The following is a 144,179-nucleotide window of genomic DNA, read 5'->3' on the forward strand; positions in this document are numbered from 1 at the left end:
GCGGAATCTTAAATTGCATGAATTAAAGAACGAGAAGCTAAATTGCTGAAATTAAAAAGGGATCGGGGTGATTGCATGAATTTAATTGCAAAATGTAAAGAGAAAGTGGTAGATCAGAAATGGGGAATTCATTGGGTTTCAGGAGATATTGAGATCTCCGAATCAAAACATTTTTATCCCTTCCTCAACCAATGCATTCATTGAATTTTGCTTGGCAGTCTTATATGATTGGATCCCAATCCCTTGGCTCACCAATTCTCTCTAAAAACAAACAAATTCCCAATCCCTTGGTTTAAATGTTCATAAGAAGAGATGATGCTCGATCACTGATTATACCACACAGTTTCATGAACCACAATTTAGTAGGATTACATGTCACAATATCCATCCAAACCCCAATCCAATTCACTGTGAGAAAGCTTCTCTAGCATGAATCCTCCATTCCTTTCCCAAGGTTCCGAAGGATTCCAATTATGGATAGTTTCTTTCCCAAGACAACTAACCAATGGAATTAGATCGAGAAGCTTTCTAACAAAATTCAAGAGAAAAGATTGAAGAAGAAGATAAAAACTATTGTTCATACCCTGACCGAGCTCCTCCAACTCGGCAAAATCCATGAAAGCTCCGACCTCATCCCAAGGCCCACGCCTAAGGTCGGACCTCGGACAAATAAAGCTAAGAAGGCCCATCAAAAGGAACGAAGCCCAAAACCTAAAGGCCGAAAAAGCCTAGGAAAGGCGGTTCCGCAAAGATAGAGGTAAAACTCCCAAAAGATAAGATAAGATAAGAATATCTTATCCAGGGAAGATCACGACCAACTACTATAAATACACTGGAGCACCCAGGTATGACATACATTCCACATTCTACACATATCTGCTTGGACCCATGCTAACTTAAGCATCGGAGTGTCATTGCAGGTACAACCACCAACCGCCAACACATCAAGCTCGGGTCCCTGACCCCCACCTCGGGCATCTCCAGACGACCGAGCTACACGTTTCAGGTAACCCCGGAACATTGGCGCCGTTGCCGGGGACCTGGAAGTCATCCCTTTACCATGGCGGACGACCCTCTCAACAATGACCACGCTGCATCAGAACAAGAGGAGGAAGTTGACACCGGAGAACGACCGGACAGTCCTCTATCACCACGCACTCCAGGAGGAAACAAACAGAATCGCCCAAAGACATCGCTCCCAAACAAAGATCCACAAAATCCCGAAAAAGAAAAGAGCTCAGAAATTCTAGAAGCAGTCCGGGCACAACAAAACCGACTGAAACAACTCGAAGAGGACATAAAGAAGCAAAAAGAAACTGAACAAGATCTGAGAAGGGAGGCTCGCAAGCGCAGAGAATTAGAAGAAAAACTGCGGAAAATAGAGGCCAACCTGAAAGATCGGACAGAACGCGACACCACCCCCGAAGGCAACCATGATCCCTTCACGCAAGAGATCATGAAGGAGAAGGTACCGCGAAACTTCAAACCACCCGATATGGATCTCTACGACGGCACCACCGATCCAAGTCACCACCTCAGCAACTTCAGAAGCAGAATGTACCTAGTTGATGCCTCCGACGCGATTCGGTGCAAAGCCTTCCCCACCACTCTCACCAAGTCAGCCATGAAGTGGTTCGACAACCTGCCACCAAGATCAATCACCAGCTTCGAAGACCTAACCAAAAAATTCCTAACAAGATTCTCTATTCAAAAGGACAAGACAAAGCATGCCCCCGGTCTACTCGGGATCAAGCAAGGTAACCAAGAAACTCTCCGAGAATACATGGAGCGATTCAACAAAGCCTGCCTGGACATACAACACTTACCCACTGAAGCGGCCATCATGGGACTAGCAAACGGCCTAAAAGAGGGGCCGTTTAGCCAATCCCTATCCAAGCGCTACCCGACCTCCCTATACGAGGTGCAGGAGCGGGCAGAAAAATATATCAACATGGAGGAAACCTCCCAGCTAAGAGACTCTTCTAGGAAGGAATCAACCTACCCACTCCGAGATCGGGATCGGGAACAAAAGAAAAAAGAAGACCCCAACTCGGACAAGCCACGGAAGTACCACAACTACACCCCCCTCCGAGTCTCCCTGGTAGACGTCTACAGAGAAGTATGCCACACCGAAAAGATCCCACCGCCCCGACCTCTAAAACACAAGAGAGCGGGAAGAGATCGGTCCGAATACTGTGAATATCACAAGCTCTACGGTCATTCTACTAACGACTGCTATGACCTAAAAATGTTATAGAAAAACTGGCCAGAGAAGGAAAACTCGACAGATACATAGCAGAAAAAGGAGAAGAGACCAGGAAGAGAAGGCGGGGAGATAACGAAGGTCGGGCCGAACAAACCCCGCGAACCCCTGAAAGACACGTTCACATGATAAATGGAGGTTTTGCAGGCGGGGGAACATCCAGATCCTCGCGAAAAAGACACCTCAAAGAAGTCTATCATGTCCGAGAAGACAGCCCCCTGCCCGAGTTACCTACTATCTCATTTACCCGAGAAGATGCTCAAGGGGTAATTCCCGGGCACGACGATCCAATGGTAGTCACCATTATCCTAGCAAACGCCAACTTACATCGAACCCTGATTGACCAGGGAAGCTCGGCAGATATCCTGTTCAAAACGGCATTCGACAAGCTCGGACTTGAAGAAAAAGAACTAAAGGCCTATCCCACCGACCTATTTGGGCTAGGGGACACCCCGATCCATCCCTTAGGATACATCCCGCTACACACTACCTTTGGAAGAGGCGAGCAATCTAAAACATTAAGCATCGACTACATTGTGGTCGACGTCACTTCGGCATATAATGCCCTCATTGGGCGACCAACCCTAAACAGACTGGCAGCTATAGTCTCGACCCCACACCTCTGCATGAAGTTCCCTACCGCAAAAGGAATCGCTACCCTAAAAGGCGACCAAAAACTAGCGCGACGATGCTACAACGAAAGCCTGAGCCTAAAAGGGAAGGAGGTCAACACGATAGAACTCGGACGAGTGCAGTCCCGAGAAGATCTTCGACCACAACCAGAGGGAGAGACCGAAAAAGTCCAGATTGGGAACACACCTGAAAAAATAACAAACATAGGAGCGAACCTCAAAACGGGCCTAAAAGAGGAACTCATCACCCTCTTAAAAGAGAATTCCGACCTCTTCGCCTGGAAAGCCTCCGACATGCCAGGCATAAGCCCCGACTTGATGTGCCATAAGCTATCAGTTTACCCGGGATCCCGACCTGTCCAACAAAGACGCCGGAAGCTCGGACCCGAGCGCATGCAAGCGATAGAAGAACAAGTACAAGCACTACTAGATGCAGGGTTCATTAGGGAAGTAAAATACCCCCTATGGCTTGCAAACGTGGTCCTGGTAAAAAAGCCCAACGGAAAGTGGAGGATGTGCGTCGATTACACAGACCTCAACAAAGCCTGCCCCAAAGACCCATATCCACTACCAAACATCGACGCCTTAGTAGACGCAGCCTCAGGCTACAGATATCTCTCCTTCATGGACGCATACTCGGGATACAATCAAATCCCGATGTACGGACCCGACCAAGAAAAAACCTCGTTCATAACCCCAAGGGCAAACTACTGCTACGTAGTAATGCCCTTTGGGCTGAAGAACGCAGGGGCAACCTACCAGAGGCTAATGAACAAAGTGTTCTCAGAGCACATCGGACTACAGCTAGAGGTGTACGTCGACGACATGCTGGTAAAGACACAAGAAGACAGAAACTTACTGACCGACCTCGCCAGCGTCTTCGGCACCCTCAGAAAACACAACATGAGACTTAACCCGACAAAGTGCACCTTCGCCGCAGAAGCCGGAAAGTTCTTAGGCTTCATGCTGACTCAAAGGGGCATCGAAGCGAACCCGGATAAATGCCAAGCAATACTCAATATGAAAAGCCCGACGTGTGTCAAAGAAGTACAACAACTGAATGGAAGGCTGGCCGCCCTATCAAGATTCTTGGCAGGATCAGCGATAAAGTCACTACCTCTCTACTCACTCCTAAAGAAAGGGAAACCCTTCTCATGGACCCCGGAGTGCGAAAAAGCCTTTCAAGAATTCAAGGAATTCCTCGGGCAGCCACCAATCCTAACCCGACCTTTAAAAGGGGAAGAGCTCGTACTATACCTCTCGGTCGGACATCGAGCAGTCGCTTCAGCATTAATACGAGAAAATAACCAAGGACAACACCCCATATACTTTGTAAGCAAGGCACTACAAGGGGCCGAATTAAACTATCAGAAAATAGAAAAATTCGCCTACGCCCTAGTGTTCACAGCTCGGAGGCTCCGTCCCTACTTTCAAGCCCACACCATCAAAGTCCGGACAAACCAACCCATGAGACACATCCTACAAAAAACAGACCTGGCGGGACGAATCCTACAATGGGCGGTGGAACTGTCCGAGTTCGACCTCCACTATGAAGCCCGGACTGCCATAAAATCTCAGTATCTAGCCGACTTCGTCGCAGAATACACTGAGACCCCTGGAACCCCACTCTCATGGAACCTGTATGTCGACGGGTCCTCAAACAAAACAGGAAGTGGAGCAGGGGTTATACTCGAAAGCGACCAAGGAACGCGGATAGAACTATCCCTAAAATTCGAGTTCCAGGCTTCGAACAACCAAGCCGAATACGAGGCCCTACTAGCAGGCCTAAAACTAGCCGAAGAGGTCGGAGCCCAGAAAATCACGATCTTCAGCGACTCCCAGGTCGTCACATCACAAGTAAAAGGAAGCTACCAGGCCAAAGACCCAACTATGAAGAAATACCTGGACCAAACACAGGCACAATTACGCCACTTTTCAGAAATACAGATCCAACACATACCGCGGGAACAAAACGCCCGGGCAGACGCCCTCTCAAAGCTCGCCAGCACCAAGCCCGGAGGCAACAGAAGTCTCCTCCAGGAAACCTTACAATCTCCCTCCGTGACAAGAGAAGAAGAAACGCTAAATATATCCAACCAACAGCAAGGATGGATGACCCCCATACTCAACTACCTGAAGTCGGGAACTCTCCCCACCGAAAGAAAGGAAGCTAAAAGACTCACGAAAGACGCCCAGAATTATACACTAATTCACGACGTATTATACAGAAGAGGATTCGCAAACCCCCTCCTTAGGTGCGTCCCGACCTCAGAAACAAAGAGCGTCCTCGAAGAAGTCCACGGAGGCATGTGTGGGAACCACCTCGGAGCTCGGGCGTTATCCAAGAAAGTAGTCCGAGCCGGGTTCTACTGGCCAACTTTGCAAAGAGACGCAACGGAGTTTGTGAAAATATGCCCCCCCTGCCAAAAACACGCCAACTTCCACAAAGCACCACCCGAAGACCTCATCAGCATCACCGCACCATGGCCCTTCGCAAAATGGGGACTTGACCTACTCGGCCCATTCCCCCCAGGACCGGGGCAAGTCAAATACCTCATAGTAGGGGTCGACTACTTCACAAAGTGGATCGAAGCTGAACCCTTAGCCACCATTACGGCTCAGAAAAGTCGCAAATTCCTATACAAAAATATTGTCACAAGGTTCGGAGTCCCCTACTCCATCACAACAGACAATGGAACACAGTTCACGGACACAAGTTTTCAGAACTTGGTGGCCGAACTAAAAATCAAACAGCAATTCACCTCAGTCGAGCACCCACAAGCCAATGGACAAGCAGAGGCTGCAAATAAAGTCATCTTGGCCGGGTTAAAACGGAGACTCCAAGAGGCCAAAGGGGCATGGGCTGAAGAGCTCCCCCAGGTGCTATGGGCATATCGGACAACTCCACACTCTACAACAGGAGAATCGCCATTCCGACTAGCTTATGGGATGGAGGCAATGATTCCTATCGAAATAGATGAAGGGTCACCCAGAGTCATCTTCTACAACGAAGAAGGTAACCCGCAGGCACAAAAGGAAGAACTCGACCTCCTCCCCGAGGTCCGAGAAAGGGCCCGGATCCGAGAAGAAGCCTTAAAACGGCGAACGGCCCTCAGATACAATCAGAAGGTAATAAAACGAAGCTTCTCCACTCACGACCTAATTTTAATCCGAAATGACATCGGAACACAAAAGTCGGGAGAAGGAAAGCTAGCCGCAAACTGGAAAGGACCCTACAAAGTAACAGAAGTCTTAGGAACAGGCTATTACAAGATATCCGACCTAGAAGGCAATGAGCTACCCAAGGCCTGGCACGCCTGCAATCTAAGACGGTACTACAGCTAGAAAAATTTGACCCGAGGTGTACTCTTTTTCCCCTACAGGGGTTTTTTAATGAGACACCCGGTCAAGTAAGGCACCCGACCTAGTCAAGGGTAAACACTCTGTAAATATTCTTTCTTTTTTAAATACTAATCAAATCTTTCTATTTTCTTTTGTTCTTCCTCGTGATGAAACAAATCCTGAAAAAGTACCCCGCCAAGGCGCATTAATTTATGCTCGGCAAAACGCAAAAAATCATTTGCCAAAAAGACCGCACAAGGTCGGCAAAGATAAAGCGACGAGGTTCAAATTAATGTGAGAAGTTATAAAGTAACTCTGAAAAGGTTCAAAAAAGCCAAATAAAAAGAGATTACAAAAATAACTTAAAAGGCCGACCAACGACAAGGTCGGACCCAACAAAGGGAAGTACTCAAACACCCGAGGTCCGAGGAAAAACCCGGATCCAAGAAAGAAGCCTTAAAGCAGCAAAAGCCAAGATTTCGAAAACGCTTACTAAAAAGTTGCTATACAAAAACAACTAAAAAGTACAAGCGAAAAAACGAAATCAAAGGAAGAGGCAAAACCAAGATTTCGAAAACGCTTACTAAAAAGTTGCTATACAAAAACACCTAAAAAGTACAAGCGAAAAAACGAAATCAAAGGAAGAGGCAAAACCAAGATTTCGAAAACGCTTACTAAAAAGTTGCTATACAAAAACAACTAAAAAGTACAAAGCGAAGAAACGAAATCGAAGGAAAAGATAAAACGAAGTTTCGAAAACGCTTACTAAAAAAGTTGTTATCCAAAAACAACTAAAAAAGTACAAGCGAAGAAACGAAATCGAAGGAAAGGACAAAACGGAAGTTTCAAAGCGCTAGCTAAAAAGTTGTTATCCAAAAAACAACTAAAAAGCATAAAAGCGGAACAAAAAGTCAAAGCAAAACACCGCATAATAAGCTAAAAAGTTACTACAAGTAGCTAATAGCAAAAAAGCGTCCAAAGCGTTCACAGCAACCATCCAAAACAAAAGAGCCCACAGGCCGGGCAAAGAACCAAAAATAAAAGATTACAGAGGATCAAGGTCCTTTCCGGATTCCACATCGGTAGAAGGCTGCGGAGGAAGAACCATAGAAATCGGGACAGCCTTGACAGCACCATCATCTCGGCTTGAAACCTCCACACCAGATCCATCCCCGGCCAAAGGTGAAGTCGGGTCCGCAACCGGAACCTTGAGGTCGGACACCGGAACCTTGGGATCGGACACCGGCACCTCATCCTCATTGGGAGCAGGAACAATCTTTCCCTCCACAACAACGTTATCCGTACTAAATAAGCTCAGATCCAGGTCAGGAGCAAGAACCCGGACCTGAGCCTTCAAATTCTCGAACATAGCATCCATACCCTTAGCCACATGGCCTTCCAGCTCGTAAAAATCATCCTGAGCAGATTGCAACTTCTCCCTTGTCTCCACAAGCTCGGCATATACCCGAGTATAATTCTCCGTCGCCGCCTTCGCCATCTCCTCGGACGCTTTCGCTGCCGCCACAGCCGCGGTAGCTTTAGCTTTCTCCTTCTCCAAAGAGGCCTCCAGCTCCGTAATCCTAGCAGCCTTCAGCTCACTAAACTTCTCAAACTCGGACTGAGCCTTCTCAAGTCGGGAGCTGGTCGCGCCAATGGGAGATTTCTTGAACTCCCGGGCAATAGCAGCATGAAGACTGGCCATCCGAACACAACTCCGCGCCATATACTGAAAATGATGCTCCATAGACACGTCATCAGTAGAGATAAAAGTCTGAGGGAGAATATGCTGTTCAATCCAACCAAGAGCATCGAAATCCTTATCGTTAAAACCCGCAAGCTCTTGAGAGGTCTTCTGCTTCTTGGGAGGAGGACCCGAGAACGGGGGAGGAGAAGAGGTAGCAGGCCCGGAGGTCGGAGGGTCTTGATTTATAGCTCGGAACTGGGGAGTCGGAATAGTCTTCGACCGAGTCTGAACACCCACGGTAGCCTTCTGCGGAGAAGATCGAGCAGAAGCCTCAGCCTCGATATTTCGAGCAGCCACAGACTTCTTCGTCCGACGAAGGAACTTCATGGAATCCGCCTGAGAAGACATCTCTGCAGAAATATAAAGAAAAGGATTACCACAACAGAAATTCAACCAAAAACAAGCAAAACAACAATATTGAAAAAGAAGAATCTCGGAGAGGTCGGGAAACTACCTAACTCGGAACGGAGAAGGCTTGGATCCCCCAACATTTTCTTCGTATCCAAGTGAGGTGCCCGACCCCATAAACTGCTCACCACACCCACAAAAGCCTGCTCAACCTCATCTAGACTCTCAAAAGTATACTTAGCAGACACTACATTCTCCTGCCAACAAAGAGGAAAAGAAGGCTCCCCACTCTCATCCAGAAAGAAAGGTCGGACGTCTCCAGTAGCCCGGACCTTGAAATAAAAGTTCTTGAAATCATGAAAGGACTCATCATAAAGGGTACAAAACTTCCTTCCCTGGTTAGCCCTAAAAGAGACCCAAGACACCTTCCCTCCACCCGACCCCGGCTTCGTCAACACAAACAAATAGGAAAAAAGAGAAATAGAGGGAGCGACGCCCAAAAACTGACACAAAAGTTGAAACAGCTTTAAAAACGCCCAAGAATTTGGATGGAGCTGCGTAGGGGCAAGGTTACAAGACCACAACACCTCGGACTCCAGGTCGGTAAAAGGAAGTCGGACACTCAGCTTAGAGAAAAAACAATCATAAGCATAAAAGAAGAGCTTCTCGGAACTATCTAAAGGCGGGAAGCAAACTCTCTCCTCGGAATCCGGGGCTACTAGCTCATAATCCCTCTCAGACTCTCTATTCTCACATATACTACAGTGCCTACGGAACCTAGCCAAATATTCAGAATCTACCACAGAAGGGACTTTTAGAGGAAGAGGGTCTACCCAACCAAGACCACTTGGAATCTTGGTCGACATCGCCTGAAGAACCTTTCGAGACATAAAACTCTTACCTACAAAGAAGAAATACAAAAGCAAGCAAAAATCACATAAAGCAGACAGCGAAAAACCCGTTCAGCCAAGCAAGAAACAAAAAAGAAAATGCGGCAACCCGGAACAAAGTACCAGAAAAACAAAAAGAGCCCCCCCATATGCAAACAAAGCAATGGCGGCGCCTCTTTTGGGGCAACCCAGGCATAAAGAAAGAAGAAACAGACAAAGAGCCACACAAAAGAACAGAAAGCATATGTGCGCAAAGAAAAGAGACGGGAACAAACCTGGAAGAAAGAAAGAAGACGACGAGCTCCGAAGCAAGAAGAACGAAACAGCGGCACAGAGGAAACCCCGGAAAGACGCACGGAAAGATTCGGGGAAGAAGAACAAAGAGAAAGAAGAAGCGGTGCTCGAAAAAGAGATGGCAAAAACTTAGAAAAAACAGGAAGGAACAGAATAAACGAAGAAAAAGGAAGGGAGCAAATAAATAATGCCTTCACAGAGCCCGAACGGAAATCGAGGAGAAACGGTAAAATGCAATAAATGCAGGAACGGCCATTTTTGAATTTTGAAAAACAACTATGCCCGAGCTCGACCTCCCGAAAAGGACGAACTCGGGCAGGGGCACTGTTCATACCCTGACCGAGCTCCTCCAACTCGGCAAAATCCATGAAAGGTCCGACCTCATCCCAAGGCCCACGCCTAAGGTCGGACCTCGAACAAATAAAGCTAAGAAGGCCCATCAAAAGGAACGAAGCCCAAAACCTAAAGGCCGAAAAAGCCTAGGAAAGGCGGTTCCGCAAAGATAGAGGTAAAACTCCCAAAAGATAAGATAAGATAAGAATATCTTATCCAGGGAAGATCACGACCAACTACTATAAATACACTGGAGCACCCAGGTATGACATACATTCCACATTCTACACATATCTGCTTGGACCCATGCTAACTTAAGCATCGGAGTGTCATTGCAGGTACAACCACCAACCGCCAACACATCAAGCTCGGGTCCCTGACCCCCACCTCGGGCATCTCCAGACGATCGAGCTACACGTTTCAGGTAACCCCCGGAACAACTATTATTGATTCATTGAATTACAATAGAGCTCCCTAACCCAATGAAAGGGGTTTAGTGAGTCATAGCTCTGAATTCAATTACAAAAAGTATGAAAACTAGAAAAAATGATCCAAAAAGTTCCTTGCTAACTTAAATTCTATCCTATTTATACACTTTCTAAATTGAGCTTCTGTTGTGTTTCTTGGGCTTTGAGGCCTTTCCCTGATTTCCTTTTGCTTTGGGTTTATGATCCATAATCCTGATGAGGCTGCTGATCCAATTCTGTAACATTCATTGAGCCAACTTAGTGATAATCAAGTAATGACACATGACTCAACAAATTGAAATTCCAGACTCATCAATTCTTCAGGCCCAATCCCATAAACCATGATATTCAATTGGGTTTCATACCAGAGTACGTTTAAGTTAATGTTTGTGCTCAAATGCTAACTTAAACTGCAATATCTTTGGCCCAGAAACCTTTTCAAATAGTGGCGTTTAAGTTGCAGTTTAAGCTTAAACTGCAACTTAAACGTTGGACACTCCTGGAGGTGGTATAATTCAAGCACGTTTAAGCTTCAGTTTAAGGTTAAACTGAAGCTTAAACGTGGAAATGGAAGAAAGCAACCCTGGAGGGTAAAGTAGTCGAACACGTTTAAGCTTCAGTTTAAGGTTAAACTGAAGCTTAAACGTGGAAATGGAAGAAGGCAACCCTGGAGTGTGGAATTGTCGAACATGTTTAAGCTTTAGTTTAAGGTTAAACTGAAGCTTAAACGTGGAAGTGAAGAAAGCAACCCTGGAGGAGAATTTTGGTCGAACACGTTTAAGCTCCAGTTTAAGGTTAAACTGGAGCTTAAACGTGGAAATGGCTCCCTGGTGCATTTCTCATTTCTGGCGTTTAACTTCCAGTTTAAGGTTAAACTGGAGGTTAAACGCCACTTTCAGCTTTTCCTCAGCTTTCATGATTTTGGCGTTTAAGCTCCAGTTTAAGCTTAAACTGGAGCTTAAACTGGAGCTTAAACTGGAGCTTAAACTCCACATGTGATATTCAAGCTTCCTTTATTGATTTTGTTGCTTCCTTGCCTAGCCTCTTCTTCCCTGAAATCATCCAAACAACTGCATCAAAGTCTTGCAAAATTTCATGAGAAATCTTCCATTCATAGCATTCAAGTAATATAACTAAAAACTCATGGAATTTGCATCAAAATCATACTGTTTGGATGGTTCATTGCTTTGTTATTCATTTAACCATTCTTGGTTACTTTAAGCTCAAGAAAATGCATAAAACAACTAAAACTAACAGAAAAATGCTAGTGAAACTAGCCTAAGATGCCTTGGCATCAAGTAGCGATAAAGATTAGAGCTGAGGATCGAATCATTCTTGATTACCTTACGCACGATAACACTGTTAAAATTGACAGAACTTGGGGAGCTAGATGAAGTGAGTAGTAGAAACAAAATTTGTTCAATTAAGCGATCCTAGTGTGAAACACCGATGATGTCAGAGGAAGAGGAAGATAACAGCAGGAAGACTTTTATGTGAGGGATTGCGTCAATGCTTCTTCGCAACCCGACCTAGCCCTTCTTTTATGACTTACATTGGACCTTCTATTTTGAATTCCTTCTTAAATCTTCAACAATTTATTAGACAGAAGATTTTTGATAATCGACTTATTACACTTCAATATAAAAACTAATTACAATATCACCTTTGTCAAATGGTCCATGTACCATGGTTACAACCCAAGTTAGCATCCCAAACATTTCTATAATCATTGCTCGAGCTTATTTCAATACCATAGTTGGCTATTCGGTATCACTCCCGATCCTAATCCTTAGTTCAAATTTTCATCTACTTATAAAAGCCCTTAAGCATTTAGAGTGGATTATTCTTTTAAATCACCCAACTCCTCTGTGCCTTAACTTCACATTTTAACTTAAAAATACAACTGTGTGCTTGCTCTCAACTCACACACAATCAATTTTCATTACAATCAATCACGAATTCACCCCTTACAATGCCATCAATCAAACTAGAACCAATCTCATCTTGAGCCTACTAGCTATTTCCCATAATTTCCAACTTTATCAGCTCTCGTTATTTGGCCATGCAAAACAATTATAAATAATCCGCGATTACTCGATAAGTTTTGCAACATTCGTAATGAATTGACTATCTTTCCAATTTTACTCCTTACTTGCATGAACCTTGCCTGGTCATACTTGTGTAAATTCTGAACTTGAGAAATTCGCTGTGGGTGGAGTTGCTCACCTTCACAATCTGTATTCTCCAGAAGTCAGTTGAGACTTACTTGACTCGATATTCCTTGTTTTCTTTCTATCATGGTTTCAAGATTAGATTCCTCTCTTACTATGCGCCTCGATTTTTTCTCCTTATGCAATTTGTCATTTATTCTGTGACTTAGTATGACCACCATACCAAACGTCCTTTTCCTCCCTTGTAATCGCCGTTATGCAGTGTGAACGTCTTTCAGTTTGATGTCTTTTGGAAAATCACCTCGAGCTTGGTAAACATCTCGTATAATCCTTAGATACAACCATCAAGACGATAACTTATTAAGAGCAAAACTATTGAATGCGAAAGATGGAGCGAGTAATATACGACAATGAGAAGAGATTTGGAGCTTTAATTTTGATGACCATATTGTCTGTGGTTAAATCGACACTTTAAGACGCACTAGTTATTTAGATGCCCGAATATAACAAGTTTTTGAACCTTGAAAGGAAAGAGTGACCTTTGTGCAAAAATTCATCATACCTGAACCTAATGACACACTACCCAAGGATATAGGACGAGAATGGATTCAACATCATGATGCCATAACGGTGCTCCGGTATAAAAACTTTTTGCAGTGATCAAAGGATTTAACACCGCTAGGTAATTAGAAACCGAATGACGAAAATCCATCTACCTTTCGCCTATCAGAGAAAAACTAATCATCTAAAAAAATGACGAGACTATACATTAGAAAATAATAAGGCGGCGCGGTACATTAGTCACTCTGGTATCGACCTAACCCCGAAAGATTTGATGCCCTAGGTCCCAAATTGATAACTGAAACAATGAAGAAGGGATTAGTGAACTCGAACTAAGATTTTAATAGCATGATTGATGAGCGGATAATTTATACGCTTTTTGGCATTATTTTTAGTATGTTTTTAGTATATTTTAGTTAGTTTTTATTACATTTTTATTAGTTTGTAGTTAAAATTCACTTTTCTGGGCTTTACTATGAGTTTGTGTGTTTTTCTGTGATTTCAGGTATTTTTTGGCTGAAATTGAGGGACCTGAGCAAAAATCTGATTCAGAGGCTGAAAAGGACTGCAGATGCTGTTGGATTCTGACCTCCCTGCACTCGAAGTGGATTTTCTGGAGCTACAGAAGCCCAATTGGCGCGCTCTCAATTGCGTTGGAAAGTAGACATCCTGGGATTTCCAGCAATGTATAATAGTCCATACTTTGCCCGAGATTTGATGGCCCAAACCGGCGTTACAAATCAGCTTCAGAATTCCCGGCGTTTAACGCCGGAACTGGCAAAAAAATTGGAGTTAAACGCCCAAACTGGCATAAAAGCTGGCGTTTAACTCCAGAAATAGTCTCTACACATGAAAGCTTCAATGCTCAGCCCAAGCACATACCAAGTGGACCCCAGAAGTGGATTTTTACGTCATTTACTCATTTCTGTATACCCTAGGTTACTAGTTCACTATTAATAGGGCCTTTTGACATTGTATCTCTACCTCATGACACTTTACACGTTTCTCATTGTATCTTCTACAGCATGAGTCTCTAAACCCCATGGTTGGGGGTGAGGAGCTCTGCTGTGTCTTGATGGATTAATGCAATTACTACTGTTTTTTATTCAATCACGCTTGCTTCTATTCTAAGATATCACTTGTTCCTAAACCTGATGAATGTGATGATCCGTGATACTCATCATCATTCTCACCTATGAACGTGTGCCTGACAACCACCTCCGTTCTACCTTAGATTGAGTAGATATCTCTTGGATTCCTTAATCAGAATCTTCGTGGTATAAGCTAGAATTGATGGCGGCATTCAAGAGAATCCGGAAGGTCTAAACCTTGTCTGTGGTATTCTGAGTAGGATTCAAGGATTGAATGACTATGATGAGCTTCAAACTCCTGAAGGCTAGGCGTTAGTGACAGACGCAAAAGAATCACTGGATTCTATTCCAACCTGATTGAGAACCGACAGATGATTAGCCGTGCTGTGATAGAGCACGTTGAACATTTTCACTGAGAGGATGGGAGGTAGCCATTGACAGCGGTGAAACCCTACATACAGCTTGCCATGGAAGGAGTCTTGCGTGCATGAAGAAGAAGACAGTAGGAAACCAGAGATTCAGAAGATAGAGCATCTCTAAAACCTCAACCTGTTCTCCATTACTGCAAAACAAGTATTTATTTCATGTTCTTTTACTTTTTACAATCAACCCTGACTAAGAGTTACAAGATAACCATAGCTTGCTTCAAGCTGACAATCTCCGTGGGATCGACCCTTACTCACGTAAGGTATTACTTGGATGACCCAGTGCACTTGTGGGTTAGTTGTGCGGAATTGCAAAAGTGTGATTGCAATTTTGTGCACCAAGTTTTTGGCGCCGTTGCCGGGGATTGTTCGAGTTTGGACAACTGACGGTTTATCTTGTTGCTTAGATTAGGACTGTTTTATTTTTGTTGGTTTAGAGTCTTTTATTTGAGTTTAGTTTCATATTTTAAGTTTGGCGTCAATTGCATGCTTTTATTTTCTTTTATTTTTCGAATTTGCATATCCTTAGTCCTTTCTTGATCCTTAAAAAATTCTAAGTTTGGGTGTCTTCTTTGTGTTTTCCTTTAAGTTTTCAAAAATTTGTGTCTGATTTTCTAAAAATTTTAAGTTTGGTGTCATTTTGTTGTTTTTCTCTTTCCTCATTTCAAAAATTGAATCTTTTTCAAAATAATTTTCAATCATATCTTTTCAATTGCTAATTCCAAAATCTTTTTTAATTAACTAATTGATTTAGTTTTCAATTTGTTTTGATCTTATTTTTTTTTAGTTTTCAAAATTTTATTTTATTTTATTTTAAAATTTTTCGGTCACCTTTAAAAAAAAATTTACTTGTGAATCCATATCATATTCCCTTTCTCCATCATGGACCTAAGTGGAATTGAGCAGTCCAGAAGGACTCTGGGGTCATATGCTAACCCCATTACAGCTGCATATGGGAGTAGCATCTGTATACCTCCCATTAAAGTAAGCAGCTTTGAGCTAAATCCTCAACTCATTATCATGGTGCAGCAAAATTGCCAGTATTCCGGTCTTCCACAGGAAGAACCTACTGAGTTTCTGGCACAATTTTTACAAATTGCTGACACAGTACGTGATAAAGAGGTGGATCAGGATGTCTACAGACTATTACTGTTTCCATTTGCTGTAAAAGATCAAGCTAAGAGGTGGTTGAATAACCAACCTATAGCAAGCATAAAGACATGGAAACAGTTATCAGAAAAATTCCTGAATCAATTTTACCCTCCAAAAAGGATGACACAGCTAAGGCTGGACATCCAAGGCTTTAAACAAGAGGATAATGAATCCCTTTATAATGCTTGGGAGAGGTATAGAGGTATCCTAAGAAAATGCCCCTCTGAAATGTTTTCAGAGTGGGTACAGTTAGACATCTTCTACTATGGGCTTACAGAAAAAGCTCAGATGTCTCTAGACCACTCAGCTGGTGGATCTATACATATGAGAAAGATGATTGAAGAGGCTCAAGAGCTTATAGATACTGTTGCTAGAAATCAACATTTGTACTCTAGCAATGAGTCCTCTACAAAAGAAGAAGTCATGGCAGTAGCCACTGATCCTAATCCTCAAGAACAGATGGTTGAGCTTAATCAGCAATTACACCTGATGACAAAACAGTTAGCAGAATTTAAAGAGATGCTCCAAGAAACTAAAATTGCTAACAAGAACATAGAATCACAGTTGAATCAGGCAAGACAGCAACTATCTAAACAGATAACAGAAGAATGCCAAGCTGTTAAATTAAGGAGTGGGAAGACATTGAATGTATCAACTCAAAGCAGCAGAAAGCTAAGAAAGGAACAACTGACAGAGGATGACCAACCAACTACTCAAAATCCCTCTGAGGACAGTAAGAGCCCAGAGAGGAATGATTCTGGCGTTCAAACGCCAGAAAAGGGTAAGAAAGTGGCGTTAAACGCCCAATGGGTAGCCAATTCTGGCGTTCGAACGCCAGAAAAGGGGTGCAATCTAGCATTAAACGCCCAAAAAGCACCCAATCCTGGCGTTCAAACGCCACAAAGGGGTCAGACACTTGCAAGTGCTGATAACAACCCCCTTAAGCAGGCTTCTCCAACCACTTCTGTAGGAAATAAACCTGCAGCAACTAAGGTTGAAAAATATAAAGCCAAGATGCCTTATCCTCAGAAACTCCGCCAAGCGGAACAGGATAAACAATTTGCCCGCTTTGCAGATTATCTCAGGACTCTTGAGATAAAAATCCCATTTGCAGAGGCACTTGAGCAAATACCCTCTTATGCTAAGTTCATGAAAGAGATCTTAAGTCATAAGAAGGATTGGAGAGAAATTAAAAAAGTTTTTCTCACTGAAGAATGCAGTGCAGTCATTCTGAAAAGCTTACCAGAGAAGCTTAAAGATCCAGCAAGCTTTCTGATACCATGCACATTAGAAGGTGCTTGTACCAAGACAGCTCTATGTGACCTTGGGGCAAGTATCAACCTAATCCCTGCATCCACTATCAGAAAGCTCGGCTTGACTGAAGAGGTCAAACCAACCCGGATATGTCTTCAACTTGCTGATGGCTCCATTAAATACCCATCAGGCATAATTGAGGACATGATTGTCAAGGTTGGGCCATTCGCCTTTCCCACTGACTTTGTAGTGCTGGAAATGGAGGAGCACAAGAGTGCAACCCTCATTCTAGGAAGACCCTTCCTAGCAACTGGATGAACTCTCATTAATGTCCAAAAAGGGGATGTAACCCTGAGAGTCAATGAGGATGAGTTCAAGTTAAATGTTGTCAAAGCTATGCAGCATCCAGATACATCAAATGATTGCATGAGCGCTGACATTATTGACTCTTTGGTGGAGGAGATCAATATGACTGAAAGTCTCGAATCAGAGCTAGAGGACATCTTTAAAGATGTTAAGCCTGATCTGGAGGAACTAAAGGAAATAAAAGAAATTCTGAAAATTCCTCAGGAAGAAGATAAGCCTCCTAAACCCGAGCTCAAGCCACTACCACCATTCCTGAAATATGCATTTCTGGGAGAAGGTGACACTTTTCCAGTGATCATAAGCTCTGCTTTAAATCCACAGGAAGAGGAAGCACTAATTCAAGTGCTAAGGACACACAAGACAGCTCTTGGATGGTCCATAAGTGATCTTAAGGGCATTAGCCCAGCAAGATGCATGCATAAGATCCTATTGGAGGATGATGCTAAGCCAGTAGTTCAACCACAAAGGCGGCTAAATCCAGCCATGAAGGAGGTGGTGCAGAAAGAGGTCACTAAGTTACTAGAGGCTGGGATTATTTATCCTATTTCTGATAGCCCCTGGGTGAGCCATGTCCACGTTGTCCCCAAAAAGGGAGGCATGACAGTGGTTCATAATAAAAAGAATGAACTGGTTCCTACAAGAATAGTTACAGGGTGGCGTATGTGTATTGACTACAGAAGGCTCAATACAGCCACCAGGAAGGATCATTTTCCTTTACCATTCATAGACCAGATGCTAGAGAGACTGGCAGGTCATGAATATTACTGCTTTTTGGATGCCTATTCAGGTTACAACCAAATTGCAGTAGATCCTCAAGACCAAGAGAAAACAGCATTTACATGTCCTTCTGGAGTATTTGCCTACAGAAGGATGCCTTTTGGTCTGTGCAATGCACCTGCAACCTTTCAGAGGTGCATGCTCTCTATCTTCTCAGATATGGTAGAGAAATTTCTGGAAGTCTTCATGGATGACTTTTCAGTATTTGGAGACTCATTCAGCTCCTGCCTTAACCATCTAGCACTTGTTCTGAAAAGATGCCAAGAGACCAACCTAGTTTTAAACTGGGAAAAATGTCACTTTATGGTGACTGAAGGGATTGTCCTTGGGCATAAAATTTCAAACAAGGGAATAGAGGTGGATCAAGCTAAAGTTGAAGTAATTGAAAAATTACCACCACCTACCAATGTTAAGGCAATCAGAAGCTTTCTGGGGCATGCAGGATTCTACAGAAGGTTTATAAAGGATTTTTTAAAAATTGCCAAACCTCTGAGTAATCTGCTAGCTGCTGACACGCCATTTATCTTTGATAAGGAGTGTCTGCAGGCGTTTGAGACTCTGAAAGCTAAGCTGGTCACAGCACCAGTCATCTCTGCACCAGACTGGACATTACCATTTGAACTAATGTGTGATGCCAGTGACCATGCCATTGGTGCAGTATTGGGACAAAGGCATGGTAAACTTCTGCACGTCATTTATTATGGCAGCCGTATTCTAAATGATGCACAGAAGAACTACACAACCACAGAAAAGGAGTTACTTGCAGTGGTTTATGCCATTGACAAGTTCAGATCTTATTTAGTAGGATCAAAAGTGATTGTGTACACTAACCATGCTGCTCTTAAATATCTACTCACAAAGCAGGATTCAAAACCCAGGCTCATAAGATGGGTGTTGCTTCTGCAAGAGTTTGATATAGAAATAAGAGACAGCAAAGGGACAGAGAATCAAGTAGCTGATCACCTGTCCCGGATAGAACCAGTAGCAGGAGCATCCCTCCCTCCTACTGAGGTCTCTGAAACCTTTCCGGATGAGCAATTATTTGCTATTCAGGAAGCTCCGTGGCTTGCAGACAGTGCAAACTATAAGACTCAAGGTTCTCCTTCTGTAACCATGGAAAGGAAGCATGAAGAGCTTCTCTCAAAACAGAGTCAAATAGAGCCCCCACAGTCAAACTCTAAGTTTGGTGTTGGGAGGCCACAACCAAACTCTAAGTTTGGTGTTGGGAGGTTCCAACATGGCTCTGAGTATCTGTGAGGCTCCATGAGAGCCTACTGTCAAGCTATTGACATTAAAGAAGCGCTTGTTGGGAGGCAACCCAATGTTATATTTATCTATTCTCCTTTGTTATTTTATGTTTTCTATAGGTTGATGATCATGGAAGTCGCAAAAGCAATTGAAAAAGCAAAAACAGAATGAAAAATAGAAAGAAAAATAGCACACCCTAGAGGAAAAGCTTGCTGGCGTTCAAACGCCAGTAAGGGCAGCAAATGGGCGTTTAACGCCCAGTTTGGCACCATTCTGGGCGTTTAACGCCAGAAAGGGGCACCAGACTGGCGTTTAACGCCAGGAATGGGCACCAAGCTGGCGTTAAACGCCAGAAATGGGCACCAGCCCGGCATTTAATGCCAGGATTGGCAGAAGGAGCATTTTTGCTCGCCACTTGGTGCAGGGATGAATTATCCTTGACACCTCAGGATATGTGGACCCCACAGGATCCCCACCTACCCCACCACTCTCTCTCTTCTTCACCCATTCACCAATCACCTCAATACCTCTTCCCCAAAAAACCCCTCACATATCAAATCCCACCATTCTCTTCACCACTCACATCCACCCCTATATAAACCCATCTTCACCCCCTCATTTTCACACATCATACACACTACTTCTCCATCTCCTCCATTTTCTTCTTCTTCTACTCCTTTCTTTCTTCTTTTGCTCGAGGACGAGCAAACCTTCTAAGTTGGGTGTGGTAAAAGCATTGCTTTTTGTTTTTTCCATAACCATTTATGGCATCTAAGGCCGGAGAAACCTCTAGAAAGAGGAAAGGGAAGGCAAAAGCTTCCACCTCCGAGTCATGGGAGATGGAGAGATTCATCTCAAAAGCTGATCACTAAGAAAAGGATGGAGCAAACAAGAGCTTGAGCAAATTCCTCATCATGAAATCCCTGAGATGCCTCAAGGGATGCACTTTCCTCCACAAAACTATTGGGAGTAAATCAACACCTCCCTAGGAGAATTGAGTTCCAACATGGGACAACTAAGGGTGGAGCACCAAGAACATTCCATCCTCCTCCATGAAATTAAAGAAGATCAAAGAATCATGAGAGAGGAGCAACAAAGGCAAGGAAGAGACATTGAGGAGCAAAAGCACTCCATAGGATCTTCAAGAAGGAGAACAAGCCGGCATCACTAAGGTGGACCCGTTCCTTAATTTCCTTGTTCTTATTATTCTGTTTTTCGATTTCTATGCTTGATGTTCTATCTATGTTTGTGTCTTCACTACATGATCATTAGTATCTTAGTGTCTATGCCTTAAAGCTATGAATGTCCTATGAATCCATCACCTCTCTTAAATGAAAAATGCTTTAATCACAAAAGAACAAGAAGTACAAGATTTCGAATTCATCTTTGAAACTAGTTGAATTAGTTTGATGTGGTGACAATACTTTTTGTTTTCTGAATGAATGCTTGAACAGTACATATGTCTTTTGAATTTGTTGTTCAAAGAATGTTAAATTTGTTGGCTCTTGAAAGAATGATGGAAAAGGAGAAATGTTATTGAGAATCTAAAAAATCATCAAATTGATTCTTGAAGCAAGAAAAAGCAGTGAAAAAAAAAGAGAAGAAGATAAAAAGCAAGCAGAAAAAGCCAATAGCCCTTTAAACCAAAAGGCAAGGGTAGAAATAAAAAGTGATCCAAGGCAAAAAGAGTGTGCTTAAGAACCCTGGACACCTCTAATTGGGAACTCTAGCAAAGCTGAGTCATAATCTAAAAAGGTTCACCAGTTATGTGTCTGTGGCATGCATGTATCCGGTGGTAATACTGGAAGACAGAGTGCTTTGGGCCACAGCCAAGACTCATAAAGTAGCTATGTTCAAGAATCATCATACTTAACTAGGAGAATCAATAACACTATCTGAATTCTGAGTTCCTATAGATGCCAATCATTCTAAACTTCAAAAGATAAAGTGAGATGCCAAAACTGTTCAGAAGCAAAAAGCTACTAGTCCCGCTCATCTAATTTGAGCTAAGTTTCATTGATATTTTGGAGTCTATAGTATGTTCTCTTCTTTTGATCATATTTGATCTTCAGTTGCTTGGGGACAAGCAACAATTTAAGTTTGGTGTTGTGATGAGCGGATAATTTATACGCTTTTTGGCATTAATTTTAGTATGTTTTTAGTATATTTTAGTTAGTTTTTATTACATTTTTATTAGTTTGTAGTTAAAATTCACTTTCCTGGGCTTTACTATGAGTTTGTGTGTTTTTCTATGATTTCAGGTATTTTCTGGCTGAAATTGAGGGACCTGAGCAAAAATCTGATTCAGAGGCTGAAAAGGACTGCAAATGCTGTTGGATTCTGACCTCCCTGCACTCGAAGTGGATTTTCTGGAGCTACAGAAGCCCAATTGGCACGCTCTCAATTGCGTTGGAAAGTAGACATCCTGGGCTTTCCAGAAATGTATAACAGTCCATACTTTACCCGAGATTTAATGACCCAAATCGGCGTTACAAATCAGCTTCAGAATTCCCGGTGTTTAACGCCGAAACTGGCACAAAAATTGGAATTAAACGCCCAAACTGGCATAAAAGCTGGCGTTTAACTCCAGAAACAGTCTCTACACATGAAAGCTTCAATGCTCAGCCCAAGCACACACCAAGTGAACCCTGAAAGTGGATTTTTACGTCATTTACTCATTTCTGTATACCCTAGGTTACTAGTTCACTATTAATAGGACCTTTTGACATTGTATCTCTACCTCATGACACTTTACATGTTTCTCATTGTATCTTCTACAGCATGAGTCTCTAAACCCCATGGTTGGGGTTGAGGAGCTCTGCTGTGTCTTGATGGATTAATGCAATTACTACTGTTTTTCATTCAATCACGCTTGCTTCTATTCTAAGATATCACTTGTTCCTAAACCTGATGAATGTGATGATCCATGACACTCATCATCATTCTCACCTATGAACGTGTGCCTGACAACCACCTCCGTTCTACCTTAGATTGAGTAGATATCTATTGGATTCCTTAATCAGAATCTTCGTGGTATAAGCTAGAATTGATGGCGGCATTCAAGAGAATCCGGAAGGTCTAATCCTTGTCTGTGGTATTCTGAGTAGGATTCAAGGATTGAATGACTGTGACGAGCTTCAAACTCCTGAAGGCTGGGCATTAGTGACAGACGCAAAAGAATCACTGGATTCTATTCCAACCTGATTGAGAACCGACAGATGATTAGCCGTGCTATGACAGAGCACGTTGAACATTTTCACTGAGAGGATGGGAGGTAGCCATTGACAACGGTGAAACCCTACATACAGCTTGCCATGGAAGGAATCTTGCGTGCATGAAGAAGAAGACAGTAGGAAAGCAGAGATTCAAAAGATAGAGCATCTCCAAAACCTCAACCTGTTCTCTATTACTGCAAAACAAGTATTTATTTCATGTTCTTTTACTTTTTACAATCAACCCTGACTAAGAGTTACAAAATAACCATAGCTTGCTTCAAGCCGACAATCTCCGTGGGATCGACCCTTACTCACGTAAGGTATTACTTGGACGACCCAGTGCACTTGCTGGTTAGTTGTGCGGAATTGCAAAAGTGTGATTGCAATTTTGTGCACCAATGATGCAAACCAAAGGATTATGCAAAAGAGAGAAGTGAAGAGCTAGATAGTTGGAAAAAAGGAAAGTTGCGCTTTCTTGGAAGTTATCTTGACAAGATTATGAACGGTTAGCAGTTAAGACCAAGTGTAATACCGAGAAGTATTGAATCCGAAAATGATACCACTACCCACACCTCTTTCCAGGTAACTAAATCTGAATTTTGAGGACAAAATTCTTAATTAGATGGGTATGATGTAAACCCTGTAAAATTAGCAAATAATTAATCAATAAATTTAATTTTAATAAATGAAATTAGAAATGTAAATTTTAATGTAAAATCAGATAGAAATAATTAAAATAAGAATTTTGACACTAATTTTAAAGAATTTGGCCCAAGATTGGGCCAAACAAGCCAAGCCGGTCGAACCGGATCCAAAATGGGCCCAAGGTCCAAACCATCTGCCAATACCCACAAGAAGAGTTCATCTTCTTTCCCTCCATTCAGGCAAAAACGCTAAAGCAAACATAAGGGAAGGGAAGGAAGGTTCCAAACCATTGTCTTCCATTCAATCCTCCATACTTCTCGCTCCAAGCTCCGATCGCCGCACCGTTTGCGGCCACGCATCCGTGGCGTCGATCTTTACAAAGCCTGTTATGTAGATTGGCATGGAACTTCCATTTTCATTTTCAGCCTCTCTTTTCCCCAAATTTTTTAAAATTATATAGAGTAGTATTAAGATTTTGGTTCTTTGATGTTATAGGGTCTGATTAGCTTGACGAAAATATTCACTCTTGCTTATATGGTGCTTGGGTAAGATGATAATTCTAGAACCCTAGATAATTCCTTAATTAAGTATGTTAGGTATTGAATTTTGGGTATGTATGTGTGATAAATGTGTTAGCTGTGTATGTATATGTGATATGAAATAATTGGAAGTGATGGGAGCTTGACTGGAAGCTTGGTTTGGATACTGGTAGTGGAATTTTGGAGTTGAGAGCTTGCAATTTTGCCTAAGTGGGTTCCCTTGGGTTATACATGGAAATCGGCCAAGATATGGTTTAGGTTTCTCGTATTTAATATATAATGTCTTGTAAAAACTTAGGCTAGATGACCATAGGATAGGTTAGAATGCATCATGTGCATTTATATGCTTTGTTTGAGTGTGCATTGTCTTGGCTTGATTAATTGATTACTCATGTTAACTGATAATTGCCTACTTGTTATCTATGCTTTCTATATGTGCTTGACTTGTTTGTTTTGCTTGTTTGTGCACCAAAGTTGGAGGATTGGAGGAAAGGCGGAGGGTTTGAGGGTTATAGTACGGTTGAGTTAAGATTAGAACCTTAGAAGATCATCTTGTTTATGGTTTTCAGTTTTACATCTTTAAGTTTTATAATCTGAGTGTCGGCATGTTAGGATTGCCTCTGGCTTTACCAGAACCTTATATCTTATTTACGCGGCACTTTTACCATGCTGAGAATCCCCTATTCTCATTGTAAACCTCGCAAAATTAGCAAATAATTAGTCAATAAATTAATTGTTTAGTCAAAGAAATTAAGATTGTGAATTTTATGGTTTAATAAAATAGAGCCAATTGAAATAAGAATTTTAACACTAATTTCAAAGAATTTGCCCCAAGATTTATCCGAACGGGCCAAACCGGTCGAACCGGGCCCAACCAATCCATCACACTTAATGAGCTTCAACTCATTCTCTTCCCTATTTCACATGCAACATGCTACTGAGGAGGAACAAAAGGGAAGAGTGGGGGGAAGTTCCAAAACCCTTGGCTCCAATTCAATCCTCCATAGCTTCTCGCTCTGAGCTCTGATTATCGCACCGTTTGTGGTGACGCGTCCGCAGTGACGAGCTATACAAAGCCCAGTAAGTTATAAGGTGAGAGAATCATATTTCCAGTTCCTAATCTCTCTTCTTCAGTTCAAAAATGTCAAGGTTTTGGGGTATTGAGATTTTGGTTAATTTGATATTTTAGGATCAAATTGACTTGAGAGATTAGTAGACTTTTGCTAAATTGAGGTACATCCAAGGTAAGGATAATTAACTTTAGTCAATTCCTTGTTTATATGTGTTGGGTATTAAATTGTGGGTATATATTTGTGATGAATATGTTAGGTGTATGTATATATGTGATATGAGGCAATTAGATATGTTGGAAGCTTAATTGGAAGCTTGAAGTGAGATCTAATTGCTAAATTTTGGTGATTGAGGCTTGCAATTTTTCTTTATGGATTGTCTTGGGTGATACGAGGAAATCGGCCAAGGTATGGTTTAGATTTCTTGTATTTAATATATACTGTCTTGTGAAAACTTAGGCTAGATGACCATAGGATAGGTTGGAAGGACAAAGTTTGTTAAATGCTTAGTACCTTTGATTATGAGTAATGATATGAATTGAGTATGTGTTGGTGATTGAATGATGGTTGATAAGTTGATAGTAGTGATTGTGCATAAATGATGGATTGTGGATATTCTTGTTGAGTAACTTCACGAAATTAGGTGTGAAATTGTGTGATATTGAAGCATACTTGAATGTAGTATGATGTAGGAATTTTGGTACTGTATTGGTGTGCTATGATATGTTGTTAAGCTGAATATATAAACGTAGGAGTTTGGATTTGAGTTTAGTTTTTATTGAAAATTGAGGTTTGAGGTTTTTGTGAAAAACTAATTTTTAGCCAAACTTCGGCGGGCCATAACTTGGTTTTTGGACCCTCGATTTGTTTCAAAACTATTTTATATGAAAATTGGATCTGTGAAGTTTATGTCATTCGAAAAACGGATAAAAAATGGTTTAAAACAAAAACGTTATGCGCGTTGAAAGTTTGGAGAGTAAAAGTGAAATTCTGCAGACTTAGCCATTTCTGGTCAGTCTGCAGTGTATGCGTACGCATACCCTTCATTCGCGAAGGATCGTTTCTGCCTCGAGCACATGCGTACCCAGACAAGGCTATGTGTATGCAAAATGGGCCAAAATGTCTGCCCACGCATACGCGTGGCCCACGCGTACGCGTGACCTGGGCAAAATTACACGTATGCATACGCATACATATGACATGCGTACGCGTAGCCCTGTTTTTTAGCAAATGAATATTTTGTGTTTTAAACCCAATTTTGAACATCTAAACCTTTATTTTCATTCTTTTAACCCTAGGTCTTAATAGTATGCCTAATAATGAGATAGAACTAGGAAAGAGTGGTAACTTAGAGGTGAAGTAAGGTTGAAAAATGATGAATTATGTATGAAAAATACAGAAAATTGAAGTATATATGATGCCATAGCTATAAAGGATGATTATGCATTGGTTATAAATGATTATGAATGAATTGGGAAAATGATGAAAACTAAATTGGATTGTGAAATTGAAGGATTTTGAATGAATTATAATGATAATGAAATTGAAATTGATTGTGTTATGCCTCTGGGTAAGATACAGTGGTGTCATTTGCTTGCTCCGGTTAAAATGCGAGATTGCCGGGTAAGATGCAGTGGTGTATCCACTTCCTCCGATTAAGAGTTCGAAGCTCCAGATAAGATGCAAGGGTGGAATTCTGTCGCTGCTTGCTCTGGGTTGAGAGCTATAACACCACCTGGGTAAGAGGCAGGGTAAAGTTGTCCCCTGCTCCGGGTATTGATGCGCATAAACTTGTTATGCTACGATTTTAGGAAATTGCACGAGTGGCAAAATTCCTTCCGGCAAGTGCACCGGTTATCGTCAAGTAAAAACTCACAATAGAGTGAGGTCGAATCCCACAAGGATTGGTTGAATGAGCAATTCGAATTAGAAGTTTGATTAGTTGAGCGGAATCAACTTTTGGATGTGAATTGCATAAAGTTAATGTGGCGGGAAACGTAAATTGCAAGGAATTGAAATTGCATAAACTTAAATTGCGAGAATTAAGGTGCGAGAAAGTAAATTGCTGAAATTAAAAGGGAATTGGGGGTGATTGCATGAATTGAAATTTGCAGAAGGTAAATAGAAAGTGTAGATCAGAAATGGGGAGTTCATTGCTTTGTTGTTCATTTAACCATTCTTGGTTACTTTAAGCTCAAGAAAATGCATAAAACAACTAAAACTAACAGAAAAATGCTAGTGAAACTAGCCTAAGATGCCTTGGCATCACAACACCAAACTTAATACTTGCTTGTCCCTAAGCAAGTCCTGAGATATTTGAGAAGAAAGTATGAAACAGAAAGCAATTACATTGGCTATATTAGCAAGCATTTGAAGTTCATCAGAAGGGTTTTATGCAGAAAGTTGCAGCATCACTTTTTCATTCTTATCAGGTAGGATTATCACTTTTTCATTGCATCCATCAAACACTGATAGCTATCAATTTCCTTAAATTCTTGTTTTGATTAATTTAGTTCTAGTTTCTTGTTGAAATTCTGCACTTTGTTACTTGCTTTTTCTTTCTTATGCCTTTCAATTCTAGCAACTAACTCATTAACACACTAACTATTTGAATTAATTCCTCAACTGCTCTAACCATACTCTTCCATTAACCAAGAGTATTCCACTTGTTTGTTGCTTGTGGTGTGTTCGTGTATGACAGGTAGAAGAGGAGAGACATCAACTCCTCCATATACCGAACCAGAGAGGACCCTTCATAGACTTAGAAGGGAAGCAAGAGGGAAGAAAGTATTGAGAGAAGAAGAATCTGAAGGAGAATCTGAGGACAACTTTGAGGAAGCTCTAGATCTCAACATGGATAGAGAATTTCACAACCATGAGAGGGCTGATGGAAACAATGCCATTCCTGAGAGGAGGGTTCTTGGTTCATACATAAACCCAACCTCTGGGAATTGTGGTAGCAGCATTCAGAAACCACCCATTCAGGCCAACAATTTATGGGCAGAGATGTGGCCGATTTGAAAGGCTTTAAGGAAGAAATGATATCCAACCTACAAAATCAAGGTGCTGCCATTCAAAAGCTAGAAGCACAAATTGGATATCTATCAAAGCAAATCCCTACCCATAATTCTTCTAGTGATACCATGGCAAACCCAAGGGAGGAATCAGAAGAACAAGAAAGGGAGAAAGTCAATCAAGGGAGATCACACTCCAATGAAACAGAGAGTTGCAAAGAGGAAGGGTTCATTGAACCACAAATTCAGGAAGCTTTTGATGAACAGGATACTCCAACTGTCCAACAACAACCAAGTTCTGAGATCAAGGATGTGAAGGCAGTAGAAACAAGCACCAAAATGAGGATTGTGACCGAGAAACAAAGGACCATATCCATGAAGAAGAGAAGGTCGAAGAACAATCCAACTCCTGAGCCAACAAGCAAGTTCACTCAAGCCAATCACAAGGGAAAGCTTGCTGGAAAGAGGCATTCACAACAAGGGGCACTAACTAGCTCCTTTATCCACTTGAAGTCATTCCTCTTAACAAACTGGAGGAAGAGGAAGAAAGTCAGGAACAACATGTCAAGCTAATGACAGTAAACGAGCGCTTGTTGGGAGGCAACCCAACCAAAGGTAGTTTTTCTTTTCTAGTTATTTCAATAAAAGAGTTAAGTAGATTTATCTGTATTGCAAGGAGCTAAGTTTGGTGTTGCACACCAAAACAATTCAAGGGTGAATGTGAGATTCTAAGTTTGGTGTTCCACCAAAAACTTCATTAAAAGTACATTTCTACCTCAGCATGACTAGTCACTAGCTCCAACCAATCAGGGAAACTACTTAAACAATAGTTTAATTTCTAGTTCATAGTTTCTTTTTCTAGTTCATAGTTATTTTCTTAATAAAAGCACATGAGGTTTTCTGCATATGATCCAAATTGCTGCATATGGCAAGGAACTAAGTTTGGTGTTCTGGTGCGCGAAATTGTGAACTATACTTTTTCACAACTCTCATAATCCCTGGTAATGGCTCCCAAAACTTGGTGCGCTCAATACCATGGCATTACACAACTTCGCACAACTAACCAGCAAGTGCACTGGGTCGTCCAAGTAATAAACCTTACGTGAGTAAGGGTCGATCCCACGGAGATTGTTAGTATTGAAGCAAGCTATGGTCATCTTGTAAATCTTAGTCAGGCAAACTCAGATATATATGGTGATGAACGAAAATAACATAAAAGATAAAGATAGAGATACTTATGTAATTCATTGGTAGGAACTTCAGATAAGCGCATGAAGATGCCTTCCCTTCCATCTCTCTGCTTTCCTACTGTCTTCATCCAACCCTTCTTACTCCTTTCCATGGCAAGCTCGTATAGGGTCTCACTGTTGTCAGCAGCTACCTCCCATCCGCGCAGTGAAAGCTAATGCACACACTCTGTCACAGTGCTGCCAATCACCGGTTTGGTTCCCTCCCCTACCGGAATAGAATAACTCTTTTGCGTCTGTCACTAACGCCCAGTAGGTTACAGGTTTGAAGCACGTCACAGTCATTCAATCATTGAATCCTACTCAGAATACCACAGACAAGGTTAGACCTTCCGGATTCTCTTGAATGCTGCCATCAGTTCTTGCCTATACCACGAAGACTCTGATCTCACGGAATGGCTGGCTCGTTTGTCAGGCGAGCACTCGGTTGTCAGGCGATCAACCATGCATCGTGCAATCAGAAATCCAAGAGATATTCACTAAGCCTCAAATGCGTGTAGAACAAGAATGGTTGTCAGTCACCTTGTTCATGAGTGAGAATGGTGATGGGCGTCAATCATCACCTTCATCATGTTGAAGAACAAGTGATATCTTGGTAAAAGAACAAGTGGAATTGAATGGAAGAACAATAGTAATTGCATTAATACTCGAGGTACAGCAGAGCTCCACACCTTAATCTATGGTGTGTAGAAACTCCACCGTTGAAAATACATAAGCATAAGGTCTAGGCATGGCCGAATGGCCAGCCTCCCAATGATCTAAGAACTAAAATGTCCAAAGATGATCTAGAGATCTAAAAGTGATCAAAATATTTCTATACAATAGTAAAAGGTCCTACTTATAAGAAACTAGTAGCCTAGGGTGTACAGAAATGAGTAAATGACATAAAAATCCTCTTCCGGGCCCACTTGGTGTGTGCTTGGGCTGAGCAATGAAGCAATTTCGTGTAGAGACTCTTCTTGGAGTTAAACGCCAGCTTTGGTGCCAGTTTGGGCGTTTAACTCCCATTTGGGTGCCAGTTCCAGCGTTTAACGCTGGAATTCCTTGAGGTGACTTTGAACGCCGGTTTCGGCCATCAAATCTTGGGCAAAGTATGGACTATTATATATTGCTGGAAAGCCCAGGATGTCTACTTTCCAACGCCGTTGAGAGCGCGCCAATTGGGCTTCTGTAGCTCCAGAAAATCCGCTTCGAATGCAGGGAGGTCAGAATCCAACAGCATCTGCAGTCCTTTTTGGTCTCTGGATCAGATTTTTGCTCAGGTCCCTCAATTTCAGCCAGAAAATACCTGAAATCACAGAAAAACACACAAACTCATAGTAAAGTCCAGAAAAGTGAATTTTAATTAAAAACTAATAAAAATATACTAAAAACTAACTATATCATATCAAAAACATACTAAAAACAATGCCAAAAAGTATACAAATTATCCGCTCATCACAACACCAAACTTAAATTGTTGCTTGTCCTCAAGCAACTGAAAATCAAATAAGATAAAAAGAAGAGAATATGCAATGAATTCCAAAAACATCTGTGAAGATCAGTATTAATCAGATGAGCGGGGCTTTTAACTTTTTGCCTCCGAACAGTTTTGGCATCTCACTCTATCCTTTGAAATCCAGAATGGTTGGCTTCTTTAGGAACTTAGAATCCAGATAGTGTTAATGATTCTCTTAGTAAAGTATGATGATTCTTGAACATAGCTATTTATTGAGTCTTGGCTGTGGCCCAAAGCACTCTGTCTTCCAGTATTACCACCGGATACATACATGCCACAGACACATAATTGGGTGAACCTTTTCAGATTGTGACTCAGCTTTGCTAAAGTCCCCAATTAGAGGTGTCCAGGGTTCTTAAGCACACTCTTATTGCCTTGGATCACAACTCTTATTCCTTTCTCTCTTTTTTTTTCTTTTTTTTTTCGTTTTTTGAAATGCTTTTTCTTGCTTCAAGAATCATTTTATTGATTTTTCAGATCCCCAGTAACATGTCTCCTTTTTCATCATTCTTTCAAGAGCTAACATTCATGAACCACAAATTCAAAAGACATATGCACTGTTTAAGCATACATTCAGAGAACAAAAATATTGCCACCACATCAAAATAATTAAACTGTTATAAAATTCAAAATTCATGCAATTCTTTCTTTTATCAATTAGGCACGTTTTTATTGAAGAAAGGTGATGGATTCATAGGACATTCATAACTTTAAGGCATAGACACTAAGACACTAATGATCATAAGACACAAACATGGATAAACATAAGCATTAAAATTCGAAAAACAGAAGAACAATAACAAGGAAATCAAAGAACGGGTCCACCTTAGTGATGGCGGCTCTTTCTTGCTCTTGAAGATCCTATGGAGTGCTTGAGCTCCTCAATGTCTCTTCCTTGTCTTTGTTGCTCCTCCCTCATGATTCTTTGATCTTCTCTAATTTCATGAAGGATGATGGAGTGTTCTTGATGCTCCACCCTCAGTTGTCCCATGTTGGAACTTAGTTCTCCTAGGGAGGTGTTTAGTTGCTCCCAATAGTTCTGTGGAGGAAAATTCATCCCTTGAGGAATCTCAGGGATCTCATGATGAGTGAGATCTCTTGTGTACTCCATCCTTTTCTTGGTGATGGGCTTGTCCTCATCAATGGTGATGTCTCCCTCTATGTCAACTCCAACTGAATAACAGAGGTGACAAATGAGGTGAGGAAAGGCTAACCTTGCTAAGGTAGAGGACTTATCCGCCACCTTGTAGAGTTCTTGGGCTATAACCTCATGAACTTCTATTTCTTCTCCAATCATGATGCTATGGATCATGATGGCCCGGTCTATGGTAACTTCGGACCGGTTGCTAGTGGGGATGATTGAGCGTTGTATGAACTCTAACCATCCTCTAGCCACGGGCTTGAGGTCATGCCTTCTCAATTGGACCGGCTTTCCTCTTGAATCTTGCTTCCATTGTGCGCCCTCTTCACATATGACTGTGAGGACTTGGTCCAACCTTTGATCAAAGTTGACCCTTCTAGTGTAAGGATGCTCATCTCCTTGCATCATAGGCAAGTTGAACGCCACCCTCACACTCTCCGGACTAAAATCCAAGTATTTCCCCCGAACCATAGTGAGATAGTTCTCTGGATTCGGGTTCACACTTTGGTCATGGTTCTTTGTGATCCATGCATTGGCATAGAACTCTTGAACCATCAAGATTCCGACTTGTTGAATGGGGTTGGTAAGAACTTCCCAACCTCTTCTTCGGATCTCATGGCGGATCTCCGGATATTCACCCTTTTTTTGAGTGAAAAGGGGACCTCGGAGATCACCTTCTTCAAGGCCACAACTTCATAGAAGTGGTCTTGATGCACCCTTGAGAGGAATCTATCCATCTCCCATGACTCGGAGGTGGAGGCTTTGGCCTTCCCTTTCCTCTTTTTAGAGGTTTCTCCGGCCTTGGATGCCATAAATGGTTATGAAAAAGCAACGCTTTTACCACACCAAACTTAAAATGTTTGCTCGTCCTCGAGCAAAAGAAGAAAGAAGAGAGTAGAAGAAGAAGAAATGAGGAAGAGGGAGATGGTAGTGTGTTCGGCCAAGAAGGGTGGGAAAGGGTGTTTAGGTTGTGTGAAAATGAAGAGTTGAAGAAGGGTATTTATAGGAGAGAGGGGGGTAATGGTTCGGCCATGGAGGGTGGGTTTGGGAGGGAAAGTGGTTTGAATTTTGAAGGGTGAGGTTGGTGGGGATTTATGAAGGGTGGATGTGAGTGGTGAAGAGAAAGATGGGATTTGATAGGTGAAGGGTTTTTGGGGAAGAGGTATTGAGGTGATTGGTGAATGGGGGAAGAAGAGAGAGAGTGATGGTGGGGTCCTGTGGGGTCCACAGATCCTGTGGTGTCAAGGAAAAGTCATCCCTGCACCAAATGGCATCAAAATCCACGTTTTGAGCCATTTCTGGCATTAAACGCCGGGCTGGTGCCCATTCCTGGCGTTTAACGCCAGGTTGTTGCCCTTTACTGGCGTTTAACGCCAGTCTGGTGCCCCTTTCTGGCGTTAAACGCCCAGAATGGTGCCAGACTGGGCGTTAAACGCCCAACAGCTAGCAGTACTGGCGTTTGAACGCCAGTTTCTTCTCCTCCAGGGTGTGCTGTTTTTCTTCCTGTTTTTCATTCTGTTTTTGCTTTTTTCATTGTTTTTGTGACTTCTTATGATCATCAACCTACAAAAAAGATAAAATAACAAAAGAAAATAATTAATTATAAAACATTGGGTTGCCTCCCAACAAGCGCTTCTTTAATGTCATTAGCTTGACAGAGGGCTCTCATGGAGCCTCAGAAATGCTCAGAACCGTGTTGAAACCTCCCAACACCAAACTTAGAGTTTGAATGTGGGGTTTCAACACCAAACTTAGAGTTTGGTTGTACCCTCCCAACACCAAACTTAGAGTTTGACTGTGGGGGCTCTGTTTGGCTCTGTTTTGAGAGGAGCTCTTCATGCTTCCTCTCCATGATGACAGAGGGATATCCTTGGGCCTTAAACACCAAGGATTTTTCATTCACTTGAATGATTAACTCTCCTCTGTCAACATCAATCACAGCCTTTGCTGTGGCTAGGAAGGGTCTGCCAAGGATGATGGATTCATCCATGCACTTCCCAGTCTCTAGGACTATAAAATCAGTAGGAATGTACTGGTCTTCAACTTTAACCAGAACACCCTCTACAAGTCCATGGGCTTGTTTTCTTGAGTTGGCTGCCATCTCTAATGAGATTCTTGCAACTTGCACCTCTAAGATCCCTAATTTCTCCATTACAGAGAGGGGCATGAGGTTCACACTTGACCCTAAGTCACACAAGGCCTTCTTGAAGGTCATGGTGCCTATGGTACAAGGTATAGAAAACTTCCCAGGATCCTGCCTCTTTTGAGGCAGTTTCTGCCTAGACAAGTCATCCAGTTCTTTGGTGAGCAAGGGAGGTTCATCCTCCCAAGTCTCATTTCCAAATAACTTGTCATTCAGTTTCATGATTGCTCCAAGGTATTTAGCAACTTGCTCTTCAGTAACATACTCATCCTCTTCAGAGGAAGAATACTCATCAGAGCTCATGAATGGCAGAAGTAAGTCCAATGGAATCTCTATGGTCTCATTTTGAGCCTCAGATTCCCAAGGTTCCTCATTGAGGAACTCAGAGGAGAGTGGTGCACGCCCACTGGGGTCTTTCTCAGTGGCGTCTTCTTCCTCTCTTTCCTCTCCATATTCGGCCATGTTGATGGCCTTGCACTCTCCTTTTGGATTTTCTTCTGTATTACTTGGGAGAGTACTAGGAGGGAGTTCAGTAACTTTCTTGCTCAGCTGACCCACTTGTCCTTCCAAATTTCTGATGGAGGACCTTGTTTCATTCATGAAACTTTGAGTGGTCTTTATTAGATCAGAGACCATTGTTGCTAAGTCAGAAGTATTCTGCTTAGAACTCTCTGTCTGTGCTGAGAAGATGATGGAAAAGGCTTGCCATTGCTAAACCTGTTTCTTCCACCATTATTGTTATTGAAACCTTGTTGAGGTCTCTCTTGATTCTTCCATGAGAGATTTGGGTGATTTCTCCATGAAGAATTGTAGGTATTTCCATAGGGTTCTCCTAGGTAATTCACCTCTTCCATGGAAGGGTTCTCAGGATCGTAAGCTTCTTCCTCAGATGAAGCATCCTTAGTACTGTTTGGTGCATTTTGCATTCCAGACAGACTTTGAGAAATCAAATTGACTTGTTGAGTCAATATCTTGTTCTGAGCCAATATGGCATTCAGAGTGTCAATCTCAAGAACTCCTTTCTTCTGACTAGTCCCATTGTTCACAGGATTCCTTTCAGAAGTGTACATGAATTGGTTATTTGCAACCATTTCAATCAATTCTTGAGCTTCTGCAGGCGTCTTCTTCAGATGAAGAGATCCTCCAGCAGAGCTATCCAAGGACATCTTAGATAGTTCAGAGAGACCATCATAGAAAATACCTATGATGCTCCATTCAGAAAGCATGTCTGAAGGACATCTTCTGATTAATTGTTTGTATCTTCCCCAAGCTTCATAGAGGGATTCTCCATCCTTCTGTCTGAAGGTTTGGACTTCCACTCTAAGCTTACTCCATCTTTGTGGTGGAAAGAACTTTGCCAAGAAGGCATTGACTAGCTTTTCCCAAGAGTCCAGGCTTTCTTTAGGTTGAGAATCCAACCATATTCTAGCTCTGTCTCTTACAGCAAAAGGGAATAGCATCAGTCTATAGACCTCAGGGTTAACCCCATTAGTCTTGACTGTGTCACAGATTTGCAAGAATTCAGCTAAAAACTGATGAGGATCTTCCATTGGAAGTCCATGGAACTTGCAATTCTGTTGCATTAGAGAAACTAATTGAGGCTTAAGCTCAAAGTTGTTTGCTCCAATGGCAGGGATAGAGATGCTTCTCCCATAGAAGTCGGGAGTAGGTGCAGTAAAGTCACCCAGCACCTTCCTTGCATTGTTGGCATTGTTGTTGTTTTCGGCTGCCATGGGTTCTTCTTCTTTGAAGAATTCGGTCAGGTCCTCTAAAGAGAGTTGTGCTTTGGCTTCTTTTAGCTTTCTCTTCAAGGTCCTTTCGGGTTCAGGATCAGCTTCAACAAGAATGCCTTTGTCTCTGCTCCTGCTCATATGAAAGAGAAGAGAAAAAGAAAATGTGGAATCCTCTATGTCACAGTATAGAGATTCCTTGAAATGTCAGAGGAAAAGAGAAATAGAAAGAAGAAGGAGAAGAAGAATTCGAACTTTAATTAGATAAGGTTCGAATCGTGCATTTAGAAGGAGTGGTACTCCATAAATAGAAGGATGTGAGAAGGAGGGAAGAGGATTTTCGAAAATTCAATCAAAAGATTTTGAAAACATTTTGAAAATTTGATTGATAATTTTCGAAAATTGAAAGTGGAAGAGAAATCAAGTGATTTTTGAAAAAGATTTTGAAATTAGAAACTAAAAAGAATTTGATTGAAAACTAATTTGAAAAAGATATGATAAAAAAAATGATTGAAAGGTTATGGTCTTAAAAAGATGTGATTGAGAAGATATGATTTGAAAACCATTTTAAAAGATATGATTTGAAAATAATTTTAAAAGATTTGATTTTTAAAATTAGTGACTTGCCTAACAAGAAAAAATATGATTCAAACATTAAACCTTTCTCAACAGAAAAGGTAACAAATTTGAGATGTTCCATCAAATCATTAATTGTTAGGAAGTATCTTTGAAAAAGGAAGGAGATTGATTTTGAAACCATTTGATTGAAAAGATATGATTTGAAAAAGATTTGATTTTGAAAAACTTTGAAAACTTGAAAAAAAAAATTGATTTGAAAACAAAATCTTCCCTCTAGCACCATCCTGGCGTTAAACGCCCAGAATGGTATACATTATGGCGTTTAACGCCCAAAATGCTACCTTTTTGGGCGTTAAACGCCCAACCAGGTGCCCTGGCTGGCGTTTAAACGCCAGTCTGCCTTCTTCACTGGGCATTTTTGAATGCTCAGCTTTTTCTGTATAATTCCTCTGCAGTGTGTTCTGAATCTTCAATCCCTTGTATCATTGACTTGAAAAGACACAAATTAAAAATATTTTTGGATTTTTAATAATTAAAATGCAACAAGAATCAAATAACAATGCATGCAAGACACCAAACTTAGCAGTTTGTATACTACTGACACTAATGAACTGAAAATGCATATGAGACACACAAAATACTCAAGTCAATAGAATTCAAAGATCAGAGCAAGTGAATCATCAAGAACATCTTGAAGATCACTAAGACATATGAATGCATGCAATTGACACCAAACTTAGGATGAGACACTAGACTTAAGCAGGAAACATCAAATATTTTGGTTTTTTATGAATTTGCAATTTTTTTTTGTGTTTTTCGAAAATTAAGTAGAAAAAGAAGGTATCAAAATTCTTAATGAGAATTCCAGGAATCAGTGCAATGCTAGTCTAAGACTCCGGTCCAGGAATTAGACATGGCTTCACAGCCAGCCAAGCTTCCAAAGAAAGCTTCGGTCCAAAACACTAGACATGACCAAAGGTCAGCCAAGCCTCAGCAAATCACTGCTCCAAAAGCAAGATTGATACGAAATCAACAAGCTCTTGTGGTGATAAGTTGAAACCTCGGTCCAATCAGATTAGACATGGCTTCTCAGCCAGCCAGATTTCAACAAATCATCATGAAACTCTAGAATTCATCTTCAAGAATTTCGAAAAAAAATACCTAATCTAAGCAACAAGATGAACCGTCAGTTGTCCAGCTTGAACAATCCCGGGCAATAACACCAAAAAAAATTTGATGTTGTTGCCGGATCTTGGCACTGATGTTACCAAAGGCTTGCTCAAAACTAGAACAATCCCCGGCAACGGCGCCAAAAACTTGGTGCGCGAAATTGTGAACTATACTTTTTCACAACTCTCATAATCCCTGGTAATGGCTCCCAAAACTTGGTGCGCTCAATACCATGGCATTACACAACTTCGCACAACTAACCAGCAAGTGCACTGGGTCGTCCAAGTAATAAACCTTACGTGAGTAAGGGTCGATCCCACGGAGATTGTTAGTATTGAAGCAAGCTATGGTCATCTTGTAAATCTTAGTCAGGCAAACTCAGATATATATGGTGATGAACGAAAATAACATAAAAGATAAAGATAGAGATACTTATGTAATTCATTGGTAGGAACTTCAGATAAGCGCATGAAGATGCCTTCCCTTCCGTCTCTCTGCTTTCCTACTGTCTTCATCCAACCCTTCTTACTCCTTTCCATGGCAAGCTCGTATAGGGTCTCACTGTTGTCAGCAGCTACCTCCCATCCGCGCAGTGAAAGCTAATGCACACACTCTGTCACAGTGCTGCCAATCACCGGTTTGGTTCCCTCCCCTACCGGAATAGAATAACTCTTTTGCGTCTGTCACTAACGCCCAGTAGGTTACAGGTTTGAAGCACGTCACAGTCATTCAATCATTGAATCCTACTCAGAATACCACAGACAAGGTTAGACCTTCCGGATTCTCTTGAATGCTGCCATCAGTTCTTGCCTATACCACGAAGACTCTGATCTCACGGAATGGCTGGCTCGTTTGTCAGGCAAGCACTCGGTTGTCAGGCGATCAACCATGCATCGTGCAATCAGAAATCCAAGAGATATTCACTAAGCCTCAAATGCGTGTAGAACAAGAATGGTTGTCAGTCACCTTGTTCATGAGTGAGAATGGTGATGGGCGTCAATCATCACCTTCATCATGTTGAAGAACAAGTGATATCTTGGTAAAAGAACAAGTGGAATTGAATGGAAGAACAATAGTAATTGCATTAATACTCGAGGTACAGCAGAGCTCCACACCTTAATCTATGGTGTGTAGAAACTCCACCGTTGAAAATACATAAGCATAAGGTCTAGGCATGGCCGAATGGCCAGCCTCCCAATGATCTAAGAACTAAAATGTCCAAAGATGATCTAGAGATCTAAAAGTGATCAAAAGATTTCTATACAATAGTAAAAGGTCCTACTTATAAGAAACTAGTAGCCTAGGGTGTACAGAAATGAGTAAATGACATAAAAATCCTCTTCCGGGCCCACTTGGTGTGTGCTTGGGCTGAGCAATGAAGCAATTTCGTGTAGAGACTCTTCTTGGAGTTAAACGCCAGCTTTGGTGCCAGTTTGGGCGTTTAACTCCCATTTGGGTGCCAGTTCCAGCGTTTAACGCTGGAATTCCTTGAGGTGACTTTGAACGCCGGTTTGGGCCATCAAATCTTGGGCAAAGTATGGACTATTATATATTGCTGGAAAGCCCAGGATGTCTACTTTCCAACGCCGTTGAGAGCGCGCCAATTGGGCTTCTGTAGCTCCAGAAAATCCGCTTCGAATGCAGGGAGGTCAGAATCTAACAGCATCTGCAGTCCTTTTTGGTCTCTGGATCAGATTTTTGCTCAGGTCCCTCAATTTCAGCCAGAAAATACCTGAAATCACAGAAAAACACACAAACTCATAGTAAAGTCCAGAAAAGTGAATTTTAATTAAAAACTAATAAAAATATACTAAAAACTAACTATATCATATCAAAAACATACTAAAAACAATGCCAAAAAGTATACAAATTATCCGCTCATCATGTTCACACACCAATCTAAGTTCAGAGGCCTACAAACATACATGCATGCTAACCAATTCTCAAAGTGCTTGGGGAACAAGCAACTTCTAATAGCTTTGCAGGAAGACAATCAATCTCATGTAAGGAATATACATCATCATCAAAGAGAACACCAAGGCTAGGAAGGATGATGAACAACAAAGAAGATGCTAAAAGGTTGTATTGTCACTTAATTGCTTGTACTTTGAATTGCTGATATTGGAAGTTTGCATGCACCCCTGCTTTAAGTTTGAGTCATTGCAGTTTTTTTTTGTTGTTTGTCTGTTTGTTTAATTTCCAAATAAGTGATAGTCTAAGTGTCTGGATAAACTTCACTTGCTTAAATGCATGCTTGCCCTGCTTGTTCTGTTTCCAGAAATAAAAGAAATGTTTGAACAAAAGTAACTCAATTCCATTTGGTAAGAAATCAAATAAGATTAAGTGGTGGTATGCATGTTTGATTGAATAGTCAGCTCACTAAGAAATAAAGTTAGAATTGTCACTTTTAGTGGAAATTAGGATGCTGTCTATGGATCTTGATGAATAAATGTCTTTGGCCATGAAAAAGAAAGAAAAAGAAGAAGAAAAAGTCACTGAAAAAGGGCAACCAAAAAAAGCAAAAAAATTGAGAAAATAAGCTAGGCACCAATGGTTTGAACTTCTGAGACAAATGCTTGTGGTGTTTATGTATTAAGGATATGCTTGGATGAATAGGTTCTGAGGAGTGTTTCAACACTTGGTAACTTGGGTTAACTAACCCGGGATTATCAACCAAAAGTCCATTATCAAGAGCAACCTAAATACAAAACATTTAGTCACACAAAGAGGTGCTGGGCACCAATGTCTCAAGAAGAAATGTGAACTAAAATGCCTGTAGTGGATATGTGTAGTGCACTGATAAGAAAAAGAAAATGCCAAAGGCTTGTGCAACACATGACACTGAGCAACAAGGAGCAAATAAGCTCAAAGAAAAAGAAAAACAAAGAAAAGAAACTTGCCAAGGATATGTGAATAACAAGAGGCCATAGCAGTGTTTTAGTGGAAACATAAAAAGTGACATTCTTACCTAAGAAACAATAAAGTGATGCTGCAACAATTTTCTGCATGAACACCCCATTAATCAATGTCAATTACTTACTGATATGGCTAATGAATTTACTTTCTGTTTCATTCTTTCTTCTCAAATAATTCAGAACTTGCTTGGGGACAAGCAAGGATTAAGTTTGGTGTTGTGATGCCAAGGCATCTTAGGCTAGTTTCACTAGCCTTTTTCTTTTATTTTTAGTTGTTTTATGCATTTTCTTGAGCCTTAAGTAATCATTTGGGCCAAATAGTCATGCTTGTCTTAAATCATTCAAACATGAAGATTTTGATGCAAATTCCATGAGTTTTTAGTTATATTCCTTGAATGCTATGAATGGAAGAATTCTCATGAAATTTTGCAAGACCTTGATGCAGTTGTTTGGATGATTTCAGGGAAGAAGAGGCTAGGCAAGGAAGCAACAAAATCAATAAAGGAAGCTTGAATATCACATGTGGAGTTTAAGCTCCAGTTTAAGCTTAAACTGGAACTTAAACTGCCAAGCCATATAATGCTGAAAGTGGCGTTTAACCTCCAGTTTAACCTTAAACTGGAAGTTAAACGCCAGAATAGGAAATGCATCAAAGCTGAAAGTGGCGTTTAACCTTCAGTTTAAGGTTAAACTGAAGGTTAAACGCCAGAATCATGAAAGCTGAGAAAAGAGAAAACTGGCGTTTAACCTCCAGTTTGACCTTAAACTGAAGGTTAAACGCCAGAATGAGAATGGCACCAAGGGAGCATTTCCACGTTTAACCTCCAGTTTGACCTCAAACTGGAGGTTAAACGTGTTCGACACAATTTCTCACCAGGAAGCATTTCCACGTTTAACCTCCAGTTTAAGCTTAAACTGGAGGTTAAACGTGTTATATGGAACAGCTTGACCATGCCTTCTTCAAACATAAATAACTTGAGCTACAAAACTCCAAATGAGGTGATTCAAAATGCATTGGAAAGAAGACATCTAGAGCTTTCCAAGCATATATGGCATGCATGGTGGATACTAAAAATTGAGGGAGAAAACAGCCCCGTAATGTGCATAGAAGAGCATAGTACCAACATGCAATCAGGCCAGCTGACCTCTTCACCTTCCATGGAGTATAACTTGAGCTATAGAGATCCAATTGAGGTGCTTCCAGTTGCGTTAGAAAGCTGACATCCATAGCTTTCCAACGAGGTATAATAGTCTATATTTGGCATCAAATTGGCAAGGTTGACAAGAGAACAAAGTGACGACTCAAGAAAGGGGGGTGCAACGTTTGAGTGTAGTTTAATGGATCATTATCCTTTTTGGATCAATTATGTCACTCTACCCTTCAAGCAAGCAAGGCCCATCAACAACACCAAATCAAGGCCACAAGAATCATCTAGAATAGTTTATTTTCATTTGATTGTAATTTGCTTTTAATTTCATTTTCATTTTGTAATTTAGGGAGCCTATTTAAAGGCCTTAGTTTCGGCATTTGAAAGGGGGGGATTGAAGGGGAATCCAGCCCCTGACTGGGGGACTTTTGATCATTCTGCTAGTTTTCATACTCTTTGTAATTGAATTCAGAGCTATGACTCACTAAACCCCTTTCATTGGGTTAGGGAGCTCTATTGTAATTCAATGAATCAATAATAGTTTTATCTTCTTCTTCAATCTTTTCTCTTGAATTTTGTTAGAAAGCTTCTCGATCTAACTCCATTGGGTAGTTGTCTTGGGAAAGAAACTACCCATAATTGGAATCCTTCGGAACCTTGGGAAAGGAATGATGGATTCATGCTACAGAAGCTTTCTCACATTGAATTGGATTGGGGTTTGGATGGATATTGTGACATGTAATCCTACCAAATTGTGGTTCATGAAACTGTGTGGTATAATCAGTGATCGAACATCATCTCTTCTTATGAACATTTAAACCAAGGGATTGGGAATTTGTTTGTTTTTAGAGAGAATTGGTGAGCCAAGGAATTGGGATCCAATCATATAAGATTGCCAAGCAAGATTCAATGAATGCATTGGTTGAGGAAGAGATGAAAATGTTTTGATTCGGAGATTTCAATATCTCCTGACCCCAATGAACTCCCCATTTCTGATCTACACTTTCTCTTTACATTCTGCAATTAAATTCATGCAATCACCCCCATCCCTTTTAATTTCAGCACTTTAGCTTCTCGCTCTTTAATTCATGCAATTTTATATTCCGTAATTCTCATCAAAATCTTGATTCTGCTCAACTAGAACATACTTCTAATCCGAATTGCTCACTCAACCAATCCTTGTGGGATTCGACCTCACTCTATTGTGAGTTTTTACTTGACGATAACCGGTGCATTTTGCCGGAAGGAAATGGTCAAACACGTTTAACCTCCAGTTTGAGGTCAAACTGGAGGTTAAACGTGGAAATGCTCCCTTGGTGCCATTCTCATTCTGGCGTTTAACCTTCAGTTTAAGGTCAAACTGGAGGTTAAACGCCAGTTTCCTCTTTACTCAGCTTTCATGATTCTGGCGTTTAACCTTCAGATTAACCTTAAACTGAAGGTTAAACGCCACTTTCAGCTTTGATGCATTTCCTATTCTGGCGTTTAACTTCCAGTTTAAGGTTAAACTGGAGGTTAAACGCCACTTTCAGCATTATATGGCTTGGCAGTTTAAGTTCCAGTTTAAGCTTAAACTGGAGCTTAAACTCCACATGTGATATTCAAGCTTCCTTTATTGATTTTGTTGCTTCCTTGCCTAGCCTCTTCTTCCCTGAAATCATCCAAACAACTGCATCAAGGTCTTGCAAAATTTCATGAGAATTCTTCCATTCATAGCATTCAAGGAATATAACTAAAAACTCATGGAATTTGCATCAAAATCTTCATGTTTGAATGATTTAAGACAAGCATGACTATTTGGCCCAAATGATTACTTAAGGCTCAAGAAAATGCATAACACAACTAAAAATAAAAGAAAAAGGCTAGTGAAACTAGCCTAAGATGCCTTGGCATCAGGTATGCGGGTAAGATACAAGGGTTGCGGCGTTGTCCCACTTGCTCCGTGTTTGGTGTTCTATCCATGGTTAGCTACCAAGACATGTCGGGATGGTTAAGTAACCGACAGTTGATATCAACAGGTATAGGACAGGCATGCATCATATGCATATTGTTTGAATTGCTTGTTCAAGCTCAATTGGGAATGCCTATGTGACTTTTCTATGCTTACTTGTAGACGTGCTACTTGCATTACTTGTATCTTAATTGTGTTTGTTATTGTCTGCTTGCTTGTCTGTATGATTCTACTGGTGTTGGAGGTTTTGGAGGAAAGAGGATGATGGAGGGTTAGGTTAAAGTATTTGGTTAAGTTTAGGAATCCTTAGAAAACCACCCTTATTGATGGTTTCAATTTTAATTCTTAAGTTTTATAATCGGAGTGTCGGCATTCTAGGATTGCCTATGGCATTCCAACAACCTTATATCTTATGTACGTGGCACTTTTACCATGCTTAGAACCTCCGGTTCTCATTCCATACGGATATTTGTGGTTTTCATATGCAGGACAAGCGGCACTTCGCTGAGGCATGCTGGAAGCTTTTGATAGCGGAGATCCTTGTTTTTGGGGCTTTATCTTATATATATGTATATATGTAGATACTTTTATCTCTGCTTCCTGTGTATTTCTTGTATTATTCTCCTCTTAAAGGCTATTTTGGAGAATTAGGTTCTATAACTTTGTATTTTGGGCTTATTTTGGGTTCTTCTATATTTATGTATATATACTTATGTGCTCAGGCTAGTTTATCTTCGTGAGCCGAGTCTGAAGCTTTGTTATTTGTACCTTGGAACTCTCTTTGGTTATATCTATGTTAGTTTCTTTTACCTTTTCCATTTATCGTTTACGTGTTGTGAGTGTTGCACTTTTTGTTTTATCGGTTTCGATTTTAAACTTTTCCTTGAATGCTCCTTAAATAAATCTTCTTCAACTATATTGTATATATAAGTTTTTATTTTAGAGATCGTAGTGCCTCGCCACCTGTGTTTTACATCCTTGGTGTAAAGCTCTATGTGATAGGGTGTTACACTCATCCTATACGTTATTGTTGTTTTTCAGATGTAGGTCGAGATGCACCTCGCTAGGCGTCTAGAGTTCTGTAGTGAAGTGGATTTTGGGACTTTATCTTGATGTATAGTTTATATATGGTCATATGTATATAACTCTCCAAACAACTTGTTTTATTTCGTACCTCTTAGAGGTTTATGGAGAACTAGGGTTTTATATATGTATTTTGGGCTTTGGGTTACGTATATATGTATGTAAATATTCTCCGGCTTGCCTTAACTTCGCAAGCTGAGTTAGAAGCTTGATATTTTCTACTTTTGATGCTCTACTCTTGTCTTCTGTATATATATGTTAGTGAACCATAGCTTTCTTCGTACACAATCAATCCATAATCTTGAGTGTTGCGCTTTTGATTTTACAATTTTATTTTACCTATTCTTCAAGGCTCCTAGTATACTGCCTTATTTCGACTATTATACGTATATATGTTTTATTTAGAGGTGGTAATACTATACCACCTCTGTTTTATGACTTAAGCGTAAAGCTTTGTGTGGTAGGGTGTTATAAAAAATGTCAGAAATCGTCAGTGCCTCTTAGAACTCCAATTGACCGAACCCAAGAGAAAGGAAAGTTACGTCTCCATCAACTTCTATCGAAAAAAATTGATACCAACACGTAGAGGAGGAGGATACGAACTCTTTTATCATATTAGATTTTTGATTGTGAGTTACGAATTAGGAGAAATCGGGGAAGGAAGTTTAATGGGTTCACAGTTCTTCAATGGGAGCTTTTGGTCTCTCTCTTTTCTTTCTTGCATGCAATTCGGTTATGAAAGATGAGAGATAGGAGAAGGTGTTTTTGTTTTAGTGGGGTATGATTTGGCAATTAAAAAGGGTTAAGTGTCATTGCCTAGTATTATTTGGTTTCATGATACAAATCTCTCTCTTTTCTTTCTTATATGCTCGGCTGATGATGTTATTAAATGGCTAAGGAAGATTTTGAATTAGGGAAATGTGATTAGCAAGGGTAAAAGGGCAGGTGTCAAGTTTCGGTATAACTGAGTCGGTGGTTCAAGTTATAAATATCTTAAACGAATAGTTACAAAAACTGAATATCTTATTACACAAGTAATAATAATAATAATAATAATAATAATAATAATAATATATAAGGATAATTATATACGAGTTACTAATATAAATAACATTAGTATCTTAGGAATTAAAAGATATTTGATGAAGCATTAGCAATTCTAAGCTCATCAAGAAATACCGATAATTATTTATATCGGCAAAAATCGGACTTGATAGTAATAATAATATTATTATCTAGGCTCCACTATAATCAGAGCAAGTAAAATAAATAAATAACATAATTAATAAAATTATATTATCATTTATTTTACTTCAGGATTCAAAGTTGACTCGTCAAAATAAAACTAATCACTTTAAAATATTATTTTAAGAAAAACTCACACTAGTGCAAAAATTAGAGTTGTTATATTCTACCCCCCTAAAAGAAAATTTTGCCCTCAAAATTTCCTTCACCTGTAAATAGGTTCGGATACTTGGCCCTTAATTTATCTTATAGTTCTTAGGTGTGTTCTGCTTCCTCATCTCGTCCCAACTCACATACAACAGTTAAAGAAATAAAAGAATGCAATGCACCGGAATCATAAAGTGAAGTTAGGAAGCAAGCCTTGACACAATACTGACCTTGGATTAAGGAGTCTGTGTACGAGCATCGTCAGCAATCATTGTAAATACTCTTCCTGTCTGTTGCAATCTAGCTACTCCTTATATCGACTTCTCTGGATAATTGCTCGCTATATGACCCGGTTTACCGCAGTTATAGCAGACTTTCATTCCAAAATAACAAGGACATATCGGGCTGGCAATGTAACGGACAGATGATATCATCAGCCATAGGACAGGTATACATTATGTGCATTTGAATGATTTGCTTGGGTGTGCATTATCTTGGTTTGCCTAATTGCTTAACTATGTTCATATGTTAATTGCTATTTGCTATATTTGTATTTTTATTTGTGTTTCCTTGCTTGAATTGTATGTCTATACAACTGAGAGACCCCTTGAATGGCAGAGGCGTGACGAGAGTAGTTCCACCGGTATTTTGGAGGGTTGGAGGAGGTAAAAGTGAAGTGTTGAGTTATGATTAGATTTGGAACTTGAGAACCTTAGACAATTTACCTAATTTCTGGTTTAGTTTATTTCTTAAGTTTAATTCTGAGTGTCGGAGTTCTAAGATTGCCTTTGGCTTTTCCGGGACCTTATATATTATGTACGTTGGCACCTTTACCATGCCTAGAATCTCCGGTTCTCATTCCATACATATGTTGTCATTTTTCAGATGCAGTTTGAGATGCACCTTGCCGAGCGTCTGGAGTTTCCTCTGCAAGCAAAGTTAGATATTTTGGGATTACTGTACTTTGTTTTATGCTTTGTATATATGTATATAGATTCTGCTATACTTATATTTTATGTTTTGTCCCTCCTAGAGGTAACTTAGAGAAATAGGTTGTTAGTTTTCTGTTTTGGAATATCTTGGTATTGTATATATGTATGTAATTGTACTCCAGCCAACCTTAGTTTCGCATATCGAGTCTAGAGTTTGATATTTTGTATTTTGGTACTCTACTCCTTACATATGGGTTTTCCTTCCTCTTATCCTGTTTCATGTTTATGTGTGTGTTGCATTTTTTTTGCGGTTTTGCTTAAACTTTTTTTCAAGGCTCCTAGTTTTAAATTCTTTCAATTATATCTACGTATATATTTTATTTTTAGAGGTCGTAATACCTCGCCACCTCTGTTTTATGACTTAAGCGTAAAGTTCCACGTAGTGGGTGTTACATTGATAAACTAATTTATGAGCCAACTTAAGCCACCATTTCAGGTCGTATATTAAATTAGTCGAGTTTGAGTTTGGTAAGTTCAATTCATTATCTCGTGAGCTGGTTTCATTATACATGGTAATGCTAGGTGAAAAAAAATGTCATGGTTACAATTATTTATATTAATATATATAATGTATTTTATACTTTTAATTTACAATAAAAATTATAATCTTAAACACATAATTATAAATGTCATGTTTGTTAAATATATGATAGTGCATTGGTTTTTATTTTTCGTCACATGTAAATTCTAATATCTTTTTGTTTATTTTAGTCATAATTAAATGGATTAAATTAGAACGTGATAAAATTTAATTAAATTATTTATGATAAAAGGGAGTATCATATATATATATATATATATATTAATGCTTTTTACATAAAATTTTAAAGTAATCTTTTTATATACAAATTGTTTAGAGTACAAAAACTATAATAGGTAGATAGATAATATATATATATATATATATATATATATATATATATATATATATATATATATGTTATAATTTATTTATATAAAATTAATGATTATGTTTATGTTAATGTTATTTAAGGCAGTTCGTGAGTTTGAGTCAACTCGTAAATTTTTGGTGAGCTAAACTTAAACTTTACAAATAGGCTTGATTATTAATGAGTTAAGTCGTGAGTTGAACTTGAGTTTGACCTGACTCGTCTCACCTCTAAATTTAGATACAAGGCAAGTATATACTCGTAGATTTAAATATGGGACGATAATAAAATGAAAAATAAGACAATACATAGATATTCAAAATGAATATAAATACTTAAATAACTATCATATCCCACCCATTGCCATTCCTATTAGAATACACCGATAAACAAAAAAGTTAAAATAACTAAAAATGTTTATAATGTATTCAATGTGGTGTGCTACATGAGTGGTCATCCTATTTAATGTATTTATACTTCTTCAAACTCGTAGCTAAAGCTTAATTGAAATTGCGTATTAGTATGTCTCTTAAAATGTTTATTTTGGATTCAAATTTTGGTAAGGACAAATGAAAGATGAAATTTCATAAAAATATTGAATATGTGTGTGTAATGTGGATGAAATTTTGATGTAATACTAAGAGAATGTCTAATTCATTTGAAAAAAAATCCTCCTTCAAACTCCTATTGAATCAACTTTGAGAATAATCCTATTTGAACCCATCACTATAGCGAATTAGATGTCTCATTTTACTACCTACAGTTTGTCTTTATTGGTGAAACAATGGTTTTTTTACATTGTGCTTTTGCAAAGATGATGTTTTTGTTGTTGTCAATATCCAATGGTGTGGGATTATTCACTTTTCTTTTGATGGTTAAGTGCTGGCCAAATTTAATAAAAGTGTTGGCCCACTAAACTTTCTCTTTTGTTAACGTACTTATCTTTACATCACAATTGATATGTGATACATTAAAAAAATTTTAAAAATCTTAAATTTTCATCTTAATTTTTAAATAAGAAAGTATTAAATCTTTTTACTAATTTTAAAAATAATATATATTTAAATTTTTTTAAATATTAAGAGAATAACTAATATTTCAAATAATTACTTATTGGGTTCTATAATTCACCATATCAATCAAACTTTTTATTAGTCATTAAAATAAATTATAGTTGGTAATTTTATATATTCATATCATTTATACCCATAAAAAGATGTCATTATGTCGACCTAAAATGTTATTATTTACATGGGTAATTAAATTTATATGAAACTCCGACTGAAAAACAAGAAATTTTAACTTGTAGAATTTGATTATTATTTATTCAATTCCATTCACATAAATTAGTATGCTTATGAGAGTAATTATTCCAAGATGCTACATTAAATCCTAAATCTTACAAATATATTGATCTATTATGTATTCATATTATTTTTGTCAGATTTTAATCTATATGTGTTATTTAGGCTAATTGAATATTATTTTTATACCTTACCATTTTTATTCATGTATGCCTAATATTTTTTTTATTATATAATATTATCCAATAAACACCCAAACATTATAAGGTTACCCAATTAACCTCCAAACCTCATCGCTCCCTTGTTTAAGTCCTTATTACTCATTTCAATTCAAATATTTAATTCACCATTTTTCTTTTTCATTCGACTTGTATTTTATTTCAATGGCTTCTTTTTCTACCTGTCTCTTTTCGAAGCCATTCCTCGGCGGTTTCATCTTTTCCAATTCCAACCTTCGATCCCAATCCTCTGCCTACCTTCAAGTCTCCATCCGCCCTCGTATTCCCAAAAATATCCGTTAGTTCACTCTTTCCTTCCATCTCTTTGCTTTCTCTTCATCGCATCATAATATATAAATTTCTTTTTCAGTTATTATTGTTCGTTGATTTTCAAATCATTGGCTACTGCAATATGCTCCTTGTTTATTCTTTCAAAACCATATTCTCTATTGTGTTTATTTATTTGCTTTCATGAAAGCAATTTTTCTAGCTTAATAATTTTGAATACTGAATCCGTTGTTGAAGATTTCATTGATTCGTCCAAAATTGGTAATGATAATAAGCTTTTGCTGTATAACGAGATTGTTAATTACTCATTGGATTTTGTCGGGCCATTTATCATTTAGTGATTTATATATATTTTAACGTTTTAAGTTCGATATAGCATGTAATTCGTTGTAATGTACTCATTGTAATAGATGATTTCATTGCTTAGTTCATGTAAGAACTCCTCAAAGGGGCATACACATATGTTTCATCTTATATGAAATTGATTCTTAATTTGATTAATTTATTTTTTTCCTGAAACTTTCTACCTATTAGGATTTTAAATTTTAAGCTTCCTAGATAATGTATACTTAGTTCAAATGCTTCTAAGTTGTTTTGACTTTAACTTCCGACAACATTATGTCTCAGTGTTTCTTAAAAGATAATAAAATTAAAGGAAATGATTGGTTTGTAATCAAATGTCAGTTATGTATTTAAGGGTTCATACTTAATGATATTGAGATAGACATTGGTTTGAGTTTCTGAAGTCATTGGTGAATTACAGAGATATGGGCGGCTAGGTGTACCTGTGAAAATCACTTCCATGCGACAACGATGGAGAGTCTCATGGGAGAGGTGTTGGTTGTGTCATTGATGGGTGTCCTCCTCGCAACCCTCTTTCCGAGTCTGACGTGCATGTTAATCTTGACAGACGATATTGCACAGTGTAACAGATGAATATGTTTTAAGATAGCTTTTCATTATTATAGTGTAATACATGAACATATTTTAAGATAGCTTTTCATTGTTGTAACTATGTATGATAGGAAATGGTTTTCTTAGACATTACAAAATGTCTCTAAAGAGTAACACTGTGCAGTTCTTTTGTACAGGAAGCCAGGCCAAAGCAATATTACAACTCCTAAAAAGGAAACTGATACGTGTAATATATTCCGAGGGGTCTTCGTAGGTTAATATTTCTTCTATATATTTTTTGGAAAGCAGTATATTTATTGCAAAAAAAATGTTACTGAAAAAAAAATGAAACACTGAAGTATAATTTGTTAATTGCAGGACTTACTACTGGAACTCCAATCTATGTATTTGTACCTAGTACTGATAAAAAAGGACATGTGAGTATCTAATGCTATAGCTTACATTCATGTACAGAAGAGTCAATAAAAAACAACAAACACTTATTGTTATTCTAGACGTGTTGTTGTAATGTTGAACTAAATGGATATTCTTCTTTCCCCTCCTATTTTCTTTTTCTTTTCTTTGTATGTGTGTGTTGTTTTGTGGGGTGAGGGGGTGTTAATCAAAGATGATAAATTATATATTCGTCAGAATTTGCACTTAAAACTAGCCATATATGTTTGGGGACTTACTTTAAATTGGTCGTGTTACTGACGTTAGATGGGTGTTTTCTTGGATGACACATTTGTGCTGAAGAGGCCTCTTAGCTCTCCTATTCACTTCCTACTAAGTGTTAATCTCCCTAAATCTCTTTTCCACACAACTATTTTATTAACTCTTGACTACTAACTCCTAACTAATTCAACGTCCAATAACCTCGAATCCTGTCATACTCAATCTTTTGGTAAATCTATGATCCTTATTTGGCAATTGGTTGGATGAAGTAATAACTTGTAATTCGGAGTCTTGATAATAATAATTGATTATTATTTATGACAGACTCACAAGTTCATATTTGGTATTCTTTAGATGATTCTATAATGCTTATAGCTTTGTTCATTACATTTTCCGGGTTTCAGGACTATAGTGAGTTGTCATTAGTTTATAGGCCTTCCCATGCAGAAGCAACCTACAAAATAAATATAGTATGTAATTCGTCATAATGTACTCATTGTAATAGGTGATTTCGTTGTTTAGTTCATGTAAGAACTCCTCAGAGGGGACATACACACCAGTTTCATCTTATGTGAAATTGATTCTTAATTTGATTTATTTATTTTTCCCCTGAAACTTTCTACCTATTAGGATTCTAAATTTTAAGCTTCCTAGATAATGTATACTTAATTCAAATGCTTCTAACTTTTTTACTATAACTTCCGACAACATTAGGTCTCAGTGTTTCTTAAAAGATAATGAAATTAAGGAAATGGTTGGTTTGTAATCTAACGTCAATTATGCATCTAAGGGTTCATAGTTAATGATATTGAGATGGACATTGATTTGAGTATCTGAAGTCATTGGTGAATTACAGAGATACGGGTGCCTGGGAATACTTTTGAAAATCGCTTCCCTGTGACAACATATGGAGAGTCTAATGGGAGAGGTGTTGGTTGTGTCATTAATTGGTGTCCTCCTGGCATCCCTCTCTCTGAGTCTGACGTGCAAGTTGATCTTGACAGAAGCTACTGCATAGTGTAACAGATGAATATATTTTAAGATAACTTTTCATTGTTGTAACTATGAATGATAGGAAATGGTTGTTGATTATACATTACAAAATGTCTCTAAAAAGTAACATTGTGCAGTTCTTGTGTATAGGAGGCCAGGCCAAAGCCACATTACAATTCCTAGAAAGGAGAGTGATACGTGTAAAATATTTTCAGGGGTCTTCGAAGGTTAATATTTCTTCTATATACTTGTCAGGAAGATGTATATTTATTTGAAAACAAAAATGAAACACTGAAGTATAATTTGTTAATTAGAGGACTTACTACTGGAACACCAATCCATGTATTTGTACCCAGTACTGATAAAAAAGGACATGTGAGTATCTAATGCTATAGCTTATATTCACGTACAAAAGAGTCAATAGAAAACAACCAACACTTATTGTTATTCTAGACGTGCTGTTGTAATGTTGAACTAAAGGGAGATTCTTCTTTCCCCCTCCTTTTTTCTTTTTCTTTTCTTTGCACGTGTGTTTTTTTGTGGGGTGGGGGTGTTAATTAAAGATGATAAATTATATATTCTTCAGAACTTGCACTTAAAACCAGCCATATATGTTTAGAGACTTATTTTGAATTGCTCATGCTAAGCCTGGCGTTAGATGGGTGTGTTCTTGAAAGACACATTTGTGCTAGAGAGGCCTTTTAGCTTTCCTATTCCCTTCCTACTAAGTGTTAATCTCCCTAAATCTCTTTTTTACACAACTATTTTACTAACTCTTAACTATTAACTCCTAACTGATTCAAAGTCCAATAGCCTCAATTCCTGTCATACTCAATCTTTTGGTAAATCTATCATCCATATTTTGCAATTGGTTAGATGAAGTAATAACTTGTAGTTCAGAGGCTTGATAATAATAATTGATTATAATTTATGATGGACTCACAAGTTTATATTTGGTATTCTTTAGATGATTCTGTAATGCTTGTAGCTTTGTTCAATACATTTTCTGGGTTTCAAGACTATAGTGAGTTGTCATTAGCTTATAGAGCTTCCCATGCGGATGCAACCTACGAAATAAAGTATGGTATCAGATCAGTTTAGGTATCAATTTTTATGATTTAACAAGTTTGGCATTTTCTTTTAATCAGATAGGCATTATACTTATGCATCAGGTCTCTTATTTTTAAGAGGCGTGGTAGATCTTCTGCCAGAGAAATAATTGGAAGGGTTGCTTCTAGTGCTATTTCTAAAAAAATCTTTAAGGATTTTACAGGAACTAAGATGTGTACTTGTCTTGTGGTTTAGACTAAAGTTTTCTACTTGTTTTACACAATGGAGTTTTTGTCCCTTTTTTAGCGGTCCACAGCTTACTCTTTGAAAAAACTGTAAAATTGTATCAACAGATAATAATACAGGATAAAAATATTTCGAATCTAATTCTCCCCCTTTTTTCATTATATGTTATGTTTTTTGTTATTCTTCTATCAGTTCCCACCTTTGAAAATACATACAAAGAGTACATATTTTATTCTTCGTGATAGGCAAAAAGTTTTAAAACGAGAAAACAGGAAAGTACAACAAGGGAGAGGATAAGACATCTTTTGAAACAAGAAAAGGAACATGAAACTTTAGACAGTAAAGACATAAGCGATGTTGTTCAGCATCGATTATTTATATATGTCTATTCATAGTTGGTGTATATTTATGTGCATGTGTCATGTTTTTATATGCCAATTCCTTTAGGATATCCTTTGCTAAAGGTCTCTTACTTTTCATATTTTTTAATATGTGCCTCAAGTTCACAAGGTTGTTCTGCCAGTGAACTTAATTGATAATGAGACTGTGACACTTGATCAGGTATTAAAGTGAATATTCATATTTATATATGTTTATTGGTGCCTTTTGTAAATTAGTCTGAAGTATTAAGCCAAACAAAACTATTTAAAGGAGATTTAATGTATTCTATACATGGAGAATTGAAGATGACTATTTGTTTTAACTTTAATATTTTAAATGGTACTAACTTATCAGGTTAACATGTTCTCAACCCTCATCTAATGGATTGTCTTTGCATATCATGTCTATACTTTTCTTTCCAATTTTGTATTAGGAAAATAAAAATGGCATTCATAGATAAAAAGGCCAATGCCATAATATTTTACTGACTGCAGTAAGTCAAATCGGTGGATATTCTCTCTAATTTGCTTTCATAATTGGTTATTACTCTCTTATATTATTGCAATTCTGAAGCTGAAATCTTGCTTTGGCATATATTCTTTGAAAATTTTCCAAATCGAGAGCAACATTGTTCGATGTCCTGATCCTGAATATGCAGAGAAGATGATAGCTGCTATTAATGCTGTCCGAGTTAGAGTAATTTTGTTGGTGGTGTTGTGACATGCATCGTGAGGAACTGTCCATGCATAAGTTTTCTACCTTTGTCTGTCAGCATAAAATTAGTGACCAAGCTAGCAGTTACAATTTAGGGTACAAGTAAACTTGTAAAATTGATTAAATATATAATAACACAAGAATTTTATGGGTGAGTGTAAGGTACTTGGTAGTTGATACCTATGGATAATAATAGTACTAATAATAATAAACACGGAAGAGAATTTCTATATTAAATATTGAATTGCAACAATACAAGCAGCATGGCATTTCAAGAGTCTAAAATTCTCATTGTTGAATGGTTGCTGATTATAAAATTAATCTAATAGAGGCATGACTTGAATTTTCTATAAAATCTAGAAAACACTGGAAACTAGGCCTTAGTTGAACTCAAACAAGCTGTGCTCAAGTCATCCTTGGGAGTTTTAAGAGCTTGCTTTCACGTGTAGCATGTCTCCATAGTTAAATTTGTAACCCATCAATGTTATAGTGCTCTTCGAATCTTGCTATTAGTACTTTAATAATTAGCACACAAAACAGAAGGAAAACTGCTTTAACTTATTTTAGTGTTGTGTTATTTGATGCTCAATATATCTTTCAGCCTAAGAGTATAATTGAATCTATTATATATCAGGGAATTGGTTCACCAGTATTTGACAAACTTGAAGCTGAATTGGCTAAAGCTGCTATGTCATTGCCTACAACCAAGGGCTTTCAATTTGGTAGTGGGTTTGTAGGTATTTAGATTGCTTATGTTTATTAACTCTGATTGTCTATGTTACGATATGACCTCACTATAGCAGAAATATTTTAAAAATTCTATTTTCTACAATTACTTTATCTGATGATGGCTTGATGCAATCATTACAGGTACCTTTTTAACTGGGAGTGAACTCAATGATGAGTTCTATATAGATGAACATGGAAGGACAAGGACAAGGACAAATCGTTCTATTGGGATACACGTATAAATTTTTATTCTATTATTACTAATTAGCTGTCTCTAGATGTGTAGTATGATGGTCATGTGCATATAAAGATTTTACTTACTATTGTTTGTATTGATAATCAGAGTGGAATTTCTAATGGAGAAATCATAAACATGAGAATAGCTTTCAAGCCGACATCAACTATTGGTGTAAGTTCATTTTCTCCCTCTCTCTCTCTCGACTATTGGTGTAAGTCCATTCTCTCTCTCTGTTATCCTCTCTCTCTCTCTCTCTCTCTCTCTCTCTCTCATTTGTGTGGGAAGGTTAATTAGTAATTGAGATAGTTTACTTAACCACTTTCGTGAGGACATATGTCATATTCATTAGTCAATAAAAGTCTTCTTTTAAGTGGTAGTTGAGCAGCAAAGGGTGCTTGTTTTCCTGGTCACGCATGATTTGTCAATTTTAAATTATTTATGATAAAAGGGTGTATCATATCTATATATTAATGCTTTTTACATAAAATTTTATAGTTATCTTTTTATATACAAATTGTTTAGAGTACATACACTATAATAGATAGATAAACAATATATATTTATATGTTATAATTTATTTATATAAAATTAATGATTATGTTTATGTTAATATTATTTAAGTCAGTTCGTGAGTTTGAGTCAACTCGTAAATTTTTGGTTTGGTAAACTTAAACTTGACAAATAGGCTTGATTATTAATGAGTTAAGTCGTGAGTTGAACTTGAGTTTGACCTGACTCGTCTCACCTCCAAATTTAGATACAAGGCAAGTAATACCCATATATTTAGGTATGGGACGATAATAACATAGAAAATGAGGCAATACACAGATATTCAAAATGAATATAAATACTTAAATAACTATCATATCCCACCCATTGCCATTCCTATTGGAATACATTGATAAACAAAAATGTTAAAAGAACTAAAAATGTTTATAATGCATTCAATGCGGGTACTACATGAGTGGTCATCCTATTTAATATGTTTATACTTCGTCAAACTCGTAACTAAAGCTTAATTGAAATTGTGTATTAGTATGTCTCTTAAAATGCTATTTTAGGATTCAAATTTTGGTAAGGACAAATGGTAGATAAAATTCTTTAAAAATATTGAATATGTGAGTGTGTAATGTGAATGAATTTGTCATGTAATACTAAGAGAATGTCTAATTCATTTGAAAAAGAAATCCTCCTTCAAGCTCCTATTAATCAACTTTGAGAACAATCCTATTTAAACCCATCACTTTAACAAATTAGATGTCTCATTTTACTACCTACATCTTGTCTTTATGGGTGAAACAATGATTTGTTTACATTGTGCTTTTGCAAAGATGATGTTTTCGTTGTTGTCAATATTTAATGGGATGGGATTACTCATTTTTCTTTTAATGGTTAAGTGCTGCACAATTTTAATAAAAGTACCGACCCTCTAAACCTTCTCTTTTGTTAATGTACTTATCTTTACATCACAATTGATATGTGATGCATTCAAAAAATATTTAAAAATCTTAAATCTTCATCTTAATTTTTAAATAAGAAAGCATTAAATCTTTTACTAATTTAAAAAATAATATATATTTAAATTTTTATTTTTTTAAATATTAAGAGAATAATTAATATTCAAATAATTATTCATTGTGTTCTATAATGCACCATATCAATCAAACTTTGTTATTAGTTGTTAAAATAAATCATAGTTGGTGATTTTATATATTTATATCATTTATACCCATAAAAAGATGTCATTATGTCGACCTAAAATGTTATTATTTACATGAGTAATTAAATTTATAAGAAACTCCGACCCAAAAATAAAAAATTTTAACGTGTAGAATTTGATTTTTATTTCTTCAATTTCATTCACATAAATTAGCATGTTTATGATAATAACTATTCCATGATGATATATTAAATCCTGAATTTTATAAATAAATTGATCTATTGTATATTCATTTTTTTTGTCTGATTTTAATCTATATGTGTTATTTAAGCTAAGTGAATATTATTTTTATACCTTACCTTTTTTATTCATGTATACCTAATATTTTTTTTATTATATAAGGTTACCCAATAAACACCCAAATCTTATAAGGTTACCCAATTAACCTCCAAACCTCATCGCTCACTCGTTTAAGTCCTTATTACTCAATTTAATTCAAATATTCAATTCACCATTTTTCTTTCTCATTCGACCTGTATTTTATTTCAATGGTTTCTTCTTCTACCTGTCTCTTTTCGAAGACATTCCTCGACAGTTCCATCTCTCCCAATTCCAACCTCCAATCCCAATCCTTCACCTATTTTTAAGCTTAACCCTGCCTTCGCATTGCCAAAAACATTTGTCAGTTCACTCTCTCCTTCGTTGATTTTCAGAGTATAGGCTACTGCAATCTGCTCTCTGTTTGTTCTTTCAAACCTGTATTCTCTATTGCGTTTATTTATTTGCTTATATGAATGCAATTTTCCCAGCTTAATAATTTTGAATACTGAATCCGTTGTTGAAGATTTCATTAATTCGTCTAAAAATGATAATGATAATGAGCTTTTTCTGTATAACGGGATTGTTAATTACTTGTTGGATTTTGTCGGGCCATTTATCATTTAGTAATTTATATGAATTTTAACATTTTAAGTTCAATATAGCATGTAATTCATTGTAATGTACTCATTGTAATATGTGATTTCGTTGTTTAGTTCATGTAAGAACTCCTCGGAGGGGACATACACACTTGTTTCATCTTATGTGGAATTGATTCTTAATTTGATTTATTTATTTTTCCCTTGAAACTTTCTACCTATTAGGATTCTAAAGTTTAAGCTTCCTAGATAATGTATACTTAATTCAAATGCTTCCAACTTTTTTTACTACAACTTTCGACAACATTAGGTCTTAGTGTATTTTAAAAGATAATAAAATTAAAGAAAATTGTTGGTTTGTAATCTAATGTCAATTATGCATTAAAGGGTTCATAGTTAATGATATTGAGATGGACATTGATTTGAGTATCTGAAGTCATTGGTGAATTACAGAGATACGAGTGCCTGGGAGTACTTGTGAAAATCGCTTCTGTGTGACAACATATGGAGAGTCTAATGGGAGAGGTGTTGGTTGTGTCATTGATTGGTGTCCTCCTGGCATTCCTCTCTCTGAGTCTGACGTGCAAGTTGATCTTGACAGAAGGCACTGCATAGTGTAACAGATGAATATATTTTAAGATAGCTTTTAATTTTTGTAACTATGAATGATAGGAAATGGTTGTTGATTATACATTACAAAATATCTCTAAAGAGTAACATTGTGCAGTTCTTGTGTATAGGAGGCCAGGCCAAAGCCACATTACAACTCCTAGAAAGGAGAGTGATAAGTGTAAAATATTTCTAGGGGTCTTCAAAGTTAATCTTTCTTCTATATATTTGTCGGGAAGCTGTATATTTATTTCAAAACAATAATGAAACACTGAAGTATAATTTGTTAATTGGAGGACTTACTACTGAAACACCAATCCATGTATTTGTACCCAGTACTAATAAAAAAGAACATGTAAGTATCTAATGCTATAGCTTATATTCATGTACAAAAGAGTCAATAGAAAACAACCAACTCTTATTGTTATTCTAGACATGCTGTTGTAATGTTGAACTAAAGGGAGATTCTTCTTTCCCCCTCTTTTTTTTCTTTTTCTTTTCTTTGCATGTGTGTTTTTTTGTGGGGTAGAGGGTGTTAATCAAAGATGATAAATTATATATTCTTCAGAACTTGCACTTAAAACCAGCCATATATGTTTGGGGACTTATTTTGAATTGGCCATGCTAAGACTGACGTTAGATGGGTGTTTTCTTAGATGACACATTTGTGCTAGAGAGGCCATTCAGCTCTCCTATTTCCTTCCTACTAAGTGTTAATCTCCCTATATCTCTTTTTCACACAACTATTTTACTAACTCTTGACTATTAACTCCTAACTGATTCAACATCCAATAGCCTCGATTCTTGTCATACTCAATCTTTTGGTAAATCTATCATCCATATTTGGCAATTGGTTAGATGAAGTAATAACTTGTAGTTCAGAGGCTTGATAATAATAATTGATTATAATTTATGACGGACTCACAAGTTCATATTTGGCATTCTTTAGATGATTCTGTAATGCTTATAGTTTTGTTCATTACATTTTCTGGATTTCAAGACTATAGTGAGTTGTCATTAGCTTATAGGGCTTCCCATGCGGATGCAACCTACGAAATGAAGTATGGTATCAGATCAGTTTAGGTATCAATTTTTATAATTTAACGAGTTTGGCATTTTCTTTTAATTAGATCGGCATTATACTTATGCATCATGTCTCTTATTTTTAAGGGGCGTGGTAGATCTTCTGCAAGAGTAACCATTGGAAGGGTTACTTCTAGTGCTATTGCTAAAAAAATCCTTAAGGATTTTGCAGGAACTGAGGTGTGTACTTGTCTTGTGGTTTAGTCTAGAGTTTTCTACTTGTTTTACACAATGGAGTTTTTGTCCCTTTTATAGCAGTCCACAGCTTATTGTTTGAAGAAACTATAAAATTGTATCAACAGATATTAATACATGATAAAAATATTTCGAATCTAATTCTCCCCCTTTTTTCATTGTATGTTAATTTTTCTATTATTCTTCTATCAGTTCCCACCTTTGAAAATACATGCAAAGAGTACATATTTTCTTCTTCGTGATAGGCAAAAAGTTTTAAAACGAGAAAATAGGAAAATACAACAAGGGAGAGGATAAGACATCTTTTGAAACAAGAAAAGAAACATGGAACTTTAGACAGTAAAGGCATAAGCAATGTTGTTCAGCATCGATTATTTATATATGTCTATTCATAGTTGGTGTATATTTATGTGCATGTGTCATGTTTTTATATGCCAATTTCTTTAGGATATCCTTTGCTAAAGGTCTCTTACTTTTCAGATTTTTGCATATGTGTCTCAAGTTCACAAGGTTGTTCTGCCAGTGGACTTAATTGATAATGAGACTGTGACACTTGATCAGGTATTAAAGTGAATATTCATATTTATATATGTTTATTGATGCCTTTTTTAAATTAGTCTGAAGTATTAAGCCAAAAAAAAATGTTTAAAGGAGATTTAATACATCCTATACATGGAGACTTGAAGATGGCTATTTGTTTTAACTTTAATATTTTTAAATGGTACTAACTTATGAGGTTGACATCTTCTCAACCCTCATCTAATGGAATGTCTTTGCATATCATGTCTATAATTTTCTTTCCAATTTTGTATTAGGAAAATAAAAATGGCATTCATAGATAAAAAGGCCAATGCCATAATGTTTTACTGACTACAGTAAGCTAAATTGGCGGATATTCTCTCTAATTTGCTTTCATAATTGGTTATTACTCTCTTATATTATTGCAATTCTGAAGCCAAAATCTTGCTTTGGCATATATTCTTGGAACCTTTTCAGATCGAGAGCAACATTGTTCGATGTCCTGACCCTGAATATGCAGAGAAGATGATAGCTACTATTGATACTGTCTGAGTTAGAGTTGATTTTGTTGGTGGTGTTGTGACATGCATAGTGAGGAACTGTCCACGCATAAGTTTTCTACTTTTGTATGTTAGCATAAAATTAGTGAGCAACTAGCAGTTACAATTCAAGGTGCAAGTAAACTTGTAAAATTGATTAAATATATAATAACACAAGGGTTTTATGGGTGAGTGTAAGGTACTTGGTAGTTGATACCTATGGATAATAATAGTACTAATAATAATAAACACGGAAGAGAATTTCTATATTAAATATTGAATTGCAACAATATAAGCAGCATGGCATTTCAAGAGTCTAAAATTCTCATTGTTGAATGGTTGCTGATTATAAAATTAATCTAATAGAGGCATGACTTGAATTTTCTATAAAATCTAGAAAACACTGGAAACTAGGCCTTAGTTGAACTCAAACAAGCTGTGCTCAAGTCATCCTTGGGAGTTTTAAGAGCTTGCTTTCACGTGTAGCATGTCTCTATGGTTAAATTTGTAGCCTATCAATGTTATAGTGCTCTTCGAATCTCACTATTGGTACTTTAATAATTAGCAGACAGAACAGAAGGAAAACTGCTTTAACTTATTTTAGTGTTGTGTTATTTGATGCTCAATATATCTTTCAGCCTAAGAGTATAATTGAATCTATTATATATCAGGGAATTGGTTCAGCAGTATTTGACAAACTTGAAGCTGAATTGGCTAAAGCTGCTATGTTATTACCTACAACCAAGGGCATTCAATTTGGTAGTGGATTTGTAGGTATTTGGATTGCTTATGTTTATTAACTATGATTGTCTGTGTTACGATATGACGTCACTATAGCAGAATTATTTTTAAAATTCTATTTTCTGTAATTACTTTGTCTGATGATGGCTTGATTTAATCATTACAAGTATCTTTCTGACTGGGAGTGAACTCAATGATGAGTTCTATATAGATGAACATGGAAGGACCAGGACAAGGACAAATCGTTCTGGTGGGATACATGTATCAATTTTTATTCTATTATTACTAATTAGCTGTCTCTAGATGTGTAGTATGATGGTCATGTGCCTATAAAGATTTTACTTATTATTGTTTGTATTGATAATCAAAGTAAAATTTCCAATGGAAAAATCATAAACATGAGAATAGCTTTCAAGCCAACATCAACTATTGGTGTAAGTCCATTCTCTCCCTCTCTCTCTCAACTATTAGTGTAAGTCCATTCTCTTCTCTCTCTCTCTCTCTCTCTCTCTCTCTCTCTCTCTCTCTCTCTTTCATTTGTGTGGGAAGGTTAATCAGTAATTGAGGTAGTTTACTTAACCACTTTCGTGAGGACATATGCCATATTCATTACTCAACAAAAGTCCTCTTTTAAGTGGTAGTTGAGGAGCAAAGGGTGTTTGTTTTCCTGGTCACGCACGATTTGTCAATTTTAAATTATTTATGATAAAAGGGTGTATCATATCTATATATTAATGCTTTTTACATAAAATTTTATAGTTATCTTTTTATATACAAATTGTTTAGAGTACATAAACTATAATAGATAGATAAACAATATATATATATATATATATATATATATATATATATATGTTATAATTTATTTATATAAAATTAGTGATTATGTTTATGTTAATGTTATCTAAGTCAGTTTGTGAGTTTGAGTCAACTCGTAAATTTTTGGTTAGCTAAACTTAAACTTGACAAATAGGCTTGATTATTAATGAGTTAAGTCGTGAGTTAAACTTGAGTTTGACCTGACTCCTCTCACCTCCAAATCTAGATACAAGGCAAGTATATACCCATATATTTAGGTATAGGACGATAATAATATAGAAAACGAGACAATAAATAGATATTCAAAATCAATATAAATACTTAAATAACTATCATATCACACCCATTGCCATTCCTATTGGAATACATTGATAAACAAAAATGTTAAAAGAACTAAAAATATTTATAATGCATTCAATGTGGGTACTACATGAGTGGTCATCCTATTTAATGTATTTATACTTCTTCAAACTCGTAACTAAAGCTTAATTGAAATTGTGTATTAGTATGTCTCTTAAAATGCTGTTTTAGGATTCAAATTTTTGTAAGGACAAATGGTAGATAAAATTCTTTAAAATATTGAATATGTGAGTGTGTAATGTGAATGAATTTGTCATGTAAATACTAAGGGAATGTCTAATTCATTTGAAAAAGAAATCCTCCTTTAAGCTCCTATTAAATCAACTTTGAGAACAATCCTATTTAAACCTATCACTTTAACAAATTAGATGTCTCATTTTACTACCTACATTTTGTCTTTATGAGTGAAACAATGATTCGTTTACATTTTGCTTTTGCAAAGATGATGTTTTCGTTGTTGTCAATATCTAATGGGATGGAATTACTCATTTTTTTTAATGGTTAAGTGCTGGCCAAATTTTGATAAAAGTACTGGCCCCCTAAACTTTCTCTTTTGTTAATGTACTTATCTTTGCATCACAATTGATATGTGATGCATTCAAAAAAAATTGAAAATCTTAAATCTTCATCTTTATTTTTAAATAAGAAAGTATTAAATCTTTTTACTAATTTTAAAAATAATATATATTTAAATTTTTATTTTTTTAATATTAAGAGAATAATTAATATTTCAAATAATTACTCATTGTGTTCTATAATGCACCATATCAATCAAACTTTGTTATTAGTCATTAAAATAAATCATAGTTGGTAATTTTATATATTTATATCATTTATACTTATAAAAAGATGTCATTATATCGACCTAAAATGTTATTATTTACATGAGTAATTAAATTTATATGAAACTCCGACCCAAAAATAAAAAATTTGATTTTTATTTCTTCAATTTCATTCACATAAATTAGCATGTTTACGATAGTAACTATTCCATGATGCTATATTAAATCCTGAATCTTATAAATAAATTGATCTATTGTATATTCATGTATACCTAATATTTTTTTTATTATATAAGGTTACCTAATAAACACCCAAACCTTATAAGGTTACCCAATTAACCTCCAAACCTCATCACTCACTCGTTTAAGTCCTTATTACTCATTTTAATTCAAATATTCAATTCACCATTTTTTTCTCATTCGACCTGTATTTTATTTCAATGGCTTCTTCTTCTACCTGTCTCTCTTCGAAGCCATTCCTCGACAGTTCTATCTCTCCCAATTCCAACCTCTGATCCCAATCCTCCGCCTACCTTCAAGCCTCCCCCGGCCCTTGCATTCCCAAAAACATCTGTTAGTTCACTCTCTCCTTCCATCTCTTTGTTTTCTCTTCATCGCATCATAATATATATAATTCCTCTTCTAGTTATTATTGTTAGTTGATTTTCAGATTATCGGTTACTGCAATCTGCTCCCTGTTTATTTTTTCAAATCCATATAATCTATTGCGTTTATTTATTTGCTTTCATGAATGCAATTTTTTCAGCATAATAATTTTGATTACTGAATCCGTTGTTGAAGATTTCATTGATTCGTCCAAAATGGTAATGACAATAAGCTTTTTCTGTATAACGAGATTGTTAATTACTCATTGGATTATGTCGGGACAATTACCATTTAGTGATTCATATGAATTTTAATGTTTTAAGTTTGATATAGCATGTAATTCATTGTAATGTAATCATTGTAATAGGTGATTTTGTTGTTTAGCTCATGTAAGAACTCCTCGAAGGGGGCATACACACATGTTTCATCTTATGTGAAATTGATTCTTAGTTTGATTTATTTATTTTTTCCCTGAAACTTTTTGCCTATTAGGATTTTAAATTTTAAGCTTCCTAGATAATTTACACTTAGTTCAAATGCTTCTAACTTTTTTTACTTAAACTTCCGAAAACATTAGGTCTCAGTATTTCTTAAAGGATAATGAAATTAAAAGAAATGGTTGGTTTGTAATCTAATGTCAGTTATGCATTTAAAGGTTCATAGTTAATGATATTGAGATGGACATTGGTTTGAGTTTTTGAAGTCATTGATGAATTACGAAGATACAGGCGGCTGAGAGTACTTGTTAAAATCACTTCCGTGTGACAACATATCGTGAGTCTCCTGACAGAGGTGTTGGTTGTATCATTGATGGGTGTCCTCGCATCCCTCTCTCCGAGTCTGACGTGCAAGTTGATCTTGACAGAAGAAACTGCATAGTATAACAGATGAATATATTTTAAGATAGCTTTTCATTGTTGTAACTATGAATGATAGGAAATGATTGTTGATTATGCATTACAAAATGTCTCTAAAGAGTAACATTGTGCAGTTCTTGTGTATAGGAGGCTAGGCCAAAGCCACATTACAACTCCTAAAAAGGAGACTGGTACGTGTAAAATATTCTCAAGGGTCTTCGAAGGTTAATATTTCTTCTATATATTTGTTGGGAAGCTGTATATTTATTGCAAAAAAAAAAATAAAACACTGAAGTATAATTTGTTAATTGCAGGACTTACTACTGGAATTCTAATCCGTGTATTTGTACCTAGTACTGATAAAAAATGACATGTGAGTATCTAATGCTATAGCTTATATTCATGTACAGAAGAGTCAATAAAAAACAACCAACACTTATTGTTATTCTAGACGTGTTGTAATGTTGAACTGAATGGAGATTCTTCTTTCCCCTCCTTTTTTCTTTTTCATTTCTTTGCACGTATGTGTTTTTTTGTGGGGTGAGGGGGTGTTAATCAAAGATGATAAATTATATATTCTTCAGAACTTGTATTTAAAACCAACCATATATGTTTAGGGACTTACTTTGAATTGGTCATGCTAAGACTGACGTTAGTTGGGTGTTTTCTTAGATGACACATTTGTGTTGGAGAGGCCTCCCAGCTCTCCTATTCCCTTCCTACTAAGTGTTAATCACCCTAAATCTCTTTTCCACACAACTATTTTACTAACTCTTGACTACTAACTCCTAATTGATTCAACGTCCAATAGCCTCAATTCCTATCATACTCAATCTTTTGGTAAATCAATCGTCCTTATTTGGTAATTGGTTAGATGAAGTAAAAACCTGTAGTTCGAAGGCTTGACAATAATAGTTGATTATGATTTATGACAGACTCACAAGTTTATATTTGGTATTCTTTAGTTGATTTTGTAATGTTTATAGCTTTGTTCATTACATTTTCTGGGTTTCAGGACTATAGTGAGTTGTCATTAGCTTATAAGCTTTCCCATGCGGATGCAACCTACGAAATGAAGTATGGTATCAAATCAGTTCAGGTATCAACTTTTATGATTTAATGAGTTTGGCATTTTCTTTTAATTAGACATGCATTATACTTATGCATCTGGTCTCTTATTTTTAAGGGGCATGGTAGATCTTCTGCAAGAGAAACCATTGGAAGGGTTTCTTCTGGTGCTGTTGCTAAAAAAACCTTAAGGATTTTGCAGGAACTGAGGTGTGTAATTGTCTTGTGGTTTAGGCTAGAGTTTTCTGCCTGTTTTACACAATGGTATTTTTGTCCCTTTTTTAGCGGTCCACTGCTTATTCTTTGAAGAAACTATAAAATTGTATCAAAAGATATTAATACAGGATAAAAATATTTTGAATCTAATTCTCTCCCTTTTTCCATTGTATATTATGTTTTCTGTTATTTTTCTATCAGCTTCCACCTTTGAAAATGCATGCAAAGAGTACATATTGTCTTCTTCGTGATAGGCAAAAAGTTTTAAAATGAGAAAAGAGGAAAGTTCAACAAGGGAGAGGATAAGACATCCTCTAAAACAAGAAAAGAAACATGGAACTTTACATAGTAAAGACATAAGTGAAGTTATCCAGCATCGATTATTTATATATGTCTATTCATAGTTGGTGTATATTTATGTGCATGTATCATATTTTTATATGCCAATTCCCTTAGGATATCCTTTGCTAAAGGTCTCTTACTTTTCAGATTCTTGCATATGTGTCTCAAGTTCACAAGGTTGTTCTGCCAGAGGACTTAATTGATAATGAGACTGTGTCACTTGATCATGTATTAAAGTGAATATTCACATTTATATATGTTTATTGGTGCCTTTTGTAAATTAGTCTGAAGTATTAAGCAAAAAAATGTTTAAAGGAGATTTAATGTGTCATATACATGGAGTATAAAACCAGGTTAATTAATGAGTAATTAACCCAAAAATAAAAATTTTTTCTAGAAAATTATAAATATGAATTTTATGGCTTAACATGATAGAGAAAATTAAAACAAGAATTTTGACATCAATTTTAAAGAATTCGGCCCAAGATTGGGCCGAACGGGCCAAACCGGGCCAACCAGGCCCGTATTGGGACCTTGGCCCAACCCAATGGGTGACTAAATGAGAGGCACAACCCTTCTCTCCCCACCACAACATCAAACACACTGAGAAGGGAAGGGGAAGCATGAAACCCTTTTCCTAATTCAATTCAATCTTCATTTGACTTAACTTTTGATCTGGAGCTCCGACCGCCGCACCGTTTGCAGCCACGCGACCGCGGTGTCTAGCTCTACAAAGCCCACAAATTCATGTGAGATAACAAAAATTTAGTGGGTAAAGTGTTCAGATTTTTGAGTTTTGATGTTATCAGATCTAATTAGCTTGAAGGAAAAGCTTCTTCTTGCCTCTTTGCCTCCTTGATCCTTGCTTGATTATGAATGGTTGAGTTTTGGTTGGTTTAAAAGAGTTTTGGAAGTTTTATGTTTTAAAATTTGGAGGTTTTGCAAGTTTGGTGAAAATTGTATTTTTAGTCCAAAATTTGACAGAGTACAAACTGGCCTCCGGACCCCTGATTTATGTCAAACTTATTTAGAAACGAAATTGGGTCCGAGGTGTTTATGCCATTTGAAGAACGGTAGAAAAATATTTTAAAATGAGGGAGATATGCTCGATCAAAGTTTGGTGTGCAAAGCTAAGCATTCACAACTTAGCAGCTTTTCAGGTTTCTGCTATGTCCGCATACGCGAGATGCCTGCGCAATGCTACCAATGGCTACTGCCTTAAGGTTTCGCGTACACATGGTGTGGGTCGCGTACGCAAGAGTGGCATTTTTGAGGTTGCATACGCGACCACCTAGTGCGCGACGCGAATAAATAATTCGGTTTGAGGAGCTCTCGTATGCGAACTAGTGATGCGTACGCGAGAAGTCCAGCTTGGCCAGGGTGCGTACGCAAGAAGGAACACACAACGCGAGCATATGCTACTTCTTATGCTCCTCGCGTACGTGAGCAAGAGGCCACATACGCGAGCCCCTGTTTCTCAGCAACTGTGCTTTCTGATTTTATGCATTCCTCTGGCATTCAAAACTCTGTTTTCTCTTGTTTGAAGCCTAATAGGTGGTTAGAGGGTTATGAAGCTTGTGAAGGTTGTGAGAAAGGTAACTTGTAAAAGAAGTAAAGGGAAATTTATGATGAATCATGATTGATTATAGCATGAGTTGATGAGGATAATGGTGGGAGTGCTGTGTATGATATGAGCCAGATGGCTGCATGTGATGATGGATTATGGCTGGTTATAAATTATGAGTATAAGCCGAATGGCTGAGATAAATATTGATTTATGGCTGAGTATGAATGCATATATTTGGATTGATTGATGTTGTGATGGTTGTACTTCCACCTATCTAAGATACAAGTTTCCCTGGGTGAAAGCAGTTGCTAGCCACCACGTGCTCCAGGTTGAGATTCGATACTCTGCTGACCCTATGTGGTAAGTATGGTCGGACACTGTGAAAGTTCCGGATGAGCTCGCCCCCGTGAATAAACACCAATGTGGGTATTGTGTATATATATGTTGATAATTATGATTGAGTATAGCTCGAGTTGGGGATGCGCGACAGAGGGACAGTCCAATAGTTAGCTACTAGGACTTGTCAGGTTGGCTTCATAACTGACAGATGAGACTCATCAGCTACTAGGATAGGCATACATCATATGTATTATATGTGATTTGTTTGGAATGCCTAATTAACTGCATAATTACTTGCTATTTGTTTAACTGCTGTATCTGCTTCTTATTTGTGAATTTTCTTACTTGATATAATTGTGTTTGCGACATCAAATTACCAGTGGCTGTTGGGAGGTTCGGAGGAGTTGGAAAGGGGAGATTTTGTTAGACTGAATATCCTTAGTTTGTTGCCTATTTTTATTTCTCATGGTTTAGTTATGTTTATATGCTTTAATTATGAATTGGGAGTTCTAGGATTGCCTTCGGTTTTCCCAAGACATTATATGTTAGATATTTGGGCATTGTTACTATGATGAGAATCTCTGGTTCTCACCCATGCAGATTTTTGTGGTTTTCAGATGCAGGATGTGAGGCTCCTCATTGAGGCATGCTGGAGACTTCTGATTTAGCGAAGATCGTTAGCTCTTGAGACTTTATTTTAGTTTTATATAGTTACTTAGATACTTATTATCTCCACTGTTTACATGTAGTTTGTATCAACTCCTCTTAGAGATTATTTTGGAGACTCAGGTTTTGTAACTCTGTATTTTGGGGTTTCTTTTGGGTTTTTCCTATATATATATATATATATATATATATATATATATATATATATATATATATATAACTATGTGCTCGGATCGGTTACCATCGCGAACCGAGACCTGAGCTTTGCTAGTTGTATCTTGGTACTCTATTGTACATATATCTGTGTCAGCTTACTTTATCTGCTTCGTTTACGTTATAGATCGGAGTGTTGCGCGTTTCAGTTTAGCAATTTTCATTTACCCCTTTTTCTTCAAAGGCTCCTAGTTATACATATACTTCACACTACTATATATACTAAATTTTATTTTTAGAGGTCGTAATACCTCACCACCTCTGTCTTATGACTTAAGCATAAGACTCTGTGTGATAGGGTGTTACATTATGGTATCAGAGCAATTCGTTTCAGTAGAGCATGAGGGTTAGACTGACTATGCTTCCGTGCATTCTCTGTGTGTGTGTGTTTATGTGCTATTAGAATATCTGATTGATATAACTGGCATAAACATTCATGAGCATGAATTTGGGACTTTGAAGCACTAGACTTCTGATATTGAGACTGATCAACTTGATATTGATTGTTTGTTGTATATAGGAACCAATTAGTGCCTCGTGGACGCGGTCGAGACCTTGGGAGAGGTCGTACTAGTACTCAGGGACCGGAAACCAATACGAATGGTTCGATAAACTTCATGGCTGTGTTAGAGAATATGGCTGTTGCTATGCAGGCCATTGTTGAGGCGTTAGGACATCAAATGAATAATAATGGTAATGGGGAAAATGGCAGAATGGGTCTTTGACGCTGTCAGCATTCTTGAAGGTTAACCCGCCGGTGTTTAAGGGAACCACCAATCCAACTGAAACTGATACCTGGTTTCAGGCCATGGAACGAGCACTACAAACACAGCAGGTGGCTGAGGAGTAGTGTATCGAGTTCGCTACCTATCAGCTCACCAGGGAAGCGCTACATTGGTGGCAAGCTACACGACATCTTTTGCAGCAGGGTGATGACCCTATTTCCTGGGATGCTCTCCAGGTTAAATTCTATAAGAAGTACTTTTCGAATTCTGTTAGGACGGTGAAGAAACTTGAGTTACTGCAGCTGAAGCAGGGTTTCATGTCCATTTCTGAATACACCAACAAATTCGAGGAACTGTGCAGATTTTCTCGTATTTGTTAGGGAGCTCCTGAAGACTTCGAGGAATGAAAGTGTATCAAGTACGAAGGAGGTCTCCGAAGCGACATCTTCAGTTCAGTAGGGCCAATGGAGATCAAGACTTTCTTCGAGTTGGTAAATAAGAGCAGAGTGGCCGAAGACTGTGTGAAAAGGGCGGTGGCGGATAAAGTAAGTCACAGGGGGACTTTTCAGCAGAACCGAGAAGGAGCTTTGCTCCTAGAGGTCAAACTTTTAAGCGTGGAGGCTTTGCACCACAACAGACTCAGGATCAGGCTAATTTCAGAAGGCCTAACAACAACAATTTCTCTAGGATAAGATTTAGAAAGTAGCCTCTGAATGAGCAAGCTTGTGCTAGATATGGGAGTCATCATCCGGGTTCTCAATGTAAAGCTGGTTGGGGCTTGTGTTACTCATGTGTAAAAGCGGGGCACAAAGCCTAGAACTATCCGGAGAAGCAAAGACAAGGAAATGGGAGGACATAGCAGCCTGGACGGGTGTTCACCACTTCAGCTATAGGTGCAGAGAGATTTGATACACTTATCCGAGGTAAATGTCAAATAGCCGGTAAACTTTTGAATGCTTTATTTGGTTCGGGAGCAACTCATTCATTCATTGCACTTGAAAAGGCTAGCGAGTTAAGATGGAAAATTGCGGTTTTGGGCTATGATCTGAAGGTGTATAATGCCACTCATGAAGCCATGGTGACTAGGTTAGGATGTCTGCAACTTTCATTTAGGGTTAAGCAACGTGATTTTGTCCATGATTTAATTTGCTTATTGATGACCAGTCTTGATCTTATCTTGGGGTTGGACTAGTTTTCTAAAAACCATGTTTTGCTGGACTACTTTGAGATATCATTGTATTTCATGCCAGAAGGATCAGAAGGGCCGGTTGTAGTGAATGGATATTATTTAAACTACGTGGTATTAAATTGTCAGATAGGAGTGTCAAGGCATTATGCTGTTGGCTGTGAGTGTGTCGGGTGAGGAACAAAGTTTAGAGAAAGTTCTGGTTGCTTGTGAGTTTCCTGAAGTTTTTTCGGACGACATTGATGAATTCCCTCCTGCTCAGGAGGTTGAATTTGCAATTGAGTTGGTACCTGGAACAGGGCCAATCTCTATTGCCCCTTATAGAATGTCTCCTTTAGAAATGGGCGAGCTTAAGGCTCTAGTGGGTAAAAGCTTCATCTGTCCTAGTGTTACTCCATGGGGAGTGCAGGTGTTGCTGGTGAAGAAGAAAGACGGGAGTATACGTCTCTATGTGGGTTACAGGCAATTGAATAATGTCACAATAAAGAATAAGTACCCACTACGAAGGATTGACGATCCCATGGATCAGTTACAAGGAACTGGGATTTTCTCCAAGATTGATTTACGATCCTGTTATCACCAGATAAGGGTGAGAGGTGAAGACATCCCTAAAACCGTTTTCAGGACTCGTTATGGTCATTACGAGTACACTGTAATGTCTTTTGGGTTGATGAATGCTCCTGCAGTATTTATGGACTATATGAATAGAATTTTTCTCCCGTTTTTAGATAAGTTCGTTGTCGTCTTTATTGATGATATACTAATTTATTCTAAGACCGAGGAAGAGCATACGAAACACTTAAGAATTGTGTTGTGGATTCTAAAGGAAAGGAAACTTTATGTGAAACTATCTAAGTGCAAATTCTAGAAGAGCAAGGTGAAGTTTCTTGGCCATGTAGTGAGTAAGTAGGGGATAGCAGTAGATCCTTCCAAGGTGGACATAGTGATGGAGTGGGGGCGACCGACCTCAGTAACAAAGATAAGAAGTTTTCTAGGCTTAGCTGGTTACTATCAGAGATTCATCAAAGGCTTTTCTCAGATAGCATTACCATTGACAAAGTTAACCCGCAAGGATGTGCCATTTGTCTGGACTCCTGAGTACGAGGAGGGTTTTCAAACGCTGAAGCAAAGGTTGACCACTGCACTTGTATTGGTGTTGCTTGAACCGAATGAACCATTTGAGGTGTATTGCGATGCCTCACTAGAGGGTTTGGGGTGCGTGCTAATGCAGCACCAGAATGTAGTAGCATATGCCTCACAGTAGTTGAGACCTCACGAAGTTAATTACCCGACGCACGATCTGGAACTTGCTGCGGTTGTGTTTGCATTGAAGGTGTGGAAGCATTACCTCTATTGGGTTAAGTTCTGAGTTTTCTCTGATCACAAGTGCTTGAAATATCTCTTTGATCAGAAAGAGCTTAATATGCGACAAAGGAGGTGGATGGAATTACTGAAAGACTATGATTTTGACCTGAATTACCATCTGGGGAAAGCGAATGTTGTGGCGTATGCATTAAGTCAGAAGTCGTTGTATGCGACTTAGATGATGCTTAGAGAGGAGGAATTGCTAAAGGCGTTCAAGAGTTTAAAAGTGGGAGTCAGAGAGGAGTCTGGAACTTTGTGCCTAAGTCAATTACAAATTTCGAGAAACTTTAAATCTAGGATTGAGGAAGGTTAGCAAGACGAGAAGGAATGACGGAAGGTATGGCCGGCAATTAAACAAGGGAAGCGATGGAGAGTATCATGGGATGATGATGGGTTATGGAGGTTCAAGGGTAGGATTTGTGTGCCAGATGAAGGGACCTTACGGCAATATATCTTGAGGGAAGCACATAATAGCGAGTTTTCTATTCATCCGGGAAGCACAAAGATGTACAATGATCTGAAGCTATGTTTTGGTGGCCTGGTATCAAAAATGATGTAGCGGAATATGTTTCAAAGTGCTTAACTTGTTAGAAGGTGAAAATTGAACATCAGAGACTGATAAACTACTATTTTATGGTTTATCTTGTGCTCAATTGAATTGTTTTTTATCAAGTCTTTGCACACTTATTCATATGATTTGCATGATTTTACAATTCCTTCCCAATTTTATTCTATGATTGAAAACTTGCTTCCTAAGCCTTTAAATTGTGTATTTTAATTCCCTTTTTTACCATTTGATGTCGTGATTTATGCATTAAGTATTTTCAGGCGATATAGGGCAGGAATGGCTTAAAGAATGGAAAGGAAGCTTGCAAAAATGGAAGGAGCACAAGAAATAAAGGAGACAACCAGCGAGAAGCGACGCGCACGCATGGCTCTCACGGCGACGCGTGCGCGTACCCTACGCGTACGCGTGACACGCGAAGTTGACCAGCGACGCGTACGCGTGACATGCGCGACCTGCAGAAATCGTAGAAAACGCTGGGGGTGATTTTGGGCCAAGTTTGGACCCAGTTTTTAGCCCAGAAACACAGACTAGAGCCAGAGGACAAATAGAGACTTAACACACATTCTCATACACATAGTTTTTAGTTTTAGTTTTGAATCTTAGAGAGAAATCCCTACTTCCTCTAGGGTTCTTTTACATTCATATATTTCTAGTTTCACGCTTTTGCTTTTGGATATTGAGAAGAGTCATTGCCTCCATTGAAGTTTCATTATTCTAGTTTGTTTCCCTATTCCTTTACTCTTTTATTGCCCATTAACCCTGTTTGGATAAGTATGTTTATGATTTTGGGATTTATTAATGCAAAGTACTATTTTTATTTTTTATTATTTTTTAGTTATTATTTAATTTATCATGTCTTCTTCTTATTCCCTTTATATACCTGTGAACGTTATATTCATGTCAATGGAGTAGTTTCCTAACTTGATTGGGAGTTGATTAAGAGGAGAACCTTGAGTTGGAATACTCAAGTGTTAATTTTAATTAAAAGTTGTTGGTTGGCTCTCTCGTCTCTGACTCTAATCCTTCCTTGTGAGAGGACTAGGACTTGAGATATAGTTGGTTAGTTAGTTACTTGACTTTCCTTTATTCAGTAAGGGATGACTAAGTAAAACAACAACCTTTTAACATTACACTTGGAAAAATCCAACAAGGATAGAACTTCCAATTAATCTTCTCCCGGTCAAGGCTTTTATTTGATTATATAAATTCTCTCGTTAATTTTCATTGCCTTAAATTACAATCATTTAATTTCCTGTTCTCCAACTCTTAAAAATTCTTGGAAAACTCCTGACTAATAAGATAGCACTCTTTTGTCAACTCGTTGGGAGACGATCTAGGATTTCTACTCCCAGTATTTTTATTCTAAAATTTGTGACAACCCTTTTAAATTGATAAGCGGATTTTTGCTGGTTAAGAACTGTACTCGTAATGTTATTTCTATATTAATTTCTAAATCGGCTAATTTTTGCCACGTCAGAGACCTTCTGGGACTTTGCAACCCTTGGAGATTTCGCAATGGAAATGGGAGAGCATTGTGATGGACTTTGTATCGGGATTGCCGAGAACTAGAGTTAGTTTTGATGTTGTCTGGGTGATTGTGGACCGACTGACGAAGTCGACTCACTTTTTACCCATTCGAATGAATTCTAACCTTGAGGAGCTAGCACGCTTATATAGAAAGGAGATTGTGAGACTTCATGGTGTGCCTACTACCATAATATCTGACAGAGATCTCCATTTCACTTCAAGGTTCTAGGGTGCATTTCAGAAGGCCTTTGGAACCCGATTAAGCTTGAGTACGGCTTACCATCCTCAAACAGATGGCCAATCTGAGAGGACAATCCAAACCTTAGAAGATATGCTAAGAGCTTGTGTTTTAGACCAGCCGACGAGCTGGGATCAGTATATGCCACTAGTGGAGTTTGCGTACAATAATAGCTACCATGCAAACATCGGAATGGCTCCGTATGAGGTTTTGTATGGGAGGAAGTGCCAATCTCCACTATGCTGCTACAAAGCTGAGGAGAAGAGCTTATTGGGGACTGAGATGATAGCTAAAACTACTGAACAAGTTAAGAAAACCAGAGACAAGATGCTCACTGCTCAGAACCGTCTGAAGAGTTACACTGATCAGAGGCGGAAGACCTTAGAGTTTGAGGAGGGAGACCATGTTTTTTTAAGGTTACTCCAACAACAGGAGTAGGTAGAGCGATTAAGATAAAGAAGCTGAATCCTCGATACATCGGTCCGTTTTAGATTCTCGAGAGAGTTGGACCGGTAGCGTATCGAAGAGATCTACCACCTTATCTTTTGAACCTGCACAATGTATTTCACGTGTCGCAGCTTTGGAAGTATAATCCTGATGCTAGCCATGTGCTAGAACCTGAATCTATTCACTTAAAGGAAGATCTGACACTCCCGGTGACTCCGGTCAGAATTGACAACACTAGTATTAAGAAGTTACGCGGGAAAGAGGTTTCATTAGTCAAAGTGACGTGGAGTCAAGCTGGTATTGAGGAACACACTTAGGAACTTTATTCAGAGATGCGAATAGAATACCCGCACCTATTCTCAGGTAACTAAATTTGAATTTTGTGGGCAAAATTTCTATTTAGGTGGGTAGAATGTAAAATCCAATTAATTAATGAGTAATTAACCTACAAATTAAAAATTATTCTAGAAAACTATAAATGTGATTTTTATGGCTTAATATGATAGAAAAAATTAAAACAAGAATTTTGACACCAATTTTAAAGAATTCGGCCTAAAATTGGGCCGAACAGGCCAAACCGGGCCAACCGGACCCGTATTGGGCCCTGGCCCAACCCAACGGGTGACTAAATAAAGGGCACATCCTTTCCTTCCCCACCACACCATCAAACACGCTGAGAAGGGAAGGGGGAGCACGAAACCCTTTTCCTAATTCGATTCAATCTTCATTTGATTCTAACTTTTGATCCGGAGCTCCGATCGTCGCAACGTTTGTGGCCACGCGACCGCAGCATCAAACTTTACAAAGCCCACAACTTCATGTGAGAGGTAAGTGGTGGACGAAATTGTGATCTATATTCTTTAATTTGTACTCATTGTAAAATTATGGAATTTGAAATTGGCACGAGTGAACACAACTCCGTTCAACTAACCAGCAAGTGTACTGGGTCGTCCAAGTAATAAACCTTACGTGAGTAAGGGTCGATCCCACAGAGATTGTTGGTATGAAGCAAGCTATGGTCATCTTGTACATCCCAGTCAGGCGGATTTAAATGATTAAGAGATTATTGGTTTAAATAAAATAAATGGAAAATAAAAAGGGATAGAAATACTTATGTAAATTAATGGTGGGAATTTCAGATAAGTGCATGGAGATGCTGTATGACTCAAGAACGCCTACTCTCCTATTGCTTCAACTCAATCCTTCTTACTCCTTTCCATGGCAAGCTGTATGTAGGGGTTCACTATCATCAATGGCTACTTTCAATCCTCTCGGGAAAATGGTCCTATGCGCTGTCACTGCACGGCTAATCGTCTGGAGGCATCACCCTTGGTTGATAGCTACATCCCATCCTCTCAGTGAAAACGTTCCAAATGCTCTGTCACAGCACGGCTAATCATCTGTCGGTTCTCAATCAGGTTGGAATAGAATCCATTGATTCTTTTGCGTCTGTCACTAACGCCCAGCCTTCAGGAGTTTGAAGCACGTCACAGTCATTCATTACCGGAATCCTACTCGGAATACCACAGACAAGGTTAGACTTTTCGGATTCCCAGGATCCTACTCGGAATACTACAGACAAGGTGAGACTTTCCGGATCCTCATAAATGCCGCCATCTATCTAGCTTATACCACGAAGATTCTGTTGGGGAATCTAAGAGATACGCGCCCGGCCTAGAGTAGAACGGAAGTGGTTGTCAATCACGTGCGTTCATAGGTGAGAATGATGATGAGTGTCACGGATCATCACATTCATCAAGGTTAAGTGTAGCGTATATCATGGAATAAGAATAAGATGGAATTGAATAAAAGAAAATAGAATTGCATTAATACTTGAGGTACAGCAAAGCTCCACACCCTTAATCTATGGTGTGCAGAAACTCCACCGTTGAAAATACATAAGTAAGAGGTTCAGGCATGGCCGAATGGCCAGCCCCCAAAACGTGATCACAGGATTCAAAATACAATCCAGGATGCCATTATGATAGTAAAAAGTTCTATTTATAATAAACTAGCTCCTAGGGTTTACATGAGTAAGTAATTGATGCATAAATCCACTTCCGGGGCCCACTTGGTGTATGTTTGGGCTGAGCTTGATCAATCCATGAGCTGAGGCTTCTCTTGGAGTTGAACTCCGAGTTATGACGTGTTTTGGGCGTTCAACTCCGGATCATGACGTTTTTCTGGCGTTTAACTCCAGACAGCAGCATGTACTTGGCGTTCAACGCCAAGTTACGTCGTCAATTTCCGAATAAAGTATGGACTATTATATTTTTCTGGAAAGCTCTGGATGTCTACTTTCCAACGCCGTTGAGAGCGCGCCATTTGGAGTTCTGTAGCTCTAGAAAATCCATTTTGAGTGCAGGGAGGTCAGATTCCAACAGCATCAGCAGTCCTTTTGTCAACCTTTTTCAGAGTTTTGCTCAGGTCCCTCAATTTCAGCCAGAAATTACCTGAAATCACAGAAAAACACACAAATTCATAGTAAAGTCCAGAAATGTGAATTTAGCATAAAAACTAATGAAAACATCCCTAAAAGTAGCTTGAACTTACTAAAAACTACCTGAAAACAATGCCAAAAAGCGTATAAATTATCCGCTCATCACAACACCAAACTTAAATTGTTGCTTGTCCCCAAGCAACTTAAAATCAATTAGGATAAAACAAGAGAATATACTATAAATTCCAGAATATCAATGAATATTAATTTAATTAGATGAGCGGGACTTGTAGCTTTTTGCTTCTGAACAGTTTTGGCATCTCACTTTTTCCCTTGAAGTTTAGAATGATTGGCTTCTCTAGGAACTTAGAATTTCGGATAGTGTTATTGACTTTCCTAGTTAAGCATGTTGATTCTTGAACACAGCTACTTTTATGAGTCTTGGCCGTGGCCCTAAGCATTTTGTTTTCCAGTATTACCACCGGATACATAAATGCCACAGACACATAACTGGGTGAACCTTTTCAGATTGTGACTTAGCTTTGCTAAAGTCCCCAGTTAGTGGTGTCCAGAGCTCTTAAGCACACTCTTTTTGCTTTGGATCACGACTTTAACCACTCAGTCTCAAGCTTTTCACTTGGACCTTCATGACACAAGCACATGGTTAGGGACAGCTTGATTTAGTCGCTTAGGCCTGGATTTTATTTCCTTGGGCCCTCCTATCCATTGATGCTCAAAGCCTTGGATCCTTTTTACCCTTGCCTTTTGGTTTTAAGGGCTATTGGCTTTTTCTGTTTGCTTTTTCTTTTTCTTTCTATTTTTTTTTCGCTAATTTTTTTTTCGCAAGCTTTTTACTTTTCACTGCTTTTTCTTGCTTCAAGAATCAATTTCATGATTTTTCAGATTATCAATAACATTTCTCTTTGTTCATCATTCTTTCAAGAGCCAACAATTTTAACATTCATAAACAACAAGATAAAAAATATGCACTGTTCAAGCATTCATTCAGAAAACAAAAGTATTGTCACCACATCAATATATTTAAATTAAATTCAAGGATAAATTCGAAATCCATGTACTTCTTGTTCTTTTGAATTAAAACTTTTTTCTTTAAGAGAGGTAAAGGACTAATGGAATTTATTCATAGCTTTAAGGCATGGTTACATACTAATGATCATGAAATAAAGACACAAAACATAGATAAACACAATTAAAAACCGAAAAATAGAAAGAGATAAGAACAAGGAATGAGTCCACCTTAGTGGCGTCTTCTTCTTGAAGGACTAATGATGTTCTTTAGCTCTTCTATGTCCCTTCCTTGCCTTTGTTGCTCCTCCTTCATTGCTCTTTGATCTTCTCTTATTTCATGGAGAATGATGGAGTGCTCATGATGTTCCACCCTTAATTGTTCCACATTGTGGCTTAAATCTTCTAAGGAGGTGTTGAGTTGTTCCCAATAGTTGTTTGGAGGAAAGTGCATCCCTTGAGGCATCTCAGGGATTTCTTGATGATGGGCTTCCTCATGCATCTCTTGAGGACCGTGAGGGGTCTCTCTTGCTTGCTCCATCCTCTTCTTGGTGATGGGCTTATCCTCTTCAATGAAGATGTCTCCTTCTATGATGACTCCAGCTGAGTAACATAGATGGCAAATAAGGTGAGGAAAAGCTAGTCGTGCCATAGGTGAGGGCTTGTCGGCTATTTTGTAGATTTCATTAGAGATGACCTCATGAACTTCTACTTCCTCTCCAATCATTATGCCATGAATCATGATGGCCCGATCCACAGTAACTTCAGATCGGTTGCTAGTAGGAATGATGGAGCGTTGAATGAACTCCAACCATCCTCTAGCTATAGGCTTGAGGTCCAGTCTTCTTAGTTGGACTGGCTTGCCTTTGGAGTCTCTCTTCCATTGAGCTCCTTCCACATAAATGTCCATAAGGACTTGGTCCAACCTTTGATCAAAGTTGACCCTTCTAGTGTAGGGGCGTTCATCACCTTGCATCATGGGCAAGTGAAATGCCAACCTTACATTTTCCGGACTGAAATCCAAGTATTTCCCCCGAACCATTGTGAGATAATTCTTTGGACTCGGGTTCATACCTTGATCATGGTTCCTAGTTATCCATGCATTGGCATAGAACTCTTGAACCATTAAGATTCTGACTTGTTGCATGGGGTTGGTTAAGACTTCCCAACCTCTTCTTTGGACTTCATGTCGGATCTCCGGATACTCATTTTTCTTGAGCTTGAAAGGGACCTCAGGGATCACCTTCTTCTTTGCCACAACATCATAGAAGTGGTCTTGATGGCTCTTGGAGATGAATCTTTCCATCTCCCATGACTCGGAGGTGGAAGCTTTTGTCTTCCCTTTTCCTTTTCTAGAGGATACTCCGGCCTTAGGTGCCATTGGTAATGGAAAAACAAAAAAAAAGCTTATGCTTTTACCACACCAAACTTAAAATATTGCTCGCCCTCGAGCAATAAAAGAAAGAAGAGAAGAAGAAGAAGAAGAAAATATGGAAGAGAGGGAGAGAGGTAGGTTCGGCTTAGGGAAAGAAGAAGGGGATGTGTTGTGTGAAAATGAAGTAGAATGGAAGGGTATTTATAGGGAGAGGGGGTAGTGTGCATTTGGCCATTTAGGGTGGGAATGGGAGGGAAATTGGTTTTGAACTTTTGAAGGTAGGTAGGGTTTATGGGGAAGAGTGGATGGATGGGAGTGGTGAATGGGGTAATGGGGAAGAGGAATTGAGGTGATTGGTTAAAGTTGTTGGGAAGTGTGACATGGGGAAGAGTGAATTTGGATTAGGAGAGTGTGATTAGGATTAAGAGGGAAGGTGGGAATATGTTATATGGAATCCTGTGGGGTCCACAGATTCTTGAGAGGATCCTGTGGGGTCCACAGATCCTGTGGTGTCAAGGAATTCCATCCTTGCACCAAATAGGCATGTAAATTGCCTTTGCGCATCACTCTGGCGTTTAAACGCCTTGTGGTGCACATTCTGGGCGTTCAACGCCCATGTAAAGCATGTTTCTGGCGTTGAACGCCAGTTTCATGCTTGTTACTGGCGTTCAGCGCCAGTTTTTCTTCTCTGGGCACATTCCTGGCGTTCAGCGCCAGAATGTTGCTTGTTTCTGGCGTTCAGCGCCAGAATGGTGCTCTGTTCTGGCGTTGAACGCCAGCCAGATGCTTCTTACTGGCGTTGAACGCCAGCCTGTGCATCCTCTAGGGTATGATTTTTTTCTTCTGCTGTTTTTGATTCTGTTTTTAATTTTTATGATTTTTCCGTGATTCCTCATGATCATGTACCTAATAAAACACAAAATAACAATAAAATAGAATAAAATAAAATTAGATAAATAAAATTGGGTTGCCTCCCAACAAGCGCTTCTTTAATGTCAATAGCTTGACAGTGGCTCTCATGGAGCCACAAGGTGATCAGGTCAATGTTGTATAGTCCCAACACCAAACATAGAGTTTGGATATGGGGTCTTAACACCAAACTTAGAGTTTGGTTGTGGCCTCACAACACCAAACTTAGAGTTTGACTGTGTGGGCTCTTCTTGACTCTGAACTGAGAGAAGCTCTTCATGCTTACTCTCTTTTGTCACAGAGGGATGGCCATGTGCTTTAAACACAAGGTAGTCCCTATTCAATTGAAGGACTAATTCACCTCTTTTGACATCAATCACAGCTTCTGCTGTGGCTAGGAAGGGTCTTCCAAGGATGATGCAATCATCTTCTTCCTTCCTAGCGTCTAATACTATGAAATCAGCAGGGATGTAAAGGCCTTCAACCTTTACTAACACGTCCTCCACTAATCCATAGGGTTGTCTTACTGACTTATCTGCCAATTGTAATGAGAATAAGGCAGGCTGTACCTCAATGATCCCTAGTTTCTCCATTAGAGAGAGTGGCATAAGATTTATTCCTGACCCCAGGTCACACAGGGCCTTGTTAAAGGTCATGGTGCCTATGGTACAAGGTATTAAGAACTTGCCAGGATCTTGTTTCTTTTGAGGTAGATTTTTCTGAATCCATGTATTTTGTTCACTAATGAGCAGGGGAGGTTCACCTTCCCAAGTCTCATTACCAAACAATTTGACATTCAGCTTCATGATAGCTCCTAAATATTGAGCAATTTGCTCTCCAGTTACATCTTCATCTTCTTCAGAGGAAGAATATTCTTCAGAGCTCATGAATGGCAGAAGGAGATTTATTGGAATCTCTATGGTCTCTATATGAGCCTCAGATTCTCTTGGATCCTTAATAGGAAATTCCTTCTTGCTTAAGGGACGTCCCAGGAGGTCTTCCTCACTAGGATTTTCGTCCTCTTCCTCCCTTGTGCTTTCGGCCTTTTTGATCACATCAATGGCTTTGCACTCTCCTTTTGGATTCTCTTCTGTATTGCTTGGGAGAATACTGGGAGGAGTTTCAATGATTTTCTTACTCAGCTGGCACACTTGTGCCTCTAAATTTCTAATTGAGGATCTTGTTTCATTCATGAAACTGAAAGTGGCCTTAGACAGATCTGAGACTATATTGGCTAAATTAGAAGTGTTTTGTTCAGAATTCTCTGTCTATTGCTGAGAATATGATGGATATGGCTTACTATTACTCAGCCTATTGCGTCCACCATTGTTAAAGCCTTGTTGAGGCTTTTGTTGATCCTTCCAGGAGAAATTTGGATGATTTCTCCATGATGAGTTATAGGTGTTTCCATAAGGTTCACCCATGTAATTAACCTCTGCAATGGCAGGGTTCTTAGGATCATAAGCTTCTTCAGAAGCTGCCTCTCTAGTACTGTTGGATGCATGTTGCCATCCATTCAGATTTTGAGAGATCATGTTGACCTGTTGAGTCAACACTTTGTTCTGAGCCAATATGGCATTCAGAGCATCAATTTCAAGAACTCCTTTCTTCTGAGGTATCCCATTATTCACGGAATTCCTCTCAGAAGTGTACATGAACTGGTTATTTGCAACCATGTCAATGAGTTCTTGAGCCTCTTCAAGCGTTTTCTTTAGGTGAATAGATCCACCTGCAGAATGGTCCAATGACATTTTCGAAAATTCAGAGAGGCCATAGTAGAATATATCTAATATGGTCCATTCTGAAAACATGTCAGATGGACATCTTTTAGTCAGCTGCTTGTATCTTTCCTAAGCTTCATAGAGGGATTCACCATCTTTTTGTTTGAAGGTTTGAACATCCACTCTCAACTTACTCAGCTTTTGAGGAGGAAAGAATTTGTCCAAGAAAGCCGTGACCAGCTTATCCCAAGAGTCCAGGCTATCCTTAGGTTGTGAATCCAACCATATTCTAGCTCTGTCTCTTACAGCAAAAGGGAAAAGCATGAGTCTGTAGACTTCAGGATCAACTCCATTCGTCTTTACAGTCTCACAGATCTGCAAGAACTCAGTTAAGAACTGATAGGGATCTTCAGATGGAAGTCCATAAAACTTGCAGTTTTGTTGCATTAAAGCAACTAGCTGAGGTTTCAGCTCAAAGTTGTTGGCTCCAATGGCAGGAATGGAGATGCTTCTTCCATCAAACTTGGATGTTGGCTTTGTGAAGTCACCAAGCATTCTCCTTGCATTATTATTATTTTCGGCTGCCATCTCCTTCTCTTGTTCGAAAATTTCTGAAAGGTTGTTTCTGGATTGTTGTAATTTAGCTTCTCTTAATTTTCTCTTCAGAGTCCTTTCAGGTTCTGGATCAATTTCAACAAGAGTGCCTTTATCCTTGTTCCTGCTCATATGAAAGAGAAGAAAACAAGAAAAGAAAGAGGAATCTTCTATGTCACAGTATAGAGATTCCTTTATGTTAGTAGAAGAAGAAAGGGGTAGAAGATTGAAGAATGAGATTCGGATTTTTGGATGAAGAGAGGTGAAGAGAAGTGTTAGTAAATAAATGATTAAATAGAAGAAGAAAAGAGAAGGGAGATTTCAAAAATAATTTTGAAAAAGAGGTTAGTAATTTTCGAAAATTAAAGATAAGATATGATTAAAATTAAAATTTAAAATAAAAAGAAATTTTTGAAAAAGGGATGAGATATTTTCGAAAATTAGAGAGGGAAAAGTAGTTAGGTGGTTTTGAAAAAGATAAGAAACAAACAAAAAGTTAATTAGTTAGTTGAAAAAGATATTAAAGTCAAATTTGAAAAGATAAGAGGATAAGAAGATAAGATAAGATATTTTAAAATCAAATTTTTGAAAAAGATAAAATTTTGAAAAAAAATATGATAAAAGATAAGATATAAAAAGATAAGATAGAAAAGATAAAAAAGATTTTAATTTTTAAAGTAAAAATTACTTACTTCACTAACAAGAAACTACAAGATAAGATTCTAGAACTTAAAGATTGAACCTTTCTTAACAAGAAAGTAACAAACTTCAAATTTTTGAACCAATCACATTAATTGTTAGCTAATTTTCGAAAATTTGATATAAAGATAAGAAAAAGATTTTGAAAATAATTTGAAAAAGATTTTTTGGAATTTTCGAAAAAGGGGAAAAATTGGAAAAGATATGATTTTTGAAAAAGATTTTGAAAAGATAAGATTTTAAAAATTGAAATTTTGACTTGACTTGTAAGAAACAACTAATTTTGAAAATTTTTGACTAAGTCAACCCAAAATTTCGAAAATTTGGAGGAAAATAAGGAAAAGATATTTTTTTGATTTTTGAATTTTTGATTATGAGAGAGAAAAACAACAAAAATACTCAATGCATGAAATTTTTAGATCAAAACAATGAATGCATGCAAGAATGCTATGAATATCAAGATGAACACCAAGAACACTTTGAAGATCATGATGAACATCAAGAACATATTTTTGAAAAATTTTTAATGCAAAGAAAACATGCAAGACACCAAACTTAGAAATCTTTAATGCATGAAAAATATGAATGCAAAGATGCACATGAAAAACAAGAAAAGACACAAAGCAAGAAATCATCAAGATCAAACAAGAAGACTTGTCAAGAACAACTTGAAGATCATGAAGAACACTATGAATGCATGGATTTTTCGAAAAAATACAAGAAAAATTTTTAAAGCATGCAATTGACACCAAACTTAAAAATTGACTCAAGACTCAAACAAGAAACACAAAACATTTTTGGTTTTTATGATTTTCTAATTTTTTTGTATTTTTATTAATTTTTTTTCGAAAATAAAGTTTAGAAAAACGAAAAATAAAAGAAAAATTTTGAAAACGATTTTTGAAAAGAAAATTACCTAATCTGAGCAACAAGATGAACCGTCAGTTGTCCATACTCGAACAATCCCCGGCAACGGCGCCAAAAACTTGGTGGACGAAATTGTGATCCATATTCTTTAAGTTGTACTCATTGTAAAATTATGGAATTTAAAATTGGCACGAGTGAACACAACTCCGTTCAACTAACCAGCAAGTGTACTGGGTCGTCTAAGTAATAAACCTTACGTGAGTAAGGGTCGATCCCACAGAGATTGTTGGTATGAAGCAAGCTATGGTCATCTTGTACATCCCAGTCAGGTGGATTTAAATGATTAAGAGATTATTGGTTTAAATAAACTAAATGGAAAATAAAAAGGGATAGAAATACTTATGTAAATTAATGGTGGGAATTTCAGATAAGTGCATGGAGATGCTGTATGACTCAAGAACGCCTACTCTCCTATTGCTTCAACTCAATCCTTCTTACTCCTTTCCATGGCAAGCTGTATGTAGGGGTTCACTATCATCAATGGCTACTTTCAATCCTCTCGGGAAAATGGTCCTATGCGCTGTCACTGCACGGCTAATCGTCTGGAGGCATCACCCTTGGTTGATAGCTACATCCCATCCTCTCAGTGAAAACGTTCCAAATGCTCTGTCACAGCACGGCTAATCATCTGTCGGTTCTCAATCAGGTTGGAATAGAATCCATTGATTCTTTTGCGTCTGTCACTAACGCCCAGCCTTCAGGAGTTTGAAGCACGTCACAGTCATTCATTACCGGAATCCTACTCGGAATACCACAGACAAGGTTAGACTTTTCGGATTCCCAGGATCCTACTCGGAATACCACAGACAAGGTGAGACTTTCCGAATCCTCATAAATGCCGCCATCTATCTAGCTTATACCACGAAGATTCTGTTGGGGAATCTAAGAGATACGCACCCGGCCTAGAGTAGAACGGAAGTGGTTGTCAATCACGCGCGTTCATAGGTGAGAATGATGATGAGTGTCACGAATCATCACATTCATCAAGGTTAAGTGTAGCGTATATCTTGGAATAAGAATAAGATGGAATTGAATAAAAGAAAATAGAATTGCATTAATACTTGAGGTACAGCAGAGCTCCACACCCTTAATCTATGGTGTGCAGAAACTCCACCGTTGAAAATACATAAGTAAGAGGTTCAGGCATGGCCGAATGGCCAGCCCCCAAAACGTGATCACAGGATTCAAAATACAATCCAGGATGCCATTATGATAGTAAAAAGTTCTATTTATAATAAACTAGCTCCTAGGGTTTACATGAGTAAGTAATTGATGCATAAATCCACTTCCGGGGCCCACTTGGTGTATGTTTGGGCTGAGCTTGATCAATCCACGAGCTGAGGCTTCTCTTGGAGTTGAACTCCGAGTTATGGCGTGTTTTGGGCGTTCAACTCCGGATCATGACGTTTTTCTGGCGTTTAACTCCAGACAGCAGCATGTACTTGGCGTTCAACGCCAAGTTACGTCGTCAATTTCCGAATAAAGTATGGACTATTATATTTTTCTGGAAAGCTCTGGATGTCTACTTTCCAACGCCGTTGAGAGCTCGCCATTTGGAGTTCTGTAGCTCCAGAAAATCCATTTTGAGTGCAGGGAGGTCAGATTCCAACAGCATCAGCAGTCCTTTTGTCAGCCTTTTTCAGAGTTTTGCTCAGGTCCCTCAATTTCAGCCAGAAATTACCTGAAATCACAGAAAAACACACAAATTCATAGTAAAGTCCAGAAATGTGAATCTAGCATAAAAACTAATGAAAACATCCCTAAAAGTAGCTTGAACTTACTAAAAACTACCTGAAAACAATGCCAAAAAGCGTATAAATTATCCGCTCATCAGTAAGCCACGACTCCCTCTCTGAATTTCCAGCCCTTAATCTCAAAAATTTAGTGGGTAAAGTATTGAGATTTTTAAGTTTTGATGTTATAAGATCCAATTAGCTTGAAGAAAAAGCTTTTTCTTGCCTCTTTGATCATTGGGCTTGGTAAGATTCTCAACCCTAAGTGAAATGCTTGAAGTGTTGTGTTTAGTTATTGAGTTGTTATGTCTTGGATGTGATATTGTGGAATAGGTAGTGTATATATATATATATATATATATATATATATATATATATATATATTGGAGCTTGATTGATGGTACTGGAAAGCTTTGGAGTGGAGCTATAAGCTTGAGAATCTGTTGGTGAGGTTTCGGAATCTTGAAAGTTGAATTTGGAAGTGTTCTAGGTTGAGCGAGAAATCGGACAAGGTATGGTTTCGGTTTCCTATATCTAAAATGTAATGTAATGTGAAAACTTAGGCTAGTGACCCTAGGATAGGATTTTGAAATGTTGATGTAGTTGTTGGATGATATGGATTGAGTTGAATATACGAATAATGGTTGAATGCTTGTGAGTGGTGCTAATTGCTGATAAAGCATGTAAAGTTGTAAGTGATATGGATCGATGTGCCTAATTATTAGTAAGGTTGAGGCTCTTGTTGATGAGTATGATTTGGTATGCGATATTGATATGTGTATATAGTGATTGATGAAATTGAGCATTGATTTGGAAAAATTGATGTGTGGAATGTTGATTGAAAAATTGAATTATTGAATTGAGATTGGTTAAAAGTGGAAAATCGGTGGGTTGAGGATTGAATGGAAAGTAGGGAAATTGCTTGATGTTGAATGGTTGAATTTTGGTTAGTTTAAAAGAGTTTTGGAAGTTTAATGTTTTGAAATTTGGAGGTTTTGCAAGTTTTATGAAAATTGTGTTTTTAGTCCAAATTTGATGGAGCACAACTTGGCCTTCGAACCCCTGATTTGTGTCAAACTTCTTTAGAAACAAAATTGGGTCCGAGGTGTTTATGTCGTTCAAAGAACGGTAGAAAAATGTTTTAAAATGAGGGAGATATGCTCAATCAAAGTTTGGTGTGCGAAACTAAGCATTCAGGACTTAGCAACTTTTCAGGTTTCTGCTAAGTCGACGAATAGCTACTGCCTTAAGGTTTCGCGTCTGCTTGGTGTGGGTCGCATAGGTGAGAGTGGTATTTTTGAGGTTGCATACGTGACCACCTGATGTGTGACGCGAGCAAACAATTCGATTTAAAGAGCTCGCGTACGCGAACCAGTGATGCGTACGTGAGAAGTCCAGCTTGGCAAGGGTGCGTACACGAGAAGGAACATACTACGCGAGCATATGCTACTGCCTATGCTCCTCGCGTACACGAGCAAGAGGCTGCGTACGCGAGCCCCTGTTTCTCAACAACTATGCTTTCTGATTTTATGCATTCCTCCAGTGTTCAAAACCCTGTTTTCTCTTGTTTAAAGGCTAATAAGTGGTTAAAGGGTTATGAAGCTTAGTGATGGCTGTGAGAAAGGTAACTTGTGAAAGAAGTAAAGGGAAATTTATGATGAATCATGATTGATTATAGCATGAGTTGCTGAGGAGGATGGTGGGAGTGCTGTGTATGATATGAGCCGGATGGCTGCATGTGATGATGGATTATGGCTGGTTATGAATTATGATTATAAGCCGAATGGCTGAGATAAATATTGATTTATGGCTGAGTATGAATGCATATATGCGGATTGATTGATATTGTGATTGCAGCACTTCCACCTATCTGAGATACAAGTTTCCCTGGGTATAAGCAGTTGCTAGCCACAACATGCTCCAGGTTGAGATTCGATACTCTACTGACCCTATGTCATAAGTGTGGCCGGACACTGTGAAAGTTCAGGATGAGCTCGCCCCCGTGAATAAACACCAGTGTGGGTATTTTGTCTATATATGTTGATAATTATGATTGAGTATAACTCGAGTTAGGGATGTGCGACAGAGGGACAGTCAAATGGTTAGCTACCAGGACTTGTCGGGTTAGATTCATAACGACAGATGAGACTCATCAGCCACCAGGACAGGCATACATCATATGCATTATATGTGATTTTATTGGAATGCCTAATTGACTACATAATTACTTGCTATTTGTTTAACAGCTGTATCTGCTTCCTATTTGTGAATTTACTTGCTTGATATAATTGTGTTTGCGACATCAAATTACCGGTGGCAGTTGGGAGGTTCGGAAGAGTTGGAAAGAGGAGATTTTGTTAGACTGAATATCCTTAGTTTGTTGCCTATTTTTATTTCTCATGTTTTAGTTATGTTTATATGCTTTAATTATGAATTGGGAGTTCTAGGATTGCCTTCAGCTTTCCCAAGACATTATATGTTAGATATTTGAGCATTGTTACCATGCCGAGAATCTCTGGTTCTCACCCATGCGTATTTTTGTGGTTTTCAAATGCAGGACGTGAGGCTCCTCGCTGAGGCATGCTGGAGACTTCTGATTTAGCGAAGATTCTTAGCTCTCGAGACTTTATTTTGGTTTTATGTACTTACTTAGATACTTATTATCTCCACTGTTTACATGTAGTTTGTATCAACTCCTCTTAGAGGTTATTTTGGAGACTCAGGTTTTGTTACTTTGTATTTTGGGGTTTCTTTTGGGTTTTTCCTATATATCTATATATGTAACTATGTGCTTGGACCAATTACCTCCGCGAACTGAGACCTAAGCTTTGCTAGTTGTATCTTGGTACTCTATTGTACATATATTTGTGTCAGCCTACTTTATCTGCTTCGTTTATGTTATCAATCGGAGTGTTGCTCTTTTCAATTTAGCGATTTTGATTTACCCTTTTTTCTTCAAAGGCTCATAGTTATACATATTCTTCACACTACTATATATACTAAATTTTAGTTTTAGAGATTGTAAAACCTCGCCACCTCTGTCTTATAACTTAAGCATAAGACTCTGTGTGGTAGGCTGTTTCATGCAGAATTGAAGAGACTATTTGTTTTAACTTTAATATTTTTAAATGGTACTAACTTATCAGGTTGACATCTTTTCAACCCTCATCTAATGGATTGTCTTTGCATATCATGTCTATACTTTTCTTTCCAATTTTGTGTTAGGAAAATAAAAATGGCATTCCTAGATAAAAAGGCCAAACTCATAATGTTTTACTGACTGTAGTAAGCCAATTGGGGGATATTCTCTCTAACTTGCTTTCATACTTGGTTATTACTCCCTTATGTTATTGCAATTCTGAAGCTAAAATCTTGCTTTGGCATATATTCTTTGGAAACTTTTCAGATCGAGAGCAACATTGTTCGATGTCCTGATCCTGAATATGCAGAGAAGATGATTGCTGCTATTGATGTTGTCCGAGTTAGAGGTGATTTTGTTGGTGGTGTTGTGACATGCATAGTGAGGAACTATCCACGCATAAGTTTTATACCTTTGTCTGTCAGCATAAAATTAGTGAGCAAGTTAGCAGTTACAATTTAGGGTACAAGTAAACTTGTAAAATTGATTAAATATATAATAACACAAGGGTTTTATGGGTGTGTGTAAGGTACTTGGTAGTTGATACCCATGGATAATAATAGTACTAGTAATAACAAACACGGAAGAGAATTTCTGGATTTAACATTGAATTGCAAGAATACAAGTGGGATGGCGTTTCAAGAGTCCAAAACTCTCATTGTTGAATGGTTGTTGATTATAAAATTAATCTGATAGAGGCATGACTTGAATATTCTATAAAATCTAGAAAACACAGAAAACTAGGTCTTACTTGAACTCATACAAGCTGTGCTCAAGTCATCCTTGGGAGTTTTAAGAGCTTGCTTTCACGTTTAGCATGTTTCCATGGTTAAATTTGTAGCCATCAATGTTAGGGTGCTCTTCGAATCCTGCTATTGGTACTTTAATAATTAGCATGCAGAACAAAAGAAAAAATGCTTTAACATATTTTAGTGTTGTATTATTTGATGTTCAATATATCTTTCCACCTAAGAGTATAATTGAATCTATTATATATCAGGAAATTGGTTCACCAGTATTTGACAAACTTAAAGCTGAATTGGCTAAAGCTGCTATGTCATTGCTTGCAACCAAAGGCTTTCCATTTGGTAGTGGGTTTGCAGGTATTTGGATTACTTATGTTTATTAACTCTGATTATCTGTGTTACGATATAACCTCACTATAGCAGAATTATTTTAAAAATGCTATTTTTTTCAATTACTTGGTCTAATGATGGCTTGATGAAATCATTACAGGTACTTTTTGACTGGAAGTAAAGTCAATGATGAGTTCTATATAGATGTACATGGAAGGACAAGGATAAGAACAAATCGTTCTCGTGGGATACATGTATCAATTTCCATTCTATTATTACTAATTAGCTATCTCTAGATGTGTAGTATGATGGTCATATGTTTGTAAAGATTTTATTTACTATTGTCTATATTGATAATCAGGGTGGAATTTTCATTGGAGAAATCATAAACATGAGAATAGCTTTCAAGCCGACATCAACTATTGGTGTAAGTCCATTCTCTCCCCTTCTCTCTCTCTCTACTATTGGTGTAAGTCCACTCTCTCTCTCTCTCTCTCTCTCTCTCTCTCTCTCTCTCTCTCACATTTGTGTAGGAAGGTTAATCAGTAATTGAGGTAGTGGTAGTTGAGGAGCAAAGGGTGTTTGTTTTCCTGGTCACGCATGATTTGTCAATTTTCAATTATTTATGATAAAATGAAGTATCATATCCATATATTAATGGTTTTTACATAAAATTTTATAGTTATCTTTTCATATACAAATTGTTTAGAGTACATAACATATAATAGATAGATAGACAATATATATGTTATAATTTATTTATATAAAATTAATGATTATGTTTATGTTAATGTTATTTAAGTCATTTAATGAGTTTGAGTCAACTCGTAAATTTTTGGTGAGCTAAACTTAAACTTTACAAATAGACTTGATTATTAATGAGTTAAGTCGTGAGTTGAACTTGAGTTTGACCTGACTTATCTCACCTCCAAATCTAGATACAAGGCAAGTATATACCCGTAGATTTAGGTATGGGATGATAATAACATAGAAAAAGAGACAATATATAGATATTTAAAATAAATATAAATACTTAAATAACTATCATATCCCACCCATTGTCATTCCTATTGGAATACATTGATAAACAAAAATGTTAAAAAATTAAAAATATTTATACTATATTTAATGTGGTGTGCTACATGAGTGGTCATCTTATTTAATGTATTTATACTTCTTCAAGCTCGTAGCTAAAGCTTAATTGAAATTGTGTATTAGTATGTCCCTTTAAATGCTGTTTTAGGATTCAAATTTTGGTAAGAACAAATGTTAGATAAAATTCCTTAAAAATATTGAATATGTGAGTGTGTAATGTGGATGAATTTGTGATGTAATACTAAGAGAATGCCTAATTTATTTGAAAAAAAAATCCTCCTTCAAGCTCCTAATGAATTAACTTTAAGAACAATCCTATTTAAACTCACCACTTTAGCGAATTAGATGTCTCATTTTACTACCTACAGTTTGTCTTTATGGGTGAAACAATGATTCATTTACATTGTGCTTTTGTAAAGATGAAGTTTTTGTTGTTGTCAATATCCAATGGTACGAGATTATTCAATTTTCTTTTAATGAATAAGTGCTGGCCAAATTTTAATAAAAGTGCCGGCCCCTAAACCTTCTCTTTTGTTAACGTACTTATCTTTACATCACAATTGATATGTAATGCATTCAAAAAAAATTTGAAATTTTTCATCTTAATTTTTAAATAAGAAAGTATTAAATCTTTTTACTAGTTTTAAAAATAATATATATTTAATTTTTTTTAAATATTAAGAGAATAATTAATATTTCAAATAATTACTCATTGTGTTCTATAATGCACCATATCAATCAAACTTTATTATTAGTCGTTAAAATAGATCGTAGTTGGTAATTTTATATATTTATATCATTTATACCTATAAAAAGATGTCATTATGTCGACCTAAAATGCTATTATTTACATGGGTAATTAAATTTATATGAAACTCCGACCTAAAAATAAAAAAATTTAATGTGTAGAATTCAATTTTTATTTCTTCAAATCCATTCACATAAATTAGCATGTTTATGATAGTAACTATTCCATGATGCTATATTAAATTCTTAATCTTATAAATAAATTGATCTATTGTATATTCATATTTTTTGTCAGATTTTAATCTATAAGTGTTATTTAAGCTAAGTGAATATTATTTTTATACCTTATCTTTTTTATTCATGTATACCTAATATTTTTTTATTAAATAAGGTTACCCAATAAACGCCCAAACCTTATAAGGTTACCCAATTAACCTACAAACCTCATCGCTCTCTCGTTTAAGTCCTTATTACTAATTTTAATTTAAATATTCAATTCACCATTTTTCTTTCTCATTTGACCTGTATTTTATTTCAATGGCTTCTTCTTCTACCTGTCTCTCTTCGAAGCCATTCTTCGACGGTTCCATCTCTCCCAATTCCAACTTTCGATCCCAATCCTCCATCTACCTTCAAGCCTCCCTCCGCCCTCGCATTCACAAAAACATCCGTGAGTTCATTCTCTCCTTCTATCTCTTTGTTTTCTCTTCATCGCATCATAATATATAAATTTATTTTCTAGTTATTATTGTTCGTTGATTTTCAGATTATCGGGTACTACAATCTGCTCCCTGTTTATTCTTTTAAATCCGTATTCTCTATTGCGTTTATTTATTTGCTTTCATGAATGCAATTTTCCCAGCTTAATAATTTTGAATACTGAATCCGTTGTTGAAGATTTCATTTATTTGTCCAAAAATAGTAATGACAATAAACTTTTTCTTTAAAACAGGATTGTTAATTACTCATTGGATTTTGTCGGGCCATTTACCATTTAGTGATTTATATGAATTTGAACGTTTTAAGTTCGATATAGCATGTAATTCGTTGTAATGTACTCATTGTAATAGCTGATTTCGTTGTTTAGCTCATGTAAGAGCTCCTCATAGGGGGCATACACACATGTTTCATCTTATGTGAAATTGATTCTTAATTTGATTTATTTATTTTTTCCCTGAAACTTTCTACCTATTAGAATTTTAAATTTTGAGCTTCCTAGATAATGTATACTTAGTTCAAATGCTTCAAACTTTTTTGACTTTAACTTCTGAAAACATTAGGTCTCAGTGTCTCTTAAAAGATAATGAAATTAAAAGAAATGGTTGGTTTGTAATCTAATGTCAGTTATGCATTTAGGGGTTCATAGTTAATGATATTAAGATGGACATTGGTTTGAGTTTCTAAAGTCATTGGTGAATTACAGAGATACGGGCGGCTGGGAGTACTTGTTCAAATCACTTCCGTATGACAACATATGGAGACTTTCAAGGGAGAGGTGTTAGTTGTGTCATTGATGGGTGTCCTCCTCGCATCCCTCTCTCCGAGTTTGACGTGCAAGTTGATTTTGACAGAAGAAACTGCATAGTGTAACAGATGAATATACTTTAAGATAGCTTTTCATTGTTATAATGTAACAAATGAATATATTTTAGGATAACTTTTCATTTTTGTAACTATGAATGATAGGAAATGGTTGTTGATTATGCATTACAAAATGTCTCTAAAGAGTAACATTGTGCAGTTCTTGTGTATAGGAGGCTAGGCCAAAGCCACATTATAACTCCTAGAAAGGAGACTGATACGTGTAAAATATTTTCAGGGGTCTTCGAAGGTTAATATTTCTTCTATATATTTGTTGGAACTTTACACAGTAAAGACATAAGCAAAGTTGTCTAGCCTCAATTATTTATATATGTCTATTCATAGTTGGTGTATATTTATATGCATGTATCATGTTTTTATATGCCAATTCCTTTAGGATATGCTTTGCTAAAGTTCTCAAGTTCACAAGGTTGTTCTGCCAGAGGACTTAATTGATAATATGGGACTGTGACACTTGATCAGGTATTAAAGTGAATATTCACATTTATATATGTTTATTAGTGCCTTTTGTAAATTTGTTTGAAATATTAAGCCAAACAAAAATGTTTAAAGGAGATTTAATGTATCCTATACATGGAGAATTGAAGATGACTATTTATTTTAACTTTAATATTTTTAAATGGTACTAATTTATTAGGTTGACATCTTCTCAACCCTCATCTAATGGATTGTCTTTGCATATCATGTCTATACTTTTCTTTCCAATTTTGTGTTAGAAAAAAAATGGCATTCGTAGATAAAAAGGCTAATGCCATAATGTTTTACTGACTGTAGTAAGCCAAATTGGTGGATATTCTCTCTAACTTGCTTTTATAATTGGTTATTACTCTCTTATATTATTGCAATTTTGAAGCTAAAATCTTGCTTTAGCATATATTCTTTGGAAACTTTCCAGATCGAGAGCAACATTGTTCGATGTCCTGACCCTGAATATGCAGAGAAGATGATAGCTGCTATTGATCATGTCCGAGTTAGAGGTGATTCTGTTTGTGGTGTTATGACATGCATATTGAAGAACTGTCCACGTGTAAGTTTTCTACCTTTGTCTGTCAGCATGAAATTACCGAGCAAGTTAGCATTTACAATTTAGGGTACAAGTAAACGTGTAAAATTGATTAAATATATAATAACACAAGGGTTTTATAGGTGAGTGTAAGGTACTTGGTAGTTGATACACATAGATAATAATAGTACTAGTAATAACAAACCCGGAAGAGAATTTCTGGATTTAACATTGAATTGCAAAAATACAAGCAGGATGGCATTTCAAGAGTCCAAAACTCTCATTATTGAATGGTTGTTGATTATAAAATTAATCTGATGGAGGCATGACTTGAATATTCTATAAAATCTAGAAAACACTGAAAACTAGACCTTAGTTGAACTCAAACAAGCTGTGCTCAAGTCATTCTTGGGAGTTTTAAGAGCTTGTTTTCACGTGTAGCATGTCTCTATGGTTAAATTTGTAGCCTATCAATGTTAGAGTGCTCTTCTAATCCTGCTATTGGTACTTTAATAATTAGCACGCAGAACATAAGGAAATTTGCTTTAACTTATTTTAGTGCTGTATTATTTGATGTTTAATATATCTTTTCGCCTAAGAGTATAATTGAATCTGTTATATATCAGGGGATTGGTTCACCAGTATTTGACAAACTTGAAGCTGAATTGGTTAAAGCTGTTATGTAATTGCCTGCAACCAAGGGCTTTCAATTTGGTTGTGGGTTTGTAGGTATTTTGATTGCTTATGTTTATTAACTCTGATTGCCTATGTTACGATATGACCTGACTATAGCAGAATTGTTTTAAAATGCTATATTCTTCAATTACTTTGTCTGATGATGGCTTGATGCAATCATTACAGGTACCTTTTTTACTGGGAGTGAACACAATGATGAGTTCTATATAGATGAACATAGAAGGACAAGGACAAGAACAAATCGTTCTGGTGGGATACATGTATCTATTTCTATTTTATTATTACTGATTAGCTATCTCTAGATGTGTAGTATGATGGTCATGTGTCTATAAAGATTTTATTTACTATTGTCTGTATTGATAATCAAGGTGGAATTTCCAACGGAGAAATCATAAACATGAGAATAGCTTTTAAGCTGACATCAACTATTGGTGTAAGTCCATTCTCTCCCTCTCTCTCTCTCTCTACTATTGGTGTAAGTCTGATGAGCGGATAATTTGTATGCTTTTTGGCATTGTTTTTAGTATGTTTTTAGTATTTTTGAGTTAGTTTTTAGTATATTTTTATTAGTTTTTAATTAAAATTCACTTTTCTGGACTTTACTATGAGTTTGTGTGTTTTTCTGTGATTTCAGGTATTTTCTGACTGAAAATGAGGGTTCTGAGCAAAAATCTGATCCTGAGACTGAAAAGGACTGCAGATGCTGTTGGATTCTGACCTCCCTGCACTCGAAGTGGATTTTCTGGAGCTACAGAAGCCCAATTGGCGCGCTCTCAACGGCATTGGAAAGTAGACATCCTGGGCTTTCCAGCAATATATAATAGTTCATACTTTGCCCAAGATTTGATGGCCCAAACCGGCGCTCAAAGTCACCTACAGAAATTCCAGCGTTAAACGCCGGAACTGGCATAAAATTTGGAGTTAAACGCCCAAACTGGCATGAAAGCTGGCGTTTAACTCCAGAAAAGGTCTCTACACGAAATTCCTTCATTGCTCAGCCCAAGCACGCACCAAGTGGGCCCGGAAGTGGTTTTTTCTGTCATTTACTCATTTCTGTAAACCTTAGGACACTAGTTTACTACTTAGAGGATCTTTTGACATTGTATCCGTACCTTATGACCTCATTACATTTTTACACGTTTCTTTCCACAGTATGAGTCTCTAAACCCCATGGTTGGGGGTGAGGAGCTCTGCTGTGTCTTGATGGATTAATGCAATTACTACTGTTTCTTATTCAATCATGCTTGCTTCGATTCTAAGATAACACTTGTTCTTAATCCGGATGAATGTGATGCTCCGTGACAATCATCATCATTCTCAACTATGAACATGTGCCTGACAACCACCTCTGTTCTATCTTAGATTGAGTAGTTATCTCTTGGGTTCTTTAATCGGAATCTTCGTGGTATAAGCTAGAACTGATGGCGGCATTCAAGAGAATCCGGAAGGTCTAAACCTTGTCTGTGGTATTCTGAGTAGGATTCAATGACTGAATGACTGTGACGTGCTTCAAACTCTAACCTGCTGGGCGTTAGTGACAGACGCAAAAGAGGGATTCTATTCCAGCAGGGGTGGGAACCAAACCGGTGATTGGCCGTACTGTGACAGAGTGCATGAGCATTAGCTTTCACTGCGAGGATGGGAGGTAGCTGTTGACAACAGTGAAACCCTACACAGCTTGCCATGGAAGGAGTCTTGCGTGTTTGATGAAGAAGATAGTAGGAAAGCAGAGATTCAGAAGATGGAGCATCTCCAAGCCTCAACCCACTCTCCATTACTGCAATACAAGTAACCATTTCATGTTCTTTTGCTTTTTACAATCAATCCTGATAATTTCTGATATCCTGACTAAGATCTACAATATAACCATAGCTTGCTTCAAGCCGACAATCTCCGTGGGATCGACCCTTGCTCACGCAAGGTATTACTTGGACGACCCAGTGCACTTGCTGGTTAGTTGTGCGGAGTTGCAAAAGTGTGATTGCAATTTCGTGCACCAAGTTTTTGGCGCCGTTGCCGGGGATTGTTCGAGTTTGGACAACTGACGGCTTATCTTGTTGCTTAGATTAGGACTGTTTTCTTTTTTTGTTGGTTTAGAGTCTTTTAGGTGAGTCTAGTTTCATATTCTAAGTTTGGTGTCCATTACACGTTTTTGTTTTTCTTTTAAATTTTCGTTTTTGCATGTTCTTAGTCCCTTTTTGATTCATAAAAATTCTAAGTTTGGTGTCCTCTTTGTGTTTTTCCTTTAAAAATTTTCGAAAAAATTAGTGTTTGATTTCTAAAAATTTTAAGTTTGGTGTCTCTTTGTGTTTTTCTCTTTCCTCTTTTCAAAAATCAAATCTTTTTCATAAAAATTTTTCAATCATATCTTTTTAATTGTTCTTTTCAAAATCTTTTTAATTACTTAATTGATTCAGTTCTCAATTTGCTTTGATCTCATTTTCCTTTTGATTTTCGAATTTTTTTTTATTTTATTTTCCTTTTGTTTTATTTTATTTTATTTTATTTTATTTTTTTTCGGTTATTTCAAAAAAAAAACAAATAAAAATAAACAAAATTTATCTCTTTGCAATCATCATCATTTCCCTTTTGTCCATTATGGACTTAAGTGGAATTAATCAGTCCAAGAGGACTCTGGGGTCATATGCTAACCCCATTACAGCTGCATATGGGAGTAGCATCTGTACACCTCCCATCAAAGCAAGCAGCTTTGAGCTAAATCCTCAACTCATTATCATAGTACAGCAAAATTGCCAGTATTCCGGTCTTCCACAGGAAGAACCTACTGAGTTTCTGGCACAGTTCTTACAAATTGCTGACACAGTACATGATAAAGAGGTGGATCAGGATGTCTACAGGCTATTACTGTTTCCATTTGCTGTAAAAGATCAAGCTAAAAGGTGGTTAAATAACCAACCTACAGCAAGCATAAAGACATGGAAACAGTTGTCAGACAAATTCCTGAATCATTTTTACCCTCCAAAGAGGATGACACAGCTAAGGCTGGACATCCAAGGCTTTAAACAAGGGGATAATGAATCCCTTTATAATGCCTGGGAGAGGTATAGAGGTATGCTAAGGAAATGTCCCTCTGAAATGTTTTCAGAGTGGGTCCAGTTAGACATTTTCTACTATGGGCTTACAGAAAAGGCTCAGATGTCTTTAGACCACTCAGCTGGTGGATCTATACACATGAGGAAGACAATTGAAGAAGCTCAAGAGCTTATAGACACTGTTGCTAGAAACCAATACTTGTATTCTAGCAATGAGTTCGTTCCAAAGGAGGAAGCCATGGCATTAGTCACTGATCCTAATCCTCAAGAACAGATGAATGAGCTTAATCAACAACTGCTCCTGATGACAGAACAGTTAGCAGAATTTAAAGAGATGCTCCATGAAACTAAAGTTGCTAATAAGAGCATAGAACTACAGTTGAATCAAGCAAAACAGCAAATATCTAAACAGATAACAGAGGAGTGTCAAGCAGTTCAATTGAGGAGTGGGAAGACCTTGAATAACACTGCTCAAAAGAGTAAAAAGCCAAACAAGGAACAAGTGACAGAGGACAACCAAACCACTGTTCAAAATCCCTCTGAGGACAGTAAGAGCCCAGAGAGGAATATTGGCGTTCAAACGCCAGAAAGGGAAGGAAAGTTGGCGTTAAACGCCCATTCCTTGCCCAGTTCTGGCGTTCAAACGCCAGAAAAGGGGGAAAAATTGGCGTTTAACGCCCATTTTCCACCCATTCCGGGCGTCCAAACGCCCAAGGAGGATCAGACACCTGAGAGTGCTAATAATTATCCCTCTAACAAGGCTTCTTCAACCACTTCTGTAAGGAATAAACCTGCAGCACCTAAGGTTGAAGAATATCAAGCCAAGATGCCTTATCCTCAAAAACTCCGCAAAGCGGAACAGGATAAGCAATTTGCCCGCTTTGCAGACTATTTAAGGACTCTTGAAATAAAGATTCCGTTTGCAGAGGCACTTGAGCAAATACCTTCTTATGCTAAGTTCATGAAGGAAATCTTAAGTCATAAGAAGGATTGGAGAGAAACTGAAAAAGTGTTTCTCACTGAAGAATGCAGTGCAGTCATTCTAAAAAGCTTACCAGAAAAGCTTCAAGATCCTGGAAGCTTTCTGATACCATGCACATTAGAAGGCACTTGCACCAAGACAGCTTTATGTGATCTTGGAGCAAGCATCAATCTAATACCTGCATCCACTATCAGAAAGCTTGGGTTGATTGGAGAAGTCAAACCAACCAGGATATGCCTCCAACTTGCTGATGGCTCCATTAAACACCCATCAGGCATAATAGAGGACATGATTGTCAAGGTTGGGCCATTTGCCTTCCCAACTGACTTTGTGGTGCTGGAAATGGAGGAGCACAAGAGTGCAACTCTCATTCTAGGAAGACCCTATCTAGCAACTGGACGAACTCTCATTGATGTACAAAAGGGGGAAGTAACCTTGAGAGTCAATGAGGATGAGTTCAAGTTGAATGCTGTAAAAGCTATGCAGCATCCAGACACACCAAATGACTGCATGGGCGCTGACATTATTGACTCTCTGGTAGAAGAGATCAATATGGCTGAAAGCCTAGAATCAGAGCTTGAGGACATCTTCAAAGATGCTCAAACTGATCAGGAAGAGCCAGAGGAGGCAAAGGAATTTTCGAAAATTCCTCAGGAGGAGGATAAACCTCCTAAGCCTGAACTCAAACCACTACCACCATCCCTAAAATACGCATTTCTAGGAGAGGGTGACACCTTTCCAGTGATTATAAGCTCTGCTTTAAATTCACAGGAAGAGGAAGCACTGATTCAAGTGCTAAGGACACACAAGACAGCTCTTGGGTGGTCTATAAGTGATCTCAAGGGCATAAGTCCAGCTAGATGCATGCACAAGATCCTGTTGGAGGATAATGCCAAACCAGTGGTCCAACCACAGAGGAGGCTAAACCCTGCCATGAAGGAGGTGGTGCAGAAAGAGGTCACTAAATTACTAGAGGCTGGGATTATTTATCCTATTTCTGATAGCCCCTGGGTGAGCCCTGTCCAAGTTGTTCCCAAAAAGGGAGGCATGACAGTGGTTCATAATGAAAAAAATGAACTGGTTCCTACAAGGACAGTCACAGGGTGGCGCATGTGTATTGATTACAGAAGACTCAATACAGCCACCAGAAAGGATCATTTTCCTTTACCATTCATAGACCAAATGCTAGAAAGACTAGCTGGTCATGATTACTACTGCTTTTTGGATGGCTATTCAGGCTACAACCAAATTGCAGTAGATCCTCAAGACCAAGAGAAAACAGCATTTACTTGCCCTTCTGGCGTGTTTGCCTACAGAAGGATGCCTTTTGGTCTATGCAATGCACCTGCAACCTTTCAGAGGTGCATGCTCTCTATCTTCTCAGATATGGTAGAGAAATTTCTGGAAGTCTTCATGGATGACTTCTCAGTATATGGAGACTCATTCAGCTCCTGTCTTAACCACCTATCACTTGTCCTGAAAAGGTGCCAAGAGACTAACCTGGTTTTAAACTGGGAGAAATGTCACTTTATGGTGACTGAAGGAATTGTCCTTGGGCACAAAATTTCAAGCAGGGGAATAGAGGTGGATAAGGCAAAGGTAGAGGTAATTGAAAAATTACCACCACCTGCCAATGTTAAGGCAATTAGAAGCTTTTTGGGGCATGCAGGATTCTACAGAAGGTTTATTAAGGATTTTTCGAAAATTGCTAAACCTTTGAGTAACCTGTTAGCTGCTGACACACCATTTGTGTTTGACACACAGTGTTTGCAGGCATTTGAGACCCTGAAAGCTAAGCTGGTCACAGCACCAGTCATCTCTGCACCAGATTGGGCATTACCATTTGAATTAATGTGTGATGCCAGTGATCATGCCATTGGTGCAGTGTTGGGACAGAGGCATAACAAACTTCTGCATGTCATTTATTATGCTAGCCGTGTTCTAAATGATGCACAGAAGAATTACACAACCACAGAAAAAGAATTACTTGCAGTGGTCTATGCCATTGACAAGTTTAGATCCTACCTAGTGGGATCAAAGGTGATTGTGTACACTGACCATGCTGCTCTTAAATACTTACTCACAAAGCAGGATTCAAAACCCAGGCTTATAAGATGGGTGTTGCTTCTGCAAGAGTTTGATATAGAAATAAGAGACAGAAAAGGGACAGAGAACCAAGTAGCTGATCATCTGTCCCGAATAGAACCAGTAGCTGGGGCGTCCCTCCCTTCTACTGAGATCTCTGAGACTTTCCCAGATGAGCAACTCTTTGCCATTCAGGAAGCTCCATGGTTTGCAGATATTGCAAACTATAAAGCTGTGAGGTTCATACCCAAGGAGTACAGCAGAGTGCAAAGAAAGAAATTAATTTCAGATGCCAAGTACTACCTCTGGGATGAACCATATCTCTTTAAGAGATGTGCTGACGGAGTGATCCGCAGATGTGTACCCAGAGAAGAAGCACGAAGGATCCTATGGCACTGCCATGGATCACAGTATGGAGGACATTTTGGAAGTGAGCGAACAGCCACTAAAGTTCTCCAGTGCGGCTTCTACTGGCCTACTCTCTATAAAGATTCCCGAGAGTATGTGCGTAACTGTGACAGTTGCCAAAGAGCTGGTAACCTGCCTCACGGATATGCCATGCCTCAACAGGGGATATTAGAGATAGAATTGTTTGATGTATGGGGAATTGATTTCATGGGACCATTCCCACCATCATACTCAAACACTTATATTCTGGTGGCAGTGGACTACGTATCTAAGTGGGTAGAAGCAATTGCTACACCCACTAATGATACCAAGACTGTATTAAAATTCCTCCAGAAGAACATTTTCAGCAGATTTGGTGTTCCCAGAGTACTAATCAGTGATGGGGGCTCTCATTTCTGCAACAAACAGCTATACTCTGCTATGGTTAGATATGGAATTAGCCATAAAGTGGCTACTGCATATCATCCACAGACAAATGGGCAAGCTGAAGTCTCTAACAGAGAACTGAAAAGAATCCTGGAACGGACTGTGATAGCCCGAAGAAAGGATTGGGCAAAGAGCTTGGATGATGCTCTGTGGGCATACAGAACAGCATTCAAGACTCCTATAGGAACCTCTCCATACCAACTGGTATATGGGAAGGCCTGTCATTTGCCTGTGGAACTGGAACATAAAGCCTACTGGGCAACCAGATTCCTAAACATGGATGCACAGTTAGCTGGTGAGAAAAGATTGCTCCAGCTAAATGAGCTAGAGGAGTTCAGACTCAATGCCTTTGAAAATGCAAAAATTTATAAGGAAAAGGCAAAGAAATGGCATGACAAGAGATTGTCAACCAGAGTCTTTGAGCCAGGACAAAAAGTTCTGCTCTTCAACTCTAGGCTCAAATTGTTTCCAGGAAAACTCAAATCCCGGTGGAGGGGTCCGTATGTGATTACAGGAGTCTCACCATATGGGTATGTTGAGCTTCAGGATACTGATTCTGACAAAAAGTTCATTGTAAATGGACAGAGAATCAAGCACTACCTTGAAGGAAATTTTGAGCAGGAATGCTCAAAACTGAGGCTTGAGTGATTCTCAGTAAAAGTCCAGCTAAAGACAGTAAAGAAGCGCTTGCTGGGAGGCAACCCAGTCATTAGGAAGGTATATGATTAGTTCTTACAGAGGCAAGTATCAAAAATGAAGGAATTCACAGAGTTACAGAAGGATTCAGCTCAAAAAGCAGAGAAAATGAGCTTACTGGCGAAAAAACGCCAGTAAGGGGCATTTTGGGCGTTAAACGCCAGAATGGGCACCATTCTGGGCGTTTAACGCCAGTAATGGTACCATTTTGGGCGTTAAACGCCAGAATGGGTGCCATTCTGGGCGTCTAACGCCAGGTGTGCAGCATCCTGGGCGTTTTGGAAAAACGCCCAGTGAGGAAGGAATTCTGGCGTTTAACGCCAGCCAGGGTACCTGGCTGGGCGTTAAACGCCCAAATGGGGCAACAAATGGGCGTTAAACGCCAGAATGGGTGCCATTCTGGGCGTTTAACGCCAGCAAGGTGGGGGGGACCACAATTTTGTTTTCAAATCAAATTTTTTCAAACTTTCCTTTTCTCACCCATACTTTTCTACAAAATTGCACTTCAACCTTTCACCATTCACTTTGAAATCTTCACAAATCAAAACCATTCTTCAAATCCATTTCAAATTAATCACAAATCTTCTTCAAAAACTCACCCTTTTCTCAATTTCTTTTCAAATCTTCTCAAATCTCCTTTCAAATTTTTATTTTTTTTCGAAAATCTCTCCTTTCCCCCCTTATAAATTCACGTTTGGAACCCCCCTTTTGCCCACACCATTCGAATTTCCTCTTTCTCCCCCTCTCTTCTCTCTTTTATTTTGCTTGAGGACAAGCAAACCTCTAAGTTTGGTGTGCTTTTCCGTGATCACTAAGCCAAGATTCATCAATATCATGGCTCCTAAGGGAAAACAAACCAATTTAAGAGGCAAGAAAGAGAATAATCCAAAGAATCTTTGGAATGAAGAGAAGTTCTTAACCAAAGAACATGAAGACCATTATCATAAAATAATGGGTCTGAGGTCAGTGATCCCGGAAGTTAAATTTGATCTGAAAGAAGATGAATATCCGGAGATCCAAGAGCAAATTCGAAACAGAGGATGGGAAGTTCTAACCAATCCTGAGACAAAGGTTGGAAGGAACATGGTTCAGGAATTCTACTCAAATCTGTGGCTAACAGATAAGCAGAGAATGACTGGAACCGCTTGCCATACCTACAGAACCATGGTCAGAGGGAAAGTTATATACTTTCATCTGGACAAAATAAGAGAAATCTTCAAGTTGCCTCAACTGCAAGATGATCCTGATTCCTTTAATAGGAGGATGGTGAGAGTAGATAAGGGGTTGGATCAAGTTCTAGAGGACATATGCCTCCCTGGAACTAAGTGGATAACCAATTCTAAGGGTGTCCCAAACCAACTCAAGAGGGGAGACCTCAAGCCAATTGCAAGAGGTTGGCTAGACTTTATTGGGCGTTCCATATTGCCCACTAGCAACCGTTCTGAGGTCACCATCAAGAGAGCAGTGATGATTCATTGCATTATGCTTGGAAAAGAAGTGGAGGTTCATCATGTGATTGCTTGTGAGATCTACACCATTGCAAATAAGAACTCCACTGAAGCCAAATTGGCTTATCCAAGCTTGATTTCCTTGCTCTGTAAAGAGGCTGGGGTGAAGATGGGAGTAGATGAGTTCATACCCATTGAACACCCAATCACCAAGAAGTCAATGGAAGGACAAGTGCAAGACAACTCCATCAAGAGGAGGGCGCAGGAATTCCTCCCTGAATTCCCAAGAATTGACTACTGGTCCAGCCTAGAAGCATCTATCACCAAGTTGCAAGAGACTATGGAGCAACTGAAGGAAGAACAGCAGAATCAGAACAGCATGCTTTGCAAATTGCTGAAGGAACAAGAGAAGCAGGGGCGTGAAATTCAAGAGATGAAACGCCAAAAGTTCTCCTCTCAAGCTGAGGGAGCATCCACTTCTCAAAATCAAGGTTGTTGAGTTCTAACTCTGTGAAAACCTCTATCATTAGGAGCCTATTTTTTTCGTTTTTCTTGTCTTATTTTCTATTTTTATTTTTTAGTCTCATCTTATATCTATATTTAAGTCATGTTCTTAGTTCATAATTAATAAAATTTAAGTTTATGCCTTAAAGCTATGAATGTCCTATGAATCCATCACCTCTCTTAAAAGAAAAATGCTTTAATCACAAAAGAACAAGGAGTACAGGATTTCGAAATTTATCTCTGAAACTAGTTGAATTAGTTTAATATGGTGACAATACTTTTTGTTTTCTGAATGAATGCTTGAACAGTGCATATGTCTCTTGAATTTGTTGTTTTAAGAATGTTAAATTTGTTGGCTCTTGAAAGAATGAGGAGAAAGAGAACTGTTATTGAGGATCTGAAAAATCATCAAATTGATTCTTGAAGCAAGAAAAAGCAGTGAATTCAAAAAAAAATTTCGGAAAAAAAAAAAGAGAAGAAAAGAAAAAGAAAGAAATAAAGTTGTGATCCAAGGCAAAAGAGTGTGCTTAAGAACCCTGGACACCTCTAATTGGGGACTTTAGCAAAGCTGAGTCACAATCTAAAAAGGTTCACCCAATTATGTGTCTGTGGCATGTATGTATCCGGTGGTAATACTGGAAGACAGAGTGCTTTGGGCCACAGCCAAGACTCATACACTGGCTATGTTCAAGAATCAATATACTTAACTAGGAGAATCAATAACACTATCTGAGTTCTGAGTTCTTATAGATGCCAATCATTCTGAACTTCAAAGGATAGAGTGAGATGCCAAAACTGTTCGGAGGCAAAAAGCTACTAGTCCCGCTCATCTAATTGGAGCTATGTTTCTTTGATATTTTGGGAGTCTATAGTATATTCTCTTCTTTTTATCCTATTTTGATTTTCAGTTGCTTGGGGACAAGCAACAATTTAAGTTTGGTGTTGTGATGAGCGGATAATTTGTATGCTTTTTGGCATTGTTTTTAGTATGTTTTTAGTATTTTTGAGTTAGTTTTTAGTATATTTTTATTAGTTTTTAATTAAAATTCACTTTTCTGGACTTTACTATGAGTTTGTGTGTTTTTCTGTGATTTCAGGTATTTTCTGACTGAAATTGAGGGTTCTGAGCAAAAATCTGATCCTGAGACTGAAAAGGACTGCAGATGCTGTTGGATTCTGACCTCCCTGCACTCGAAGTGGATTTTCTGGAGCTACAGAAGCCCAATTGGCGCGCTCTCAACGGCATTGGAAAGTAGACATCCTGGGCTTTCCAGCAATATATAATAGTCCATACTTTGCCCAAGATTTGATGGCCCAAACCGGCGCTCAAAGTCACCTACAGAAATTCCAGCGTTAAACGCCGGAACTGGCATAAAATTTGGAGTTAAACGCCCAAACTGGCATGAAAGCTGGCGTTTAACTCCAAAAAAGGTCTCTACACGAAATTCCTTCATTGCTCAGCCCAAGCACGCACCAAGTGGGCCCGGAAGTGGTTTTTTCTGTCATTTACTCATTTCTGTAAACCTTAGGACACTAGTTTACTACTTAGAGGATCTTTTGACATTGTATCCGTACCTTATGACCTCATTACATTTTTACACGTTTCTTTCCACAGTATGAGTCTCTAAACCCCATGGTTGGGGGTGAGGAACTCTGCTGTGTCTTGATGGATTAATGCAATTACTACTGTTTCTTATTCAATCATGCTTGCTTCGATTCTAAGATAACACTTGTTCTTAATCCGGATGAATGTGATGCTCCGTGACAATCATCATCATTCTCAACTATGAACATGTGCCTGAAAACCACCTCTGTTCTATCTTAGATTGAGTAGTTATCTCTTGGGTTCTTTAATCGGAATCTTCGTGGTATAAGCTAGAACTGATGGCGGCATTCAAGAGAATCCGGAAAGTCTAAACCTTGTCTGTGGTATTCTGAGTAGGATTCAATGACTGAATGACTGTGACGTGCTTCAAACTCTAACCTGCTGGGCGTTAGTGACAGACGCAAAAGAGGGATTCTATTCCAGCAGGGGTGGGAACCAAACCGGTGATTGGCCGTACTGTGACAGAGTGCATGAGCATTAGCTTTCACTGCGAGGATGGGAGGTAGCTGCTGACAACAGTGAAACCCTACACAGCTTGCCATGGAAGGAGTCTTGCGTGTTTGATGAAGAAGACAGTAGGAAAGCAGAGATTCAGAAGATGGAGCATCTCCAAGCCTCAACCCACTCTCCATTACTGCAATACAAGTAACCATTTCATGTTCTTTTGCCTTTTACAATCAATCCTGATAATTTCTGATATCCTGACTAAGATCTACAAGATAACCATAGCTTGCTTCAAGCCGACAATCTCCGTGGGATCGACCCTTGCTCACGCAAGGTATTACTTGGACGACCCAGTGCACTTGCTGGTTAGTTGTGCGGAGTTGCAAAAGTGTGATTGCAATTTCGTGCACCAAAGTCCATTCTCTCTCTCTCTCTCTCTCTCTCTCTCTCATTTGTGTGGGAAGGTTAATCAGTAATTGAGATAGTTTACTTAACTACTTTCGTGAGGACATATGCCATATTCTCTTAGACTGTGTTTATTTAAGTATTTTATCTGAAGTGAACATGGTGTTATGCTTATGTAGAAGAAGCAAAATACGGTGACTCGAGATAAAAAAGAAACAACACTGACAGTCGGTGGTCGTCATGATCCTTGTGTTGTCGCAAGAGGTTAGAAACTGGTCCTTTTTCCTTCCTCATTTCTTCTTCTTGGAAAGAGATTATGCTTTATATATTAATTCATTTAAGTTGCTAGGAGAGTACATTAGAATTAACTGAAACTAAGATCAAATAGTTCGTTATGTGATGAAACATTTTCATGTGTCTGTGTCATCTTCAAATACAAAAGATAAACATATTTTGTTTGCTTGCACATCCATGAGTGGAAAAATGTGTGAAGTCATTGCTTGGACTGTTATTGCAGCTGTACCCATGGTAGAGGCCAGGGTAGGTTTGGTGCTTGTGGACTAGTTGATGGTACAATATGCGCAGTGTAATTTGTTTCCCGTAAACTCAAATTTGCAAGAGCTTTTGTTGCCCGTATTACGGCCAGAAGATGTACCCTTTTGAATGAAAAAATGTCTCGTACAATAAAAAGAATGATATAATGTATTTTTTAGTGCAATGTATCCTCTTGCATTGTCATTTTGTGATAAGATTTTAATTTTTAATAATGCCTTGTAGGAGATGTTGTTTGGATCACCAATTTTACTATGAAAATAGTCAATAATCTATTTTGATTGGCTAAATTAAGAATGCATCTCTTCGAATCTTACTCTCAAAAGAGCCTAAAAATTATTAACGTATAATTTATTTAAATATAATTTAATCAAGAGAAATACTTTCATAAGTTAGATGATGTAAAACTAATACATAATATAATATAATATAATATAACATAATATAATAATATATTTTAAAATAAATTTATTTAATTAACAACATAAATAAAAAAATATATGGTCTTGCATCAATGCCTATCTTTGTTGAAAATTGTGTGGTCATTATTTCAGAATTATATTAATACAAAATACATTATTACTCTCAACAAACACGTGACTTCTGTGTCATGCTATTCAAATAATAACTAAACTCTTTTGTACCAAATATGATGAAACAAGTTTGTAACGCCTTCTGTCATTTAACCATACACACAAGACATAACAAAAGTTTCTCAATTATAAGACAAGTTTGCACAACAAAACAGCGAAGTCGTAGTATTAACTTTTTAATTTTTTTTTCCAAAAGATAATTTTTTTCATTTCAATGAGAAAAGAATACAGGTGTTCATATCAAGACAATAAAGAGAAAGGTGGAGAACTCTGAACACTCATAACTGAGCTAAAGAGAAGAAACAGTTAAAGAAGAAAGGGAAACAGCAATCCCTATATCTGATTCAAAGAAGAAGTAACGAGAGTTGCAGGCATATCTTCCTGTAATTTTTTGGGCAAGTGCAGCACTTCCTCCGGTGACATTAATAGTAAGAATTATGCCAATTCGGAAAACTAGATAAAGTAATTCCGTTGTGAGTATAGTCCAAACCGGCAATGGATCCTCTCAATCAAAATTCAATCCAAAATATCGTCACAATTCAAATCAAATTAATCGAGAGTATTTAGACTCCCGGGTCGTCTTCCCTAGGAACCAATGCTAATGAGTGCATACAATTTTGGTTGCAAGAAAGCAAGGGATTTTCTCAACAAAGAAACAAACAATCAAGAAATAAAAGAACAAGACAAAATTGCAATTAATGAAGTAATGAAAAAATAAAAGAACTATGTATGTAATGTAAACAAGTAAGACTCAAAATTGGCAGAAAAGTGGTTTAACGCATAAATGGAACCTTGACGTGGGATGAGTTATGGAATTTCTTCCTTGCCATAACCACAACTATGATAATTATGATGGATTAATCTCACCAAGTCAACCCTTAACATCGAAGGATAGGTCAAGTGAGCATAATTGTCATTAATCCACAAATCTCTAACTTACCAAATTAAATGGTAAAAAACTAGCGTTAGTGGAAACAATAACAACTAACAACCCAAGAATTATCACTAAATGTTGGACATTATGACTCTAGTAATCCATAAACTCATTTCCCCAAGCCAAGGGGTGAAAATCTATCCCATAATCAACATTGACATTTCATCAAATACATAGAGGGCATAATCATAAAATATGGCAAAACTGGGAAAATGATAAAAACTATGAACAACCAAATGATCAAAATCAACAAAAGCAACTCAATAAACATATAAAAACCATCAAACATCAAATTCATTAACTAGAAATCAAAATTGCAAAACTATGTAAATTGATAAAGAAAATGAAAATATAAGCAAGTGTAGAACAAGTAGTGCAATAAAAGAGGAATTAAAGAAATACTTACAATGAAATTGCTATAATACCGAATCAAAACTTGAAGTATAAAATACTACAAACCCTAACTAAGAACCCTAAGAGAGAATTTCTAATCTACACTACACCTACTCCTACTATGTGTTTTCCTAATCTAAAAATGAGTCTCTTTGTTATGTGTTGTTGCTCCTTCATATAGCCTTTGATTTCAGCATCCAAGCCTTCAAAAATGGGCCACAAGAGCCCCAAAATGCGAGTCCACGTGAATTTTTAATTGAGGCATGCGCTGGTACCTGTGCATATGCACAGATGTGTGCCAACGCTTTTTAAAGATGGTTCACGTGCATAGGCTGTGCCAACGCTCCCAACAGAGGGAGTGTATGGACATGTGCGTGCGCACACGTCTGTGCAGACGCACAGAGAGCGTGAATAAGGGGATTTATGCGTACGCACAGGGCACAAAACACAGGGGAGCGCCCACGCACACGCTGTGCTGGCGCTGGAAACAGGGGCATAAAGGCTTGTGTGCGTACGCATAGGTGGGTGCGTACATACAGAAGGTGAAATTTCGTTGTTGTGTGTATGCGCACAAGGGTGTGCGCACGCACATGCCCTGTTTTTTCTAAAAAAAAAAATCTTTAAAATTCTAAGGTATTAAACCTTAGCTCAACAAAATTCAGCCCCAAAATATTCAAAACATCACAAAATCATGATCCACATGCAAATCAACCCACTAAACTCGAAACTAAACTAATCCTAAGCTAGTTAAGACAAGCAAACATGCAACAAACTAGGACTATAAATAAAGAGGAAGGGTAAGAAAGATGTTACCATGGTGGGGTGTCTCCCACCTAGCACTTTGGTTTATAGTCCGTAAGTTGGACATATTGAGGAGACTCTAGCTAGGGTGGCTTGTGTTTCCACTCCTCATTGAATCTCTATCCAAACTTGCACTTCATAAGTCCTCCGGGATCCCTTATTCTAGGCATCTGCTTACCTTCTTGTTGATCTCTATGCTCCAAGCCGGATGGACAAACTCTCAAATGACCCTTGTAGCACCCCAACACTCTCCGGAAATCACCCAATTGTGCTTGACATCCCACTTGAATTCCAAGTCTTGAATGCATTCTCATGAAGAACCTTGGGGTCCTTTGGCTACCAATATCCTTTCCTCCACCATGTACCAACCCAAGAAAGATCTTGAGTTGGTAGTCCGTTTCCAAGATAACATACTGGTGGGGACCAATGAAGCTCATAGATGAAATTGCCACCCACTGGTGCACGAAATTGTGATCACTACAACTTCACACAACTAACCAGCAAGTGCACTGGGTCGTCCAAGTAATACCTTACGTGAGTAAGGGTCGATCCCACGGAGATTGTTGGTATGAAGCAAGCTATGGTCACCTTGTACATCTCAGTCAGGCAGACTCAAATGGGTATAGATGATGAATAAAACGTAAAGATAAAGATAGAGATACTTATGTATATCATTGGTGTGAGAGCTTCAGACAAGCGTATGAAGATGCCTTCCCTTCCGTCTCTCTGCTTTCCTACTGCCTTCATCCAATCCTTCTTACTCCTTTCCATGGCAAGCTCGTGTAGGGTTTCACCGTTGTCAATGGCTACCTCCCATCCTCGCAGTGAAAGCTAATGCACGCACTCTGTCACAGTACTGCCAATCACCGGTTTGGTTCCCTCCCCTACCGGAATAGAATCCCTCTTTTGCGTCTGTCACTAACGCCCAGTAGGTTACAGGTTTGAAGCACGTCACAGTCATTCAGTCATTGAATTCTACTCAGAATACCACAGACAAGGTTTAGACCTTCCGAATTCTCTTGAATGCCGCCATCAGGTCCTGCCTATACCACGAAGATTCCGATTAAAGAATCCAAGAGATATTCACTAAGCCTCAGATGCTTGTAGAACAAGAGTGGTTGTCAGTCACTTTGTTCATGGGTGAGAATGGTGATGGGCGTCAATCATCACCTTCATCAAGTTGAAGAACAAGTGATATCTTGGACAAAGAACAAGCGGAATTGAATAGAAGAACAATAGTAATTGCATTAATACTCGAGGTACAGCAGAGCTCCACACCTTAATCTATGGTGTGTAGAAACTCCACCGTTGAAAATACATAAGAACAAGAGTGATCATTGGTTTCGGCCCCAGAGAGGGAACCAGAAGAACCCAGATCTGATCTAAGAACTAGATGTCCAAAAGATTAAAAATACAATAGTAAAAGGTCCTATATATAGAGAACTAGTAGCCTAGGGTGTACAGAGATGAGTAAATGACATAAAAATCCACTTCCGGGCCCACTTGGTGTGTGCTTGGGCTGAGCAATAAAGTAATTTCGTGTAGAGACTCTTCTTGGAGTTAAACGCCAGCTTTTATGCCAGTTTGGGCGTTTAACTCCCATTTAGGTGCCAGTTCCGGCGTTTAACGCTGGAATTTCTTGAGGTGACTTTGAACGCCGGTTTGGGCCATCAAATCTTGGGCAAAGTATAAACTATCATATATTGCTGGAAAGCCCAGGATGTCTACTTTCCAACGCCGTTGAGAGCGCGCCAATTGGGCTTCTGTAGCTCCAGAAAATCCACTTCGAGTGCAGGGAGGTCAGAATCCAACAGCATCTGCAGTCCTTTTTAGTCTCTGAATCAGATTTTTGCTCAGGTCCCTCAATTTCAGCCAGAAAATACCTGAAATCACAGAAAAACACACAAACTCATAGTAAAGTCCAGAAAAGTGAATTTTAACTAAAAACTAATAAAAATATACTAAAAACTAACTAGATCATATCAAAAACATACTAAAAACAATGCCAAAAAGCGTACAAATTATCCGCTCATCACAACACCAAACTTAAATTGTTGCTTGTCCTCAAGCAACTGAAAATCAAATAAGATAAAAAGAAGAGAATATACTATAGACTCCAAATTATCAATGAAACTAAGCTCCAAATTAGATGAGCGGGACTAGTAGCTTTTTGCCTCCGAACAGTTTTGGCATCTCACTTTATCCTTTGAAATTCAGAATGATTGGCTTCTTTAGGAACTCAGAATCCAGATAGTGTTATTGATTCTCCTAGTTAAGTATGATGATTCTTGAACACAGCTACTTATTGAGTCTTGGCCGTGGACCAAAGCACTCTGTCTTCCAGTATTACCACCGGATACATACATGCCACAGACACATAATTGGGTGAACCTTTTCAGATTGTGACTCAGCTTTGCTAAAGTCCCCAATTAGAGGTGTCCAGGGTTCTTAAGCACACTCTTATTGCCTTGGATCACAACTTTATTTCTTTCTTTTTCTTTCTTTTCTCTTTCTCCCTTTTTTTTTCGTTTTTCTCCTTCTTTTTCTCTCTTTTTTTTTCTTTTTTTGTATTCACTGCTTTTTCTTGCTTCAAGAATCATTTTTATGATTTTTCAAATCCTCAGTAACATGTCTCCTTTTTCATCATTCTTTCAAGAGCCAACAATTTTAACATTCATGAACCACAAATTCAAAAGACATATGCACTGTTTAAGCATACATTCAGAAAACAACAAGTATTGTCACCTCATCAAACTAATTAAGCTAGTTTTAAAGATAAATTTGAAATCCTGTACTTCTTGTTCTTTTGTGATAAAAACAGTTTTTCATTTAAGAAAGGTGATGGATTCATATTCATAGCTTTAAGGCATAGACACTAAGACACTAATGATCATAAGACACAAACATGGATAAACATAAAGCACTAAAATTCGAAAAACAGAAGAATAAAGAACAAGGAGATTAAAGAACGGGTCCACCTTAGTGATGGCAGCTCTTTCTTCTTCTTGAAGATCCTATGGAGTGCTTGAGCTCCTCAATGTCTCTTCCTTGTCTTTGTTGCTCCTCTCTCATGATTCTTTGATCTTCTCTAATTTCATGGAGGATGATGGAGTGTTCTTGGTGCTCCACCCTTAGTTGTCCCATGTTGGAACTTAATTTTCCTAGGGAGGTGTTAATTTGCTCCCAGTAGTCTTGTGGAGGAAAGTGCATCCCTTGAGGTATCTCAGGGATTTCTTGATGAGAGGGGTCTCTTGTTTGCTCCATCTTCTTCTTAGTGATGGGCTTGAGGTCATGCCTTCTCAGTTGAACCGGCTTTGGATGCCATAAATGGTTATGGAAAAACAAAAAGCAATGCTTTTACCACACCAAACTTAAAAGGTTTGCTCGTCCTCGAGCAAAAGAAGAAAGAAGAGAGTAGAAGAAGAAGAAATGAGGAAGAGGGGAGTGAGTGGTGAAGAGGTATTGAGGTGATTGGTGAATGGGTGAAGAAGAGGAGAGGGTGGTGGGGTTGGTAGGGATCCTGTGGGGTCCACAGATCCTTAGGTGTCAAGGAAAAGTCATCCTTGCACCAAATAGCATCAAAATCCACGTTTTGAGCCAATTCTGGCGTTAAACGCCGGGCTGGTGCCCATTTCTGGCGTTTAACGCCAGATTCTTGCCCTTTCCTGGCGTTTAACGCCAGTCTGGTGCCCCTTTCTGGCGTTAAACGCCCAGAATGGTGCCAGACTGGGCGTTAAACGCCCAACTGCTAGGCTTACTGGCGTTTAAACGCCAGCAGCATCTTCCTCCAGGGTGTGCTGTTTTTCTTCCTGTTTTTCATTCTGTTTTTGCTTTTTTCATTGTTTTTGTGACTTCTTATGATCATCAACCTACAAAAAAGATAAAATAACAAAAGAAAATAGTTAACTATAAAACATTGGGTTGCCTCCCAACAAGCGCTTCTTTAATGTCATTAGCTTGACAGAGGACTCCCATGGAGCCTCAGAAATACTCAGAACCGTGTTGGAACCTCCCAACACCAAACTTAGAGTTTGGTTGTGGCCTCCCAACACCAAACTTAGAGTTTGACTGTGGGGGCTCTGCTTGGCTCTGTTTTGAGAGAAGCTCTTCATGCTTCCTCTCATGATGATAGAGGGATGTCCTTGGGCCTTAAACACCAAGGATTCTTCATTCACTTGAATGATCAATTCTCCTCTATCAACATCAATCACAGCCTTTGCTGTGGCTAGGAAGGGTCTGCCAAGGATGATGGATTCATCCATGCACTTCCCAGTCTCAAGGACTATGAAATCAGTAGGGATGTAATGGTCCTCAATCTTAACCAAAACATTCTCTACAAGTCCATAAGCTTGTTTTCTTGAGTTGTCTGCCATCTCTAGTGAGATTTTTGCAGCTTGTACCTCAAAGACCCCTAGCTTCTCTATTACAGTGAGAGGCATGAGGTTTACACTTGACCCTAAGTCACACAGAGCCTTCTTGAAGGTCATGGTGCCTATGGTACAAGGTATGGAAAACTTTCCAGGATCCTGCCTTTTTTTTGAGGCAGTTTCTGCCTAGACAAGTCATCCAGTTCTTTGGTGAGCAAAGGGGATTCATCCTCCCAAGTCTCATTTCCAAATAACTTGTCATTTAGCTTCATGATTGCTCCAAGGTATTTAGCAACTTGCTCTTCAGTGATATACTCATCCTCTTCAGAGGAAGAATACTCATCAGAGCTCATGTATGGCAGAAGTAAGTCCAATGGAATCTCTATGGTCTCATTTTGAGCCTCAGATTCCCATGGTTCCTCATTGGGGAACTCAGAGGAGGTTGGTGCACGCCCATTGAGGTCTTCCTCCGTGGCGTCCACCTCCTCTCTTTCCTCTCCATATTCGGCCATATTGATGGCCTTGCACTCTCCTTTTGGATTTTCTTCTGTGTTGCTTGGGAGAGTACTAGGAGGGAGTTCAGTAATTTTCTTGCTCAGCTGACCCACTTGTCCTTCCAAATTTCTGATGGAGGACCTTGTTTCGTTCATGAAACTTTGAGTGGTCTTTATTAGATCAGAGACCATTGTTGCTAAGTCAGAAGTATTCTGCTTAGAACTCTCTGTCTGTTGCTGAGAAGATGATGGAAAAGGCTTGTTATTGCCAGGCCTGTTTCTTCCACCATTATTATTATTGAAACCTTGTTGAGGTCTCTCTTGATTCTTCCATGAGAAATTTGGGTGATTTCTCCATGAAGAATTATAGGTGTTTCCATAGGGTTCTCCTAGGTAATTCACCTCTTCCATTGAAGGGTTCTCAGGATCATAAGCTTCTTCCTCAGATGAAGCTTCCTTAGTACTGCCAGGTGCATTTTGCATTCCAGACAGACTTTGAGAAATCAAATTGACTTGTTGGGTCAATATCTTGTTCTGAGCCAGAATGGCATTCAGAGCATCAATCTCAAGAACTCCTTTCTTCTGACTTGTCCCATTGTTCACAGGATTCCTTTCAGAAGTGTACATGAATTGGTTATTTGCAACCATTTCAATTAGTTCTTGAGCCTCTGTAGGCGTCTTCTTCAGATGAAGAGATCCTCCAGCAGAGCTATCCAAAGACATCTTGGATAGTTCAGAGAGACCATCATAGAAAATACCTATGATGCTCCATTCAGAAAGCATGTCTGAGGGACATTTTCTGATTAATTGTTTGTATCTTTCCCAAGCTTCATAGAGGGATTCTCCATCCTTCTGTCTGAAGGTTTGGACTTCCACTCTAAGCTTACTCAATTTTTGAGGTGGAAAGAACTTTGCCAAGAAGGCATTGACTAGCTTTTTCCAAGAGTCCAGGCTATCTTTAGGTTGTGAGTCCAACCATATTCTAGCTCTGTCTCTTACAGCAAAAGGGAATAGCATCAGTCTGTAGACCTCAGGGTCAACCCCATTAGTCTTGACTGTGTCACAGATTTGCAAGAACTCAGCTAAAAACTGATGAGGATCTTCCATTGGAAGTCCATGGAACTTGCAATTCTGTTGCATTAGAGAAACTAACTGAGGCTTAAGCTCAAAGTTGTTTGCTCTAATGGCAGGGATAGAGATGCTTCTCCCATTGGGAGTAGGTGCAGTAAAGTCACCCAGCACCTTCCTTGCATTGTTGGCATTGTTGTTGTTTTCGGCTGCCATGGGTTCTTCTTCTTTGAAGAATTCGGTCAGGTCCTCTAAAGAGAGTTGTGCCTTGGCTTCTCTTAGTTTTCGCTTCAAGGTTCTCTCAGGTTCAGGGTCAGCTTCAACAAGAATGCCTTTGTCTTTGTTCCTGCTCATAAGAAAGAGAACAGAAAAAGAAAAATGTGGAATCCTCTATGTCACAGTATAGAGATTCCTTGAAGTGTCAGAGGGAAAGAAGAGTAGAAGACAGAAGTAGAAAATTCGAACTTATCAGAAAAAGATGGAGTTCGAATTTTACATTAAGGGATAGTGTTAGTCCATAAATAGAAGGATGTGAGAAGAAGGGAAGTAATTTTTCGAAAATTGAGTAAAAGATTTTGAAAACATTTTGAAAAACACTTAATTGATTTTCGAAAATAAGAGTGGAAAAGAAATCAAGTGATTTTTGAAAAAGATTTTTAAATTAGAAATAAAAAAGATTTGATTGAAAACTATTTTGAAAAAGATGTGGTTAAGAAGATATGATTGGTTTTAAAAAGATGTGATTGAGAAGATATGATTTGAAAACAATTTTAAAAAGATATGATTTGAAAACAATTTTGAAAAGATATGATTTTAAAAATTAATGACTTGCCTAACAAGAAAAGATATGATTCAAACATAAAACCTTCCTCAACAGAAAAGGCAAAAAATGTTCAATCAAATCATTAATTGTTAGTAAGTATCTTTGAAAAAGGAAAGAAATTGATTTTGAAAACATTTGATTGAAAAGATATGATTTGAAAAAGATTTGGTTTTGAAAAACTTTGAAAACTTGAAAAAAATTGATTTTGAAAACAAAATCTTCCCCCTTTGCCATCCTGGCGTTAAACGCCCAGAATGGTGCACATTCTGGCGTTTAACGCCCAAACTTATACCTTTTTGGGCGTTAAACGCCCAGCCAGGCACCCTGGCTGGCGTTTAAACGCCAGTCTGTCTTCTTCACTGGGCATTTTTGAATGCCCAGCTTTTTCTGTGTGATTCCTCTGCAGTATGTTCTGAATCTTCAATTCTCTGTATTATTGACTTGGAAAGACACAAATTAAAAATATTTTTGGATTTTTAATAATAAGGAATAATCAAAATGCAAATAAAATCAAATAACAATGCATGCAAGACACCAAACTTAGCAGTTTGTATACTACTGATATTAACAAAATGAGAATGCATATGAGAAACAACAAAACACTCAAGTCAATAGAATTCAAAGATCAAAACAAGGAAATCATCAAGAACAACTTGAAGATTAGTGAAGACACATGCATAAATTCGAAAAATGCAAGAAAAACAGAAACATGCAATTGACACCAAACTTAAGATGAGACTCTAGACTCAAACAGAAAATATTTTTGGATTTTATGATTTTGTAATTTTTTTTGTGCTTTTTTCGAAAATTATATGGAAGAGAAAATAAAGGTATCAAAATTCTTAATGAGAATTCCAGGAATCATGCAATGTTAGTCTAAAGCTTTAGTCTAAAGGAATTAGACATAGCTAGCTAAGCTTCAGCAAGACATTGCATTCAAGAGCTAAATTGATGATGATCAATCAGCTTTGGTGATGATAAGAACATCACCTTGAAACACTAGAATTCATTCTTAAGAACTCTGAAAAAAAAGAAAAAAAAATACCTAATCTAAGCAACAAGATGAACCGTCAGTTGTCCATACTCGAACAATCCCCGGCAACGGCGCCAAAAACTTGGTGCGCGAAATTGTGATCACTACAACTTCACACAACTAACCAGCAAGTGCACTGGGTCGTCCAAGTAATACCTTACGTGAGTAAGGGTCGATCCCACGGAGATTGTTGGTATGAAGCAAGCTATGGTCACCTTGTACATCTCAGTCAGGCAGACTCAAATGGGTATAGATGATGAATAAAACGTAAAGATAAAGATAGAGATACTTATGTATATCATTGGTGTGAGAGCTTCAGACAAGCGTATGAAGATGCCTTCCCTTCCGTCTCTCTGCTTTCCTACTGCCTTCATCCAATCCTTCTTACTCCTTTCCATGGCAAGCTCGTGTAGTGTTTCACCGTTGTCAATGGCTACCTCCCATCCTCGCAGTGAAAGCTAATGCACGCACTCTGTCACAGTACTGCCAATCACCAGTTTGGTTCCCTCCCCTACCGGAATAGAATCCCTCTTTTGCGTCTGTCACTAACGCCCAGTAGGTTACAGGTTTGAAGCACGTCACAGTCATTCAGTCATTGAATCCTACTCAGAATACCACAGACAAGGTTTAGACCTTCCGGATTCTCTTGAATGCCGCCATCAGGTCCTGCCTATACCACGAAGATTCCGATTAAAGAATCCAAGAGATATTCACTAAGCCTCAGATGCTTGTAGAACAAGAGTGGTTGTCAGTCACTTTGTTCATGGGTGAGAATGGTGATGGGCGTCAATCATCACCTTCATCAAGTTGAAGAACAAGTGATATCTTGGACAAAGAACAAGCGGAATTGAATAGAAGAACAATAGTAATTGCATTAATACTCGAGGTACAGCAGAGCTCCACACCTTAATCTATGGTGTGTAGAAACTCCACCGTTGAAAATACATAAGAACAAGAGTGATCATTGGTTTCGGCCCCAGAGAGGGAACCAGAAGAACCCAGATCTGATCTAAGAACTAGATGTCCAAAAGATTAAAAATACAATAGTAAAAGGTCCTATATATAGAGAACTAGTAGCCTAGGGTGTACAGAGATGAGTAAATGACATAAAAATCCACTTCCGGGCCCACTTGGTGTGTGCTTGGGCTGAGCAATGAAGTAATTTCGTGTAGAGACTCTTCTTGGAGTTAAACGCCAGCTTTTATGCCAGTTTGGGCGTTTAACTCCCATTTAGGTGCCAGTTCCGGCGTTTAACGCTGGAATTTCTTGAGGTGACTTTGAACGCCGGTTTGGGCCATCAAATCTTGGGCAAAGTATGGACTATCATATATTGCTGGAAAGCCCAGGATGTCTACTTTCCAACGCCGTTGAGAGCGCGCCAATTGGGCTTCTGTAGCTCCAGAAAATCCACTTCGAGTGCAGGGAGGTCAGAATCCAACAGCATCTGCAGTCTTTTTTAGTCTCTGAATCAGATTTTTGCTCAGGTCCCACAATTTCAGCCAGAAAATACCTGAAATCACAGAAAAACACACAAACTCATAGTAAAGTCCAGAAAAGTGAATTTTAACTAAAAACTAATAAAAATATACTAAAAACTAACTAGATCATATCAAAAACATACTAAAAACAATGCCAAAAAGCGTACAAATTATCCGCTCATCACCCACTCAATGTGCTCTTGGTTGTTAACTCCAGCTCTGTAACCGTTTTACTCTTCAAATTCAACTGTTCCTCCAGCTTCATATCTTGCTTCTACCCGGTAACTTGCCGATGTTTCTTCTCTTGACTGCACCCAAACTCGCAATCCGAAGCCCAATAACCTTCAACAAAAATAGAGCAACTGATCATACACATATCCATACAAAAATAAAAATACTAAATCACATACATACCCGCATATACTGATCGATGGAAACATCACCTACCTCACTGGCCAAAGACACATCCACTGACCCTTGACGAACCTCATCTGTGACGACCATATATGGAAAATCCTTCCCCCACAACGACGACCCGTCACTCTGCTCGGCCACATCATGCAACCTCTTCTGATTCTCAAAAAACAATTTAAGCTCCTTCGCTGGAACCTCGTCCCGAACATCTTCGGAATCATTGGACAAATCCACCAAATCATGTTTCCTCTTCTTCAGCACAACCTTTCTCCTACTCGGCTGGTTAACCTCGCCAACCCCAGTAGCCTTGTCAACCTTAGACGACAAACCCTCTTTGTCCAAATTTTTGCTTTTTACTCTCGATCTCAGAGTCGCAGTAGACACTCTAGGATATTTTCCTCCTAGAAAACAAGCCAAAACAAATAGTTACAACATATATCGACCTTACTAAAAACATAAATATTCAAACCCTCACCTAAATATTCTACAATGGCTTCCCTGTTATCCTCCCACTGAAGCAAGTCAAACACCGAAATTAGCTCTTTCCGATCAACAGCCTCAATTAGGTATTCTATGATGCACTCATTCCTTGCATTTATAATCTCCGGGCCCAGAATACTCTGAGGCTCTGAACACCACCAGACCGGAAACTTCTCCCTAAAATGCTCATCCATATAAAAAGGAAACTCTCCCTCAAATTTTCTAACCTTTACATACATTTCCTTGAAATTTTTAAAGAGGATTTGTACAGTTTGAAAACAGCAAATCGGGGCGAACTCTTCAAGTTTACCCAACCCCGCTTCCAAACCCCTTTGGCTTGAAATAATGAAAAGAACAACTTCACTATTGGTTTCTCTTCCAAAAAATCCATAAGAACCTCAAACGCGCGAAGGAACGCCCACCCATTGGGATGCAGTTGGGAAGGTGCACAGTTCAACTGCTTCAACACCTGACACTGGTGCGGAATTTATAACCCACACTTACTAACCGGCAAGTGCACCGGGTTATAAAATCCGCACCAAGTTTTTGGCGCCGTTGCCGGGGATTGATAGTAATTAACAACTATTAGTTGTTTGATTGCTTAGATTAGGTGTTTTAGTTTTAATTTTATTTAAAAATTTTGCTTTGAATTTTCAAAAAAAAAATCTTTCACGGTATTTTTCTTTTTTTCCTTTAACGTTATTTTTTTTCTTCTTTTTCCTTTACATTATTTTTTTTCCTTTTCATTTACCCCTTTTCATTTACCCCCTCCCCTGATTCGTTCCCCTTTCCTTTTCCTTTATTATTTAGTTTTTTTAAATAAAAAATAAATAAATAAATAAATAAATAAATAAATAAAAATTTATTTAATAACATTAATATTTTTGGTAATTTTTGAAATTAAGTTTGGTGTCCCCGTAGTAATTTTTCTCTAAATATATATATATATATATATATATATATATATATATATATATATATATATATTTCTGTCTTTGTTGCTTTCCTGTTTACCACATGGTGCGTTTAATCCTTTTTGGTGTTTTGTGGTAAGGAAAAATAATAGAAAGAGATCACATGGGTTACTACTTGGGTGGAGGGAGGAACTATCAAAATTTTGGTTGGCAAAGCAAAAACCAAAGAAACTTCAGTGCTCCATGTTCCAACTACCAAGAACCATCATCTTTCTACCCATGTCAAGAGGCACCATCAGATATTGAGACTTCTCAGAAGAAGAGTTTTATGGAAGTAGAAACTCTTAATGCTATTCTTGCCCAAAACAAGCTTATGACTCAGCAATTAAGTCTACTTACTCAACAGATGAGTGGCATACAAGTCCCAACTATCAACACCCAACACCCAAATTTTGGGTGGGGAGAGCAACCTCAGAGGCCACAAAATTTTAATCATAGTTCTCAGGATATTTTTCAACAGAATAATTCTAATAACCACCAGTTTCAGTCTTCTCAGCCCCAACAGAACAATGATTTGGAAGCAATCTTGGCAAGTTTTATGCAGGAAACCAAAGCCTCCATTAGAAACTTGAAAGTGCAAATGAGCCAAATAAGCAAGCAATTAGAAGAAGAGAAATATGCACAACCTCCAATGCCCTTGGTAAGTAATGAAGAAGAGATTGCATTAGAAGAAAGCTACCAAGAGGAAGAGGTTGAAATTGAGGAAGCTTGCAAAGAGGTGGAAGAATTCAAAGAAGAACACAAGGGAGTGGAGCTTGCAAAACCTCTTCCAAAGTCATCACCATCCAATACAACATTCAAGTGGGTAAAATTCCTATCCTTAATCCTTACCTTCCCACTTGAATATGGGCTACTAGAGACGGATGGTCAACATAGAGCTCTTTGTGGCATTGAGAGTAAGAGGAAGATGGTTAGTGGCAAGAGTTGTCAAGCAAGGTCCAATATGGTTGCATGCTCCAAATCAAAGTGCAAGGATTGGTGTAGAGCTCACTTAAATGGGTCTAGAAGGTTGTTTGGATGTCTCTGTGAGAATTCAGATTGCTTGCCACTAGGTGGAAATAATGGTGATCCACAAGAAGACGGACGTAAAAGCAAGATTTGGGACCCTGGAATTCATCCCCAGAATCAACTTTCTTGGGGCCATGTCACTTGCTTCAATTTGCTCAAAGGCGTTATACGCCTGGTTTGGGATCCCGGTAGCCATTGGAATTACAAACATTGGTGGAGATTCCTGGACTAGTACAAGCATAAGCCACCATGACAAGGAGCTCACCACATGTCCAACTTAAGGACTTTAACAAAAAGTGCTTGGTGGGTGGGAGACAACCCACTGTGGTATGATCATTTCTTTTTAGTTATTTTTCGTAGTAGTAGTTTTCGCATTTATTTTATTTTTATTGAGTTCTTACTAATTTTCTGATCATGCAGCTATTTTATCTCAGGAACCGAACACCTCAAGCTATATATATTTCAAAAAAAAATGCCACGCGACGCGACCGCATCAGCGACGCGTCCATGTCACAAGGAGAGGGGAGAAAATAAAAACGAACAGAGAGTCACGCTGGAGCGTGGCTGGAGGCGTGCCAGTGGCACTGATGGAGCACAGAAAGTGGTGAATTAAAAATTATTAAATTAATTACGTTGCCAGTATAGTTCTTAACTCACCGAAAATCTGCCTATCAATTTAGAAATATGTCACAAAGAATTTAAATTAAAAATTACTGGGAGTTTGAGTCCCAGGTCATCTCCCAACGAGTTGCAGGAAAGTGTGCTATTTTATTAATTAGATGTTTCCAAAAAGTTGAGTTAAGTAGATGGAAAACTAAATTGAGGAAATTTGAAGAATATAAATAAAAGCCTTGACTGGGAGTTGATTAGTTGGAATCTCTATTATTGATGGAGTGATTTTAGGATTAATTTATAATTAATGGTTGTTCTGTTTAGTTATCCTTTACTAGGTAAAGGAAAGTCAAACAAGTTGGAATGATAGATCTGTTCACGAGTTGCAACCCACTTAGTTCAAAGGGATTGGTGTTCGTGACAAGATAGCAATCCAACAGTTAACCCAATTACAAATTCTCTTTCAATCCTTCCAACTCAAGAGTTCTTTTCAATCAACTCCCCATCAAGTGAGGGGAACTACTCGCTCATTGTAAATAATAAATCCATAACATATGAAAGGGAATTAAAAGAAGACATGATTATTGGAAGGTAAAATGGATTAAAATGAAAGAAATAATTCTTGTATTAAATAATCATAAAAGTATTCAAATGACAAAATTGAACAAAGCAAAGAACATGGAAGAAATAAACCAAGTTAAGAGAACGAACTAGAATGACGAAGTCTTGATGAGGAAATAACTCTTCTCAATGTTCCAATGCTAAGACCAATTGAAAATTAAATTCTAAAACCTAAAGAGAAAACCCTATAGGAAGAGTGAAAACTAGATCTAAAACTGAAAACTGTGTAGAATGAATGTTGTGCTCTGTTTCTGCATGTTCACTGGCTCTAGTCTGCTGTTCCGGGCCGAAAATTGGGTCGAAATCAAGTCCAAAATCGCCCCCAATGAATGCTACAGATTATGCATATCGCACATGTCACGCGATCGCATCACCCATGCGGACGCATCACTCACGCTTTTCCTTGCCACGCGTCCGCGTCGTCCACGCTACCGTGTCGCTTGAGCTTTTCCAATTCGCGTGGCCGCGTGAGCCAGGCGGCCGCGTCACTGCGATTTGCTCCCCTTCGCGCGGTCGCGTGAGCCATGCGACCGCGTCACTTCTCGCTGGTTATCTCCTCAAATTCTTGTGTTTCTTCCATTTTTGCCAGCTTATTTTCCAATCTCTCATTCATTCATGCCCTGTAAAGCCTGAAACACTCAACACACAGATCACGGCATCGAATGGAATAAAGGAGAATTAAAAATACATAATTAAAGTCTCTAAGAAGCAGTTTTCAACCATGTAATAAATTCAGGAAGGAAATCTAAATGCATGCTAATTTAATGAATAAGTGGGTAAGGATCATGATAAAACCACACAATTAAACACAATATAAACCATAAAATAGTGGTTTATCAACCTCCCCACACTTAAACATTAGCATGTCCTCATGCTTAATTGAAGGAGATAAAGTAGACAAGTATGAACATGTAGAAACTTATGAAATGCAATGCAATCCTATATATGTAAATAAATGCAACTATATGATTCTTGCCCACTTGATCAAAAGTAAATAAGCTCTTCGAAACAATTACAAATCAAATTCCACTAATTCTACCCTTATACAGTAAAACAGATAAAAATGCAAGAGGATAGCCTATGAAAGCAGGGAACATGAAAATTCAAGCATTGAACCCTCACTGATAATGTATGTACGCTCTAATCTCTAGTGTATAGGGTAATCACTCTATCCTTCTGTAATCATGCTTTCTAACTTTTGTTTTTCTCCTAACCAATCAACAACAGTTAATATACCAATGCAAACATTATGAGGTCTTTTCAAGGTTGTAATGGGGCCAAGGTATAGGTAGGGGTATACATATGGTTAAGTGAGCTGATAAATTGAATCTTTAATTAACCCAAACTTCAACCCAACCTATATATTTTTAATGTAATCTTAAAGTTCATACCTAGCTACCCAGAATTTCCTTCTTTCAATCCATACTCATGTATCACTTTGTATTTTGATTCTATCATACGTGCATTGATCTTTGAATTCTGAATTCAACATTGGGATAATTTTGTCCCCTTATTTATTTATTTATTTTACACATTAAAATAAATATAGCTTATTAATGCACATATATTTTTTTATTCTTATAGTTTCACATGAGTAGGTATCCAAATTCCCATTAAATTTTCATGACACATTCCCTTAACAACTTTTGTTCCCACAATTTCCCATACCTAACTAGCACACACAATTCTATCTTAAGCTAACCAAGGATTCAATTTGGGATATACAATTGTTTTTCAGCTTAAGGTTAGTAATGTGGTAAAATATAGAACAAATGGGATTTAAAGGCTTAAAGTGGTTAACAAAGGTAATTAAAAAGGGTAGGCTTAATTTGGATAAGTGAGTTTAAATAAATAATGGCCTCAATCATGTGCAAGCATGTAAATATAATAAATATTGGACATATAAAATAAAACAAAATATAGATTACAATCATAGAGAAGTAAACACACAAGAATGAAATAATTATGGTTAAATAACGTAACCATACATAAAGGCTCAAATCTTTCACAGGTTGTGTGTTCTTTAGATCAAACATCATGTTCCAAATACAACTCAAGCAATTTTATCATAAAAATTTTGAAAAATTAGTGAAATTTTGTTCTAAAGATAGAGTCTTAGAAGAAACTTATTGTCTTTTCAATCAAGTAGAACATGCATGCAACTATCCTAACCTATGCAAATTATTCTATTCTATAAAAGAAAGAAAATCTAACTAAAATATCCTAATTATTGGTGCTAGAGAAGAGAAATTACCTCCGGAAGTCAGGTACTGACCGACCTCCCCACACTTAAGGCTTTGCACCGTCCTCGGTACCATCTGTCAAGAACAGGGGTGGGCTGGAAGCAGTATCTCCATAATCGGGACCGTCATGGCTCCCTGTGCTAGTAAAAGAAGTGGATTCCAGGGTGTCTGAGTCTTTGCAATCTCCTCTAAGTAGCTCCCTGAGGTGTTTAAATCTTCGGTTGTTGCGGCACTCTCTCAACTTAGCTTTGTGTTCTTGCCGATCCAACCTTTTGATTATCTGCTGGAGCAATTCATCAGTTGTAGGTGCTTGTGGGGTTGAAGAAGGATTATCTTCAACTGGAGCAGTAGGAAGGCTTGTAGTGGCTGCTGGAAGTCTGAGGTATTTCCCGTTAGGGACATACTGATCATCCCGTGGAAGCACGGCTTTGGTGTCCCCAGTTCTGTAGGAGACTCCGGCTGCTGAGACAAGATCTGAGACCAAGGCGGGAAAAGGTAAATTGCCCGCAATTTGTACGTGTCCCATAGCATTCCGGATATGGCTTGAGAGATTCAGAGGTTGGTCTGTAAGGATGCACCATAGTAGAACGGCCATGTCCGCAGTGAAGGAGGACTTGTGAGTGCTCGGAAAGACGTAATGGGACATAATTTGTGCTCATACGCGAGCCTCCAAAGTAAGTGCTGAAGCTAAGATTCCCTTAGGGCGGGTACGGTGGTATCCGTAGATCCAACGGCTGCCAGGTAATGCGATAACTCCGAGAACAGAGTCCCAGTCAAATTGGTACCTCTGGTGCTTAAGTGCGGCTTCTTGGAAGGCGTCCATTCCTTCTGGAATAGGGGGAAGACTCAGAGCTTGCTGAATGGCCTTTTCTGTAATGGGGACTTGCTTCTGCCGGACATAAACAGACTGCAGGGTTGGCATGTAGAAATTAGAGTAAAACTCAACTACCCAAGAAAGATTGACCTGTCTTGGCTGTCTCCGTAGGAAACCCCATTGTCTTCGTTCAATTTGCGGCTCAACAAAGGTAGCAATATTGGACGGGAGGATAAAAGTTATTCATTGTTATAGTTCCTTTCTGCCAGGATAGGGAACATCTGCTCACAGTAGCGATTGGGAAATCGCGCAGTGTCCTTTGCTGGAAAGGCTTTCTCCTTTTCATCAACCTTTATTATCCTCTTAACTCTCATTGTTGAGGGCTTGACTGCGGTTGAAGGGGACTCTGCCACTAATGCTCTTTTAGTTCCTCTTCTTGCTGGGGGTTTAGGAGTTGCTTTCTCTTTTCCTTTCTTGGTGGCCATCCTGAAAAAGGGAGGGGAAAGTAAATTAAGTTCAAATATAGCATAGAAGAGAACGGACGAGTGGTGATGGATGCACATTAAGATGTAATTGACATTAACACATGCTCTCGAGTACATATGAAAAGCCATCAATGAAAAATAGTGAGTGCATCGAAACATAAGTGGATGCAAGGTGTTTATTAGCATGCCAGAAAAGGGCATGAGTAGCATAGACCAAGCATCAGTTTTAACAAGCCAAAATGTTTGTATTGACAATTAAATTCAATTAAAACAATAGTAAAGAGAATTTGTGAAAAGCAAGCATTGAATGGTAGAGTAAAGTAATGTAGAAAAGTGCATAATGCTATATGGGCTTTTTCACAAACACATGGTATGCATGGTAAATAAGATATAGAAAGTATGAAGGTGAACATGCAAGCAATCCCTTAAAAATAATAATAATTGTCAAACAATTTGTAACAATCCACAAGCATATAATGAGGAATAATGACTCAAATAAATTTCTAACACCATGTAAAAAGGAAAAGAAGAAAAAAAAGAAAATAAGAATAATGAAAAGAAGAAGAAAAGAAAAAGAAAATAACATATAAAATAACAATAATGATAGAAAAGAAAAGAAGGAGGAAGAAAATAGAACATTGGTAATGGAGGTGGGAGAGAGAAAGTGATATGTGAGACAGAAGGAAGAAGGGAGATAGAAGAAATGAGGAGGGAAAAGAAAAATTAGGATTTGGAGGAGAGAAAGATAAGATATGTGGCAATTTTAGGTTGGGCTGTGCGGCGCATGCGACGCGGCCGCGTGGGGCACGCGTTCGCATGGATGCGCTTTAAGTATGGTCACGCGATCGCGTCGGTCACGCGGTCGTGTGACCCATGTTATGCTTCTGGCGTGAGTACATCCTCGCGCCAGCACAACTCTCTGTTCAAATTAATTTATTTGCCAAAATAGGGTGACGCAATCGCGTGGGTCACGCGATCGCGTGGGTCACGCGATCGCGTGAGTGTGCTTCAGAAAATGGAGGGCGCGGTCGCGTGATAAGGATTGTGCTTCCAGCACCAATCCAGCACCACTCTCGCACAATATTTCATTGTGCACCCTTTTACGTCGAAAACTCAGGGCACGCGGCCGCGTGGGGCACGCGGTCGCGTGGGAGGCCATGATTCCCATGCGACGCGAACGCGTCAGGGACGCGGTCGAGTGGGTCGATTTGTGCTAGTGGCACGCCTCCAGCCACGCTCCAGCATGACTCTCTGTTCACTTTTATTTTTCTTTACTCTCCAAGCGACGCGGACGCGTCGTTGATGTGATCGCGTCGCGTAGCGAAAAATTTTTTTTAAATGAAAAATAAAAACATGTAAATGTAAATGCACGAAAGTACTAATAAAGAGAAGAGTTATTGAATAGAAAAAACTAAAAATAAAGAAAAGAACGATCATACCATGGTGGGTTGTCTCCCACCTAGCACTTTGCTTTAACGTCCGTAAGTTGGACGCACCACTAGCTCAATCTTCTGCTATGTGGGGATCTTCCAAGAGGAAGATCTCAAGCTCCTTGTTTCTCTGCATCTTCTCGCCATGGTATAGCTTCAGGCGTTGTCCATTAACCTTAATAAGTTCAGAGCTTGAAGGATGGCTTAGGTGATAAACTCCGTACGGTTCGGCCTTCTCTACTCTGTATGGACCTTCCCATCTTGATCTCAACTTACCTGGCATGATCCTTAGTCGAGATTTGTAAAGGAGGACTAAATCCCCAGGTTGGAACTCTTTCTTCTTGATGTTTTGATCATGTACAACCTTCATCTTTTCCTTGTATATTCTTAAGTTCTCATAAGCTTCTAGGCGAAGGCTCTCCAGTTCTTGTAGTTGCAACTTCCTTTCAGCTCCGGCTTTCTCAATTCCCATGTTGCACTCCTTAAATGCCCAAAAGGCTCTGTGTTCTACTTCAACTGGGAGATGACAAGCTTTGCCATAAACCAAGCGGAAAGGACTCATCCCAATGGGTGTCTTGTAAGCTGTTCTATATGCCCAAAGTGCTTCTTGTAGCCTGGTGCTCCAGTCTTTTCTATGTGGCTTTACTATCTTTTGCAAGATACGCTTAATTTCTCTATTTGACACCTCGGCTTGCCCATTAGTTTGGGGATGGTAAGCTGTTGCAACTTTATGAATTATCCCATGCTTCTTCATTAATCCTGTTAGTCTCCTGTTACAAAAATGGGTGCCTTGATCGCTCACGATTGCTCGTGGTGATCCAAAGCGACATATAATATGGTTTCTCACAAAGGAAACAACAGTGTTAGCATCATCAGTACGGGTAGGAATTGCTTCCACCCATTTGGAAACATAATCCACAGCTAACAATATATAAAAATATCCATTAGAATTTGGAAATGGACCCATGAAGTCAATGCCCCAAACATAAAAAAATTTCACAGAAAAACATAATTTGTTGAGGCATCTCATCCTCCCTGGATATATTACCAAATTTCTGGCATGGGAGACAGGATTTACAAAACTCAGCAGCGTCTCTAAAAAGAGTAGGCCACCAGAATCCACAGTCTAAGATTTTTCTAACCGTTCTTTGAGGGCCAAAATGTCCTCCACTCTCGGATGAGTGACAGGCCTCTAAAATGGACTGGAATTCTGATTCAGGTACACAATGTCTAATTACTTGGTCAGCGCCACATCTCCATAAATATGGGTCATCCCATATATAATATTTAGACTCGCTTTTCAGCTTGTTTCTTTGATGCTTAGAAAAATTTGGAGGAAATGTGCGGCTAACTAAATAATTAGCAACAGGTGCATACCAAGGGACTACCTCAGATACTGCTTGTAGGTTATCAAAAGGAAAATTATCATCTATAGGAGTAGAATCATCCTTAATATGCTCAAGGCAACTCAGGTGGTCTGCTACTAAATTCTGATTACCACTCCTATCCTTTATTTCTAAATCAAATTCTTGTAACAGCAGTATCCAACATATAAGTCTTGGTTTGGACTCCTTTTAAGCTAATAGATACTTTAAAGCTGCATGGTCCGAATACACTACTACTCTAGTACCAAGTAAATAAGTCCGGAATTTATCCAGAGCAAAAACAATAGCAAGAAGCTCTTTCTCAGTAGTAGTATAATTGGACTGGTTAGTGTCTAAAGTCTTAGATGCATAAGCAATAACAAAAGGATCCTTACCTTCACGCTGAGCCAGCGCTGCTCCTACTGCATGGTTGGAAGCATCGCACATGATTTTAAACGGCTGGCTCCAGTCTGGTCCTCTCACAATTGGAGCTTGAGTCAGAGCAGTCTTCAGCTTATCAAACGCTTGTTTGCAATCGTCACTGAACACAAACTCAATATCCTTCTGCAGTAATCTGGATAAGGGAAGTGCTACCTTACTAAAGTCCTTAATAAATCTCCTGTAAAAACCTGCATGGCCAAGGAACGAACGGACTTCCCTCACAGAAGAGGGGTAAGGTAAACTAGAAATAACATTCACCTTTGCTGGGTCTACAGAAATGCCATTATTAGATACCACATGTCCTAATATGATCCCTTGTTTTACCATAAAATGACATTTTTCAAAATTTAGTACAAGGTTTGTATTAACACATCTATCTAATACTCTAGATAATCCAGCTAAGCAAAGGCTAAAAGAATCACCATAAACGCTAAAATCGTCCATAAAAACTTCCATACAATCCTTAATAAGGTCAGAGAAAAGACTCATCATACACCTTTGGAAAGTAGCTGGTGCATTGCACAAGCCAAAGGGCATTCTCTTGTAAGAATAAGTCCCAAAAGGACATGTAAAAGTAGTCTTTTCCTGATCCTCAGGAGCTATATGAATCTGGAAATAACCTGTGTAACCATCTAAAAAACAATAATGTGATTTACCTGACAGGCGATCCAACATTTGATCAATGAATGGAAGTGGGTAGTGATCCTTACGGGTAACTTGGTTGAGACGCCTGTAATCAATGCAAACTCTCCAAGCATTCTGAACTCTAGTTGCTAAGAGCTCTCCATGTTCATTCTTCACTGTAGTGACTCCAGACTTCTCGGGCACCACTTGTACTGGGCTTACCCATTCACTGTCTGAAATATGGTACCTGCTTCCAATAGTCTGGTCACTTCCTTTTTGACAACTTTCAAGATGGTGGGATTCAATCTTCTTTGGGGTTGACGGACAGGTCTTGCTCCCTCTTCTAAAAATATTCTGTGCTCACATACTTGAGGATTGATGCCTACTATGTCTGCCAAACTCACCCAATTGCCTTCTTATGCTTCCTCAGCACATCAAGTAACTGCTCTTCTTGTTGAGAAGTAAGTTCCCTTACAATGATAATTGGAAACTTCTGCTCATCTTCAAGATAAGCGTATTTGAGATGTGGAGGGAGGGGTTTCAATTCTAACTTCTGATCATGGGCAGGCTCTGGATTATTTGGAGCTTGTGAAAATGACGAAGTGCCCTCATTGTCAGTTAAGAGGGTCCCCACACTTGGACTTTGTCTAGTGTGCCTCTCTTCTAACTCTTCCTTGTGAACTTCAGCTACACTTTCATCTATGACATCACACTGGAAGATAGAATGATCTTCTGAAGGGTTGTTAATGACTCCATTTAGATTGAAGATTACTATGCGGCCATCTATTTCAAAGGAGTATGTTCCTGAAAAAGCATCTAATTTGAATTTTGATGTCTTGAGGAATGGTCTTCCAAGTAGGATTGATGATGGCTTATCTGAATCATTATGGGGCATCTCCAAGATATAAAAATCAGTGGGAAATGTAAGCCCTTTAATATTCACCAAAACATCTTCAGCAACTCCAGCCACTGTAATAATGCTTTTATCTGCTAACACAAAACGAGCTGCCGACCTTTTTAAGGAAGGGAGCCTCAAAATATCATATATAGACAAAGGCATTATACTAACACATGCTCCTAAATCACACATGCAATCATAAATCACTACACCACCAATAGTACAGCTAACTATATAAGGACCTGGATCACTACATTTTTCAGGTAATCCTCCCATTAAAGCAGATATAGAACTACCTAAAGGAATAGTTTCTAATTCATTAATTTTATCTTTATAAATACATAAATCATTTAGAAACTTTGCATATTTAGGTACTTGCTGAATAACATCAAAAAGAGGAACAGTTACCTCGACCTTTTTGAATATTTCTACCATTTTAGGATCGGGTTCCAGCTGCTTCCTGGGCTTCCTTGCAAGTTGTGAAAATGGAATAGGCGTAGTGTTTTCTGTAGTGTCTGCGCCTTTTGGTGCTTCCTCCTGTGGTTGAGCTATTTCTTCTTCAGCTATGTCCTGTATATCCTCTTCCTCTTCAACATCTTCTATTTCTACCACCTCTTCAGCTGAGGCGTGTTCTGGTGAGCTTGGCTCCTCCTGATTCCTCTCCTGAAGTGTGGTTCTGGACCTTAGGGTGATGGCATTAATGCCTCCCTTTGGATTGGGTAATGGTTGAGAGGGGATTCCAGTGGAGCTTGAAGGTTGGTTACTGGAATTTTGTATTGCTCCAATTTGTGAGACAAGAGCTTGCAAAGTAGAGGTCAGACCATTCAGACTGGCATTAATACTATTCATGATGTTATTTTCCATGGTCTACTGTCATCGCTCAAAAGATTGTAGTAACTCTTCATTATGAGATAAAGAAGAATGAGTGAATTGAGAGGTCTGCTGTTGATTATTCTGTGGTCCTTGGTTTTGCCTCAGGTGAGGTGCTCTGTAAGGTTGATTCTGCTGCCTGTTGTTGTTATTATTCCACCTCTGATTTTTTTGATTATCTCTGCCTCTTCTGTTATTATTGTCCCTTCAATTTTGGTTAGAATTATCCTGCCATCCATGGTTATTATTTCCACCTTGATTGTACCCTTGGTTGGGACGGTCATAGAAATTATGAGTTGATGCCACCATATTGTCTTCTTGTTGGAGCTGCGGGCATTCATCAGTATAATGGCTATAATCAGCACAGATTCCGCAAACTCTCTGTGGGACTAGCTGTTGGTTTTGCTGTGGTGGAGGAGGTTGAGCTTGCTGAGCTTGTTGTTGATTCATTTGCATCTGCTTCAGCAAGTTGGTCATCTCACATATACTCTGAGCTAGAGCCGCAGTCTCTCTGTTAGAGGATACTTCTGCAATGACTTTTGAACGGCCTTGTCTTTACCTGTGGTTCCTAGTAGATTCAGCTAAATCACTGATCAATTGCCATGCTTCATCAGTGGTCTTGTACTTCTTCATAGACCCATTGCTAGCACTTTCCAATGTGGTCTTATCTTGGGGCCTCATACCCTGTGTGATATAGCTGAGTAACACCATCTTATCAATTCTGTGGTGGGGGCATGCTTCCAGAAGATTATTGAAGCGCTCCCAGTATTCAAAGAGAGACTCATTGTCATCCTGAACAATGGTGGAGATATCCTTCCTCAGTTTATCAGTAACTTCAGATGGAAAGAATTTCTCCAAAAACTCCTTTCTGAGTGTATCCCAGTTGGATATATTTGCTAGAGGTTGAGTATAGTACCACTCTCTTGCTTTTCCCTCAAGAGAAAACGGGAAAGCTTTCAGCAAAATTGAAGTTTCATCAGTACCATCACGCCTGACAGTAGAACAGGCTGCCTGGAAATCTCTCAAGTGCTTGATGGGCTCTTGAGCGGGTAAGCCATGAAACTTGGGCATCAAATTTAGCAGTGCGATCTTTATTTCAAAATCTGTAGCTACCGCTGGATGATGCGCTTGAAACGGTTGCATCGTAAAATCAGGAGCTCCTTCCTCCTGGATGGTAACTCTCCTAGCTGCCATGTCTTCTGCACGTAAAACAACCGAATCAGTATAACGGGGGCTGGTTTCTTCCTCAACTGACGGTTCAGATTCGTCCTCAGAGAGGACTAACCGACGCTTAGTTTGCCTTATTCGTGAAATAGTCCTTTCAATTTCAGGATCGAATATTGGCAAGTTGGGGTCAGGTAGTGAACGTGTCATTTGACGAAAGAAATATGCAGCTCATAGTAAAAATAAAAAAATAAAATGCAAATAAATAAATTCTAATTAATAACTTTAGCACTCTATTGCAACTCCCCGGCAACGGCGTCAAAAATTGATGGAGCACAGAAAGTGGTGAATTAAAAATTATTTAATTAATTACGTTGCTGGTATAGTTCTTAACTCACCGAAAATCTGCCTATCAATTTAGAAATATGTCACAGAGAATTTAAATTAAAAATTACTGGGAGTTTGAGTCCCAGGTCGTCTCCCAACGAGTTGCAGGAAAGTATGCTGTTTTATTAATTAGATGTTTCCAAAAAGTTGAGTTAAGTAGATGGAAAATTAAATTGAGGAAATTTGAAGAATATAAATAAAAGCCTTGACTGGGAGTTGATTAGTTGGAATCTCTATTATTGATGGAGTGATTTTAGGATTAATTTATAATTAATGGTTGTTCTGTTTAGTTATCCTTTACTAGGTAAAGGAAAGTCAAACAAGTTGGAATGATAGATCTGTTCACGAGTTGCAACCCACTTAGTTCAATGGGATTGGTGTTAATGACAAGATAGCAATGCAACGGTTAACCCAATTACAAATTCTCTTTCAATCCTTCCAACTCAAGAGTTCCTTTCAATCAACTCCCCATCAAGTGAGGGGAACTACTCGCTCATTGTAAATAATAAATCCATAACATATGAAAGGGAATTAAAAGAAGACATGATTATTGGAAGGTAAAATGGATTAAAATGAAAGAAATAATTCTTGTATTAAATAACCATAAAAGTATTCAAATGAAAAGATTGAACAAAGCAAAGAACATGGAAGAAATAAACCAAGTTAAGAGAATGAACTAGAATGACGAAGTCTTGATGAGGAAATAACTCTTCTCAATGTTCCAATGCTAAGACCAATTAAAAATTAAATTCTAAAACCTAAAGAGAAAACCCTAGAGGAGGAGTGAAAACTAGATCTAAAACTAAAAACTGTGTAGAATGAATGTTGTGCTCTGTTTCTGCATTTTCTCTGGCTCTAGTCTGCTGTTCCGGGCCGAAAACTGGGTCGAAATCAGGTCCAAAATCGCCCCCAGCAAATTCTGCAGATTATGCAAATCGCACATGTCACGCGATCGCGTCACTCATGCGGACGCGTCACTCGCGCTTTTCCATGCCACGCGTCCGCGTCGTCCACGCTACCGCGTCGCTTGAGCTTTTCCAATCCGCGCGGCCGCGTGAGCCATGTGGCCGCGTCACTGCGATTTGCTCTCCTTCGCGCGGTCGCGTGAGCCATGCGACCGCGTTACTTCTCGCTGGTTATCTCCTCAAATTCTTGTGTTCCTTCCATTTTTGCCAGCTTCTTTTCCAATCTCCCATTCATTCATTCCATGTAAAGCCTGAAACACTCAACACACAGATCACGGCATTGAATGGAATAAAGGAGAATTAAAAATACATAATTAAAGTTTCTAAGAAGCAGTTTTCAACCATGTAATAAATTCAGGAAGAAAATCTAAATGCATGCTAATTTAATGAATAAGTGGGTAAGGATCATGATAAAACCACACAATTAAACACAATATAAACCATAAAATAGTGGTTTATCAGGCACAAATCGCCCCACGCGACCGCATTGCTGACGCGTCCACGTCTTGTGGGAATATTAGCCTCCCACACGACCGCGTGACCCACGCGGCCGCGTGCCCTGATTTTCGACGTAAAAAGGGTGCACAACCAAATATTGTGCTGGAGTGGTGCTGGCTTGGTGCTAGACGCATAATCCCTATCACGTGACCGCGTCACCGACGCGTCCGCGTCATTCCCTTCTGAAGCCACTTACGCGATCGCATGCCCCACGCGATCGCGTCACCCCAAATTTGGCAAATATTTAAATTCGAACAGAGGGTTGTGCAGGTGCGAAGCTGCACTCGCGCCCGAAGCATAACATGGGTCACGCGACCGCGTGAGCAACGCGACCGCGTCAACTAACTAAAACACAATCACGCGAACGCATGCCCCATGCGTTTGCGTCGCTTGCGCCACACTAGTTCGCCGCCCAGTTTTCTTTCTCTCTCTCTCCCAATCCTAATTCTCTCTTATTCTTTTATCCTTTTATTTTTATCTCCTCATAATATTTGTCTCTTCTATTTTCAGTTCTTATTTGCTTGAAGACAAGCAAACCTTTAAGTTTGTTGTTGACGCTTCGCTTAAGGGTTTTTCTATTTATTCCTATAGCACCAAAGAGGGAGGCGAATCATCTTCACTGAGGAGCACAACCTGAAGAATAAAACGACCACTAGGATAACTAAGGTGGTTGAGTTCCTTTCTTATTTTTTATTCCTCCCTTCTTTTTCTATGCTATGTTCCGGTTTTCTGCTATTTTGTTTTGTTTGTTGCATGATCCTTTATTAGTTAGAATCCTAGGACTAGTTTAGTTTCCTTTGTTTTATGCTGAAAAGATGTTTTATGTACCACTCACTGAACTTTAATCTAAAAAAAAAAAGAAAAGAAGTGATGTATTGCATGAGAAATTGAGTTTAATTCTAAGAATAGTCTTATTTACTTAAAAGTGATGGTATTTTCTGTGATTTTTGAATGCATGATATGAACAATGCATATTTGAATTTGAATCAAGTGATGTTGATGTATAAGGAACAGGAATTTAGAGAATTATTATGACTTCTCTGAAATAAACAAAAATTTAATCCTTGAAGCAAAAGAAACAGCAAAAGAAAAAATTATTAATATAAATAAATAAATAATAATAAAAGCAAGGTCCAAGGCTCTGAGCATCAATGACTAGGGAGGTCAGACATGATTAAAAAGCTCAAAGAGTTGTTTCCCTAGTCATATGCTTGTGATGTGACTGTGTCAAGTAATCCTTGAGACAGAACACTTAGAGTCGAGACCAAGTGCGTTTAACAGAGTATGCCAAAGGCTTTGAGCACCACTGTCTGGGAGTAACTGAAAGAAAAATCAGAACTCAAAGGGAGTTCTCCATTTAAGTGCTTGTGGTGTTTTTGTGTCAAGTAACTCTTGAGACAAAACATTTAAAGTCACGGCTAGGCTCAAGGTGCAAAGCACCAAAGAAAAATAAATTAAAGTAAATTTTGCTATGTTCAAGGATTAAAGTGAAATGTAAAGATCATAGAATTCATAATATCATCCGAATTCTAATTCCAGGTGCCAGTGACATCCTTCTTATTCAAAGGGGAGTGAGATGCCAAAACTATTCAGGATTACAGTTATAAACCCCACTATAAAAAGAGACATGAGCTTAATCGAACTCTCATTCTCATGCAAATTCACATCATAAGCTTATATTAGTTTTGGTTGCTTGAGGACAAGCAACAGTTTAAGTTTGGTGTTGTGATGCGTGAACATCTTGTCTATCTTTTCCTAGTGAATTTGCATCTAATTTGTTGAGTTTAATTAAGAATTAATTATATTTTAGCCACTATGGATACTATTTTGAGTTTTGTGCAATTTTATTTATTTTAGGTAGCATTCGGAGGGATTTGATGAAGTTTCTGCAGAGAAAAAGAAGAAACCAAAGAGATGACCAGCGAAGACCGACGTGGACGCATGGCTCACGCGACCGCGCGGAATGGAGAAATCGCAATGATGCGATCGCATGCCTGACGCGAACGCGTGGACTAGAATCTGCACAAATGACGCGAGCGCGTGGACGACGCGGACGCATCACATGCGCGATCTGCAATAATTCAGAAAACGCTGTTTATCCATATTTCATTCCCAATTTATTTAATTGTCTATACTTTTGATATTTTGAATTCGAACTTAAACCTTTTGAACATCTCAAAACCAATTTCTGCTTGCCTAACTAAGCTTATCACTCAATAACTGTTACTTAATCCATCAATCCTCGTGGGATCAACCCTTACTCACGTAAGGTATTAATTGGTACGACCCGGTGTACTTGTCGGTTAGTAAGTGTGGGTTATAAAATCCACATCAAGTTTTTGGCGCCGTTGCCGGGGATTTTATAACCCACACTTACTAACCGGCAAGTGCACCGGGTCATACCAAGTAATACCTTACGTGAGTAAGGGTCGATCCCACGAGGATGGATGGATTAAGCAACAGTTATTGAGTGATAAGCTTAGTTAGGCAAGCAGAAATTGGTTTTGAGATGTTCAAAAGGTTTAAGTTCGAATTCAAAATATCAAAAGTATAGACAATTAAATAAATTGGGAATGAAATATGGATAAACAGTTAAGGCTTCAGAGTTATCTATTTTTCCAGATTAACTTTTCTTACTAACTATTTTAATTATGTAGGATTTAATTTATGGCAAACTATATGTGACTAGACCCTAATTCCTTAGACCTTCCTAGTCTCCTCTAAAAATCATTAACTGCCAATTCCTTGGTCAATTAATTCCAATTAAAGGGTACATGATCAAATTCCAGTTTGCATGCCACAAAAACTCTAATTACCCAAAGAATAAAAGGATTATATGTCACGTATCCCGTTAAATCCAGATAATTAGAATTTAGGAGAATATGTTTTCAAGCTGTTGTTCAAGTATAGAGCTTTTCCAAGTTATACAAGAACTCAAATAGAAAGAGGGTCATACTTCCGTTCCACCCAAATTCATAAGATAAAGAACGAAAACAATTCTTAAATATAAATCCAAAACATAAATTAAAATAGAAAAAGTAATAAAATCAATCCATACAAATAGACAGAGCTCCTAACCTTAACAGTGGAGGTTTAGTTGCTCATAGAATGTAGAATGTAAATTTTGTATAGAATTCCCTAATAGAATCCCTCTAATGTAATGTAATGTCCTCAATAGAAAAGAAGTCTCCCCTTTTTATAACTAATCCTAATTAATTTAAAATCTAATATTTTAAATTAAGATAACATCTTTTCCTAAAAGATAAGATTTGAATTTAAATTCAAATTAATTAACAGATTTTCAGTTGATGGGTGGGGACCACTTGCTTTGTCCATTCTGCAGCTTCTAATATGTATTTTCTGGGCTGGAAAGTGGGTCAAAACAGCCCAGAAATTCGTAACCAGCGTTTTCTGAATTATTGCAGATCGCGCATGTGACGCGTCCGCATCGTCCATGGTGGACGAAGTTGTGATCATCAATAATGGCTCTTTGGTATGTGCATCTATTAACTTAGCACTTTCTTTCCACAACTTCGCTCAACTAACCAGCAAGTGTACTAGGTCGTCCAAGTAATAAACCTTACGTGAGTAAGGGTCGATCCCACAGAGATTGTTGGTATGAAGTAAGCTATGGTCATCTTGTAGATGTCAGTCAGGCTGATTCAAATGTGATTGGATTAGATAATTAAAAGATAAATAAAATAGGATAGAAATACTTATGTAAATTAATGGTGGGAATTTCAGATAGGCGTATGGAGATGTTGTGCTCCTCCTGAATCTCTGCTTTCCTACTGCTTTTGTCCAATCCTTCTTACTCCTTTCCATGGCAAGCTGTATGTAGGGCATCACCGTTGTCAATGGCTACATCCCATCCTCTCAGTGAAAAAGGTCCAAATGCTCTGTCACAGCACGGCTAATCATATGTCGGTTCTCAATCAGGTTGGAATAGAATCCCGTGATTCTTTTGCGTCTGTCACTAACGCCCAGCCTTCAGGAGTTTGAAGCTCGTCACAGTCATTCAATCCCAGAATCCTACTCGAAATACCACAAACAAGGTTAGACTTTTCGGATTCCCATGAATGCCACCATCAATTCTAGCTTATACCACGAAGATTTTGATTAAGGAATCCAAGAGATATGCGTCCGGTCTAAGGTAGAACGGAAGTGGTTGTCAATCACGCGCGTTCATAGGTGAGAATGATGATGAGTGTCACAGATCATCACATTCATCAAGTTGAAGTGCAACAAATATCTTAGAACAGGAATAAATCAAATTGGATAGAAGATGATAGTAATTGCATTAAAACTTGAGGTACAGCAGAGCTCCACACCCTTAATCTATGGTGTGTAGAAACTCCACCGTTGAAAATACATAAGTGAAAGATGTTCAGGCATGGCCGAATGGCCAGCCCCCATGTGGTCACAAGACCGAATGATCAAAGACTCTTAAAACAATAATAAAAGGTTCTATTTATACTAGACTAGCTACTAGGGTTTACAGAAGTAAGTAATTGATGCATAAATCCACTTCCGGGGCCCACTTGGTGTATGTTTGGGCTGAGCTTGATCTATCCACGAGCTGAGGCTTCTCTTGGAGTTGAACGCCAAGTTGTAGCATGTTTTGGGCGTTCAACTCTGTTTCGTGACGTGTTTCTGTCGTTTGACTCCAAACAGCAACATGGAGCTGGCGTTGAACGCCAGTTTACATCATCTATTATATATTGCTGAAAAGCTCTGGATGTCTACTTTCCAACGCCGTTGAGAGCGTACCATTTAGAGTTCTGTAGCTCCAGAAAATCTATTTCGAGTGAAGGAAGGTCAGATTCCAACAGCATCAGCAGTCCTTTGTCAGCCTCCTATCAGAGTTTTGCTCAGGTCCCTCAATTTCAGCCAGAAAACACCTGAAATCACAGAAAAATACACAAACTCATAGTAAAGTCCAGAAATGTGAATTTAGCATAAAAATCAATGAAAACATCCCTAAAAATAACTAGATTATATTAAAAACTACCTAAAAACAATGCAAAAAAGTGTATAAATTATCCGCTCATCACAACACCAAACTTAAATTGTTGCTTGTCCCCAAGCAACTGAAAACAAAATAGGATAAAAAGAAGAGAATATACTATAAATCCGAAAATATCAATGAATATTAATTCTAATTAGATGAGCGGGACTTGTAGCTTTTTGCCTCTGAACAGTTTTGGCATCTCACTTTTTCCTTTGAAGTTTAGAATGATTGGCTTCTCTAGGAACTTAGAATTTCGGATAGTGTTATTGATTTTCCTAGTTAAGTATGTTGATTCTTGAACAAAGCTACTTTTATGAGTCTTGGTCGTGGCCCTAAGCACTTTGTTTTCCAGTATTACCACCGGATACATAAATGCCACAGACACATGATTGGGTGAACCTTTTCAGATTGTGACTTAGCTTTGCTAGAGTCCCCAGTTAGAGGTGTCCAGAGCTCTTAAGCACACTCTTTTTGCTTTGGATCATGACTTTAACCACTCAGTCTCAACCTTTTCACTTGGACCTACATGCCACAAGCACATGGTTAGGGACAGCTTGATTTAGCCGCTTAGGCCTGGATTTTATTTCCTTGGGCCCTCCTATCCATTGATGCTCAAAGCCTTGGATCCTTTTTACCCTTGCCTTTTGGTTTTAAGGGCTATTGGCTTTTTCTGCTTACTTTTTTTATTTTTCTTTTTATTTTTTTTCGCAATTTTTTTTTCACAAGCTTTTGCTTTTTCACTGCTTTTTCTTGCTTCAAGAATCAATTTCATGATTTTTCAGATTATCAATAACATTTCTCTTTGTTCATCATTCTTTCAAGAGCCAACAATTTTAACATTCATAAACAACAAGATCAAAAATATGCACTGTTTAAGCATTCATTCAGAAAACAAAAAGTATTGTCACCACATCAATATAATTAAACTAAATTCAAGGATAAATTTGAAACTCATGTACTTCTTATTCCTTTGAATTAAAAACATTTTTCATTTAAGAAAGGTGAAAGATTTATGGAATTTATTCATAGCTTTAAGACATAGTTACTACATACTAATGATCATGTAGTAGAGACACAAAACATAGATGAACATATAATATAAAAACCGAAAAGTAGAAAAATAAGAACAATGAATGAATCCACCTTAGTGGCGTCTTCTTCTTGAAGGACCAACAATGTCCTTAAGCTCTTCTATGTCCCTTCCTTGCCTTTGTTGCTCCTCCCTCATTGCTCTTTGATCTTCTCTTATTTCATGGAGAATGATGGAATGCTCTTGATGTTCCACCCTTAATTGTTCCACATTGTAACTCAAATCTTCTAAGGAAGTGTTGAGTTGTTCCCAATAGTTGTTGGGAGGAAAGTGCATCCCTTGAGGCATCTCCGGGATTTCTTGGTGATGAGCTTCCTCATGCGCCTCTTGGGTTTCATGAGTGGGCTCTCTTGTTTGCTCCATCCTTTTCTTAGTGATGGGCTTGTCCTCCTCAATGAGGATGCCTCCTTCTATGATAACTCCAGCTGAGTAACATAGATGGCAAATAAGATGAGGAAAAGCTAACCTTGCCAAAGTAGAGGACTTATCGGCTATTTTGTAGAATTCATGGGAGATGACTTCATGAATTTCTACTTCCTCTCCAATCATGATGCTATGATGGAGCGTTGAATGAACTCCAACCATCCTCTAGCCACAGGCTTGAGGTCCAGTCTTCTTAGTTGAACCGGCTTGCCTTTGGAGTCTCTTTTCCATTGAGCTCCTTCCACACATATATCCAAAAGGACTTGGTCCAACCTTTGATTAAAGTTGACCCTCTAGTGTAGGGGCGTGCATCTCCTTGCATCATGGGTAAGTTGAACGCCAACCTCACATTTTCCGGACTAAAATCTAAGTATTTCCCCCCAA

At 38.3% G+C, this 144,179-nt stretch overlaps 2 non-coding genes and 2 pseudogenes across 2 annotated transcripts; all 4 read left to right on the forward strand.

The window, feature by feature from the left end:
* The first annotated feature begins 49,407 nt into the window (after nt 1-49,407).
* On the forward strand, nt 49,408-58,647 carry LOC130981109 (chorismate synthase, chloroplastic-like; annotated as a pseudogene).
* Nucleotides 58,648-59,548: 901 nt separating this feature from the next.
* Nucleotides 59,549-109,106, forward strand: LOC130981115 (chorismate synthase 2, chloroplastic-like; annotated as a pseudogene).
* An 8,248-nt stretch (nt 109,107-117,354) lies between these two features.
* LOC130949109 (small nucleolar RNA R71) lies at nt 117,355-117,462 on the forward strand. The gene has a single exon (XR_009073330.1). It is a non-coding gene; the product is annotated as a small nucleolar RNA R71 (small nucleolar RNA).
* Nucleotides 117,463-134,975: 17,513 nt separating this feature from the next.
* Nucleotides 134,976-135,082, forward strand: LOC130956490 (small nucleolar RNA R71). Its single transcript, XR_009077134.1, has one exon. It is a non-coding gene; the product is annotated as a small nucleolar RNA R71 (small nucleolar RNA).
* Nucleotides 135,083-144,179: the final 9,097 nt, after the last annotated feature.

The sequence above is a fragment of the Arachis stenosperma genome, chromosome 1, assembly GCF_014773155.1.
Source record: "Arachis stenosperma cultivar V10309 chromosome 1, arast.V10309.gnm1.PFL2, whole genome shotgun sequence".
Taxonomy (NCBI): domain Eukaryota; kingdom Viridiplantae; phylum Streptophyta; class Magnoliopsida; order Fabales; family Fabaceae; genus Arachis; species Arachis stenosperma.